General features: G+C 41.9%; 3 protein-coding genes across 4 annotated transcripts; 2 read left to right on the top strand and 1 right to left on the bottom strand.

The window, feature by feature from the left end:
* The first annotated feature begins 91,687 nt into the window (after nucleotides 1-91,687).
* Nucleotides 91,688-121,978, top strand: lama4 (laminin, alpha 4). The gene is made up of 40 exons (XM_061243709.1): nucleotides 91,688-92,024; nucleotides 96,764-96,865; nucleotides 97,378-97,505; nucleotides 97,611-97,691; nucleotides 98,647-98,861; nucleotides 99,941-100,041; nucleotides 100,352-100,532; nucleotides 101,201-101,293; nucleotides 101,522-101,673; nucleotides 101,888-101,998; nucleotides 102,419-102,530; nucleotides 103,218-103,382; nucleotides 104,007-104,200; nucleotides 106,589-106,705; nucleotides 107,046-107,194; nucleotides 107,926-108,067; nucleotides 108,667-108,760; nucleotides 108,904-109,020; nucleotides 109,515-109,700; nucleotides 110,362-110,501; nucleotides 110,989-111,153; nucleotides 111,966-112,111; nucleotides 112,623-112,785; nucleotides 112,944-113,077; nucleotides 114,110-114,281; nucleotides 114,610-114,741; nucleotides 114,842-114,984; nucleotides 115,165-115,294; nucleotides 115,574-115,711; nucleotides 115,863-115,996; nucleotides 116,108-116,266; nucleotides 116,879-117,032; nucleotides 117,696-117,889; nucleotides 118,474-118,663; nucleotides 118,773-118,928; nucleotides 119,288-119,447; nucleotides 120,132-120,262; nucleotides 120,454-120,547; nucleotides 120,841-120,960; nucleotides 121,146-121,978. The coding sequence occupies exons 1-40, from the start codon at nucleotides 91,917-91,919 to the stop codon at nucleotides 121,289-121,291; spliced, it is 5,649 nt and encodes a 1,882-aa protein (XP_061099693.1). The 5' UTR covers nucleotides 91,688-91,916; the 3' UTR covers nucleotides 121,292-121,978.
* A 527-nt stretch (nucleotides 121,979-122,505) lies between these two features.
* tube1 (tubulin, epsilon 1) lies at nucleotides 122,506-130,696 on the top strand. The gene is made up of 12 exons (XM_061243295.1): nucleotides 122,506-122,710; nucleotides 123,109-123,182; nucleotides 124,790-124,842; nucleotides 124,950-125,010; nucleotides 125,110-125,225; nucleotides 125,807-125,928; nucleotides 126,474-126,661; nucleotides 126,955-127,127; nucleotides 127,644-127,784; nucleotides 128,680-128,820; nucleotides 129,493-129,667; nucleotides 130,340-130,696. Exons 1-12 carry the CDS (start codon nucleotides 122,686-122,688, stop codon nucleotides 130,496-130,498), a joined length of 1,428 nt encoding a protein of 475 aa, XP_061099279.1. The 5' UTR covers nucleotides 122,506-122,685; the 3' UTR covers nucleotides 130,499-130,696.
* Nucleotides 130,697-132,904: 2,208 nt separating this feature from the next.
* Nucleotides 132,905-137,723, bottom strand: ccn6 (cellular communication network factor 6). 2 transcript variants are annotated; one of them, XM_061244029.1, is made up of 5 exons: nucleotides 137,670-137,723; nucleotides 135,433-135,646; nucleotides 134,589-134,822; nucleotides 133,792-133,985; nucleotides 132,905-133,186 (listed from the first exon to the last, which is right to left on the bottom strand). In XM_061244029.1, the coding sequence occupies exons 1-5, from the start codon at nucleotides 137,721-137,723 to the stop codon at nucleotides 132,905-132,907; spliced, it is 978 nt and encodes a 325-aa protein (XP_061100013.1). The 2 variants fall into 2 exon arrangements, with proteins under 2 accessions (XP_061100013.1, XP_061100012.1); XM_061244028.1 differs by having other exon boundaries at nucleotides 135,433-135,712; nucleotides 137,676-137,723.
* Nucleotides 137,724-144,179: the final 6,456 nt, after the last annotated feature.

Raw genomic sequence — 144,179 nt, 5'->3', positions numbered from 1 at the left:
TAAATAATCCTTTTGATCTTGAAAATTGCTTACTATGGATATGAAATGGATTACATGGTTACATTTTTATAATCCCCACACACATTATCACAGTCTAGGGGATCAATGTTCAACATAAATGAACTGCCTGATTGTTGACCCAGGTTACTACGTGGAAACAGATTGCAACTAATTACCAGTTTAAAGATTTTACCGTTTTTCACTCTCCCCTCTTCCAGTTCAGCAGCCACCACTGGTATATTGTACGTTTTTTAAGAATGTAAAAATGAGAACTCATCCCTTGGTGAAATAGGGAGGTATAGAGGCTCAGAGAAACTGAAAAAGTGAACCTTTTTGGAAAACAATGAGTCACAATTCATACATTTTTACTTCATGTATCTGTGCTATAGACCTGAACAATGGGTTCAGCAGTTCTGGTGCATGTTGTGTACGTTTAGTGTTAACATATCTGCATTTTATTGTAAAGGCCTTCTAGTCATTTTGATACCAGTTCAATTCCCAGTGACCTATTAATATTGTAATTATAGAATTAATAATAAAACAGCCCCTGCTGTCACCTGATAATTGACCTCTAAAAATAGTTTAAACAGGATAATACATTTTTGAAATCAGTCTCTTCCTTCTTTGATTGTAATGCTATCGAAGCAGAAACAATGCTATTGCTAACAGGAAAAGTCTGCTTCATTTCGAGCTTTGGCTCTGCTGGGCATGACACATCGCTGTAGATATTATGGATCTTCTGCTTTGAGCATAGAGAAAATAACAAGGGTAAAACAGTTAATAACACTGCGGAGGGGACTGTGGGTAATCGGTGTCCGGGCAGTCGAAAGCAGACACCTCCTCGGGAAGTGTAAGCCGCGGTTTTTCTCCACCGAGGAAACTCCGGCGTTGAGAGACGGCGCAGGAGTGATTATGTAAGCAGCGGGGCGACGGCCCATTTCTTCTTTTTGGATCGGAGAGGCCCGGCTGCCCACCTGCAACGAGGCACTTAGCAGATAATGACGCTGGCCTTGCCCATCTGTGACAGGGGTGAGGACAGCAAGCATGCTGGGTACCGATGCCCTCTCGGGGAACGGGGAGGCGCCGGCCCATCTGCTTGAGTTTGGCCTAATGTGCCAGGCCGGTCACAGCGAGAGGACCAGAAATCAAACAATAACAAGCCACATCACACCAGCAGGGCCACACTGATTCTGCCTCGAATTGCTGACTTTTACCCATAAACCATGTTTATGTGTCCCTGGTTTCATTCTGCTGCTAGCAGTAATAACTTCAGAGTTTCACAACAAACTAAATCGTAGCATTATACAGAAAAGAATAACCATTTCAACCTTGGGAAATCCTCTGCCGAGCTATTGGGTAGTATACAGGTCTGTCTCTCTAACTGAAACAACTGTCAGTTCTTTATCAAGACTGAACTTTAAACCTTGGGTGTGCTTCTCACTAACTTTGAATCTAATCTAGATATACTGTAAATGCAGACTTGCCCATTTTATGTACTGACATAATATCATACTATTTTCAGTATGCTGTGCACTAATGCTGTTGATATGCTAAATAGACATTACATGCCAGCATTAAAGCACTCATCTACTGATCTCCTGTGTATAGTACTGCAATACATATATATCCTGTATAGTTTAGCAATGGCCTACTATATACATTTTTAAAATTTATTTTGTTTTTTCTCTCTCTCTCTTTCTGTTTTCCTCTTGCCAGTTTTCCATGCTCAGATTTGCATGGGTTTTTTTTCCTTGCCCGAGGAGGGTGAGGGGGTTACTGGCTCTGCACCTGAGACCACGGCACCCCCTGGGGGAAGGGCCAATTACAGCACTCTCCCTCTCATGGAAACCCCTGCCAGGTGACAGAGGTGTTCTTCAGCTCACAATGGCACAAGATGCTTTTGTTTATATTTTGAATATATTTGGATAACCAGTAGAATTGCTGCATCATCTCCCTGATTTGCAGAAATGCAAATTCTGGGCTGATTCTCTGCGATGATCTCATGTTGGGATATTGCCGGCTGTCACCACAGACAGACACTCAGAGGCAAACCAGATGGGGTTTCTGTTCATTTGTAAATAAGCATCAGCTGGTTTTCTTGCAGGGGTCGAATCGGTTTCAGTGCCACTGGCTGCCAGAGTGTAATATGACAGGTAGAGTTTCCATTGTCATTCTCCCCCACAGATGTATGGCAAACACATCACATACCTCATCTCTGCTAGATACAATGAACAACGGCTTTCTGGAGTTGGCCAAAGAAGGACGATTTCAGTTGGCATGGCATGCCCACCTCATCCCAGATAATAGTGCTTCCTTTCAATTGGACATGGCCGCCAAAAGCGAACACAAAAAAAAATTGGCCGAGGACGTCACGGTGAGTTTCACTGGAACTGGACATTCAAAATGGGAGAATGAAAACAATGGAGGTCAAATGTTATTGTGAAAATCCAATTCAGATGTTAGTCCTGGCAAAACCTTCTCATTACTGATTGCAAACACACTACGGATCACAAAACTGTCTCCATGCCAACTTCGGGGTTATATCCAAGCAGAATGAGGAAGGCTAGTCACATATTATTGTGTTATGAAAAGAGGCTTACTCCTTTGCACCGTTGTGCTTCTGACAGTCCACTTAGTTTTTGACTTAAGATAATAAATGGGTATTATTTTTCAGCAGGACACTTTAGTAGTGTTTTGGTGTTGGGTGTGTCTGTTTCTCTATAGCTCAGAGGGGGAAAGAAGAACAAAGTACTGCAGAAAGCCAAAAGAAACACTTTATAAAAAATAAAGTGAAACTAAAGAACTCACCTCCCAGTTCAGCTTGTGCACAATATTTTTGTTTTGTCTGATAAAACACTGTACTGTAATGGCCATTGGCTTGTCCAAGCTTCGGCTGTGTGGAAGCAATGCATGCTTTTTCCCATTGAATGGTGTCCTTCCCGTTTTCCCATTCTCTGCAAGTAATTAAGCAATAGTAAAATGAAGTGTTCAGCTACCTGCTCTATCAAAATCTGTCGCATTGACCCCAGAAAGTATGTTGAGTTTTAGAAATTACTTGAAAGAGGATTTAAGCTTTCTAATGATACAAACTGTATATCTCAACTCCAGATATCAAGGGAGTTTGAGTACCACCATACCATGTTTTTGTGAAAAACATTCACTTTACTTTCACTTTGACACCTTTAAAAGCTTAAAAAAATATTTTTTTACTTTGAATTTGGCATTGAGGCCTGCAGATTATGAATGCCAAAAATGAATGAAAAGAAATTGATTTATGTGAAATTGGCCGCCACTACTCATAACTGATTATGATAGAATGGGTCACATATATGCAACATATCTGGGCCTTCAGCTACAGTGAAAAACATGTTCCACCAAATCGTTATTAATGAAAGGCAGGGGTCAACAAGTTTGAGTTAGGCCTCCCTCACAAAGAGTCACATCAGTCTGTGAATTATTATGCTGTCAGAGTCGAGAAAAACATGCAGGTCAAATGCAGTGACAGGTGCCGTACAGAAGCATGCTTTGTCCGGGAAGGCCAGATATATGCCGTACCAGGAAAATGGATGCCTTCATTACGGGATGAGGAGAAGCAGTGTGACGGCTGAATAATCCGTGTTTCCAGGGCCGTGCATACTGTATGGCTCCTCTTGTCCCTCCTGGAATGTGAACACAGAACATGCTATGTGTGTTTCCTTCCACTGAAGAACAATTGAACTATGGCACGATATATATTGAATGTAGTGAGCCTCATTTTGCACAGACCCTGTAAACTGTAAAGGATTTCGGTGTTTTATTAAGTGTTTAGGAAGCCGCGTATTTGCTTGGTCATTGGAAGGAACTTTTGATAAGTTGCCAAATTCAGTCTCAATTCAAAAGCACCAACTGTGGTGAAGCAACAAAAATGCAATTCAAATCGGGATGAGGTCCCTCACTGTGTTCCATGTAGAATGTGCATGCACACACACACCCACACAAATGACAAAACATTACTTCAAAGCCCTGAATACAAGCATAACATTCTGATCAGAATTAGGACTGAAATTAAGTCATGTTATCTTGCATTGTCATCAATTAAAGTAATAGATTTTATAACCCTCTGAAAAAAAGTATAGATCTCTATGCCAGGTGTCATTCACCTCTATAGCACAGATCTTTGACCTGGTTTGAAGAAATCACGTCACACGATGACATTTGCTCTGTGATGTCACAAGGACTCGGTCTGTATTTTAGTGGCATTCAATTTGCATCTTATTATTCTTGCTTGAAATTACTCTAGCATGATCTATAACGGCATACCAGTAAAACTGGACAGATATGTGTTTCAAAAATGGAATTGGCATTTTGTGATCTGATGTCTCGGTGGATAGAAATCAGTATTTTCAATTTCAAACATGAATTTTATGTGAAAACAAGGCACTTGTTTAGTTTTGTTTTTGAAATCTACAGCATGTGGAGTAAAGCGGCCCTTTACTGAACTGCTGGTTTTCAATCTCTTTTGTTTAATTTTCAATAACATTAAAGAAAGTGCCAGGAAAACAGAGATATAGATAACTACAGATAACTATTAATTTCACTTTCTTTCAAACAAAATGGGTTTTGTGATCTGATAGTTCGCCAAATTATCCCTTACAACAGAATACAGTCTGGGATTCTATGTGTGTGAGGTCACCAAAACATCTGTGTCTCCACACCCAGGCTCTCGGGCCAAACAGGGCTAATACATCATTGCTGGCTGCCCTTCCACGGAGCCAGGAAAACCGTCTCTGGGGGTGCGCTCTGTTAAACATGATTTCATTTTCAGCTTTCTGTCAGCCGTCCGCGGGTGTACTCCACAAGCCGTTGTGTTCAATCCTATCGCAGGAGGGACTTAACACGAGACCCTGCCTTGTTTTACACACATCCATAGCCCTACTGTCTCCCATCCTCATGAATGTTTCCTAAGCGTGACCCCCGGACCCGGCACCTGGTCGCCTTTTTCGCCGTGTTCCCTGCTTGTTTTATCGTTGACGAGCCACCTGGCTAAATAAAGGAAAAATAAATAAATATTGCGACAGTAACCGGCTCTAGCTACATCCTCTTTAATTAAGTCCAGGGCTTGGTGTGGTTTCAGTTGGAATGTGACCACCCTGCATTCCCAATGCGTGGTCTCAGGATTTCCATCTCAGATCCCTCGTGATTGCTGATTCACGCTTGCTTTCATTAATGCATTTATTGAGCTTGTTCACTGAAAATATAAATTGCATGCCAACTGTTTTTTTCACCCAAATGAAAATAAGCCTTTATTTTGGGCATGGTATAAAAGGCTTGAGCAGTTTCAAAATGTATTGCTCTCTGCTGTGGAATATGGTTGTTATCTCTTCTCTTCAAGAACGTAATTTAATAATTGTATTTAACTTACTTGTTTTTTCAGCTGGGCATTATATTGTCAGACCCTTTTAAATTGAATTGCAGTAACTTCCATCTAAGCCAAATTCTAGGAAGCTTTCTCACACATGTATTTCAGAAGACATGACTTTTAACCAATATCGATATTTGTTGGTGATTTTGGCAGTGATAATGTGATATGTAAATCCTGCATGGAATGAATGAACAAAGACATTTTCATTTTCAAGAAGCAGTTGAATTTTTCAAATGATTCAATTATAACAGCCAGCAATGGAATGTCCTATAAATTCCATGATGTGGTGTCTGAAGTTCCTTCCATTGTGCAGATGGTCCCACTGATGTTGACGTGTCATAACTGTATGATTTGCATCATAAATTACTGAGAGCAGATCTGAGAAATCCCGCTCATGTCAGTCCAGTTACCATACATCCGTACCAAGAGGACAATGTTACTTTTGTCTGCTTCGCTTTAAAAACAGACACAGACAGTGCTAGTGCTCTCTATAGGACGTTGGAGGTTTTTGGTGGGAGTGAATGTCCTTTTGTGACAGCGTTCCACAAAAGCACCACACATCTCGTCAGACAAGGGTCCGCAAAATAAAAGTGCATTATGCTCAGATGTATTGACTAGTACCATCTGGTGTTCTGGCAAGTGACAAAACGATCATTTGGGCTCAAAAAAAGAGGTCTCTGTTTAATTTCTGTCACTTTCATTGGGATGAGAACAGATTTATATTGTCCATGCCCACAAGGGAAGTCAGTTTGAAAACAATAGTGTAAACCAAGAAAACCAGTCGGCCTAGCTGAACTGTTTCAATGTGAATATGCAAACTAGGCCGGCCTCATCAAAATTGAGAGAGGTTGACTCAATCATGGCCAACAGTTTCATAAACAGTTAACAGTTTTACTGCATAGGGATAAATACAGAAGGACCTGCTGATGGCAAACACCTCTGACTGGCAATAGAATGCATAATGCTTTAGAAACTGCCCCCACCTCACTTTAGGCAGTCCATGACATAGCAGGATGAGCCTAGCCTCAGCTGAGGCCTTTACGGACTCGATCTACTGTGGATTTTCTCTTAATTATGCACCATTTGTCATTGTTGTTATTTGGCACCATACAGAACAAAAAGGCAGCAGGTACTGGCCCCTCTGCTGGAGCAGGCCCAAACAGGAAGTGGGACTATTAACAACCTGATCCTGTGTGCTCTGTCTCCCACCGTGGCCCTGATGATGAATATACAGCCATGTTGAAGAGTCAGCTCGCATGCATCACACAACACATACCTTCACATGGCTCAAGAATGTGAAAAGTTAAGTCTCATGTATCACATATTATAACTGGATGCGGTTGGATCAGAGCTTTATGTAGAATCCTCATCATTTATAGTAAAATTTATCTTTTTTTATAGATATATTCTCACTCTGAGTACAATCAGCCTTACCTCATTTTTTATATGTGTGATGAATAAATGTAATGAAAGTATACTGTATACTGTATCCAACTCTACCTCTACATTATGTTTTGCTTAAATATTCATTAAATATGAAGACCATCTGCAGTGGAGGAAGAATTGAGTGTTAGGGTGCTAGTTATGTGTAGCTCTTTTGGAAGCACTTCGCGAATCCCCTAGGAGGCAAGAACAAGGGTCTCGGGAAGGTCGAAGAAATCATGAAGATTTCCTGAGTTAGGCGATCACCATGACAACCTTGCAGAGTAATCATCTGAGATTTGAGACGGTCGTAGTGCTGAAGCGGCTGGAGTGAAAATGGCCCCTGACACACACGGTTCCATCGCCCTGCATCACTCAGTCACACTAGAAGAGCAGCAGTAACTGAAATCTCAATTCAACAGTCCACCCAAAACTTTTACTGTCATGGAGTGAATGGAAATAGCAGATTACACATTCTGTTATTTCTGCCTTTCCTATTTTCGTGTATGCGGTAGGATAAATACACCCAGTGCAGTAGATATGGGCAGCTATTTCTTTATTTCAGTCATTCAAGTCATGGGTGAAGAAAGCTGAATACTGTGCCTCACATCAGGACACAAGTAGGTGTAAATAATACAACACCTAATCCTGTAGCAGTGGGGAAGTGTTGCTGCTGTGGGGCTTTAAACAGATGGCTTCTTCCCAACAGCCCATTTCTCTGAGATGATTAAAAAGAAAAGGAATAGTGGGTTCAAGAGGCCATTTAATGAGTGATAGCAGTGCAAATCAACACCAGCATCATTGTTGCTCGCATTTATCATGGCCATTGATTATTTATGTCTGTGTGGGCTTTTACAGTGCAATGTTTATGGTGCAAAATCATTTAAATTATCCACAGTCACTTAGCTTTCCATTTCTTATCTTACCGTTTATCAAACTCCATTATGTACCTAATTTTAGATGGTCTTGTACATTAGCAATGGTAATGTCAATTACTCAGGTACCCATGCTGTTGGCAGAATGGAATTCGATTAGCATTTTATGTGTACTGGACAAGCAATGCAATTATGAAGATTTGACAAATCCATCTCAGATGCCTCAGGCTTTCATCGTTAGGGATTGTTGGCTCTGCAACTCCAAGTTTTTACTATGAGTGCATTACATCACGTTACAGTCATTTAGCAGATGCTCTTATCCAGAGCAATGTACAATAAAGTGCAAATCAGAACCAGGGACATTGAAGACCCTAGAGGAAAGTACAGTTCCAAGTCCTAGAGTGATCGCATAGATAAAAGTTGAACCCTTGAAGATTAAATCAACTTTCCAAGTAGCATACCAGGGTTGGCAGCTTGAATACCCTGAATACTAAACTAATTATACACAAGTGCAATTATAACCTATAGCATACACATGGTTATTATAGCAGTGAGGTAGGGAAGGAAAGGTGCAGCTTGAAGAGATGAGTTTTCAGTCTGCGCTTTAAAGTGGCCAAAGACTCTGCTGTTCTGACATCCACAGGAAGGTCATTCAACCACCGTGGGGCCAGAACAGACAGCAGTCGTGCAATCCATTAGTCCTATCATTAGCTTTATCTAGTTTAGTTTATCTAAACTTACATTCAATTCTGTCATGAAACCAAAAACGGCTTTGCATGTATGCAGTTAAATGGGTTAGAATTACATTCTATTTCAGTTGTATGTGTTTGCAAACCCAACAATAACACTGTCTATATCACAACAGCAATATCTACATCATTGATGGTGACACCACCACAAGCCACAGCTATTGTTTATAGAATAATCCATATCCTTCCGTTTAGGTTCTCATTTTAACCTATAAAGAACTTGACCTGCTACTTATTCCACCCTCTGTGCTAGTATTTCTGGAAACATTTCATAACTAAGTAATTGAATTACTGGGGCCAATTTCATTAGTACGGGTAATACTAACCTTCCTTTGCTTTGGCTATCTTTTACACCATTTCATTTCACAACTTGATAAGCAGTTTTTTGCATCAGAAAATTATATGGGTGTAATAAAAACTACTGCCATGAATAGGCATCTGTTACTGTGTAATAATTAATCTCTTGATGTAACACACGCACGCACAAACACGCGTACAGGCGAAGCCAATTGTCACACAGTGAAACAAGTGAGAAATCCACTTCTTCCTGTTCTCAGAAGTGACCCCTCAGCACAGGAAGCTCTTTGCAGCTGCGTTGTGTTGCCAACTGTGACACCAGAACTGAATGGCAGGATGTCCTGTTTGGAGTTCCTCTGTGTGTCTCTCTGAGACCTGACCGGGATGAGTCGGTTCAGTGACCACTGGAAGACTCCCTGCGGTCACGAACGGAGCTCTCCCATACCACACATCTCAAATGGGTCTCACTATCAGGTTATTGCGGAATTTGACTGCAGCAGCCCACTGATTTTGACCACCGGGCACTTAATTTGGCTTACTGCGGGCGTGGGCGCCGGTCATTGGTAAACTCGAGATGGATCGAGGAATGTCTGAGTTGCCATGGCATGACCTGCTGGGTTCTGAGGGGCGATGTTTCACTGAAAGCAGGGTGAAAGGTTCTTGTGAGAAATGGGGCTCTGGAAGCCGGGCCCCGGCAGGAAATGTGCGATACCCATCTGCAGGACATTCCTGTGTACGAAACCCCATAATCTCTGGGGATCTATTTTTACATGGCTGTCTGCCCTGGAGGAACCTCCCAGGCCACCACTAAAACATATTTCTTGAGACAGTGTAGGAATAGTGCGCTTACCGACTGGATTATTTTATGTTTTTACATCGTTTCTGCTTTTGCATGGTAGATTGATCCCTGGAACCATTGACCTTATTATCGTGCCTCTGTTGTTATTGAGAGGGTACCAGTAGTCCTGGTCACCCACGTTTATACACTTAGTGCTATCAGGCATTAGACAGAACCTGCTGTGCAGTTACATCTGGACTAAAAGCTGTCTGAAAGTGAATCGCTCTTTTCTCGCCCACAGCCTGAAGCAGCTGAGATTGTGCGCTCTATATTAGGGTCTTCACTCAGGCGGGGGTGAATGGGGGCGGTGTGAGAGGACTGAATCAGGTTCCTGTTTTCCTACTTCAGTCGAAAATCGACTGGGCTGCCAAGTTCCTGGCCTCTCTTGAATGTAGATCGAAAGGTTCATAGAATGTAGAACTGAAAATGATGACCATGAGCATCACTTCCTTCATGTATCCACAGTGGACTTTTTGATTTTTGTTCTACAATGCACAAACAATACTTTATTTGAGGCGTAATGCTTCTGCCTGTACAGGTTCATCTTGGTGTTTATTATACTCATCCAAGGACAACTTTACAATATACGCTTGTACCCCCTAAGCAGGTGTTGGCTCCACACTAGACAGTGAAGCACTCATGAGCTTTTCTGTACCCAGAACCACGTTTGATTTCACAAGACTTTCTCAGCATCTTTTCTGGTTCAGTGGTCTGGGGCTTAGAGTGTCTACCCCGACACCGGAAGGTTGTGGGTTTGTTCCCCAGCCAAAGTCTTTAAGAATGACACCCACTGTTTGTGTGTTTGGCACCCTGAACTAAAGAAGACAGACTGACATAATGGTCTTGTGATAAACTAGTCTCCTGGCCAGGGAGTGATGTTGTAAATCAGACTGATTTACACAGTATACCCATGAGCTAGGACTGGGTATGACTTACAATTACAAATATAACCACCACAGTGTCAGCAAACAATATATATATTTACTTTTTTACTATGAGGTAGACCAGCTATTTAATCAGCCAACGTGGACCTGCATGTGGTAGCAACTAAATGCATAAAAGCATGCAGACTGTTTTACAAATGTCAGAATGGGAAAGGTAGTGACTTTGACCGTGGAATGATTGTTGGTTTGAGTATCTCAAAAACTGCTGATCTACTGTGATTTTCAACCACAACAGTCTCTAGATTTTCCAGAGAATGGTGCAAAAAACAAAAAAACATCTAGTGGCATTGTTGTGGCATTGATGTAGGGTAGGTTATGACAGGATAAGGAAGGTGAGTTTAATCCCCCACCCCCCACATCCCCACCAAAACAAAAGAAAAAAGCTGAGCTGACCAATGGGACCATACCTGCAGTAATTGGCCAACGCTTCCCCTGAAGTGGTCTGAAGGATTGAGGTTGTTAAATTGTTGCTAAATTTGAGAAACAACCTCCCTGGTGCTAATGTTGATTTGTCTGTGACCTCTGTCACACTTGGCGGTCTAGTGGTCATCTACCCCCTGTAGGGTATAATTTTCCTCATACTTCAGTGTGTCATGCACATTTTCTGTACCTTGTCACTTCCATCAATAACTTTCTCCTCATGGCCAAGCTCGTTTTTCTTGTCTTTGTACATTGTTTTGCCTTTTGATAAAAGCTAAATTGACATAATCCCTGACTTGTTTCATGTCATGGTTTTTGCACTGATGATAAAACTTCAGCCTTTTAGCATATTGCACTCCAAACCAAGCAGCCCAGGTGACCGAGAATTGCCACATACTGTAATTTAATGTACTGTCTGTTAACTGCGTTTGAACTTGTGCAGGGCTGAAATACAACATCAACAGGGCTCTGTTGCTCCAAACCTCACAGGAATGTGTGGTAAGTTAAAAGGAAACCATTTCCAAAGTAGAAAGGAAAAACATGTATAATTAATCACAAGCTGCAAAGGTTCCAAATCATATTCCACCAACAGAACTTATTTTCCATAAAGCCTGGGAATATGTTGTTTCTTCATTTTTCATGTGGCTAAGTAGAGGCAGTTCTCAGATCACTTCAACTTGCTGTCAGTCATATCTTCTGGCCACCATGACAGCCAGAACTGTGGAAGGAAAAGCTGGCTCAGCATTGGCTCCAAACACTACTCGGCTTCCTCTGCAAAAATGGAATGTACTGTAGATTTTCACTTGTACAAAATGTCAGTGATGCAAAGAGAGCTAGTTGCTCTTAGAGATTGTTCAAAGATGCATTAAGCTAAACTGGGGCAAGTCTAATTGAGGGAATCAGCTCATTTTGCAGCATCTCACCTGGCCTCCATTGATCCTCAGCCTTTCATCACCCTATCAAATGAGCAGCCACAGTAACTGAAAATGTCCATTCCAGAGTTCACCATTGCCTCTGTAAATAATGTTCACATAAAGAATGGGTTAAGAATCAAGAATAAATGCAATACATGCAATGTATTCAGTGCCATAATAGAGAAGCTGTAGGTCTCATTATTAGTGTTTGTATCTGTAGTTCTGTTTGAATCTTGAAACAGCTTTTCAAGATGTCTTTTGTATCATAAGTAAGGATAGGGGTTTGCCAGAAAATATTGGATTGGCTAAAGTCACAAAGCAGTCATGGCAAAGTTGTTTAAAATCATGGAAAGCTGACAAAAAGCGGCAGAAATCACAGACTGTTTAAAAAAACATGAATTTGTGAAATGAATTAATAGATCTCATGTGCAGCAGTGGGAAATGATTGAAACAACATTACTACAGTGCTTGAAGTTTCAAAAAATCAGCAGCCAATGGGTCCATTTTTGTTTTGGTACAACATGTAGTACTGTGTGAGATCTGAGTGCTTGATGGAACCCCTATTGTCACTGACAACATTACTGTAACAGGATGAGCACTCAGCATCAACACTGTTGACAGGGGCCATCATACATTTTCTTATTTGCCACTTCTTATTCAAAATACACAATTAAACGAAAACAATCACCACCTAGCATCCAACCAGAATGGAGTATTCACCCAGACGGTGGTATAAAACTTCATAATGAACTTGTGAAGGAGAAAATTTAGGGAACGTCTGTGCTTTCAACTGCATCGGGCCTGCCTGCAATTGAACAGCAAAGAAAGGTCCGTTCTCAGACCTAGAGTATTACATTACATTACAGGCATTTGGCAGATGCTCTTATCCAGAGCGACGTACAGTTGATTAGACTAAGCAGGAGACAATCCTCTCCTGGAGCAATGCAGGGTTAAGGGCCTTGCTCAAGGACCCAACGGCTGTGCGGATCTTATTGTGGCTACACCAGGATTAGAACCACTGACCTTGCGTGTCCCAGTCATTTACCTTAACCACTACGCTACAGGCCGCCCTAGTATTGCTTTCAAAATAACATTTCTCACAGCGTTCACAACCAAACTTGAAGGGCTGCAGTCAATGATTGCTGAAGTACACGAGCGCATGAGTGTATATCCCTGGGTTGACAGCTGAGAGTATGAATGATGCCATTTTCATTACTGGCACACACTGTACATTAGAGTGTGCACTCTGGCAGTGGAGTGCTTTAACAAGTGTCCGGGAGTCACGCTGCGAGTCGAGGACGTTTGTGATTGCATCTAAAGATGCCCAAATCACAGATATCGTGCAAATAAGTGGTTGAATGGATTATAACCTTACTGAGAGGGACGGTCTGGAAGCCGGAGAGCCAGTCTCAGTGATTTCGGCTCTGTCATTACAGATGCTTCGAGGGGCCACAGATGAGATGGCGCTGACAGAGTAATGAAAGGTGCCAAAATGTGATTCATCCTCTGGCCGTGGCACTGCATCCTGGGAAGGGCTGGTGTCAAACACTGCCAGCACGCTTTACAGACACCCCGCAATCTAAGAGAGGGCACACTACTGCATATGCATGCTTTTGCATTACCGCTTTATTTATATGTATATACTATGCTGGTTTCTGTTTGTGTGATTGTGGGCATAACCTTTAGTGTATAAATTTGAAATACTACTCAAATACTACTTGAAATGATACTCTTTTTTTATTGCACAAATTGCCAATCTTAATTGTACATCATTAACAAAAAGAACCACAAACTACATTTTATTCCCTTGGCTAATTTCTACTTGAGTGTTTTGTAGTCCAGCCAAGTGCCATCTCTAGTGGTGTACATAATACTTAGATGCATTATGGGCTGTTATTGCAATGTATGATACTGTTGCCGGCAGCATGATGGTTCTGTTAAACAAATGAATCTAAGGGGAGCAATCTAATGTCAAGCTGATGTGACTGAGTCTGCTCTTTCCTCCGAATAATGCTGGCGTCACTCTCCAGCTCTCATGCTTTGAACAGAGCCACAGTTGATGGAGGGCAACGCCTCGTCTTTTAGGACTTTGGTCATAATCTTCTGCCTTCTAGGTCAGATCGTTTTGTATGATACAGTATGTGCAGTGAAAAAACAAATCTCTGCGGTACAACCAAAAGCAAACAACATAATTGTTGCATTGAATGAATTTGTGAATACATGGCTGTGTGCGTAAACAATCATTCATATAGCAATGTTCTTTTTATTTGAATTCAAAGGGAGTCTGGTTTCAAAAGCTAACAATGTTTCTAAAGACGTGAGCAGTATAGTCATGAATACAAGCAAGTAAACACCATTTACGGATGCTTTTTATTACTGGATTAGGTTTGTTTTCATCATTGTCCCTTTCGAATCTTTAGAACATTCTGGCAACAATTATGCGGCAATGGGACTGGGGGGGTGATTTTCTGATTGGAGCAAGCATTCATACAAGTGCAACTTGGTGAATGTGTGAGTTCACATGAGATCGAAAGAGCATGTAAATGGTCTGAAACTATAACGGAGCCTGGGAACATGCTCCAACGTGCTATTGATAACAAGGTTGGTTCTAATATCCAAAATGAATACAACAAATGCAGTAAAGTTGGCCATTCACATTAACCAGAAAAAGTACATGTCTGATCTCATCGTACTGTTCAATAAGATGGTGAATGAAAAACAGGTTGACAGGTGTATCTCAAAGACATACTATACCGTAGCAAAATTAACTGGTTTGCAAATCACAAACGTGCTTCATCTTCTGAGAGCAGTTCATGCAAGATGGTGGAACCAAATCCAAAAATGATCCAGACAAGAGGACCATCACCTCTGCAGACTGATACTTATTTTTTATTTTCCCACCTGATTTTTACATCTATACCACTGGGCATGGGCTACAATATTGTGCATGGAATGCATGGCTTTGTTCTAAATTATAAAATTATACGTGATTATACTGCCCAGCTATAAAAGCTTACGCAGCTCTAGCTTTTGATGCAGCTGGTAGCTCGTTGACCAGCTCAGACCAGCTCCCAGCTCAACATGGTTCAGCTGGTTGATCAGTTCAGACCAGCTCCGAGCTTGATATGGTTTGACCATCTGAAGCTATTTTAAACAGCTGGTTGACCAGCTATCACCTCAGACAAGCTACCAGAACTAGTTGGTTGACCAACTCATACCCACCTTTACCAGCTTTATGACCAGCTTGACAAGCTCAATTTTCATCGCTGAATTTTATTTTACAGCAGTGTGTACATAAACTTGTTAACTTTTTGGTTCCATTTGAATTAACAACATGCAGTTTTAGTTGCATTTATTTGCACTGCATGAGACGGGTGCATTTGGACCCAAAATGCACGACTCAGAAACAATGGTGTAGTAAAGTCCTGTCAGGGCTTTATTCAGGGAATATCCAGAGAGCGTAGTCCAAAACAAGCAACGTAAAATCCAGCCAAAAAACCAAAGCGCAGTACCGAGGGAGAAGGCAGTCTCGTAATCGGTACACCATGCAAGAAGTCCAGTAGCCAGGAAAGCTGTCAGCGGGGCAGAAGTACAGGCGGGCGGTAGGCAGGTTCAGGGTCGATGACGGCGCAAGAGTCAAGACCGACCAAGTCTGCTCCGCGGGGCAAAAGTACAAAAACATCAGGCAAAGTAGCAGTACAGGCAGGCAATGGTCAACAAAACAGAAGTCAATAATCTTTGGTCAATAAACAGGCTTGGATCGTAACGGGTAGACAATGGCTTGACAAAACCACTCAAACGGTGCACTGACGAACAGGGGGGCAACAATTTCACAAAGACATGACGTGAATCTGAGCTTTATATGCAGGTGTAGACAGGTGTAGACAATTAGCTTGAGAACAGCATGAGAATGGAAATCAGGTGTGGAGGATTGACAAGTTAACAAGGTAATTAGTAATCGTTAGTAATAAACCTATCCTGCCCTAGCGTTAGTAAATTAGTAAATGACATGCACAAGAAACGTAAGGTAACATGAACACATGGTTAGAATGTTAGTATTACCGAATCCTGATCTATCGTTAGTAGATTAGTAAGAAGACAAGGGAAATTGAAACAATTACGGTGTGAGTGACAGAAAGGGAGAGAGAGAAAGCAGGAATGCAAGATTTGCAGAAAGACACAAAAAAGTGTATGCTAATCAATGAACAGTACAACATAACATGAAACATAAATTGTGACATAACAAGTTTGCAAAACTATGACAATGAACTATATTACGTGACATGACAAAACTAACATAATACGTGACATGACAATAACATAACCAAGACAATAACTGAACATAAAACATGAAATGTGACACTGCAGTTATTTTCATAAACTGAAAAAATTATATTAGATATTTTTATACATACACATTGAACAAAAAATGGCTGCTATACATTCTTAGCTTTCAGGTTGAGATGCTGGTGCTGGTTTTGAGCTTTGGTGGAGTTTTCGGATCTTATTGTGGCTACACCAGGATTAGAACCACCGACCTTGTGTGTCCCAGTCATTTACCTTAATCACTACGCTACAGGCAGCCCAGTGCTGTCATCAGAATGTCCACAGGGAACATTTTAGGGCTGGTGTGTGTGTTAATGCTGACTTTGTGTGTGTGTTAATGCTGACTTTGGCCCATGTGTCTTTTTCTGCGTAACTTCCATTGGTGCCGATGTGAAAGTTTGCTGTGCCCCGTGCTATCTGGTGGACAGCCTCCACATACAATCATGGTAACGGAACAACAAAACATTTGAAAAGCCGTTTTATAAAAGCAATAGACAAATATTTTCTCTTTTTCCATGACCAATCTGAAACAAAGCTTTGGTCAACAAAGCAACTATTTCACTTCTTCTTCCTTGCCCAGAAAATCACGGCTTAATTAGGCGACAAATGAAATGGTTTCTATGGCAGTTCACACTGGGGATGGAGATTGCAGCCAACAGGCCTTATCTCTGTAGCCCAGATTTCACTGCCAGAAGGCCGGGGACATTAAATTTGCATCTCTCTTTCTCCGGGGCCATCGCAAAATGACCAGAGGAGCAGCTCATTGTGACAAGCGTCATATAGAAACCTCTTGTAGTGTCAACAGTTTTCAATTTCCTATGTAGATAGATGCTGAAAAATAAAATACATTGATACATTGAATGCAGAGAATGACACACCAACAGACCAAAGCATATGTTTTCCCATGTGACTGACTCCCTTCAGACTTCATCACAGACTGTAAAACCACAATACAGCTTGTGATCTCAACTCTCCTGGCTATCCAGGGGGAACGTTCAACATGAACATCAAAGTGTTGTGTTTAGGTTTTTAATCATTTGTGAGGGGCCTTTTGTGCATGTTTCCATAAAGACTCAGGCACCGTTCTATGCAGGGGATTGCAGTGATTCACCGACATGATGCAAAGCTCCATTTGCCTTCAAACTGCTGAGCTTGTGACTTCATAAAATGTGGGAAAGCGTTTTGTTACTTTTTTAGTGCCTCTGAATATGCATATTTGCCATAGAGCCCATTAATATTTCAGTGTGATTCTATATTTTATGTATAAGGAGCCCTGGCACATAGCAAACAATGGATGCCTTGCCATAATCTGGCTCATATTTCAAGGCTTTCTTTCCCTAAAGCTGCTTATCCCGATCCATATGCCCCAGTCTGCTGGGAGCGCAGTGTGTTGACATAACAACTATTCCAAATAAATTCCTGCGCTGTGAAAACAAACGCCAGGTATCGGAGCACCACGGATGCCACGGCAAGAGAATGCAGCCGATACTTGTTGATTCTGCCAGATTTCATCTGGGGGGAAGAAGAAGGGGAGTAATTAAAATGTTTTACATAAAACCCATCGCGCGCAGTCCGAGCTGTGTGGCTCATGTAGAGCAATTGGAGCATTGCTAGATTAGCATTGTAGCTGGAGCGGAAACCGCAGGGCTGTCGCACGCAGCCCCAAGCGGGCGTGAGGGGCCTACGTGCCGTGGGACAATGTGAGCGGCGCTATCCCGCCATTTGGACCCCGGTTCCAGCGCTCCGCTGGCCTCCTACGAGCTCCTTTCCTGACTTTGAGTAACGTAAGCGGGCGTCTCTTCTTTCACTGTTTGCATAACATTTTCATTCACTTCAACTGTAGCCAAGTTTGTAATGAAAAAAAGGACTTTGGATTCAGTTCACCGCTCCACGTCAACGGCAAAACAGTCGCCACACCCCATGGGAACAGAGGAAGCACCAAACTTTTCTTTGTCTCCAAATAATGATGAACGAATTAACTTCCCCTACAGATATGCGACAGGTTGGTGTAACTGACTCTGCGGCGGGGTAACGTGGGTGGGAGAAGGGGGCACCTGAACGTAGCTTAGCACGCAGGATTATGACAAGTCAGCGCAATGCAGTCAGAACGATTAAAGAGCTTTTCTCCTTCCTGGACTTTCTTTGTCTTTTTTGTTTTGCAAAACCGTTTTTACTTCTTTTGACCCACTCAATGAAATTTTTTGCGAAATTACCTTGGGGCATGCAGCACAGTATCATTAGGCATCTAGTTCAGCTTAAATAGGTGTGCAAGAGAAAAGTACTGAAAAAGCATAACTTACACAATACGTCGGTTCTTATGGGAATGCAGCAAAATGCTCAGGTTTGTAATTTAAAGGGGCAAACAAGCTTGCACCTGTTGGGGCTAAGCTCATTGATTTCCTAACACAAGTGATGTTTCTGCTGTTTAGAGAGAAGATGGAGCTGACTGTGTTTGGCCGAAAGAGTCAAAATGAAGTGCTACTGTCCTGCACTGAAAATAAGTCCAGTGAATACAGCAGATTGGTTGATTTCAGTTGTTAGCTTAACATTGTGAGTGTGTGTGTGTGTGTGTGTGCGTGTGGCAGAGAGAGGGAGAATGAGCATTTTTTTCTCCTGTTGCTTTGCTCTTCACGGTTTGCTTTGCCTTACTGATAGCGAGGGGCAGGAAAATGAGGTAGAAAGTTATGTGAAGCAACAGTAACCCTGAAGCCATGTTCAGTGTTTTGGAACAGCCACAAGCACGCAAAGTCCCCTCAGATTCTTACCAATGTGAATGTATAATTCAGGAAAGCAATATGAAGGAAAATGAGCAACAGACTTCTTAGCTTTAAACTTTATTACTTTCTATCCTTTACTATTTATAGAAGATGTCATCTTCAAAGAATGTTCTGTGGATGTCATTTCAGCAATATCCTCATTTAGATCTTATTACCTGCCACTCTGTTTGAGATTGGCGGATACTTAATACTTTTTTTCAAAATAAAGTCCACTTTGGAACAAAGCAGAATATTATTTGGATTTTTATGAAGCAAATAGGAAATAAAAAGAAAACTATGTCGCCAGGCAGTCAGTACAGTATATTGGTAGCACACTGTCATTCTAGTGCCCTCCAGTCTGTGGGCTGTAGTAGGCTAGAATCATGTGTATTGAAGCTCAACTTGCATAAATCTGTTAACATCCACATACAGTATAAAGGTTACCTTTACCTTTATCTGCTTTCATTTACACTTAATCATTTACAATAATTTTGCAGGTTTGAAATCTGAGCAGAGATTGCTGTACACGTATCCTGTAAGTGTTGGGGTCAAAGGTCATTTGCTCGATTGCAGTATGCTTGCTGAGAGAGCGTTTTGATTTCTAGTAGCTTGGCCATAAAGTGGTCACCTGTTGGCTTAGAGGAAAGCCATTTCCATAAAATGCTCAATAATACGCCCAACTTTGAATGTTTTACTAGGATTTTCTTTCACTTTGTTTCACTATGAAGTTCTTCCATTTACCACAAAGAGCTGTGCTGCTCAAGCCAAGCGCTAGCATGCTTCTCAGATGGTGCAATGGAATCTGGACGTCGTATGTCACGTTTTTTTTATGCACAAATGAAACGGGGGGAAGCAGGTTCAGTTGCATTTGCTTCAGTTTGTGCAGGCACTGACATCAAACAGCAAGCTAGGGAAAGTTTATTATCTCACACAGCATATTCCCCTCCTAACTTTTCCGTCCATCGTACAGTAACCGCCGCGCTCCGAAATACAAGCCAAGGGTAAAATGAAGTTCATGGGTTTTTATTACCGCTGCACACAAGTCGGAGTCTCCTGCCTGCTCGGAGCTTTACTTGGCAATGGCTGTCCCCTGTTTTTCCAATTTGGCAAATTCCATGTAGACGTGGCTCTTCAAACGCATGACATAGGCAGATTTGTAAACGCTTGACTCGCCTGTATCGGAGCCTGCTTCGCACTGCAGGCTGCTTTTAAGGAAAGTCAGCTTGCGGAAATGCTTAGCTGATTGAATTTAACTGCATAATGTCCTAATATCTTTCAGTGTCTTATAAAGCTGCAGTATTGGGTTGAGAAGTCACTTTGTTCATGGGGCAAAAGCGAAAAATAATCCACCAAAAAAAGCTTAGTTGGTTCCTGGTTTACATCATTGTATGCAAATGAATGGAAAACCCCCGTCAGACCAAAGGGCACCACTTCAGTATGATATGTTTGGCTTTGTGTTATATTACAAAGGCAGTCAGATTGGTTAGGCCACCATAAGTGACACGTGGAAAACAAAGCAAACCAAACGAGTTAGAGGTCTGGGTCTTGAAGACAATCAAATACATACAAAAAAAAAAGAGACTGGTAAACAAGTCTTGTGTCAGATTTAAACAAAATTAGAAATTAGTCTTGCCCGTTCATAAGCCATGCTGATTTTGTTTCCTTCCCCTTGGAGATTTTGTTGATTCACGTCAATGCGGTTACGCTCGGTTCCCCGTAACTGTGTGGGGGAGCCGTGTGCATGTCTGATTGTTTGGCACAGTGAATGCCTTTGTGCCAGAAACACAGCTGTGGCATTCAAAGTGGACGCCACGGCAGTCCTGTGATCTGCGAGGTAGGCACTCGCTGCCCCCCTCTCTGTCCACCCCCGCAACATAAATTCCTGAGCCCTGCGAGAGACAGGCAGGCGGGAGCTTTGACTGCACTCCCTGTGAAGAAAGAGAACGAGGTGAAACGGGGGCCGTATCTGTCTTGCACGGCCCATGTAGAGGACTCGCTCGACTGCCCTACCCTGGAAAGTAAAGTGTTCACCTGATCACCCACTGGGAGAAAGGGCAAGCCTAGCAGTGCTCAGGTATTCACGGTACTCCACAATCATGTGCACAACGTGCGCTTTCTAACAATGATTATGGCTTTTGAAACGCCCCAAAACAAACCTATATAAGTTGTTATTCATAAGAAACAATAGATAAAGCAGAAAAGCTGCAAAACAAGTATGAGGAAATATCATTTATGAGTCAGGTGAGGTCTTGTCTGGCTTTAGCACAGATCCTAGGACACTGGAAATGCAAGTCTTCTCACCACTACTTCCACAATAATAGCTTTGTCTCTGACAAGGGAGTCGGAACCAGGAGATCAAGAGGAGGCCATTTCTGTGGTCCATGTCTGGTTAGCCAAGCCATTAATCACATAGAGAGGACAATCAATTATTGCCTCTTTAAAGTGTCTCCTAAGGAAATGAACGATGACAAAGTTGTCTTCCAGAATGCAAAAGCATGAAAATATGGGATGGCATACTTTCCTAATTCTCAGTACTTTTGTCATTTCACACACAACCTTAGCCAGGAGCAAACTTTGTACTGGAATTTAATTTTAAAAAAATTCAGAGTGCTAAGGATTATTGTGCCGGCAGTTGATTTATCTTATGTCATTTTAAAGGTCGGATATTGTGGAAAATTACATTTCCCTTACAATGTGGATTCAAAAGGAGTTGAAGGTGCCATAAAAACACTAGTATCAAGGTATCAAAATGCATAGTCCCCTCATTTGCATATCTGTGTGTGCTCATTTGCATTTCTCCGCCTTCAGCATGGCCCACCTTGTAGCCACAAGAAATCCAAGCACTCGGCACAGACGGCGTTCAGATCAATGGAGCTAGAAAAGAGGTTAATTGATATTAATTAGCCTTAAAGAAACAGTCACTAAAACAGCCGTTTCTTGGCAAAGCTCATGAGAGGCACTGGAGAATGGACATGTAAAACTGCATAGAGACTGTTTTTGGTACTTAAACCCATACACACGTCTTCTTATGGATATGTATCGTGTCTCCCAAGTGGTTCAGTCTGCAAAGGAGTTTGCTCTGACCACAGACTGAGCCCTATAGCTTTGACAAGGCTAACTCAATCCTGGATTATATCATCAGATGCTTACAATCAGGTGTTGACAGCAGCACACAGCAGTTGAAAGCAGTTGACAGCAGAAGGAAGGTGGGTTAAAGGCAGTCTGTGTTCCTCAAGTCACATAGGTGCAAATATACCTTCATTCGGGTTTGCACTGATGACAATAGCTATAATGCCCTGTTCCTCAAATCACGGTTCTCAAGGACCAAGACATGTTGGTTTTTCACAATGCCATTACCGGTGAGCCAGGTAAGATGGCAGTCTGGCCGATCAGCAGCACTAAATGTTCTGTTAATTATGTGGGCGGAATGAAAAGCAGGGCCGGATTTGAGATGCCTACCAGATCTGGGTTCAAATAGTATTTGTTTTGTATTCAAATACTTTTCTGCATTTGACTAAGCTTGATTGGTGTATTGGAACAAATTAAATGATTTACAATGCACATTTGTCCAAAAATAATTCCCTATATTGGAAAACATAATGCATTCACAGTTCCTATAGAATTATGTAAACTTCATTGTTATCTTCAGCAGTACATTTTAGTTGACTCATATGTTGTCTACACTAAATCTGGATCCCAGTAACAGCAATGATACATACTCGCAGCTATGTGCAGACTTTAATACCCCACCACAAGAATGTGAATGCAGTACAACAATGTGGGTTGTGGAACTGACTCATTCAATTATTGTTAAAAGCCCTGCACAATATTGATTTTCAAAAGTTGTTCAACTCAATCATTTGTGCAAATCAAATAACTGCTATTTCCACGATAAGGGGGATTCTATCCTATGCTTTGAATGCCTGTTGCGATATAAAAGGATTTTTGCAGTCCAGCATAATGATTGGTTCAAACAAGTTCAAACATTAACTTCATGGCCTGGAAATGCACAAAAAATTGTCTCAATCTTTCACTGTGAATCAAGGTTGTAAATACTAATTTAATTTAAAAAGAGTCTAACAAGAAATAGGTCCATTAAGAATCCTTCCATTCCATTTCACATGAAGATAAAAATGGCCTCCCAGGCAGAAGGGGAAAGGCTGCTCTGCAGGATTGTGCAGATGATTCGTATGTAAATCTGATTTCATTGGAGCATGTTGGCCTGCTTCAGAGACAGGCGCAATCACCTTGATTATCTTTCCGACTGCACAGACTCCCATTGGCCAGGCTGCGAGACTCTCAGTGCCTCCAGTCTCCATTTCAGTGTGGTAAAGCTCAACGATAAGGCAGCCAATGAAAGCTACAGGTTTCCAAAGACATATTATAGGTATTAGAAGAATACTCAATATCACACCTTTCATCTCTGCTGGGTGGTCTACAGAGAAGGGATTCAAGAAGATGTTTAATGAATGGCAAAATGGGACTGCAGCGAGGCAGGGTTGTGGTTTTGTTGAAACACCATTGCAGGGCATGGGTGGACCCACAGTTTGGGTCTGAATCCGGAACTTTCCAGTGCTGAATGTGGTCAACAGGCCTGCAGGGAGGCATACAATTAGCACTAGAACTGTCCAGGGGGAAGTAGGTTGTCAGGCTGGGATTCACAGCATCTCTTTAGCTTTATTTTGAGACTTTTATTTTGACGGGAGTTATGTTATGAAGAGAGGTCAGGAGGAGTGGGGAAGGTGACCTGGCCCCAGGAGGGAGTGAAAAGAAGAATGAAATAAAGTTAAACAGCAGCCAAATTCATCTGAGCCTCACACTACTCTTATGCATGAACAGCCTATCTTTTGAGTGTCTTCCTCTGAGTCACATCTGTGTGACCCTGATTTGTAGACTTTGGTGCAATGAGAAGCAGCGACTGACATCATGTGCTTCTGAAGAGAGTATGTGCTTGTTTGTGCTCTCCTGAGGTAGTAGCGAGGGTCACAGCAATGAGCACTCACTGAAATTACACTTTTTTTAAAATATATATATATATATTTATTTTATCTGGTTGATAAGAGAGAAACACCTTGTGCATGAAGCTTTTCTTTACATAAGCTGCTGGTTGCAGCAGGAAATTGTTCAAAACACAAACTATATTACTGGCCTTTTGCAAATGGAACACTCAGACGTAATTGCACAGTATACAGTAATCACACAAAGGTTGCAAACAACATGTTTCAGTGTCAGTTCTTCAGGTTCCCACCTATATCATATCAGTATTGAACTGAACATCACGGCTACATTATAACAACATAATCCAGGTTTTATCACCGATACCATGGGTGCTTTACAACAGCACGGAAGTATAAAGAGCTTATGTTTACCAGCTCTGCGGCAGGCATTCAGAGAACAAGGTTTAGTTATAGTAGCTCACATGGAACTCGCGTTATAAATATTTATTACATTTTTGTGCGAATGTGAAACACAGTATTTGTCCTGAGAATAGGGAAAAGAACGTTCTGTGACAGATCATAATAAAAACATCATGATTCATTCTGCAGTTTCAAGGCTTTTCCGTGGCTCCCATTTCCTTTGCATGATGTACAACTTCTCAACAATAAGTGAGAAGTGGTGACTGGAGTAATATCATGAAGGAAATATCCACAATACGTGAGTCTATAATCAGTCATGTGGCATATCCTTAACTTTTCACCAGCATCGAAAGCTAATGTATACAATATAATGTCACAAGTTGAAACTGTTTCAATAGTTTCAAAACTGTTTTTTTTTTTAAATAATGCGCACCATTACAGAGGCCTTATTAAGAATGATAGATACAATGAAATTGCACATTAAATTTAATAGTATTAGCAGGCTTAGTTCTTTTATGCCTTCACTAAATCATCAGCTTTATAGTCTCCCCATAAAGAATAATGTAAAATCATACATCCTTAAAGTTTTGTTTGTTAATACACGTCCATGACCCCTGAAATGGTTACAGCATGGTTTATGAATGGATTAGGTCACAGGGGACGTGGATCCGGGTTACATTTCAGAATCAGAAGGCTAACCAGCATCACTAGTTTTTTCAGTTATGGATTAATACATGGGACATATTGGACTATTCAAGAGAGGTGAGAAATTATTGTCCTGATGGGCCAGGGTCAAGGTAGGGGGGGCAAATAGTATACCCAGAATGGCTGCAGGTGTTGCGGCCGCTCTGACTCTTAGCGAGTGTGGAGATTACACAGCTTGACAGCAATTTAAAGGTAATTACCTCCCCCTACTCGCCCAATGTTACAGCCTCTCAGTGTGGATTAGCCACTGGTGTCAGAGCTTACCGCGGACTTACACCACAGTGTTTAAAATGGTGGGCTGCTGCAACAGAAGCCAGACGAGATCTGCAACAATCTTCCTCGCATTCCTAAACTGCCTACCTGGAAGCTGTGACCCCCTGGTCAGCTGCTGTAGGCGCCTTGTTCTTGACCTCTGAAGCACCCTTTTGGAGTTGTGAAGACCAATGAACCAATGAACTAATGAACAATTATGCAAAAAAATATGAAGTCATATTTATGAATACATAGTTGTAATAAAATCACATTTGTAATAATAACCCTTATTAGTTTTTGTGTAACCTAGCCCCTCAAATTTGCATGTATTCCTTTGTGGTAGCAGGCATTATTGGGGGGTAATTCTATTCCCTAATGTATGAGTAAAGGTTCAAACATTCATTTTGTGCTCCAAGAGGAAGTATGATAGCGTGCCTAATATTTACTTACAGTAACAGAAGGCAAATGGAGGCTTGCTGTTTTATCCATGCCATTAAAAGCCTTGCAGAAAATAGCAGGTGAAAATGTATCCTCTTAGAGGCAGTCGGACTTCACCGAGCACAAAGAAGAAACACCTAGACTGTTAGGTTCACTTAAGATGCCATACCAAGGTACAAATAGGCACCTTCTTTTCAAAAAATACTTTTAAAAATCAAATTAATTTTGTTCTGATTGGTCAGAGTAAGGGTGCTTTTTTTGACAAGTTTGGGTGATTAATGGCCTCATTAAAAAACAATATTTAATTTGCTTTCTCGGGTTGTATAGAATGACACAATATCCTCTCAGGCAACAAGAAATGGGGTGTGTTGCTAGTTTGAAAAAGATTAAATAAAAGGGCATGCTTTTATTCTCTTATCTCTGTTATTCAGTCTTGTAAAAAGGAATTGTTTTCTGTTAATCCGTAACTGAAACCATGAAGGGAATAGTTGATAGAAGAAAGAGAACAACAGAGGTTTAATGACAAAATCTAAAAATCATCCATAATCTGGTAGAGAGGCACAAGACAAGATTTGATACGAGTGCTTTCTAATCTATGCCTTGAGTTATATCCAATATATACTCTATACTATAGTTACACTCTCATTTGAATGCAATTCCTTCAAAAGACATTTTGAATTCTTCAAGACCAATTCCTTCAAGAAACACAAATTCAAACAACCTTGGTGAGATTCCAGTTCAAGGCCAAAAATACCATGGGGGATATAGCTCTTGTGTCTGTTTGTGTGTGTGTATGTGTGTGTGTGTTTGCAAACCTGTAGGCCTGTAGGTGTGTGTCAACACAATGTCAGTCAAGTAGCAGAAATATTCAATTTTCCTCCCCCTGTACTGTATGGCCCAAATACCAATTACAATCACTTGAACTTATAATTTGTTTAAAATATTAGTAGTGATAGTTGCTCCTGGTTCAATCAATCGAGAAAAGACCTAAGACACCTAATTGGTAATATACCATTCTGCTGATATGGGTTACTGATAGTAATATTAATCCAGAGGATATCCTGTAAGGCTTGGACAGAAGCAGATTGATCTGTGGTTAGGCCCGCATGGCTTTGAGCTCCAACCAAACTAAAATCCTGTGAAAAAAAGAAACACTTCAAAAAAAGTTTAACTCTTGATTGCACAAGCCATAAAAAGATTCATAAAAAACCCTGTGCAAAAATGGTAGCCTTGAATTCCACTTTTAAAGAGTATGTTTAGGCATGAGCACATGAAGGAGGAACATGGAGCTGCAGTGTATGGCCCTGTGACGACATGTTGTTCCGCAGTTGTTTCAGATCTCAGCCCGTGTGTGGGTTCGGTGCAGGAGCATTGTAGTGCGCTCTGTGCAAACAGCACAGGATTTGGAATGGAGGCCACTTTCACCGGGCTGAAAAAATATCCAGTCTTTAGAAGGTTCTAATCCACCCGCACGCAAGTCGATACCAGAGTTAATGCGAAAAGGAAGCGTTTGTCCAGTGCAATTAATTACAGGATGAACTGACCGATTTAATCCATAAACACATTACAGTATGCTGGCAGCTAGCTCGTCCTGATACTTGTCGATACTGTTCGTATAGTAGCCAATGTGTAAATAATTGAATTACAAAGAGGAGCAGCTGCAAGAGCTGAGAAGAGCTGACCAGTAGTCAATTAAAACTGACATAGACCTAATGTAGTAACACCAATTTGAGGGGGAAACATACTTGCAAATGTTTATGCTATAATAATTATACTTCTGATATTTACCACTTAAATGTAATGCGTCACAAATGTGATCTTAACTGCTGTGCAATTACAAGTTTGACAAATGTGAATTTTGCAAATGTATGTATGTATGTATAAAACATCATGGCGTTTGGCTGACACGGGAATTGAGAAAATTCAACATGGAAGATTTGTAAATGTGTGACTCGGGTAAATAAGGACACGTGCGTGACGCACTGAAATTGAACAATGGTGGGAGTGAAGGAAAGAGAACAGACAATTCAAATGTGCTTTTATTACATCTCAATTCTGTGGTCTTGTGGAGAGTGCAGCAATTTTTTGCAACCAAGACATTTTTGGACTGTATCTTACATCTCTCTCTGTCTTTCTCTCCCTCTCTCTCTTTCTCCCTCTCTCTCTCCCTTTCACTCTCTCTTACTCTCTCAGGGGCACAGAAAGGTTTTGGGAGATGAGTGTGTGTAATGGTGGTCTGACGCATGCAGTTTCAGTCGAGTCCCCTGTGGGGGTTTTCCCCTGCTAATTCTGAAAGAGGCTGTGTTTTCACGTCTTGCTAGGAAATGCATAAAAGAATTTGGCAACCTCTAAACTTGTTTGAATGAAGTCCCCAGTGAGACATTTATGGCATTTCAATAGCAGTCCAAGCACATGCAAATTATAGAGTAGCAATGAATTCACATAATAAGGTGGCTGTGTCGGAATCTTAAGCATGCTGTCTTTCTAATGACTGTTGACCACACAAAGCTCCACTTTAGGAGTTCAGTGTCCTGAAGCTATGAGCAAGCATAATGGATAGAAACAACTGCAAACAAAGGAAAGAAACAAATGGTTAAATAGTAAATCTCAAATGAACTTTCCATAAACAGAATATGTTCATTTTCTTTGGCCCATCCATCACACACTCCTTTCACATATTTCTTCTATCATAAAAGATGGCGGTTGTAAATCCTCATATGGAAACTGTAAAAAGTGTAATAGTGCATGTTTGTGTGAAGTCTAATCATTAAACGCTATCAGACACTATTGCCTTTGCGGCTCCAAAATGTAAAAAATTATCAGATAAAACTATTTGATATTATTAGACAACAGCGCTCTATGCAGTAAAGGAAGGGGAAGCCTCAACAGACAACGCTTGGATTCAAGGCTAAGAAAGTTCTGTGATTGAAATAAATCGTGAATAGATGAGAGATGTGAGATGTGACATGCCTTAGAGACAAGTAAAAAGGGATGGCATCATATCCGGTCGTCTGTGGAGAGATCTGTAGTAAGTGGGCCAATGCTGCCTTGGTCTGGTCAGAAATGGGATAAATGAGATGCTCTGTATGCAGACAGTACCCCATATGTCAGTATGCCAGGAGTCTCATTTCCCACTGTGCATAAAAAATACCAGTCAATTTTGGCCTTGAAAGAACCGATTAAATAATCATTTACATTTTCCTCACAACCTACAGTAAACGAAGACTACTGTTTACGACACCAATATTCTATGTTCCATGTTTTCACAAAAGGATTCTTCACAGTTCTTCAAATTAAGAATTTCAAATAAAGCTATTTAAATGAAAAAAGCTCTTATTGTTTACAGTATACGATATACATGTTTGGCCAATGTTGTATTTTTGCTTTAAAAAATAGGTTTGGTTGAGAGTTGAGGTTGAATCCATTGGCTCATTGGCTCAGTTGAGTAAATTAATTGGAATTCAGTTAATGAATAAATATATATATTTTTAAATATGACAATTTTTCTGTTCATTCACTGAATTTGAATTATTTTCAGTTAAATGAATTAACTGAATCAAAATGGAATTGATCCCAACTCTGGTTTGAACATTACTCTCATTGTTCACAGTCTGGGCAAAATGAAGTTATCTTTTCTTTAGCAATTTATTCCTTGTTCTGCCAAATTCGGATTTGGCAGTTTTCAAATCCCTCTTGAGCACGCCCACTCTAGGCGTCTGGAGGTAAAGCTTCTGAACTCCTCCAGTGCTGTTTCCTGCGGGCCACTGATGACTCTGTGCCCCACCAGCTCCAGCAGAGAGGTAGAGCAGGTTGTAACTCTTACAATCCTCACTTGACAGCTTTTTCGACACCTGCCATGTAATTTGGAGGAGCCAAACCAGCAGAAAGCTATAAGGCCTGAGTGAAACCTGCAATACCCTCGATAGGATGACATATCCAATCCTCAAACCTGCAGCTACAGACTGCACTGACAGAGAACACTTTTACTGAGTGGAGTACCAGGGAGCTCGAAAATGCAACAGCACTCCACTAACTGAGCAAGCTGGATTGATTTTTGCAAGAGGCTGTAATTAAAAATCAAAGCTTATCGACTTTTCCCTGTTTGCATTTAGCTTTAACGTATAGGAAGTTCATGGGAACACATTGCCAAAACACTCAACGTATATTGTATCAATGTCAAACACACTCGTCGTCAGTGTCCTGGCATCAATCAATGAAGCTATTTGTGCTAACGTTATTGTAGCAGTGAGTTATTAAATACTGCCGACTCCACCTAGTTCTCCTGCTTTACCATTCTCCTTCAATATTTGACTTGCGTCCAAGAGTAAGCGACTCTAATACATCAAATTTCCCTAGAGTTTGAATTGATGTTTTTGCAGTGCACCCTTTCACACATGTAATAGCAAGGATAACAACTAGCCAATTATGTATGTACACATCTTTTGCTTGACAGGGGTGAAAAAACATGTGCAGACTGTGTAGGCATGTGTGTTATACAATATGTGTAAAAATGTGCTAAAGAATGCAGTACCTTCTTTCAATGTAATGTGCTATATGTTCAAGCTGCAGTTTCCTATGTGATTGAGCAGAATTTATGTGGGTGTCTACTCATCAAGATGTACCAATTCAATATTATCATTTGCCTTTAATTAACGTGTGATTGATTTTAATTGTTAAAGCAAGGAGTGCACCTGCTTTTAATCTTCTTTAACCACTGTATGTTGCTATACCCATTCTTATTATCTATTGATGTGACTTGTCATAATATCTGTGTGTACATGTCAGGATATTTTAATATTAATGGGACTTTCCTGGCAAAAGAAATAAAGTAAAACAATACATTTATTGGGAACATCTTGTCTTTTCAATAACAACCTGGCCAGGAGAATGTAACCTGAGATCTCTCCTTCAACGTGATCTGCTCCTACACTGGAGAACTCATGCAAGCCGTGTGGTGTCATTAATAGCTTGTAAACCAGCCTTAATTGAAATTGAATTGCGGAGCCATCCACTGAAATGCTTTCATTCCCGTCCCAGAGATGGAAATAATGCACCAAATCAGAATGTTCAAAAGATATTTTCTTTTTCAGTGGATTCGTAATTGTGTTGTGGTACATTCGGTGCAGTGGTTCAATATGGAATGTGTGGATGGCAGTCGTCATTGTAAAGAAGTATACCCGTTCTTAAATGTATGTGTTTTGGACTGTGATTTTTAATTGTAAAACCATTCACTAAGGCTTTCGAGCTTTATCAAAAACATTCAGACAGCTAGTAAAGAAACGGAGGGTGTAGCTCTTAACTGATGAGGATCTATTCTAATTGGATGATATGGATAGCGCGGCTGATCTCTCTCTGAAAAGAGACGGCCGGCGCTTTGCAGACAGTGCGGATCTGCTTTGACGGCGCTGCGGTGCCGGCTCTCGGCTTGTTTTCCGGGAGACCGGAGGATTAGCCGCGCCCGGGAGCTTGTGCAGCGTAAGCCCGGCGCTATCGAGGCCGCCATCTCCGCATGGCGTCTCTCAAAGGCTTCTCCTTAATCAGCACTATTCGTTTATTTCCCGCTCGCCCCTCCCCCGCTATCCCAGCGCCACCCTCTCTCTTCAGCTGGCGGCTGTCGCTAAAGCTCGAGCCGCGCCGGGCAGGTGCGCTTCCGCCATCCCGTGGTCCGGGAAACCGTCCGCGGTCACCGAGCCGTTTTTTTACCCAGTCGGCCGAAAACTGAAATCAGACTGCTCTCCTGCCTCCTGCTCCCCCCCCCCCCCCCCCCACCCCGACTCACGCACACCCCACCCACAGGAGGCTTGGCTAGACGTACCATGCATTAGCATGGGGGAAAACAAACCTCCCTCCCCAGGGGAGATAGGGAGGGGACGGATAATGAGCTCGCGCTGTCGAGCAGGGGCTCCCATTGTCCATATGGGCGCCCTCTTGAACCCCCTAAATGGCTGTTGTTATGAGAGGTGTTTACAGTCTCTTGGTTACTGTCTGTTTTTGTTGGATGTTGGAGCTGTGGTAATCCTCGGATGCTGCAGGCACCCTGACCTCCTTTCTGTCTCTCTCTCTCTCTCTCTCTCTCTCTCTCTCCAGGAAAAGGGGGTGGGAAGGTTAAGGACAACACACAGCGTGACTGGGCCGCAGTTGTCTTCCCTCGCCATCCTTTGTGTAGAAAATAATAAATAGAAGCTTTGGTTACCGGAGTGGTGACTGGCAGGTTGGAAAAGCTGTCTTTGTACTTACTTTGAAGCGGTCACCACCAGTCCAGTCTTTGATGGGGAATATCCTTACTGTGGGGTCTCCTCTTTGATCAATGCACTGTACAAACATGTAGTTACATGGACAAAAAGCACCGTCTGGATCTGGATTTAATCTCCTGGACATCTCATGGACCCCCTCAAGAGCTTGTCTCAACACCACAACTGCTTCTCTGTATAGTTCTCTGTATAGCATTTTCTTTTATTTATTTATTTCTTTTTTGCAGATTCCCTCAGCATGTTCCTGCGAATCAGTTGCATATGCTTCCATAGAAACAGAATATCCATTTGCAAACAGCATTATTATGGCATTTATTTCAGTTCTACTGAAGAATAGGGTAACAGCCGGATTGGACCTTGTTTTCATTCTGCCAGAGAATATATCAACACGTCCCTGGTCTGTGCTGTTTCTTGTTCCAGCTAATCACAAAAATTAATGGAAGCAATTGAGAATGCACACGTACTTCCATGATTATTCAACTCTTTGCGCAGAAAGCAGGCTTATCTCATTTCCAGTGTAATTTTCATAGCCTTAATTTCTCAGGGGGAGTTCAATTTCAGTAACCAGGTGTACACAATTGCGACATTGTGACTTTTCATGTAATTCAATCAATTAGCAGTCTGCCGTTCTATTAAGAGACTTTAATAAATCAGATGTAATCTTAGGCATACAGAGAGAAAGCATGCAGTTGAAGGTAGCACTCACAAAGCTTATTGCACCAGCTTTAAAATGGTCACTTACTTGTCAGGGACAGCTGTATTCTCTTTTAGGAATAGAGAGAGGAAGGAAAATGCATCTCACTCACCGCCAAGATATACCCCCATGTGTCACTACAAGAATGTTTATAATAAGGGTGTGCAGAGAAATCCCTACCTATATCCTTTCAACATGCTGAACTATATGTGTCTATATTAGAACTTCAGGGGTCAGTTCAGCATGAAACATGCATGAAAATGGGTTTTCCATTTACTACATGTGCAGCTTATACTAATCTCATTTTCCAAATATCTTTCAAATACCAGTGGTCAACTTCTGGGTGAAAGAAAATATTTGTGTGAAATCTCTGATCTTTGTGGATATAGGATACAGCATTTGTGCTTGCATACAGGCCTAGTTTAAAACTTGGGGATGAGTTTTATATAGAAATGCATGAAAATTGATGTTAATTTTCCATTTACTACTCATACTCATGCAAATAACTTTTTTTAAATATCTTTCACATACCAGTGGCCAACTTCTGGGAGTAAATACAAATTCTATGGAGTGTATTATCTGTGTATTTTGGGATACAGCCTTCATGTTTAAAATATAGGCCTCATTTAGGAGGAGACCATGCTTTAACGTCACATCATGAACTGACAACTAAATTCCAGTTTCTGAGAATAAATGAAAACCTGAAATTGACTCAAATTCCTGTTAAGAATCAGAATCGCTCTGGCCCTCCATGACAGTGGTGCACTATGCTAGAGTTAACGTGTTTGCCATGGGTGACAGAGGTCTGTTGACTGCACAGCTGTGGAGAGCATCGAGTCAAAACAAAACACAATGGCCGCCATTGATTTAGCGGGTCCTTTGAACCCCAGAGCCGTAAAATGGAAGATTCTGTTCTCCCATCCCCAGGAACTTCTTTTACTCCACAATATTGTGTGAGATGGCTTTCAATAAATATGTCAGGTGTCCTTTGTGATATAAAAATAACAAAAAATATGGCTGTCAGAATGTAATCATTGTAATGTATCTTCTCTCTGCATTGATGATACACTGTAATGGAATTTAGAATTGTTTTCTAAAATATGAACCAACCACTCATATTTGATATATATTTTAAAGTAGAGGGACACTGCAATATACTTTTTCTCGTTGTATACCAAATTGGAGGTCTAGATTGGGTTTTATAAAAAAAAAAAAAACATTTTGTAAAAAGAACATTAAGAAAGTTAATATAAGTTAAGAAATGCAAAAAAAGGAATCTGTATACAATTAAGTAACAGATCGCCATATTCAACTTAAAGAGCTTTCCTTCATTACTGTTCATTCCCACTGCTTCAGAAGAATGCAAACATGAAGAACAGTTGAAAGCTAAATATACTCTTACAGTACATCAGAGTACAGGGTGATTCTGCATTCCCCATGTAATGTAAGTATAGAAACTGTGATATTAAAAATAACAATCATTTACAAAGCACAATGTCTATATGTACTGTTTCATTTCAAGTACTTTATCAGTGCCTCTTTTTAGATATTTTTTAGAGAAATAAAAAAAGCTTTAAAGTGGTATATGTCAAAGTGATTTCTCTTTCTTTGACTTTGTGAACCTTACAAATTGATGCAATATTGTGGATTTATGATATCCTTTTCAGTTTTATGCTCACAATCATAAATAATATGAACAATCTGTTCTTAGAGTGTGCAGGCTATTTCATGTTTTGACCTTGCCTCCTCCGTACTTGATTTTGTATAATGATTCCAAGTGGAACACTCTTTGTTACAGGGAAGTCTTTGCATTCCTGGTGAAGTATATAAAGAAAATTCTAGATTTATAAAATTAAGTCGTGTCTGAGCCAGTCTGCTATCCATCACACATGCTATTATAAATACCTGTAACTAATCTAAGATGAGTCTGCGTGTTCTAATACTTTATGGTGCAAAATAATCAACCCATATGGTTCTGATTACAGCTATGATCTCACCCTTACTGGGAAAAGAGCATTTTAAAACCAAAGTGTTTGTTCACCTTTACCACAAAGTTAGTTAGTTTTAGTAACAAAGTTACTGTTTCTTTTTAATTAGCTCTGCTTTCCCTTTGATCCACATCACAGTGGCAGGAACAGACCATTCCTGCAAGCGGGGAGGTTACACTTTACAATAAGGTCATATGAATTGGTATTAACTAATGTAGTTGTTAACATGAATGAATGATTTACAAATGCATTAATTAAGCATAAAATTAAACTCTTCTTCAGTTAATGTATTTCTTCACAAACTAATATATTAGCTACATGAATATTTATACCTACAATTAGTTAAGCATTAGCAAATACATTAACTGGTTTTCTCAGTCCAATATGAATTGGCATGAACAAATGTAGTTGTTAGTATGTATTAATCAAGTACAAATACATAAGCAAAGCTGGACAGCTCAACTTTTCAGTAGTTAGATAGTTACCAACTACATTAGTTCATGCCAATGCATGTAACCTAAGTGTTTCCGCGAAGGAACTCGTACAGTACAAGGCGGGTCTTCTGGTGCTGGGTCTGGAGAGAATATCAAATGACTGTTTGGCCAAGGGATCCCTTCCCTCTTAGCCACGTGATTCGTGGGTTTGAAGTGAATGGAATTTAAGTTTTGTGGAGAGAAATCCTAAACATATGTTTGTCATTTTGGGTTCTGGGAGGAGAGCCAGGCGCCAGGCAGCTGAACTGGGGGTGAGCATCATAACTCCAGTCCACTCAGCTTTTTCACAGAAACTCGGCAGCCGTCCATCGGCCCAGAGGAAGAAATGACTTTGGAGGCTCAAGAGATGTACATCCCACAGATGGAGAATCCATTTTATGGGCTTGCTTTTTGCGGCCATAACAATGCACTCATACACCAAATTCACCTAAAATGAAGAGCACCCATGCACATTTAAATGTGACCATTTAACATTTTAATGTGACCATACCCCTCAAGAGTGCATTTTAATGTGACCATACTCCTCAATAGTGCATTTTAATGTGACTATGCTCCTCAGTATCTCCACAAGTTATTTTTGTTTGCTTTTAGGTTTGCTTTGTTGAAGACTAGGAAAATGAAAGTGAACTCGAAACTTTATTGGCAAACAAGTTTATCAGTTAGGAAGTGTGCAGGCAGTTTGGAAATACCTTGCCGTGCTTTTGAGTTTGCTGTCTGCTATTGGCACTATCGAGAATTAACTGTGGAACTGCTGCGTAATGACTGCTGGGTCTATCTGTGGAAGAAAGCCCTTCGGAAACAATTTACTGTGGAAATGCAATGCAATGAAATCCAGCGAGGCAGAGGATACTGAAGCAAAGAAAAAATCTCATGGTGTGGTTCCATTTTGGCCTCTTTTCCTCCATTGACTTCTGATGATTGCATTTGTTTCCATTACTGCAAACATGCTGACTTCTCTTCCCTCTCAACTTTATTAGTTTTATTAGTTATTGGTTTTATTTACGTGGCCAACCGGCCAAACAAACTAGCTTTGGAAACACCCTTATTTTTGGAGAATACAGTGATCTCTGTTGGACATATCACTCTTGTCTCATTGTGAATTTACAGTTTTTCACTCACAGAGATTATCACTGCTACGCCAAATAAATTGAGCAAGAAAATAACCTACTTTAAATATATTACTGTGGTTGTCGCTCTGTTGAAAGATTATTATTTTTTTGGTAGACATATGACTGCATGACTCATAGTGCAAAAATGTGTTTAAAAGACCAAATTATAACAACCACCATATGTTGCTGTTATAGCTATAATTTTGTAATGAATGCAAAAGGAAACAAGCCAGCCTTTCATGTGATGCATTTAGAAATGGCATCACCTCTCCTGCTCTCCGTGTTCCATGCTTGTTTTTATAATAACTTGTTTAATATAATAACTTTGGAACAGGAAAATCAGCAGTTCCATATCAGCCACTCTTTACATGTGGTCCCAGTCGAATGCCAGAAAACATTTTTTTGTTTATGTGTATGTGGTTGAACCCAATTTGACACTACAGGTGTTTTGGCATAACTTCAAGTGTGCTCAGTCCTTATATCACCCGCTGTTTCTGTTGAGCATACAGTAAACATCTTTCCTTTTCAAAACATTGCGAAGCACCACATACTCCTCCAGCAGTCCAAGATCATAAACAATTTCCTAATTTTTATGGGTGGATAGTTTTTGGATCTTGAGGTCCATCTGAGGTGAAACATCTGATATTTTACTTTTATTTCAAGCAAGATGAACATGCTCTTCATTCTGTGATTTGATTTGAAAGCATGCAGTAACGATGCAGAAATCTGTTGACAGAGACGGGAAATTGACAAGACTACAATGTCAGCTGTCAGGGAACTGTGCAGAATGCTGGCTGACAGAATCCCATGCATGCTCGCTGTCGAATGGAGGTGCTGGAATGTTTAGAGCTCATAGTACATGTGTATTCCTGAGAGGTGACAATTACTGACTGAAGCTCTTTCATTCTGGGGAAAAGGGGTAGTTGCGGACATGCTGTAATTATGCCAACTGTTAATTATTGGCACAAAATAGCAAAATAGTTTACTAAGTCTGAATAACAAATTATAAACAACTTAATCATACACATCTATGTATTAAATCTAAGCATCATCTGATGTGTGGTGCTTGGTGCAATCAGCCAACTGCAGTAGGCTAATATCCCTGGGTCACAATTTAAATGACTAATTTTCCAGAAAGCCAAAACTCATTTTCATTGTTGCCAGTGTGTTCCTGTTGTCTTGCAGCTGAACCGCAGAATCCTGAATTCCAATCGCAGCTATGCAGGAGGTAGCGACAAGACAGGACATGTTCAAGATAAGCACACTGAAATAATCTCTTGGATTCTCAGCTCATCAGCCTGTATCATTGCAGCCAGATGCAGGTCTCACTCGCTGAAAGCATTCACAGCACGTTACACTCCAGCCACGACCACGTGTGCTCAGCTCTCTCACTTCCTGCGAGATTATATACGGCTTGCATTGCAAATGCATCAGAAAACACATCTGAGCAATATTGAAATTTACAGATTTTAGATAATAAATTGATTGAAGTTTAATCCATTATGTAATTATATTGTTTCAGTGACAAATAACCCAAAAAGGAAAATCTAAGGCTGGCCATTTTTCTAATTTTGGCCATTATTCTATTAGTGAACTAGCTAATTGCTAAGTAGGTGAATAATTTTACATTTATGTACATTTAAAATTATATTTATGCAGTAATAATCATTGCCAATGTATAATTTAGTATGGACCTGACATTGACATGATTATCAGACAAAAAGTCTTGTAAAGGGAGGGAATAATGCGGAGGAGGGGGGGAGTAGTCAGGACGAGGAAGATCCCTCAAATTTGAACATTATGAAAACTTTCAGGCTTAAAATCCATTAAAACTACCGTTACATAATAGTTCTAGTGGATTTTAAACCAGGACATTTTCACAACGTGAAAGCTCAGCTTTATTTGTAGCTTAAATACAGACTTTTACATTATTATGAAATAATAATTCATTATTATGAAAAATACATGCTGTGTTCGAATAATAAGCCGCAATTTGAGTTCAATCAAGCTTGTCATTATGTGCTTTTTCAAAGCTATGCCAAAAAAAACCTGAATTCAAAATCTGGATTATTTTCAAAAATTGCATGAAAATGGTATCAAAATGGAAAAGTGATAATCATTGCCAGCGTTACTCTCGACCAAAGATTGATTTACCGCAGTGAATCAGCCCAGGACTGTTGTGCAGGCCTTCTATATGAGAAGTGTTCTGTGCCAACAACTCCCGCCTGGCTGACAGCAGTGCTGAGTGCCTGATCCCATGGAGAAAACCACGTCAAGCTAACATGTCATTACATCCTCACACGTGTGTCCCGTCATACAATACCCCACTGCTTGCGATGTGGCACTTGGAAACACGCCTGGTCTCTGGAAAGAGAGAGAGGGAAGCTTCCTAAGATCTGTTTCATCAAAGTGTTTGAGATTTGATCGAGAATTCTTTACTCCACGTGGTTTAGTTTCCAAGCTGAGTGTCTGGCATGCAACAATACAGCTGGGGTCATGTGTTCTTAACATCTCAGTAATCAATTTATTGTGGACCAGGGTGATCACCTGCATTGCACTTGGGAATATAATAAGTAATTATCAAGCAATCATTCTGTTCGGTGAGTCCAGCAGCAGAATTAGTCAACCAAGTAACTTCAAAGTGTGCGGTCAGCATAGCGTGCTGTTCCGTTGATAGCTATCTACATTTATTTCAGATGTACTTCCTTGTGGATGGATTACTGCCAGATGGGTTCTGTTTGTTTTCAAAACACCATGTTCCAGAGAGTGTTCTGTGATTCAAGTTGTTGTTGTTTGTTGTTGAATATATTTGCGATTAAAAATGTATCTTGGTACAGTACTATTTCATGACTATTACTCAATCACAGGAAATTAAGAGATGCAAAAGATTCCATTGATAAACACAAAAAAGGTTATCAATACTGAGCTCAACAGTAAATGGGGCTTTACCAATATTGTGGTTATTGTGGCTTTGAAAGGTATTAATAGTCATTAATGCCACTCAGGCTATCATACGAATACAGGTTTCTTCTTACTGTGTTAACTGTTACCGTGCACTGTTGCTATGCTGTGCAATTGCTATGTGTGGCGAAGGTGAAATTATGATACCCTGCTGCCTACATTTGTATTATCACAGCATGGTGATGTTTGTATTTCAGTTTATGTTATGTTAATGTTTTCTAATATTGCTAAATGTGTTCTGATTACAGGATGAGAGAAATGAGAAAAACAGTCTATCATTGGGCTGGTAACCTGTATGGTATATAGTGCCTATTATAAAGAATAATATAAACATAGTGTTAATATTTTGAATATTGGTAGTGGTGATTCAGTTACTATTTCAAGTTTGTTGTACTCGAAATATGAATTCCACTTATGTTTTAAGAAAATAAACGCGTTGCCCCCATTGTTGTTACTGAAAATACTGGTCTTCATAAGTGTTGAAAAAGTGTTGAAAAATTTGTAGGCAATATTTTGAATATGTTCCTTCCTTGAGAGGAAAGAGCGCAGACCAGTGTCCCTATTTGTATTCCCCTGAGGAAATATCTCACAAGTTTTGTTTTGGGTCACTAACTCGTCCCCAGATTGAACCACTTTGTAGGCGAATTTGCCCCAGAGTTTAGTGAAATTTAGGGCGCCGTGTCCCCCGCAGCACTGTGGCTGCGGGACTGGAAGAAATGGGAGTCAGCATTGCGTAAGACTGTCGCTCTGCATCACCACTAACCCAGTGAAACCCCTGCGACCTGCCCGTCAGGCCCCGGGAACGACGGCGCTCGCGGTCGCGTCTGAAAGCTGAGTCACCCGACGAGGGAGGCCGCAGCTAGCCGACCGTGACACGAACGCTCGCGGTTCGCCGGGTCGTCGGTCGCGACGATTGTTGCGGATTCCGAGCTCCGTTCGTATTTCCTCTTGTGAATTTTCTCCTTCTGAATTCGCTGCGATGCGAAATCGTCATCTGGGAAATGGGAGGCTGGCACGGTTGTCTGATTTATGCCGGTTCTTTTCCTCGGTCCATAAACTTCAGCGCTACGCTTGTCGGCGTTGAAACATCGCAACCTTTAACTTTGTGTTTCATTTAAAGCATGCCAATGCATCGCTCTGCTTGGTTTCCGGTCCGTTTCCTTGTGCAAATGTGCAGCAATGGCTACACAAGTGTGCTTACATTTCCAATAATTTACAAAATCATTTAACTAAAAGATGAGTCTGGGTACACCAAAATGAGTAGAAATCCTACGTGACAGTAGATGTGAACATTCGTCGTGCCTGAAAAAAATTCCTTTTCAATCCTGACCAGACAGGATTGCATTAGCATCTCAAGGCATTAATGGGTACACATTATCTACATAAACCCCTGCAATGAAAATAAATAGAATCAAATTGGTAATGAAATTTCTGTTAGTGGTAATTGAATAATATGTGACATTGTTGACATTTTGGACAATTGAATCATGCTGCACAGTGCAATGTTTCACAGGAATGTACTGATTTTGTCCCTGATTTCCATTTTAGTCTTATTACGCAACACAATGATGACCGTCAAGTAAAATAATGTGGGCTGGGCAGTATCACACAGGAAATGTACAAAAAGAATGTCATTTATTATTAGTTCGCTGCCATTGTGCTGAATACCAGGAAGTTACTTTTCCACCTGGAAATAAGTTTAAACAAGTTTGTGAAGTGTAACCGATTCTCCTTTTTCTCAAGGGGGATGTAGGCGGAGCCGTCACACAAGTGCTCCTCTGGACGCCGTGTAGCGAACAGTGTTTACGTCATTTTTAAACAGTTCTCAAAAGGGTGCCATTGTCACTTTAAGAGCTGTGTATACACAAGGGAAACAAGACAAGGGACACCCAAACTGGGTGGGTCAGTCTCACATCAAAACTGTGTCCAAAAATGTTACGGTCAGTGTAAATCAAAAATGATTGCTGTACCACAAAGCCATTGAGTGGGAATAATCACCAAAGGAATTCACATAAACACCTCATCCTTCTAGATCATTCTTTTGTAAACCTGGCACACACAGAGATGGCTCTGAAATGTGCATTTCTCACAAACTGGAATCCATGTGAATCACATTACACAACTCTGTGGTCTATTGCAGCTATGTGTAACTCAGCTGTTATGGTATATTTGAAGTGAACTGGTATGTATTTATGGATGCCAAAGTAATGGCCATGCTATGAACATTGAACATTTTTTTCAACCCTCTTATGTAAGACCAGCCTGGTCTCACACTAATTTGACGGAATGTTCTGATCACTGAAATCGGCCTCTGTGTTCCAAAATCTGAACATCCGTAATATCCTATAGTTAAGAATATGTTCTAATTCCACAACCAAAACCAAATTGCTGGAATGCATGTTTAAAAAAAACATTTTTGTCTCTGTGCTCAATTAATATTGTTAATGTTACATCTTAACCCTAACCATAACCTGTTTTGCTAAAAGAAATTCAGTTTGCCCACGGGTTATGTGTAAATATTTTATACGCATTCGATTTCTCCTTGCAATTGCAGATTGTCATCGTGGGGTGATGCTTATCCAGGATTCGGTATATGTGAACCGATTTCCAGGGCATGAAAAATCAGTGCAAGATCATGTCACTAAGACAGCAGTGAGTCTATGTTGATATGAAGTAAATGAGAGATGAACACTTCCTTCATAACTGCTATCCAGTACATTTTCCATTTCAGCAGCCGTTTGCAATGATTGAACAAGCCATGACTATAGTTCCCTCAGTTCAAATGAAATATCAATATTATCAATATTATCAATATTGTCTAACAGCAGTTTCTCTGTGTCATGAACCAGGTCTCTGAACAAGTATTCCTATCTTTGGACCCACTCACCTGTCAAGCTCCCTGAAATCTATGCATTTACCTCTGATTTCCCCTCTGCTTCTGTACATTCTGCAGAAACACTTACAGCGAATTAGTAAAGAGAAACCATATGTGCCGTTGACCCAAAGTCTAACATTTGCAGGGGCAGGGAATGTACAAAATACTGTGAAACTGTCGATGGGCACCAAGCCATTTTATTGCCGGAATGTTGGTAAACTGTAAACCAGTGACTCACCAGTTGAGTCATTCGTTCACAAGTCTTAAATTACTCTAGAGTGCAGCAATGTTGTCTGCACACGGCACACTGTCATACCCTAAAGCCTCATGATGTTTTTTTCTACCAGTTCTTAACACTCACCAACTGCCTACAGCCTCTCTTCAATTGCCTCTGGGAGCTATGTGGATTTCTTTTTTCTTTGGTGTGTTTTTGCTGTGTTGTGTGCGAACATGTCTCATGTCGTCTTAGATAAAGGTACTGACCAAGGAAACAAACGGATTTACAAAAGAAAGTTTTGGAAATGCTTTTGGTCAATTACTCATTCAGCCCGACACAAAATGTCTTAGCTCTTTTCTCAATCACCATAAAAATCCACCAAATGTTCCTGTGCTTGCTGTTTTCCAAATGAATCCCAATTCCCCAGTATCAATAAAAAAGTACCACAGATGTTCAAAACACAGAAAAATAAAACCCACACATTACACTTGCACAGCTGTTAATTTGTTTGGTAGTGCTTTACTTCAACTACTGTGTATTCCATGAAGTGTAACATAACATCTGTCATAACAGCTATGACAGCATATTTACATCTTATGACACATTTGTAAAGGTATGTTTATTGGTTATTAGAACCATAACTGACTCAAGATTGGCACTGCATACATTATGAAAGTGTTAGAAGTAATACACCAAATATGAGGTAAAACTGTATTTCAAACTCATACTGTAGACCGCTTGCTTGTCCCACTGACTGGAATATATCTGCTGTGCTTCTATTGCTGAGTGTATCATATTTTAACGTATAGGCAAGCCTTTGTGCAGAGGCATATGGACATTCCGTACTTACAGTATGCATTGTTCATGTGTTTCACCATTATATATGTGCATATATTACATATAAGCTGTAAAAAATGTCTGAAAATGCAGAAAATGCAAACAATAAACAGCATTGTATTTGCTGATTTTATTTATATCACAGACATTGTCAATTTCAAAGGTAATTTTCCATTCAATTTTGTTTTTTGAGTTTTAAGGGTCAACATTATCTTATTCTACTAATGTTTACTTGGATGTGAGATACATGTTCTTTGCCTGTGTGACTTACTGTAATGTATTGCAGTAAGCATGCACATCTATATTTAAAGTAAAGCAATCTAGCAATTAAGCCCAGTATGAGGTGTGGTTAGACGGATGTAACAACTGAAGTGTAAAATTCAAACAAATATGATGATATAAGCTGTTTACGAGATTCTTATGAGAGAAACAGCAAGGTAGTATCCTAAAGTGATCATATAAAGTGGTCGACGGTCTGTCCCAACGTGTTTATATTTTGTGGAAAAAGGGCAGAAATGGCTGGAGCAAAACCACACTCGAGGAATGTGTGTGTTGATTGCTATCTCACATGTCATATATACATTCGAGGGAGGAATGTCGCTGGTTTCTCCAACTAAACGGTAACAGCTGTTTCTGAGCGATGTGTTTGATGAAGGTTGAGAGTGGCCGGCCTTTATTTGCTTTGGCTGCAGGCTTGGAAGGGAGGGCTTCAAAAGGACACGGTCTGCCATCAGACGCCAGGCCGGCAGAGACATTCCTGGGTTTCCTGCAGCAAAACATGCCATGTGCTCCTACTGCCATTATTTTCTATGGGAAAACCCCTGTTTGCATTGGGGGGGGAGCTTGGCTGCCAAGCCTGTAATTTTACTATTCAGCACTTTTTTACGTAGAGGATACATAAGATTAAACAGGTCTGGTTTCCACTGGTCTCGGAGCATATGGTGCCTTGGCTAATTTTACAAGAAGCCTATATATTGCAGAACTCCACAGATAGATTCAGGAGGCCATCAATTTTTGCCACTTTCTATTCTGAGGACATTTTGTCATGAGTATAATCTGGCTGTTTTGACTTCCCAGAGGTTGCAGCTGAAATTGTACTTCCCTCTAGGGTCTTTCAGCGCACTTATCCCTGGTTATGGGTATGCACTTTGCACTTTGTTGTACGTCGCTCTGGATAAGCCATTAATGTAATGTAATGTAATGTCCTGGGTCAGAGGAGAAGAGCCAGACTGGTCAAAGCTGACAGGAAGGTGACAGTAACACAAATAATCACACATTACAACAGTGGTATGCAGAAGAGCAACACATCAAACCTATAAGTGGACAGGTTGCAACAGCAGAAGACTTAATAAGTCTAAAAAACAAGTCTAATAAATACCTAATTAAGTGTTCACTGAGTGTACATCAGTGAATATACAAAGGAGCTTCCTTTGGGAAAATACAGTGTTGCCTCATAGATGCTGTTGGAATTTGTTGGAACACTGTCACTATATTGAGAGAAACCAATGCAAATCATTTTCTGAGGGAGGAGTCAGGAGAATTGTTAATATAATATTAACTATAATGCTGATTATTATTTTTATTGTTGTCGTTTGTTTCTACTAGAAGTAGCTTGTGATTTGTGTCGAGCCTGTCATACCATGTAGGCGTACTACACTCTCATTACACACGGTAATGATCAGCCGCTTTGCATTGTTCCTGTGTTAGTGGAGCTGATGGCGGTGCAGTATGCATGGTATGTGATCTTTATCATGCTCTGGAAGAGTGGTTTCTTGTCAGGATTTTAGCGCCGTTAGTATTTCACAACCGTACACAAGCCTCTCACGTGCATTGCATTGTTCTGTTGTGAAAAGGCGTGCCTTTTGAAACCAAACCCTGGACAACCGGGAGGAATGCAATGAGAGGTCCAGGTCTTGTTTAAACCAGATGAAATATAAACACGGATGCCTGTTTCTCTGATAAAATAACTAATGTGAATGAGACATGCACGCACAAAATACAAACAGGGCTAGAATTAATGGCCTTCAATATTTGCATGAATCTAAATGCATTTAATTCAGCCATTTGGAATGTTGAACTTCACCGCATACGGTGAATTAAGCAGCAGTGAGAACGGAGGAAAATTATTAACCAAAAATAATTTTAGCTGGTATTCTAGTGTTAATTCCAATGTGGAAAACATACCTTTAGTCATATACAGTATATTGTGCAGATGTTTCTGTTCAGTGTGAATGTAGAACTCACAACATGGGTATGCTTTGAAAAAAGTCATATATATGAACCGTTTGCAGATGAATGAGATGAATGAATGAATGAATGAATTCATATGCATTTTCTATTCCTTCATGAATCAGTATCCTGTTAATCTGAAGATGGTCCAAAGCATTTGACAAAACAAGTGGGATTACTGAAAGCACTTCAGTCTGCCACGATAGCCTTCTTATTATGCAGTTTAATTGAAATAATATTAGTCAGCAATAATGGTTGGCGCCTGGAATGTTTTGTAGAATCACAGACTGATTTAACTTCTTGCTTGCATAAATTTAGTGTTGTATAGTATACAATAGTATAGTGATGGATTTTGGAATAATGATGAATCTTGCTTGCTATGGCGGCTATGCCTGGTCCAAAGTTTGTCCTCAACATGAGTCTTTATTCACTATTCATACTAAATAAAACAAGTAGCCTGATTGGTGGCTTTCAGATAAAGCTAATAGAAGCTTCTAATTTAAATTTGAACCATGAGATCAGATGTGTTTTAAAGTTTCTGACCCAGTTTATAACCCTGAGCGCTTTTTCTTTTCGCTTCTAATTAGGAATATCTAATTGTATTTCTAGGCCAATCATGTTCTGTCAGACACTGCTTCTTTTAACTCTGCAGTAACGCACAGTCAGTGCACCTGATGCAGACAATTGCCACGCTGCAAAGTTACTTCTCATACAGGGATCATCGATCACGGTCCCCAAGGGCCGGGAACGGCTGGTTTTCAGGTGTGAAGACCGGTCTGATCAGTGTATCAGTATCAGCTCTCACTGGTGTGTCAGTAACAGTTAAGTTAATTACCCAGGAGAAAGGAAAACCTGGGCTGGAGTTGGATTTGACGGTCGGAATTGATGATTTCATACAGTGTCATTTGAAGAGGATCTTGATGGTCAGTGGGGCGCTGAAACCTGAAGACTGAAACCCCCCAACATGACACTACAGGCAATTCTGTGTCACCCACTGTATGCAGGGTTTGAGTGACATTAAGCCAAAACTGGTAATTACTCATCATTAATATGTATGTATATTGTTTTTGCATACTGTATGTGTACTTTCTATTGTATGTGAATTAACTGCGCATTTCTACCCGCAGAACTGCTGCTCACTGGTTGTTTTATGTTTTTCGCACCATTCTCTGAAACTCTAGACTGTTGTGCATGAAAAGCAGTTGCTGACATTCTCAAACCACCCTGTCTGGCACCAACAATCATGCCATGGTCATAATCACTGACCATGATTTTTCCCCATTACTATGGTTGATGTGAACATTAACTGAAACTCCTGACCTGTATCTGCGTGATTGTATACATTGTACTGTTGCCACATAACTGGTTGATTAGATAATCACATGAATAAGTAGGTGTACAGGTGTTCCTAATAAAGTGCTCTGTGAGTGTATAAGGTGCATTGTATGGTGCCAGTAAAAACAACAGTAATTAGCTGAGTCCTTTCTACAAGAAGGTTATCAGATTCACACAGAGGACACATTTTAGAAGGGTAATATATTCCATTAGAATTTTTGATTTATGTGAGGTGATGATGGGTGTGTACTGTAAAAATATTGAAATTAACTGCCACTGATATCCCCAATTAGGAAGCTGGGGGAGGTTTATTTCAGCTACCAAAATTGACCTGTGACCTTAGTGCTTTTATGTCCCAGGCTTTTTTCAGTGAAAGCACAGAAAACAACTATGGCACACTGAAAGCAGTTGTCATCCGGTATGTACCGCACCCCTTACTGTGTCATTGCTAAAAGGAGGCTTAACACCAGCCTCTTTCTAAAGGGAAAATAAGCTTCACTAAAAGGGTTAAGGTACCTAATCTTTCTTACGGTTGGCTTTGTACGTGTGGCATTTGAGTTGGGTTTGATCATTATTCACGCAGGGGAATATACAGTACGCTACCACCGCAATACATCAGCGGTAGCCCCGGCGCAATAAACATGCCACACCGCAATGCGTAACAAACCGAGGAGAATTGCAGGAATTGTTTGGATAACCCAGTGAGAAAGATAACCCAACAAAAGACTGGTGTTGGTCTCACAAAGCACCAGTTTCCTGTCCTGGCCCCGCCCGCTTTGATTGAGTGGATCGGGTTCAAAGGTTCAGCCCATAAATCAGTCCTCATACCTAATGCTTTATTCATGTCCTGGCGTCTATTAATATCTGTTTGTGTTCATGTATGTATCTGTACGTATACTCCTGTGGATGTATTGCATGTATTGTAACTGGCATAATGATAAATTAATAAATGACAATCTGTATTCAACCCACTTCTCTTGTTAACAATCCCCCATAACGTCTTATTTAGCTGTAATATCTTTTCTAATGTTTCCTGCAGATATATGTGCTCAGAACATTATTCCAGGTTGAACCCGCTTAGTAGCTCATAGATCCATATGGTAGATCTCATAAAATGCTTCTGTTATTACACAGTACAAAGAGACTTTAAAGAGGTAATAGAGAAAACAAGACTGTTCTGAATGTGCCTATTTCCCCCCCATGCTCCATTCACAGTAAATCCCACTATGTAAATGAGCTAAATTGTTTTGGGTCACCCAAGGAAACCACGATAACCCATATGCAACCAGTACTGAGTTTGATTTTATATTTAGTTGTCTTTTATGTTTGTTTTAAATACTTAAAGCTTACAGGGTTGTCATGTATCCCATGATGTTGAGAAGTTTAAAAGAAAGGGCGTATTTAATCTTCCCTCCGAGGAGTCGCATGTGATATAATGAATAAATTAGCATGTAATAATTCTAAGACGGTGTTAGGCTCTGGAATAACAACATATTGACCGATGAATCAAACCTCGAAGTGTGAGATGTCCCTGCATCAATTAATCTGAGAATGTGAAACCGGTTTCAGGAAAGCAGATGCTACTTCACAGATTCATTGGTGACCATGAATGCAGGCTGGCATAATAACAACCCTACGAGAGACACCGCGGTGAAATACTGTCATTTTAGTCCAAACGCTTGATGCTTTTTAGAAGCAGGCACCGGAAATTTCCGGAGGTGGGTCGCTGTTGATGAAGACCTGAACTGGCAGTTCAGACTCCCAGAGCTCGGTCCGACACTGAGGGGAGGACAGGTCGAAGTCTAGACAGCATTGCAGGAACAGAACAGGCCCAGGGGCCTCAACTCAACAATGCAGACGAATGATGGTGCTGTTTTAAGTGACATCTATATGGGCCTTCACAGCTAAATATGTAACACAGTGCTTAGTTGTGTGGGGCTTTCAAATGTCTCCCTGCAAGTCTCTGGAAGAAATATGGAGAGATTATGGAGACTCGTCCTTTGAAGACACAGACATTTCTATGGAGGAACGGCAGGGAGTGCCAGAACATTTATCATGCCTACACCATCACTCTGCTCATGACTGACCACTGGAAAACATATCCTCCTCACACCCACCAAATATTTTTACACAGTAGTCTAAGTGTCTTGATTGCCATGTTGTGGCAAAAATATTTTCAAAACTATTATTTATTTTATTTTTATTTTTATTGCTGGCTCTTAGGAGGATATAGATATTTCAGAGTGTCCAATAATCTTGTCATAGTTATAAGAAATCAAAAGGAATCATCTTTAATAACCTTCATTATTAAATTGTTCTGACATGACTGGACAATGGAATTGATTTGCTTGATTTGCAATGGAAAATGAACAATGGAATACTGCTCAATCCTACATTCTTAAAATATTAAAAGTCTCATTGCCTATGTGGTTTTTAATGCATTCCCAATGTTGCACAGTTTTATGAGGGTCGGATTTGATGATTCGGGTTATACAGTGCCATTTGAAGAGGATCCTGATGGTCAGTGGGGCGCTGAAACCTGAAGACAACACCAAACCCTGAGTGGCCCCACAATTATGTATGTTAGAATTATTAAAAGTATTTGGTGCACAATGACACATCCGGCTTCTGAGGTGAATACTGATGCCCTTGGTTTTGTTTTAAAGCAGACAAACCCTGTATTATTCCATTTTGTTTCCTCTGTACTGGTTTAGCTACAGTCAGTGATTATTGGTACATCCTGAAGCCTAAAGCAACAGAGTTAACCTCATTGACTTTATTTTACAGTCTGAATGGAAGTGATTGGGGATATTTGGGTCATGGAACCAGAAGGAAATAAACATTGGCAACCTTCATTCATAACTTTCATAACACGGGAATAAACAGTGAGCTTTTCTTTCAGGCTCACATTCCACCTCTACACGGTATTATCATTTATCAAATGATGTGCTTGATTGTGCAATTCCAGCCTGGAAGACCAAATCCAAACAATCAGAAAAAATGATATATGTAGATATGCTGCAGATGAAAAAATATATACATATTTTTGCATTAACTATCTCTTTAATACTAGTACTTGCAATAATCTCCATGAACCAATTTCTCCAAATATTTTTTTTCAGGATAGATTTATTCAGACGAACAGGCTTAAAGGTCATTGTAATATTTAAAACTTTCTGCAATGTGTCCATTACTGCTACCTTTGTGGAGATTACATTTCATTAGCCCAAAAGGAGAAGAGTTCATTTTCCTGTGAAAGAAGCATACAAATTTTTAAATAATGCCATGCACTGGCCTTCATCTCAGTCTCCTCAGAAACAGTTTCTAAATGGGGCCCACTGAAAGAGAATCATTCTGCAAACAGCTACGCTGTCATTTTGAGAAAGGAAACCACAATGGAATGCACATTTGAATGAATGTGAATATGGTTTCATTTTGCAAGGAAAATGTTTTGTTAGAGGGTGGGTGGATAGACACACCAGTTAGCACTTACCTCAGATTTTACCAGTAAACACAATTGTCTGTTAGTATGTGGGAACACGGTCGAAATGGATCCTCTCGTTGTGCAGACAGGGTGCGTCCACCAGAGTTTGTGCCCTGTCCATGGAAGTGTCCGGAATGTCTTCCACAGTGCTTTTCTATGGCCTATTCCTACACCCTCCAAAAAAAGGCCACACCAGCCAGGACCTGGAGCCCACTCCAGAAAAATGGGGCAGTCAATACCACAAATTCTCCCAGAGTCATTGTTTGGACATGAGTTGTAATTTCTCAGCATATTGCAATGTAAACAATTTTTGCGGAGTGTCATAAAAATGAGAAGTAGTTTGACATTTTGATCAAAGAGGCCATGTAGTTTGGCTAAATATTATGTTCTCAATAGGCAGCTGTCAACTATGCTGAGCATAGATTTAAAGAACATGTTTAACGCATTGAATAGAAAAGCATCTGTTTAAAACGTTCTATCCAATATCCTTTAATTACTGACTGCTTTACTTGACTGATGTAGTCTGAATTTGTGGGGTCTTAGGTCATCAGTGTGTCATCCCAAACTATTACCTACCACAGAATAATTGAATAAGCTGAAATACTTAGAGTCCATAATGAGCTGTAAGTGCTTGCGTCAAATGAATACCATCTGCCAAACTGCACCACTCATGTACACTTTCAGGATCTTTTCTCACGGAAAACGCTTTGCCGGTGCGTAATCTGGGGTAATGCACAGATAATGGATTGTGCCTTTGAATGACCCATGCATTCATGGTTGTGCTGACAGAAGTCAGGGACTCTGGTCGATAACCTTAACCGATACACTTGTTTGAAGTGGGATGTGAGGTTATATTGCCCTGTTTTCTATGGAGATGTTCCATCCACCATTATCTGAGGAGGAGGGGGGTTAGAGATAACACTGACATTTGACATAGGGCACCTCATGCCAATTTTCCTAATGAGGCCCTGCTCTCTCACCAGTGTCAAGGAGCAAGCCAGTAATGTATAATTAATCCCACATCACCGACATGCCCCACAACGTGCCACCTACAGTCTGCTCATAGGCCACAAATCTGACAGCAGAACAAAAGCAAGTTTTAAACCCAAAGAAGTGAGTTCCTAATTCATTTAATACCCTTGAGCAGACTGTATTTTGCAGGCATATCAAGGACAGTGAACCTCGCAGACTGTTGATTAGGTTGGTTAGATGGTGCAGTTTCCACAGTGCTATTCTGTTGCCTATTCTCTTAAAAAGGAGCACTTTGTCATATCAAGAAAGCTTACTCAGATATATATGCCAAAAGTATGACTATTGCAACGCTTGTGCCATATTATGTGCAATATCTTGTAAAATACTCTGGCTTATTTGGGTGTGCACTGAGACTGTAAATTAAATGTTTTATTTTCACATATTCTACACATGATGGTGCACACATGCATTAAACATAAATATACTGCCCTTTAAGGTGTGCACCTTTCAAACTGCACCTGTGAATTATTAATACCAGCACCTGTTTCTTTATGAAACCATCCTTGGGGTATATAAAACAAGTTAGTCCACTAATTCAAACTAACTACCATTGACAGCTGCAGATGCAGTCAGGACTGCATATTTCAACTAGTTATTATTACACCCAGGATCTTTCCCCTGGCTGAAAACGTGTTAACACTTGTATACTTCCACAGTGAGATTTTGCACTGATGTTGACATTACAGCACGTAGGTCACAATCTCCTGAAGATTGACAGTTGCTAATTAAGCTGCAGCCACCTTCAACTCCAATTCCCATTCCACACACCTCATCTCTCGAGTTCTCACTCATGATTGGCTGTTCGTCCAATGGGAGAAATCCAATGGGAGCAATATAATCTTCACCACTACCCCCAATCAGGTCAGGGCCACTGGTGTGGCAGATGAAAGCCCCGGCAGGGAGCCAGCAACCAGGTACAGTTATGTGGGCCACATGGACCCAAGTGACATGGATGGCAGTTCACAAGGTCCTTGAGAACCACTCTCCCTCCTTACATAACTGAAGAGAAGAGCTTCAAAAGCCTGTAACTCCCTACTGGCCAGTATGCATAATAACTCAAGAGTCACAGTTGTCATTATACCTGTAAATCATCAACTGGCTCCTGATTGTAATAGACATGACATGGCTGCCTTTCTTCAACTTTCTGTCACCCTGGAAAGTGGTTCCATAACAGATTCCATCACCCTTAAACGGCATGGTGCCTGAGGATCGGCAAAATAAGTTATTTTCAGGATGACAGGTTATGTCAAGTTTTTGAAAGATTTATGTTTACTTTCGACTTCTGAGGACTCAATAGCTATCATCAGGTTTTGAAGATGAGGCTGCCCACAGTGCCAACGGGGAAGCGCTCCGTCATAGGGACTGGTTTGCCTCAGCACATCTGAAGGATGTTTATTAACAGATATCCATCTTGGAAAAGTACTGACGTTTCCTCCACTTTCTCCAAGAGGATACGGCTTTTGTTTGTTTACCATGCTACCTTTTGGACTACCACTCATTCCTCAAACCCTCGCCAAACGCAGGGAAGCAACGCTCGGCCCACTGTTCCCATGAGGACTGAACATCCGGTTGCCTGAGAAATGAACTTAAAAGAGCATCCATCTGAGCACAAATAACAAACTGGGGTGAGCACGGGGAGGTGCCCCTGGGACCTCACCCCACCAGGCTGTTGCTATGAGCTGAAAGAAGCCGTATACTTTCAAAGCCTACTTTGCCCACTTCTTCCAACACACACAAACGTTTGTTTGCGGCTATGTCTCAATACTCTTGGTTTGACATCCATTGGTACTGCCAGTGTTACTTCTGGGGGTTCCATTCATTTATCCAGTCCAGTATAGCTGCCTAGCTCTAGGTCCCCTTAGAGACTGTAGGCTCTGGGTGTGGTCGCTTGGAGGTAATGGACTCCTCAGCACTGGAAGAATAGCTTAACGGTGGGCAGCTACACCCAGTGCTATGACAGCAACCTCTAACAGCCAATGTGCTTCTCAAAGATTGGTATAGCATGTGCAGGTAGCAGGTTTATATATTGTTGGGTTAAAGCCTCTGCACATATGGAAGCAAAGCTTAGTGTGACTTATACAGTGTCCATGTTACATTCCACCAGTGCTGCCATAATCCTGTGCATGTGATATATGTTTCTCTCTGGAGACTCTTAATCAGAATATTGAGATTACATTTACAACTTAAAATTCACGAATCTAGCTGAAGTTGATGGAGGCCTTTCATTAGACTACATGTATAGTGTAAACGCTATTGTTGTAAAATGTATGTAGCTCTGTCATTTTTCAAGGACAACCATGATTAAGATGCATTATTTAGAGTAATAAAAATGGAAAGGTACATTTGTTGAGCCTGATTAAAGCAGGTAGTTTTAAATTCATGCTGTGGTGTGCCACCATTTTTGTGAGGTCAAGATATTCCCCATAAACAGAATCACTGGAAACATGTATGTATAAATTACGTGTATGGTGTAAATTATCCTAGTTAAAGGTGTCTGCGGAGCAAATGAAACAGAATACTTGAAATAAAATGAAATAAAAGCCTATTCAGGTAAGATAACGGCATTGTCTCAATCTGACAAAGCGTGACGTTTGCTGGCTTCGCGCACAAGCCCATCAAAAACACATAAGGCCTCGGAAACACAGCGGTGGAGGCCCAGGCAGATGGACAGCCTGATGGGACAATAACTCACAAGAGCAAAGGCTTCCCAGGAATAGCTCTGTTCCCTGATGAGGAGAACCTGTCAAGTGCACCACTAAGCCAGCTGCAATGACCAATAAAACCCCCCAACAAGATGCTTGAACATCTATATCCGTAAGAAAAAAGATGCTCGGAGCGAGAATAAATGAGGTGTGCAGGGATTAGGATTTTTTTATGTGCTCGATGTGATTTTATTAGCTGAAAGGTTAAATTAAAACTGGTTTTAAAAGCATCTTGTAACCATTTGTTAGCACAGCACTGAGCCAGTGAACTATCTTCACTAAATATGTCAATCTCATGACTACATCTGGTTTTGTTTATTGTACATGTCACGTTAAAGCTTACTGCGGTCAATTTGAGGTAAAAGTAATTAAAAGTAAGTAATTAGAAATAAGTAGAAGACACAACAGGCCACATTCATATACAACAGACATTATTCCAACTCAGTGATCAATATAATTTTACTGAAACATATTTTATTAGGTCAGTTAATTGTTTTAGACAGCGCACGCTAGGGCTTTATATAATGTGTATGTGATCACTTCCCATGCAATGCGATGAAACTAAAAATGTGTACAATTTAAATTCCACACTAATTATAAACAGCCTGTAACAGATCTTTTAATGAAATTGCCTTGTTTTCTTTAATTTGTCCATAATTTAACCGGCCTGTTGGACACTCAGTTCACCCAGTACACTTGGGGGAAAGGTATAGTTCAATTTTAAAGGTCAAAATCCCCTTGGGGACCAATTAAATATTGTTGTCTGCTGCTGGTCTTGTAATTTCACTCTTTATCACCTATTAAACACTCACTTGAGTATTAGCACTGTTACATAAAACCACAATAATCAATTGCCCATTCATTTGGATGCTGCACATAACTATTGGGTTATATGTGAAACCTGGGTAAATTGAATGCTTCAGCTGCTAGTCCACTCCTGAAAAGGAAGAAAACCCTAAACGTAAACCGTGGCCCTTTCACAACAAATTTTGGAGTTGACATGGGATATTAAACCCGGGTTAAACCCATGTTTGTCCCGTTCACAACACATGGGCCATGGGCCTCATGGTGCATAAGCAGAAAAAAATGTGTCCCCAAAGATTTTTGGATTTACAAACGATGCACAAAATATAACTTTGGAGTCTGTGAGAAGTGGTGACTCCAATGTATAGTATAGTATAGTGAATGGACTGCATTTAGGTAGCACTTTTATCCAAAGGGCTTTACAATTGTTGCCTCTCATTCAACCATTCACACATACACTCATGCAAAAATGGTGATAGGCCACCATGCAAGGTACCAACCGGCTCGTCTGGAGCAATTGGGTGTTAGGTGTCAGGGACACAACACAACCAGGGTGGGGGATCTAACCGGCAACCTTCCAACTGCCAGACGACCACTCTTACCTCCTGACCTTATGTTGCCCCACATAAGTATGACATACAGATGTTATATTGGGGACTATATTCATAATTTGCTTGAATATGGTTTCCATCATTTATGTAGAAGTTTTGGAACATAATTTCTGCTTGAAGGCAGCTGGAGCATCAAACTTGGGCCAGGTAAACACATGACAACATCAATAGTCAGTCGGCTAACCAAGTGTATCTCCTTTCATTCTGAAGCTGAGCCCTGTCAAACCCATGTACAACCAAGGTTGTGACTAGGGTTGTGGACCCGGGTCAGATAAAACAGGTTGACCCGTTCATACCTGGGTCATTACTTTGGTGTAAAAAACGGTATAAGTGTAACAGCTTTGACAGTATGTTTTTCACTCTCCTTATACTCGGCGGCCATCTTGTATAAACCCATCACAAAATCAGCTGAATGACTTCACTTCCTTAGCACCTTCTTGACGACCACTTTTGAACTATTCTAGGTTTCACTATTCTGATTGACAAAAAAATAATGCTGAAATATACAGCATTATTGCTAATATAAATGTCATAGTATTTAAATATTCACGAAAAATATGTATAAAAATGCTTGTCAATTTCTCACTGTTAAATTACATGACCTTTGGCATTAACTGCATCATAGTGTGGCATGACTGTAGCCTTATCATGTTTGCCCAGACACAAACTGTTGAGCTGAGTGAAAACAAAGCCTGACCTTTCATGCAAATGAGTCATTCAGAATAGCAAACATAATGAGCAGTTTTACCCAGGGTGAAAGCAAACCAATTTCCTACACTTTGTTGCACACCACAGTGACACATCAGATGGCCAAAGGGTAAAATTTATACTATATATAGTGGCCGATAGAACTTCCTGCGCTCTTTCAGTATTTCACAGAAAACAATAATTTACGCCCTTTGCCTCAAAGAGGGTTAAACAGATTCCAATAGTGTTCGTTCTACCCCTAAGTGTTGCAAATCAATGTTCCTATTTCGCATAATGGAGTCTCAGGGGTAGCGAAGGTCGTACATTAGCCTGACATCATGGCCACCGGCTCCCATGTAGGGACACAGAACCGCTTTCATTATAGACGCTGTCACTGGGCCCTGTGTTAGCGTCAGTTAATCAGGTTAAATCCCTTTCTCCTATCCAGACCGTGATGTAATACTCAGAGAGAGCAGGCAACAAGAAAAAAAAAAAGAAAGAAAGCTCTATCTTCATGTCATTGTAATCCGGTTTGTCATGTGAGTGCCTGTGTAAACAGAACAGTGCAACTGGGCTTCTGAGTGTCCATTTAATCACAGGCGAGATTACTATCTGCACATCAGACATTGTGATTGCAAGAAATAAAAAAAAAATTTATCCATTCATGTATGTAAATCGAAAATACATACATGAAACTTCATATCTTCATATCAAACTTAATATCAAAATGTCTGAATGCTTTCATTGTTGATTGGCGTTGAACGAAACATACACTTGAACTGTCACTGACTGTGGAAAAACAGAACTGAGGGATGGCCAGATACACTGAGACCAGAGTGCTGTTAATTTATAAAGAGGAGATGGTACCTGTTTACTGAGGGAAAAAATGAAGCAAGAAATTGAGTGTATTCTAAAAATAAACCTTAATCCCTGCAGGTCTTTAAAATTACATTTCTGTGTCTTGTATATTACATTATGAATATTTCATCAACCATCTCGCGCTCTCCCTCTCTCTCCCTCTCTCTCTCTCCCCTTCTCTCTCTCAACTCTCTCTCCTTCTCTTCTCAGCCTGATGTCTTCAAGTGGAAGGATTAATTAGACAGCTTTACTGACTTTGATGTGTGGCTGTTTAGTTGGGTTTCTCATTTTAACCTCTGGTCAATGTCAGATCCACATTTGGCTGACCTGCAACAGTGGGCAGTCATAAAATAGCTGGAAATAGTCTCCCAAACCGGGCTTAATGTGCACCAAGACTCCGGCCGGCAGTTAGGAGCATTTCCCGATATTCCAGGTCAAGTTTACTACAGCAGAAAACACTTAGCGAGCTGCCTGTTTTTCCTGAATTATTGATAGGAAAAAAAAAACATATGAAAAATTCATTTTATGCGCGACGCCACACTCTGGGTCCCTGCAGTCAGCTGGGGCACGCACATTGACGCCCTCACAGTAAGCTCAGTCTGCAAGCCATCTGCAGCGGGGAACATCAGGCCTATTCATGTGGAGGCCCCGTACCACGCAAGTCAAGGCGGTCATCAATAACTGTCACTAATTGGTTTGATTAAGTGTTGCGATGATGTGTTGTTTAATTCAAGCTACCATCCTCCGCCATATGGATGCCTTGTTAGTTTAAAATTTGATTGATATCCTGAAACTATGAGAAAATACTTTCCCCTGAACTAAAAAAAAAAGGTACATTTCCACTTTACGTTCTGTGGTTATTTGACTTTGGTTGACTTTTGCTGAGGCAGTCTTTGAGTTCGTGAAATGTTGTTCGAAGGGACATTTACAGTTCACGAGAAAGCTGCTGTTTGGCACTTGCTTATCAGAAGTTAAATACCTGGAACCATATTTGACAGATGCCCCTGATATCCTGGGGGGATTGCATTATCAGCATGGGGTTTTGGTCATATGTGATTAGCAGGTGGGTTAGCTTTGATTTTCCTTCAGAGTACTCATTTTGGTAAACAAGCCTTCTTTCGCCACGAGTAATCAGTGTATCCACAGACAATCATTTGCCCTTGACTCCTGAACAACTCAATGGTGACAGAGTAAAATACTACATTCCTGCATGCCTGCTCCAGCTGTTGTTGATTGTCTCTGTGCCTTTCAGTAATGCTGACGCATGATGTGTAACAAAGGAACTACTTAATTATTAATGTATATAAAATGTCAGCTGAAAGATGTGACAATAAGTGTCATAAAGTGAGTATCTATACTCAGTAGGACATTATATCTGGCAGTTGCTGGTTTGTTACCAGTTCATGGCTTTTGTTGGGATGGGTTAGGAACTGATGTCTACTGATATTTCATGCTGTGCCTTTGTGGGGCTCTTCTACAACCATAATATTATTTTCTGAACTTGTGGTCAATGTTCATTGGGAAAATCAATGGCAAGAACATGGAGTTTAACAAGAATGGTAACTGACAGTCTGCAAATTTAAACCTGAGAATACCCCGTCTGTTCACCCCAAATGGCACCCAGGACATATGTAGACATTTTCCAGATTACGTTAACTTCTGTGTTGCCACTCTTGTTCCCGCAGTAGCTAATTAAGACATATCCCCATAACAAGTCCTGGATAACAAAAGACTTGAAGTCTGTGTGCAGCGAGAAGGAAAGCCTGTAATGAGGGTAATTGGGGAGGACTGGACAGTTCAGCTTGGCATTGTTCGCGTATGTATGAGAAGAAACAGCACAGTTTATTTGTTTTATTTGTAGTGCCCAATTTAACCCTCTAAGTGTCATTCTCAGTGTAATTCCAGGTCACGGGGAAAGAACACGCCTGAATTGCCAGGGATTGCTGTTTTATTTGAGCGCTCATGATGCGTCTTGCTAGCACGCAGTTTTCAATGTGGAACCTCAGCCTCTCCAAAGATTCAAACCAACACATGAAGGAGTTCCCGGATACGGTAATAACTTTTGTTCAAATTATTTTCATTATTGTTTACGTTCATCCCAGATGAAATTGATCTTTTTGACTTTGTCCTGGTTTTTCAAAGAATTTTCAGGCCAAGGTTACAGAATCTAGATTTGCTGTTGTTGGATATCCATCTTCCTGTTGGTCAAAATAATGCAACATACCATTAAGACAAACAGACATGTTTGTTTTTATTCAGTTGGTGGGAGGAGCTTGTCTGAATTCCAATGGACAGCACTATATGTGTACCAAACAGTGAATGAATTTTTCAAACAGTTCTTCATAGTTTTGGTGCATTTTGTGCCAGACTGCATGTTGGTGCAGAGAGCTGTATGAAGAGTTTTGCAAAAGTGAACTCTGCTTTTACAATGTTACAATGCTACTGTACAATTTTAGCGATAGTAAACCAAACTGTAGAACAATGTGGCATAACACATTTAGGATACTAGTTTTTTATCTTCCTGGTTAGGCCTTTTGTTCTGTATGTTAGGCCTTGTGGCAAGCTGCTCCTGTTCAACAGAATCCTTTCCATCCTCAGGGTTCTGTCTCCGAATGCTGCCTTTCATTGGTAGCCACGGTCACATGACTCCTGGAGCTCCACGTTCTGAGTTGAGTAATAAATCACTATCCCCAGCTGCACCCACAGATCAAACAGAAGACAAATGGGCTTTTGTAATGCCTAACTGATTTTCCAGGGTGGGAGTGCCCACCTCCAGCTCGGGGGGCAGGGTCCCCCTAATGCATGGCACAGCCTGTACTAGATATATCTCATGGTTCCCCTGGGCAGTACTTAACCTCAAGGCTCAATTCAGTGCCTATCCCACACCCTTACAGTACAGCGGTCAAGAGTGAGAGAGCGTGAGTAAGGAGAGACAGAGAGAGAAAGAGAATGAAAGGGGTATAGAGAGGGAGTTGGCATGGGAGTTGTTAAATAAAACATACACTAGAGTGGCCGATGATTCCGATAACCGAAGAGTCCATTCTCCTCTTTAGTTTCCCATCACTCTTTCTCTCTCTCTCTGCCTCTATCTCTCCCATCCTTTTTTGTTAGCCTAATGGACGTTATGTATACCTCTTTGTAAAGCAAAGCAGTGTCTGTGTAGTATTAAGTCTACCATGGGCAATAAAACGAAGCACGTTTTGGCAAAATAACAAACTAATGAATTCATTAAAACAAAATTACAGTTTTTTAGAGTACCCACTTGTGACGAACTCATAAATAATGCATACATTCTGCTGATTACCAGGCCTGTGAAGCCTCCCTATTGATCACAGAGGTGGGAGAATACAAATGGGGTAAGATGTGCTGCAGACTCTCCTAAATTACTTTATGAAACACCTACCCCACAAGAGCATGAGCCCTGGATAAATGAATCAATCTCTCATTGAAGATTCCGTTCAATGTTCCTAATTGCATCACTTACACATTTAAGCCGGAAAATTGAATGGCACCTTGAAGTCCTGTCTTTGCAACTACAAAACTCAACAAGGTTCATCAGCAAAAATGTTTTTATAAGTGATACAATATATAGGCATCTCAACTGAACCACCTTGGAAATTGTGTGTGGGTGTTCTACAAGGATTAGCTTACATCAATTAAAATGGTCAATCAGAAATGCATGGTATAGTGGCTGTTCTTTTCTCCTGTCTATAAATGGCAACAGCGTTAATTCAACTGAAAGCGGCATATTGATTATCTGAAATTGGGATGCTTATTACCTCGGGTGGACAAGAGCGAACGTGTCAATAAACATTTCAAAACGCTCTGCATTAGCAGGGGTCTAAAATCTCATTTGAATCTTATATCTGTAATTATGGTTAAAATGAAAAGATGTTTGCAGATGCTGCACGTGCTTTACATAGATTCCAACTTTTAAAAGACATTTATGTTCATTGTTTCTTGTATCTCTGTTGTAATTCTGTTAGCGTTGTTATTTCCTTTGCGCGAGTAACAGACATTGAAAAAAGTAAAGTTTTTCAACAGGAAAGGGAAGGATTTTGAATTAACTAGCCCAATGCACTGATTACAAATGGCCGGATGAAATGCTTTTATCTGTCCCTGATTAAAACAGTAAATAAACTTTGATTAAATGTCTTGCTTTCCCTTAAATTGATACAGATATTTAGAGATAAAGGACTCAAAGGCTGTGTTCAGTACAGAATGTAATAGGACTCTTTTAAAGAAAACAAAGTTGTGTTTTCACACACTTTTGCAACAGCCTTTTCTGTTTGGAACCATGGGACACAGCCAGCATTGCAATCTGCCAGTCAAATATTTATGTTTACTGGAAAAATCGGTAAAAGTGCTGTGAAGAGAGCTTACTCTGTAAATGTCTGTACTAAGCATTTTAGAGATGTTTTGTGCGCTTGGTTAAATCCATACTTCATTGATAGAATTAGGCAAAACAGTTGAAAGCATGTATCATCACTGAAATGGGACTAAAAACATGCTTTATTGCTAATTAGCAATACCATTAATTTAGCACTGACATTCAACATGACAGAGGGAAAAAAAAAATCCTGTACAGTATCTTAATGTACAGCACTACTGAAAGCTCCAGATGTGTAACAGACCCCTCTGGTATGACAAGATCAGTCATCAACATCCTGAATGTTATACAAAAGGTGGAATTACCCCTTTTCAAAACTCACCACAGAGGCATGTTAGCACAGGCCTCTGCACTCATCTTCCTCCCCAAATACAGTAGAAAAATATTGTGTTTATCTTCAAGTATGTGCTAGCATTTGTTTTTGTTTTTTTTACGTCCAGCTACATAGGCTACTAGACTTGTTTTGCAGGGCTACCCACCGTCGACCGCACCTACCCTATGATTATGCTAGTTCTTGCACATACAAAGTTCTTTATGTGTGGAATGTGATTCTTCTCACATTTCTCACTCGACAACATAATAATTACCTGCAAAAAGCGTTACGCAAATAGACAGAATGATACATTGACAGACAACTGCCCCTACTACTGACTTTTGGTGGAATTTAAACCACCCTGTCACACTTACAAGAGAATGCAAGTATTAAGCTTTTCTCAAAGGCTCCTTTAGGTCATTTGCTGATAGCTGTACTCGCCAAACAGTGTTTTTTAAGAAGAAAATAATCATTGTTGTTAATCAAAGTTAAGGACAAACAAATGATGACCCGACCACTGTTCATACTGTTCTCATGGGCAATACATATCTTTGAGGCCTCCGAAATCTACCCTAGTCCTGTTACCATACATCTATATCTTCCTGCTTCCTGAAGCCTGTATCCCGAAGCAGGATTACTGAGTAAGGTGGGTAATCTTACTGCGTGATACAGCCCCCAGGACTAAGGATTGCAAGCTCAGAGTACTGTATCTAAGGCTTAAAAGTCTCAAATAAGATTTAACCAGTCAGAACTGGTTATATTGCTTGCAAATTTCGGAAATCACAGTTTAGGCTTGTACTTCTGAAATGGGGGGACAAAGACTTGACAACGATGATTTTTATATTCATAAATGATAGCAGTATTCCTTTGTTTTCTGAATGGAATGTCAGCAGGGTGGGTTTTATTTCCATTTCTGGTACCCTACAATCATAATTTGTGCACGAAAACAGCGTAGTCCAGACGTTGATGTGACACTTTTCTCATCCCCGGAGAGTTGAGCAAGCGTACGGCAGATGACACGGCTTGTGTTCGTTTGACTGTGTGCACATGAACATGGATTACATCGGCCTTGTTGTTATTTTAAGCTTTAATAAAAGCTCCTTTAATATCCGCAGTAATGAAGATCGCATACCACTGAAGGGGTAACTGCTGAGAGACCGGGTTACCACGGCAACCGGTTACTCAGCTACAAGCTGTGCATAGAAATCCACTTAAATTACAACAATCTCATTACTCTATCTCTACCCCCCCCCCCCAACCCACCACCTCCCAATTATCCTCCTCCTTCTCCCCCTCCATTTAAAAATGTAAGTTTGTTAGGAGCCTAACAAATTCAAAGTTATTTGTTACGATTGAACACAAATGTATTCGTGCCTATGATTAAAGGACCGCAAATGAATTTGGATTTTTCCATCAATCACAATACGACGGATGTTAATGGATCATAATTCCAATGCAGGAATCCCTAATGAGCCATCCGTTGGATATACCATTTTCTGTATGAAGAAATTTGATTGATCAAATCAATATGTGCGTGGTACACAATTTCATTGCGAGGCTTTTCTCTGAAACCATAAACACAGTGCTGTAAAAATAAATGGAGTTGGAACTGTTATTTCTTCAAACAGTCCAACGTGCCTTTTCTATATAAGGCGGAAAAACAACTGATGCAGTACATGCACATTCATTTTTACCCCAGGTATTGGGAGAAAACCGCACAAATGAAGTCATACTCCTGTTCCCAGCTCCAAACAATAAATGAGAAGCATTTATTTACAAGTTGTGCAACTGGAATGGCATTTGAGACATTCTCTCCACGGTACCAAAGCCACCTGCAAAATCTGCCTCTTGAAAAAAAAAAAAAAGGCTGAATACTATCCAGGTTTCCATGGCAACATGAGGAGCAGAGCTGAAATGGAGGGCCTTGCTGTAGCAGCGCTTTTTTTCTGGATAACGGAGAGTGGTACTCTTTGTGGCGGGGAGGAATGTGAAAGGCAGCCTCATTTGCATTCTAGTGCGTGTACCAACTCAGAGATATTTTATGCATAATTGCTGGCTCCCAAGGCTACTTTGCAGGAGGATTTCTCCCTTTTTCCCCCTCCCTTCCATTTAAACATCGGCACTCATTCCAGCGCCGACGGTTTTTTCAAAGGAACACTTCCTTAGACAATTAGGAGGTATAGCAAAAGTACCCGATCACCGTAGGTCTGAAATCTCACTTTTAAAAAGAAAGCTTAGATGAAAGCGATTGAAGGTAATGAGATGTCGCCCTTTTCTTAGCGGGGTTCGCTTTATTTTGGAAGCGCAATTATTTTTCCGCATTTGACGGTGGTGGTGATTATGTAGACAATTGCTGCATCATTGTATACGTTTGTTTGCGGTACGGAGGTTGGCTGTTTCTTTTGTTTGGGGTTTTAAAACATCATCGAAAATGTGCTCGGAGGAGCACATCTAAATGGAAGTCCCCACGTAATATCAGTGAGCGGATCTGATTGGATAAGGGGTTGCATAGTTTGGATGCTTCTGTTGGTGCAGAGACCAACCCATTTGGGTAGGGGTAACAAACAACGTTGGTAGACACCAAACTCAAACTGGAAATTGCAGTTAGCATGATTAAAATACATGCGTTGCACGTCAGACCTGAATATAATTGCTCCATGAAAGAAAGTAAATAAAATTGAAACTTAAGAGCCAGAATGATTACAGAGTTAAAATTGGAGACAAAATTATGTTTAAATTGATGTTAACATTTGAGATGCATACAATAATTCCCTATAGAGGACATAAAAAGAAATTCCAAAAAGATCTGTGACTGAAGCTATGAGGTGCACAGTTGATCATTAAAAAAATAAATCATTTTTTACATTTTCATTTGAAAAAATGCAAATAAAGTGCATGCCTATTTTATTTATCTTTACTCAATTTTAATTCATCCTTTGTGTATAATTTTTTCAATTGTTCACAGCACAACATGACAATCATCAGAAAGTTTTATTATAGTTAACCAATTTGTTTCCTATAAAAAGCCTATAACCTCAAACCCCTGTATCAAAGAATACCCAATAACTGTCAATTAACTTTAAATATCTTCCAAATGCATTTGTTTCTAGCAGGCTTAAATATGACTCAAGATGCATTGCCTGCAATGTTTTCTCACCTTTAATGCATTCAGTGAAATAAACAAAAGACTGAATTAAATTCTCAGCTCTGACCCAGTGTTCTGTTTCAATGCTGAATAGATCCGATTGTTTCCTGGATTTACCAGATTGTTTGCAAACATGTCTATTCTTGATCTGCCGGTAGACTGCCGGTTGGGCAGTGGGGGTGCCAGTGTCTTAGCCACAAGCCAATGGGAGGCCCAGGTGGTGCCCCGGGTTCAAGTAAGATTATGAGATCAGCAGGTTCACCGCAAACACAGATGGCTCTGACAGGTATACAGTATGCAAAGGGCTCTTCCATTAATCATGTCATTTTATTGATTGCAAAAAGAGAACAAATGAAACTCACGGGACGAAGTGTAAACTGAAGTCACAAGTGCTGGCTCTAAGGCAGCCTGCTTTCCTTTTTTTTTGGGGGGGGGGGGGTTGTTCATTTGCCGAGCCAACGCAGCAAGAGCCAGCAAATACCACTTGAGTTGCGAGGAGGGGCACTTGCAGAAAAAAGAGTTAAATATGTCCAGACACATACCCGCAATTTTCACAGAAGCCAAACTTCACTGAATGACTGCAGTTCCGAACACTGAGGTCTTGAAGTAGCCGGTGGCCCCTGCTAACATCAGGGCAGTGGGCAGTACATCCACGCATTTTGAAGATTGGAGTGTGGGGGAAGGGGGCTGCATTCTGTGGCACAGATGACTCCCGAAAACTTTGAGATTTAGAGCAGAAAGAGGCTCTCTTCTGTGCCTCTGCCCAGTGTTGACCTGCGGGGCGAGCGGTTGACCTCTCCACTTTCTGGGGACACAATGGCTTTTGATATGAGATGGTGGGAAAGCAAGCCAGAGGCTCATTGCACATTCAGCCGGGCTGCAGCGGCCTGGCCAGACTGCTCGCAGCCTTAAATAGACGCTGCCATTGATGGTTAAATCAATTTGGGATGGTGACAGCGTGGCTGGGCCACAGACTGTAACAATGGTGGCCTACAACAGGGGTACTCCCCTCCCCCACTCGCAACCCCAATGCGCGCACACACACACACACACACACACACACGGCACACACGCGCACACACATGAGCATACACACGAGTACCCACATGAGCGCACACACACATGCACACACACACATGGCGCACACACACGGCACACACGCGCACACACATGAGCATACACATGAGTACCCACATGAGCGCACACACATGCACACATGGCGCACACACATACACACACAAGCACACACCCACACGGCACACACACGGCGCAAAAACACATGCACACACACACAGCACATACACACACGAGCGCACACACAGACAGCACACACACGCGTGCACGCACACACTCCATTTTTTGAACTGTAAATGGACAGAGACACAGCAGAGGTTGGGGAGGGTGAGGATGTGGGGGAGGTATGAGTGGCAACAATAGGAAGAAATCCTTCATGAAGAGGCGAGGGGTTAGAGAGTGGGCACATTCTGTGCAGCTGGCTACACTGCGTCCTTCCTCCTGTTTGGGAAATTCTGAAATAGAAGTCTTCTAAGTGTGGAGAGGGAAAGACACGTATGTCTCTTTCCCCTTTCTCTCTCTCTCTTGCTCTGTCTTGCTTTCTCTCTGTCACACTGTACAATGTCTTGCTGCTTGCTGAGAGATTTTTGATAATGTTTTGTTAGGACTGGAGGGAATGGAGGGCGGTCAGCAGGGTTTAAATCATGGCAAGGGATTTTTGGAAGTGGGTGGGTGGTCTTGGATGGCATGTTGTGACACAGCAGGTTTGCGGGGAGGTGGGGTGGAGGGGTTCGCGAGGAAGTGTCAAGGCGGCCGTATGACAGAAGTCCAAGTCTGCCCTCTTCAGGTTGTGCCTGCAATACCTGAAAACCCAGCAGAGAAAAACACAAGAACTGGCAAATGCAATAAAATCCAGGACCGCGCAGGGTAAAAAATGGAGGTTCGGAACCAAGGGTGAGACGACAGCTTTCAGCAATTAACACCGATTTTGTTGACCCAAAAACAGCAAAGTACAGCAGACCAGCATTAGATACAATGAATAAATTGTTCTAAATACTAAAATGAATATGAGCTGACTGAAGCTTTGAACAGCTTCAAACACAAGAAAATTGTATCATGCAGTCAGTGTGCCAGTGGTGTTTGCTACCGGTGGGAGTGGAGAGAGAGTGGTTGGCGTGTGGGGGAGGGTTGGGAGGTGGGGGGGCAGGGGGGGGGGGGGGGCAACAGATGCACAAGGAGCCAGAGGTGGTCCACAGTTGCCATGGAAACCATGTGGGCTGAAGGAGCTGTGAGCATATTGAGTATGCAGAAAAGCGGTCCCATGGGATCTCTGAATGGATTTAAGATGGCTGTCAGAGGGAGAGAGAGGAGCCAAGAGAGAGAGAGAGAGAGAGACAAAGAGAGAGACAGAGAGAGAGAGAGTGGGAGAGAGAGAGGAACACTGACTGAGCTTCATTTGCCATGACTGTTCAAAAAGAGGAGCAGGAGGAGAAACACATATGGAACCGTGCAGTGAAGACGCTTTTTTCCCCCTTTCGTCACATTTTAAACGGACAAATTAAAGCTATTTAGTCATTACTGGTTAATTTGTTATATATTTTATGCTGAATGTGATCGTGGTATCGTATGTTTTTTTTATTGTCAGCTAGAAGATATTTTCGGCAGAGCATCTTGCCAGCTCAGTCTGCTATGAAAAGCTTCCAGTTTCCATGGTCACTGTAACCAAGTGACAAAGCAAAGGAGCGGGTGATATCTTTTCCAGATGTAATCGTTTTTTCTTACAGACAGGAAATGAAAAGCAAACGGTTCCAACATGTGGAAGTAAAACAAAACAGTAGAAATACCATTTTTTATTCACAATTAAAAATATTCCAAAAATTATACCAATAATTATAAATGATTTATTGTTTATGTCATTACTGAACACATACAATATCCATGTATGTACACTAATGTATGTTATACAGTCAGCCCCAGAATTATTGGCACCCTTGATAAATTTGCACAAAAAGTGCTGTAAACTAGAAAGATAATTACTGACATAAACTTTATTTGCCAACATGTTCCCAACAAGTAGTGTTGTCAACAAGTAGTGTGTTTTATTAATGATTCAATGGAATCACCCATTTAAATTTATACATATATTTCCCCCAAAAAAAGGTTCTACAATTATTGGCACCCCTGGTTTAATACTTTGTGCAAACACCCCTCCTATTTGTGATGCGAAGTTAGAGAACACATTTGGAGGGATTTTTGAGAATTCCTCCATGCAGAACATTTCGGAATCATTGATATCCTCTTCAGACCACATGTTTTCATGGGATTTAAGTCTGGAGACTGAGATGGTCATTGCAGAACATGGTTGTTGTTTTCACTGAACTATTTCTTTGTGGATTTTGATATATGCTTGGGGTCTTCTCCTGCTGGACTAGGAGACTAGGAGATCCCACCAAGACACAACTAATCTTTGCAATTCTTATACTGCGATCTTTGGGTTACTTGTTGCCTCCCTCACCATCTTGCTTGCACCTGCGTCCTCTTCCTGGCAACCATTCCATAAGTTTTACACCTTTTCATTATTGCCCTTACAGCAATAAGTGGTATGTTTAACCGGTTATGTTTTTTTTGTACCAATTACCATTCTTGTGATGGTCAACCATTATGTCAGTGTAGTGCAAAATATTTAGTAATTAGTACTACTCATTTTGTAATCCTGTTTCCAAATGCACTTACAATATATCCAATTAGATAATATTAAATGGTTGGCATTTATATAGCGCCTTTATCCAAAGCGCTGTACAATTGATGCTTCTCATTCACCCATTCATACACACACTCACACGCCAACGGCGATTGGCTGCCATGCAAGGCGCCGACCAGCTCGTCAGGAACATTTGGGGGTTAGGTGTCTTGCTCAGAGACTCTTCGACACAGTCCGGGCGGGGGATCGAACCGGCAACCCTCCGACTGTCAGACAACTGCTCTTACTGCCTGAGCCATGTCACCCCCAAGGATTCAACAATAGAAATCAGCATTCTATGGTATGCCCGCATCAGCCAAGTAAATAAGCAGACACTTAACTTCTCAATCTCATTACTCGAGTTTATATACTGTAATTGCCAGAGGCGACTTTAAGAGACTTAAAAAGAAAAGAACGTGGTGCCAGTGTTAATTTGACTGCTTTAGCAGCCAGTGAGAGGGCTCCTCTTGTCATGGAAATGCAGAGGATGATAATAACCTCTGTGTCAGCAGAGTCTTGGTCTGAAGGAACTTCTGCGTCAGTCGCCTTGGATAGAAACCAGCTTATCAACCCAATGGACCTGCTGAACTCCAACACAGCTCAGTGCATATTTATAGAGCTCTCAAGCGCAACATTACCGATGCCAGTATGTAGCCGGCTCTCTGGCTCTCCAACATTAATTATAGATGTACTTTTTTTGTGTTTCATTCTCTTTTTCTTGTTCTTAGTATTATATTTTTGATATTATAACATTTGGCACATTTGAAGCATATTGATACTTTGAGAATACAAACAGACAGACAAAATCCCTTAATTTGTGAAGGATTACTTTACCCTAAATGTGTGTTATGCAAGTACAACCAGATATCATAACTTTAAGTTTGAGTCATTATCAGTAAAAAGTTTAATTTTTCTGCAATGTCTGAGTGAACTCAAATAGCACTATGACATTATTTGTTCTCGTTATAAAATTTAGGGAAAATTGCAGTACCATATGTTTATGCCTTATTTTTCAAGGCACCTGTTTGCAGTTAAGAGTCTGAAAAATAAACGGGACAAACATTAAACAAAAATACATTCAAGTACGAAAAACATCCATTTTGTTTCCCCTCTATTGTGTACAAGCTGGGCCTTACAGGGACCAGTTCCCCTTAATTCCACTTCACCACAAGTGTCCATTTTTACAGTGCATAATGCCATTAAAGAGTGCTTTCAACTGTAGGGGTTAGCCCGTAAAAAAGAAATCACTCGCGTTCTCACTTCTGTCCATTGTTAAAACAGCTGCTAGGCGGTTGTTCGTGGGCTACCTTTCATCGTCCTTGGAGGCTGAGACTGTACATGCGCGTTGTTTAACGTGCTCGAGATTCTCCGGCTCTGGAGTGGGCTGTTAAGGTGGATGCTCCCCCCCCCCCTCCCCCCCGCTTTGATTTTGCTCTTTCTTTCAGAGCAGAACTCTGGTAAATAGAGGTCGACCGTACGATTTATTTAACAGACGGCATGGAGAGGAATGCAGCGCAGCTGGCCAAATGGAGAGGGAATGTAACACAATCGCTAATATAGAAAGGAAACCGTCAGAACGAGTACGACGCGGAGGAGTGTAATTTAGCAATTAGCCTGCTGGGGAAAGGAATTTAATGCTGTACTTAGCATGGAGAGAAAAAGGAATGCATAAATAGAGAGGCACGGAAGGCAGGCATGGAGGGCCTTCGGCCACGCAAGTGCAGTAATTCTCCTGGATTAGCTCTTTAGTGGAAAACCGTTGAAACAGAGTCATGAATTGTTCACAGCCCATGTCTGGCTGCTTGTCAGTCAAACATCTGTTTGAAGGAAGCACAGATTTTCCTTCCAGTGTCATGTTCTTTCCACTCAAATAAGGAGTGCCCCTCCCCCCCAACCTTGTTTTTCCATTGGAATATATTGTACTGGAATTGGTATTGCCTCAGGGGCATTTTTCATATCACCTGATCTCTTTCAGGTGTATATATTACCATGGCATTGTTTGAGGATCGTGTATCGGGTTATACGCTAGGGGCTGATCTGTATTTGCTTTTCGTGGGCAGAATTGCATTATATTTCATGCCAAAGAGTCAATACTGTTTGTTAAGAAGAAGATAAGCATCCTAAGGGGGAGTGAGAATTGAGTTCGGAGTTCGGCAAAGAGCTCCACAGGAATTGCAAGGATGGTTTCCAAACATTTTAAGAGCTCTTATAGCTGTGTGTGCCCATGGGCAACTTTGCAAATTCACAAAGGTTTTAATAATATGTCTGTTGTCCAGTGCTTATCCTGGGTAAGCTAAGTTTAAGTTAAGTAAAAATGTACAATGGAAAGGTGCGCATTGCTATAATACTGTGTTGATTCATGTTAATCTGCAGGATTATTATTTGTTCTAGCATTTGCTGTTCTATGGAATGCTTCAGTGGTTAAAAGTCTCAACTTCAGTGTGTGTAGTATGTGCTCTCTCTCACTCTTACGCACACACGTACACATACACCGAATACTGTAACATGAGTGCACATGTGCACACTGACACGCAAGTGCATCCAACACACAAGTGCTTAAACAGTCTTCAATGCTCTCTCTCTCACTGACACGCAAGTGCATACAACAGACACCCCTCATACACACTGTGCTCCCACAGTTACGGTATCTATTATCTCCACATAACTGAGACTAATGAAAACAAATGTGAACGGAAAGTGTATTTCCCACAGTCCAGCTGGAATTCAATTCACAAAGTGAACGATTCTTCTGGCTATCTGACATCACTTGATGGCTCTTGCTTCAAGTGAGCGGAAAGAAAATTCACCGTGACATTTAGAGACAATGTCCTTTCACTTCCACCGGGGTGATGCTCTCGCTCTCTCTCTTCTCTCTCTCTCTTGCTCTCTGCTACACTGAGCCATCACATACAAGGTCAAAGATGCTGTTCACCATACAGTCAGACGGAGAGACACTGAGATTAGACACCCTGAGGCAACGCTGAATGCTCCTATTAATGTTTCTTATTAATGGAGAAGGAAGTGAGTGTGTGTCTGTTTATGGTTTATAGCTGTCCGTCATCAATACATTTTAATTATCATTGACAGTATTGTAATTGCTGGAGATGATAGTATCTACATTTTTGGGCCTGGCTAATACTATATTTTATTTGAGAATGACAGTAAACCATCTTTCAATTTTAATTTGAGGACATACAAGAGAGAGAAGAAACAGAGAGATGGAGAGACAGAAATAGAGCCGCACAGACAAACGAAGAGATGGACAGAGGGAGAGAGAGAGAGACAGAAGAAGCAGAGATGGGGAGACAGAGAGAGAGGGAGAGAGATAGAGCCACAGAGAGAAATGGAGAAACAGAGAGATAGAGAGACAGGACAAGCAGAGAAGGGGAGACAGAGAGAGGGAGAGAAAGATAGAGCCACACAGAGAAACAGAGAGATGGAGAGACAGAGAGAGGGAGAGAGAGCGAACCCCTCTGCCCCAGGTCAGTGTGAGCAATGTTGCCCCATGAGCCCCGGGGCCTCCCTGCTTCCTGCCCCTGGGAGCCAGAGAACACCAGGCAGCCGAGGCGGAAAGAAAGCATTCACCCACTGTGAAATATCTGCAAGGTATTAGTATGAGTGGGCACAATGGCAGAGGCCCGCACACAATGCTGGGAAGTTCTGCACAGCAGTGCGAGATGACACATCCGGACCAGCAAGAAAAGAACACATCATCCCATTGTCCGACGCCATTGTGTGGCCAGGGGGCTGGGGGGGGAGAAGAGAGGCAAAGTGTCCCTTTTGTCTTTGGGCCTCACTGTCTTAATCCCTGCTCTTTTCACCGGGGGGCTACCCCAGGCCGGCAGTCCGCCGGCTCCTGAAAAGGGGGCCTGACAATGGGGGAGCAAGACGCTAGCCCCCAGCTCCCATTCCTTCCCCCAGTTCTGGAATCTTCTTTTTTCCCAGCTGCCCCCGTTTGAAAGGAAATCAAACCTGGCGTAGCTTCAACAGCAGTTACCGAGATCCGACTGTCAGTGAACTTGGTCCACTTCTTTTTATTTATTTATTTCTCGCTTCTTTTCGTGACCTTTTCTTTCCCTGAGAAAGTTTTTGCGGCGTGGAGCGAGCATTCGTTCCGTTCTCACGGTAGCAGCGCGGCATCGTGATGTTAGCTGCTGTTTTACTTACTGATGCTGAATGTGGCTGTTTGGCCCTTGGGCTAAAGCGAGGTCCTGTTAGAACACAGTGTGACGGCGAAATAGAAGTAACTTGGAATCAGTTCCACTGTCAAGAGTACAGCAATGACAACAGCGCCCATTGAAGGGTAATTACAAAACTATCCCATTCACATGGGGCTATTGATCAGTGAATGGAACCCAGTCAAGCAGTTGAAAATCACTCACGCATCACCATTATGCTTCATGTTATATCATTGTTTATTGCCCTCATTGTGCGGAATGTACAAGAGCCCCAGGGCTTGTGAAATCACTCTCATTGTGCTCCTGAGGACCGGCTGCTTTGCACTGACACTGGTGCCCTGTCACTAGCTCTGTGGGAGTTCATGGGAACCCGTCTCACCAAGTTCAAAATCACATTCAGCTGGTAATAGCAATGAGAACACAAAACTCAGGTGTCAAAGAGGGGTGAGGCTATCCGCCAACCTGGGGGCTTATAAGGTAAATTAAAACCGGGCTGCATAGCAGTTGGTTCACACCTTTTGGCTGATAGCTCGACATAGGAACATTACTTCTTTGCGTTCCTAAAAAGCAGGTGTGCACCTTCTCTTCCTGTTCCCACAGCTTGTCTCCACGCAGATGAAAAGAAGGCAGTTTTTTTTTTTGCGGGTTCCCTCTCGAATTGCAAAAGCACTTGCCAGCGTGTGAGGTCGTGCACAGGAAGCGTGTTATAAACTTATCTTCGCACCGACAGACAAAAAAAACAAAAAAAATGTTGTTCTCATAATAAACATCTCAAATATTTAACAATATACTCCGGGTTCAGAGTGCACTGGGTTATGGGGGAGGGGGCTTCCAGTTCATACCCATTAACTTCCTGGACATATGGAAAAACACAAGGTAAACATACAAGATAACGTGGTTAGCACATCCATGCTAACAGCATGAGAAACCTGTGTCCCCAGGCTATGCCATTAACCCAATGCCCCTGTGAGCACGGATAAGGTACGTCTCTGTGTGCCTTAATGTCCGCTGGGAAGCAGGTCACGGAGGGCGTAAGAGCTGCCACTGACGTGTAACGTGATCTGCAATTAGAGGAGAGAGCGCTTACCTCACCAGGTTTTACCTGTACCTCTTTAAATAAGGATTACACGTAAGCAGAGGATTAGTTTTTACATTCGCCGATTCTGTCCGCGATAGTGCTACCTTCCAGCGCTTGGAGTCATTTTTGCTATAATGAACAGTTCCTATTATCAGGACACTATTATTAATACAATTGTACTTTAAGGTAATTTGATCCCATTGTGATATGTGAAAAGAATTCAATAGAAAAGGCACCAAGGCACATAATGCAATAACATTAGAAGACGCAATTAAGTAAAAAGGGTCTCTGCTGCTGAGGGGGGCTGAAATGGGGGGGCTTTTGTGGCTTAAATGAAGAAGCTCTTTAAGAATGAAAAGTTAATCGGGGAACCAGAGAAGAACAATAATCGGTGGATTGCTGAGCGTGACCAGTCTGAGCACTTGGTGAAAATGATTACACTCTGTCTGAACCCACCGTCCCCTGCCCTCTCAACCCCGTAACTGACACACACACACACAGTCAAAGACACATGTGCGCACACACACACAGTTAGACACAAATGCGCGCGCACACACATGGTCAGACACACACATGCACACACACACACGCAGTCAGACACACACATGGTCAGACAAACATGTGCGTACACACACACACACAGTTAGACACACACATGTGCACGCACACACAGACTAGTGTGCTCCTCCTACACAAAGCTAGGCCCCATCAGGTGCTCGAGCCCATCCATGCCTAATCAGGAGGTCAGACTAAGGGGCATCACTGGCAGTGCAGTCTGATAAGCCTCAAGCAGAAGAGAAAGAGTAGAGTAATACTCTTTGATTCATGAGTCAGCACAAAACACCTCATACCTGTATGAACAATGCACAGGAATTCCCCTCACAGTTTCACACAAGCACTACGTACTGTTTTCAGTGAAGACTGCTGTACGGTAGAATTAACAACTTTCTTGCAGATTAGGAAGTATCTTACAAGCGCCAGTAATTAATGATTGATTAACAGTTAAAAGAAGAATCGTTAATTCTGTCGAAGGCAATTACCTCTTCTAATACAGTACGGGTGACTGTAACGATAATGATGTTAATCATCACCTTCATGGTGGTAATTAAAATGGCCGCTGTGAGCCGTAATGGGAACACAGGCAGACCGGGCCTGCTTAGTCAGCCCACAGCTGTCAGCAGAGTCAGGCTCCTTAAGAGCGAGAGGCCAATCAATGGCTCTGTCTTTGGACCGGTTCCAGCACCGGCCGGGGCCACACCAGTAATAATAACGGGAGGGGTATTGATTTCTCTGACTCTGTGTTTTCTCTTCTCTGCGAGTATCTTCAAACTCGCAGGCACAGCTGTGATAACAGGGAGAATTCAGAAGGGTTCGGTGTGGGAGAGTTGTACAAATCAAAGTTTGAAATGGTCCTGTGTCAGCTGCGATTATCCAACCAACTGCACAATACTGTACAGACAGCTGGAAGACATTTTTGCATCAGTTGCATGTCACTGGAAATAAAATATTAATATTTTTGAACAATACTGTAAAGGTTTGTGACTGTTTGGGAGACTGTTGGAGAAAGCTCAGAATGTTGTATGTTGTATGTATGATGCATTTTAAATGAAAACATCAGTAGGGATGTCAGACATTACATTTAAGTATATTAACTTGACGAGAGGTTGCACACCTGCTTTTTAGGAACATAAAGAAGTAATGTTTCTGTGTTGAGCTATCAGCCAAAAGGTGTGCTGCTCGGTTATGATTTACATTATGGACACATTGGTGGATAGCCTCGGCCCTCTTTCACATTTGCGTTTTGTGTTCTCGTTGATATTACCAGCTAAATGTGAGTTTTCAAAAACATCATTAAAAAAAAAAAATCTTATTGGCATTATTGATGCCCCCAAAACAGCACAAGGCAAGGCCATTTCCCAAAATTATTGCACTTAAAATCAAGTGGTACTGTGGGGAAGGGGGGTAGGTACTCCAAAATGGTGTTCTATAATATTAATGTATGGAACAGGAGTGGGAGTGTATTATCTTGCCTTTTTTGTGCCTTTCTTTGTTCTCAGTTTTCATGTCCTTTACCTTAAGGTATATGTTTCCCTCCCTTCCCTGGCAGATGTGAAAATATGTTCTCTGTTAAACATCTGTTGGAGGAATGTGGGGACAAAGAGACCAGACGTCCAGAGAGCGGGGGTAACGGCGTGGGGCACGTGGGGCACAGCTGGCAGCCCCAAAACCGCACCTCCCAGGAGCAGGGATGCAGGAGGTGCGGGAGGAGCGTAAAAGGAAGCCCACCAGAGCATTACACAACGACGCCTCCTTTTAATCAGGCCGCCGCTGACATGTTTATGTTTTCACGTCCCGCCCACGCCACGGCCCTCTCTGATTTATCCGCGCGTTTAGCCAGCGGCTCGTTTCCGCCAGGCCCGTCCCTCCGCGTCACTTTGTCGCTTTAGCGCGGTTTTTATTTGAGTTATTTGTCGAAGGCCTGGTCGATTTGCACGCCGTGTTCTGCTGCGTTCGGCGGGTGAAGTGAAGTGAGAACGATCTTTCTCAATCACCGCCACTCAGGTACCGGCTGAGGGGAACGGGGCTCCTGATCTTGTCTTTATAGCATTAGGGCAGGTCCCGCCATTCTGATGACACTATACTTGATTCATTTGATGAGACAAGATTTGCATCTGTTGCCCTTGCCAAGCCGTTTTATGAAGCCGGGATACGTGTCCCCGCAAGGTGTGTTATAAAAGAAACGGAGTGTGTTTTTTGTTTGCTTGCTTGCTTACTTGTTTCAGTAAATTTCCATCCCTGAATTGCAAGTCATTTGTGCAAATGGACACCAATGTGTAAAATTGTGCCAGTGTCGTTCCCATCAGAACTCATTACACTGAGAAAACGATCCAGTCAGTCAGCTTGGGAAGGAATCTGCGAGCAGGTGTGAGCTAGTGTGTCCAGCTCAACCTGGCTGAGCTTCCTTCTTCTCTCTACAGGACGTGGAAACCAAATTGGCCCCTCCTAGATCGGGCCCTCATCCTGAGGCAGACGGACAGAGGGTCTGGGAGTCACAGCTCACCATCGTCAGCCATGATTGGTCCCGTTTCTATATGGATGGCCAGTGAGGAGAGAGCGTAGCTGTGCAGACACCGAGGCCCTGCTGTTTGCATTCACCACACACACAGTCCAAACACGTCCAGCTGGGCCCTGCGGCCTGGGCTTCATCACTCATGCGGAGGCCCTGTCATCGGCTTTCCCAGTCCGCCGCACAGCGGGTCATCACCCGCCGCCACCTCTGCACCCGAGGACCCGGAGGAAAGGCGTAAACAGTGCCTGCTCAGAATGTAAATAAGACCGCGGAACGGAACGTAGCAGCGCCGTACAAACCTAATAAATCTGGGGCCTGACAGCTGGGTTGTGTAGTGAGCACATACTGTACAGTGCTGGAGCGAAGGCAAAGATTACAGTCAAGTTTTATTTATTTATTTTCGTACTTTCTGTATTTGGTTTTTATCTGAAATGCTCTTGTGCTTGCTTTTCTAAAACTTGACTCTCACTAGTTTTTGCCAATGAGGCACTCCCAGCCGGGGCCCGCCCGCAGATAGATCCGTGGATTTAGCGTATTTATGGGCGATTTCGGTTTTTGGGCCTGATGATGAATGACCCACGGGCAGGATGGGCCAGAGGAATGTGCCTGGGCCTGGTCCAGAGGATCTGGCTAGCGGATCGGATCGAGCCGGGGATGGGCCTCAGGCCAGACCCAAGCTGTGAATGTGGAGGGGGAAGAGGCCCAGGAGACTCCGAGTGGAGGAAACCGCGAATGAGCTGCAGGCCTCCACCGCGAAGGAAGGGCCGCTGCCCCTGGGGAGCAGGGAGGGCTGGGATTCACTGAACGAAGTGTGGATGAAGCTCAGCTGCTTCAGAATGGGAGAAGGCCCAGAAATCTGCAGTTCGGTGGAGGGTCACAGGCGTTGAGAGAAGCGGGAAACACATACAGAGCAGGTTTACACATCCATGAATTCTTTTTGTTTCAGAATTGGGGGTTTTCATACCTATTTTATATTTTCATTCATGGAGACTTAAACCACACAAACAGCTCTCAGTCCACCTGCTTATAGTATCCACGTGTCAGGTTGGTCAGAGACAAGTTGCTTACCTATTTTGTCTCCAAGCCAAAAAAGCTCCTCAACTGGACAGCAATCACCTTTATACCAAGCACTTCAAGAAGCTCCACCAGCACAGGGGAGTGAACCTAAAGCAATGTGAAAATCAATGTATGATCTTTTTTTTCTTACGATATGCCAAGTTTCATTGATTGACCACTGTTTCTAAATGTAATGCTAAAGCCTGCTACTTTAACATAGATAACCAGTAATCATCATGCCATGAGCAGTATACATATACTTAGCTAAGGTTTAAATAAAACATGGAGAGGTTGACACATGACACATGTACAGTAATGCTCTCTATATTAATATTTACCTGCTGAAAAGGCACAGGGAATGGTGGTGCCACTCTGGTGTTACTCACTGTGAAGTACAGTTACACTCCAACCCAGATTTTAGTACTTCTTTCATCTGACCTTTTATTCACTTTGGTTTGGGGAAAATAACTACTAAGTTTCCAAAGGCACGCCTTTGCATTTACTTCTCCTTGGGTGATTTGGCTGTGTGCATTTCAAATATGGACACCACAGGACAGCTAATCTGAGTTGATCGAGGGCCATCTTCTTTCCAAGCAGGAACATTAAGTGATTTTCCAGCTTGTATATATTTTGTGCCTCAGCCAGACTGCGATCATGACTTCTGGCCTTCTGCTGTAGGTGATACCGGAATCTACTTTACCGGGCTCTGGCTAAGGAGTAATCCCATTAAAGGGTCAACATAGCAGGGACTTAGTGCAGTAGGAGTCCTTCACAGAGATGAGTCAGAAGTATAACTTGGCCATGAATCTAGTGGCTGTAAAGCGATATTGCTGAGAACTCGCTGAGAACTCACACAGCTTGTATCATTGACATGACACAGCCACTGTGTCACTAGTTTCCAGCAACTGAAACAGGACTGCCAATAATAATAATCCATCCATCCATCTATTTATCAATCCATTATCTAACCTGCTTATTCCTGGTCAGGTTTGGGGGGGGGGGGGGGTGCTGGAGCCTATCCCAGCATGCATTGGGTGAGAGGCAGGAAAACACTCTGGACAGGCCACCAATCCATCAAATAACAATAATGGTATTTAAAACATATATCATATACTGTATCATTTTAAAAAGATTTTTAAACCAAGACTGTTTTCCTTATGTTTTCCTCTTGTACCTTTGAAATCATGAGTCTTCCCACAAAACAAAAAACATTTTAACGATAATGTTTGTCCAGAGACTGAGGTGTTATAATTACTAGCAGCTGTGGATGTGCTAATTGAGCTCTTGCACATTATACCTCAAACGTGGCTCAAGTCTCAGCCCTGCCGTTCAAACCATGAAGTCTGCCGCCAACGGTTCCCTCATTGAAGACCATACACAATGAGGCTTGATGCAATTTCACCTGTACTGTACCAAGCAGAGCAGAGATGTTTTGATAATTCAATACCTGGCTTGGCATAGTGCTAGGATGCACTCTATGCCATTGTCTAGCCCAGTAGTTCTCAACCTTTTTACCCACAAAATCACCCCCCACCCCTCCAACGTCCATAGAAATATTCCAGCCCCTCCCCCCAATAAAAAGAAAAGTTAGAAGTTCCCAAAAAAAATGTCATACAGCAAACATATGAGAGTGTGACATCTACAAAAAGTAATAAGGTCATTTTACTGTCTATACTATTAATTGCTTGCTTTGTGCTATTTACAAGAACGATCATCTCAAGGCCCCCCAGGCCGTGTCCTGGGGCCCCTTTTGGGCCCTGGCCTCCCTGTTGAGACCACTGGTCTCGCCTGGAGGCAAAATCACGAGTGGCCTGTACACATAATTAAGCTTTGTGTTCTCGTGTTGTAATATGTCAATACACATTTTACAGCACGTGAAATGTGTATGACCACAATATGGAAATATTTTTCCTCAGACAACTAAGAGTAGAAAAATGTGATAGAATATCACATTCATTTTCATGTCAATGTTAGGTTTGATATTAAGCTTATGAAAGCTATTGAAACAGTCAAAATGCAATTTTCTAAATCAATGAAGGGTATCGTTTGACAACGAGATGGAGTGTCACACCTTTCCTGAAGTCATATGATAAATATATGTGCAAGAAAGCTATTTAATTTCCATTTTGTTCAAAATTGATATTATTCCCCTCTCTGGGTATCACAAAACTGAACAGTATGAGATACAACAATTTTCATTTTTGTACCTTTTGAAAAAAGATTTTCTCATAAATAATTCAGCTGCTGTCGATAATTTTAACCACCCCTTAAAGTCAGCTTTATATTAATATACTGTGGGAAAGTGTTTGAGCAAGCTGCTTCTTCTAGAGCTAGGACTCAAAATGGAGGGTCTTAAAAGAAACAGTAAAATGAGAGCGGAGAGATTAATCAATCACTGAGGTCTAACATGGCCGCCAACCCTGACCTCAAAGAGCTGTTCCCCATTTTTGAGACATTCCTCTCCCAGAAGTGGCAGACAAAATCTATACATCTGTTTCTAAGCTATGGCAGTTGATTCCTCCTGCAGCTGCCGCTCTCTCTCGTGACTTGGCTATGTGCACATAAAGGAAAGTATGTGTGCGTTCACACAGTAAATACAGCCTGTACAGTTGTCTCTCTGCGATAGCCCCTGTTAGCAGCCATTTCGGGCCTTGCAGGCCTGTGTCGCCGGTCCCACTGGTGTGTTTTATTTCCAGGAAGGCCCACAGCGCATCGGCCGCTGTCGTTCCTGTCCTGTTGCGTCCATGTCCACAAGTGACTTTTTCCCTCCGGCAGCTCTCCGCGACAAACTCAAACTCGCTCTCCTTGTGAGAAAGGAATGCTTCCTTCTCACTTCAAAAACAAGCACTGGAGATTAAGTATCCCAAAATGTTAAGGCTTATTTGAAGTAAAAACATTCTCCATCGCAGAGAATTATAGACCTGTGCGTCAGATACGTATGCGAGGAACTTTGATTGACTGTTATTAAATTAGGTTCTAAGGATAACACACCACCTCCCTTGCAATACTTTGAGTAAATATTGACAATAATAGGAGTGGACATCTCTTTATCCTCTCTCATATATCCTTTGTAAACCATAGTCCACAATGTGCAAAACCTCAACAACCAGTCAACACTGACCAACAGAAAAGCAAAGCATTCCACTGCTCATGTCATACTTTTCTTGAGCATTCCCACATTGTCTTTTTCCTTCTCATGTTCGCTCATAGAAAGATCAAAGCAATTGGCGATATCAAACATTAAGACTTCTCTTGAGTCCTGTGAGCACTTTATTAGGTATTTATTACACAATTAATAAGTCTTCTGCTGCTGTAGCCTATCCACTTAGAGGTTTGACGCGTTGTGCATTCAGAGACAGTGCATACCACTGTTGTAATGTGCAGTTTTTATTTGCGTTACTGTCACCTTCCTGTCAGCTTTGACCAGCCTGGCCCTTCTCCTCTGACCTCTCTCCTTAACAAAACGTTTTTGCACAGGAATCCAATACTTCACTCAGAGATATTAACTCTTCAAAATAATCCTGATTATATTCTCTCTGATAAATATTTTTCTGCCAAACAGGTGTGATAGGTGGGGATACGTCTTTGTATTCTTTGCAGCTGGTCATACTGTATATTCTATGACAGCATACAGTAAATCGCAAACACATAAAGTTCCCAGAGCAGCAGAGATCTGTGATTTCATTGTGCTGTTTCTGTGGTATCTTTCATACAGGAAATGAAAGGATGCAAACAACAGTTTTTTTTCTCGTATTATCCTCTCCATAACCTTTCTGCTGTAACCGAAGAAAGCATCCATAGAAACGGTCTTATTGTGTGACTCATTCTGGCACTCGCTCTAATACTCCCTCCCTCACTCACTCACCCACTCACTAAGTCAGAGCGTTGGTGTGTGTCTTGCCCCCAGATCATTGATGTTAAACCGACCAGTCACAGAACACAGCCTTTTCAGTTCTTCTTTTATCGATATGAAGCCAAATGCGACTCGACTGATGTAATGTGCATGGCAAAACAGAATAATTATTTTAAAAGCTTCCCCGCTTCTTCCCTCTTGACCCAACTGTGACCTGCCCATGTCGGCATGCGATATTGCAGTAAAGGCCTAAACTGACTATCAGTGAAATATGTAGCTACGTGTGATTATGTGTCAAATATGATAAGTCAAAGCAAATCCCAGTCTGTTCGTCTCTGAGCTGGAGTAGGTGCCTGATTTGCAGTGAAGGGCAAATGGAGCCTGACGGATTTGATCCTCTGCTGGTGCGACAGCTGAATAAGTGTAAATCTTACTCCGATCGCAGGGGGATAGGACGCAGTTTGACAAGAGCGTCCGCCGTTTGATGTGTCAACACTACCGCAGAGCTTAGGACCCTCGTGAGACATACTTACAGTCGTGTCTTAACTCTACATTTTTTAAATCAACACTGGGCATGTCAACATTGACTTAACATTTTCCCCAGGAAAGCAGAATAAAACTTGGAAGGGATTATTGCATGATGATGTTTTAAAAAATATATATATATGTTTCATTCCTTTCAAAGAATCTCACGATTTAAAAGGTCACATTTAAAATGTCTTCTCAGCCTCCTAGTGAACCTGGGTTTGTGTGTGACACTAGCAGTACCTTCTAGAAAAGGAACCTTTAATTTCTGTTTAAATTGCTTGTTGTTCAAAAAATACTCTTTGCTTGCCTCATTCCCTCACCGTAAACAAGAACAAAACAACAAAGACAGCATCAAGCATGCCTAATTCTGCTATTTTTTACATCATGTTATTTCACATAGTGAAATTCCGAAAAACATCTTACAGTATCGCACAATTTAAAAAACATATTTTGCATAAACTGGAGGTTCTATGATTTTTTACTCATTCTCATCCTGGCGTGTGCTGTTTGTGAGGAGGCTGGCATGGTTCCCACCCTGCAGTCAGTGACTGAAAAACAACAGGGGGTAGAGTGCCACCCTTTTTTACTATCACGAAAAAAGGCCAGTGAAACTTACTGCCGTGGATCTGGTCAAACAGTGTGCAACACTGCCACCTAGAGTGTCTGGCGTGCACTGCACCTGCAGTGGGACACGGGCCAGACAGACATGGCTGTAGGCTGGATGCTGTGAACGTAGTACAGTCGAATGCGATGCTGGCTGTTAACGGCTCGGACCTTCTCAAGGTCAAACAAAGGTGTTTGCTTCAAACGCGGGGCTTTACGATGACATTCTCAGCGAGCTGTTTACTGGTGTGAAGGGAAGTATGACTTCCCATATGGAATAATAACATTTTATTAGTGTCGGAATAAAACGCTGGCGAATAAACACTGTGGGTGGAGTAAAATAATTGAGATTACAGCTTGGAAATGATGCGCAATTGCTATCGTCATGAGCCTGGTGTGACACGGTGTTATTATGTTTTCACTGTGGAAGGATAAGTGACAGAAAATTAAATATGATGAGGCCGTTCGGTGACCACGAGTCACCGTGAGTGTTTGTCCTCTCCGGAGACCGTCAGCACTGAGCTGCATAAAAACCCATAAACTCATTAGGCACTACTGGCCGTCTCTTCACCTGGGACCCCGATATTACAAAGGCATTACCGTTTTCCAGTTTGCAGGTTCGGCGGATTAGTCCGCTTTGAAAGTCACATTCATTATTTGCATATGAATGTCTGAAATTAAAGAGAGCTCGTGTCGGGGAAGTTAATCATCCGAATCAACGAGCTAACAAAGTCGTAATCAGGTTGAGTCGTAATGAGCAGCTTTAGCTGGGATGGGAGCTCTGCGCTAAATGTTAGCGCTGCTTCACCTCTTTAAACACAGGGAACACAGCTGTTCATAAATATTCCATTTTCATCATTTGAGACCTGGGGACTGGCATCGCTTAAATTATGTTCTACGTCAGTAATCCCCTTAATGGGGATATTTTTTTTAATATGACACATGGTATGAAATAATTGAGTACCCGTAATAGCTCTTATTGCAAGGTACAGCATAGCAAACTAGAATCTGCTGCGAACAGGACTGCATTAGGCACAGTGGACTGTCCATGACAAAGAGGATGACATAACACCTTTAATAGAATAGGACCTCTTCTATTTGCTTGACAGCGGGAATGAAAACATACTTATCACCTGGGTGCCTTACACAAAGTGTGTCATTTATCCCCAGAAAGCTCCATGCTTGCAGAATGCAGGGCACTCCTGAGACAGGATCTCAATCAGACTCTAGATTAGATGGAGTGCACTTGTCAGCCTCGCTCCATTGGTTAGAGAGATAAACAATGGTCTTAAAAACCACTGTATGTTCTAAAACTGAGCATGTAACATTTGTCATTTTCTATAGTACTATAGGCAATAGTGCAGTTTGATGGGTCCCGTGTATTGTGTGTATAGAAAGATTTCCGAGATTGGTTTGTTTTGGTCCATTGTGTTTGATTTGGACTGGCTGGGAGGATAAATTGATTCACTTTGGAGGACTGACCATCTCCCTGAAAAATAGCTACCTTTGCCCTTTTTCAGGCTCTTCTTTTTAAACTGATAGGATTGTTTTAATTGACCACACTCTAGTGCTGCGGTGGCCAAGAATTACAGCTCTCTTGAACAGTGGTTCAAAGCAATGGCCAATACTTTTCAGGGTTTTGTGCGAACTTACATAATTATTTTATTTGCTTAATCATATCTTGATCTGACATTTGTACAAGCACCAGCTACAGCCCCAGACGGCAAGTATATCCTAATGGTTTTACTGTGCTCAAATACAGGAGTGAACAGTTCATAGAGCTGTTAGAAAACTACAAAAAGGTAACGGAACAAAAGGAACAAAAACCAGTATGGAGACCAGCCTTCCAGAGCGGGAGTTGTGTCCACTTGCTCTAGAACCATAGACACATTTAGAACCAAGAAAGTAGGTGAGGTTAACTCTTAATTGATCTATTACGATGAATCGCAGTAAAGCCTGTGGCTCTGGTAATTTTGTTAGATTTGTCTTGTGACACAAATTAACATTTTTCAAATTACATTCTGTTCAAAATATATATACTATTTTTTAAAATAAACCTTTATATGGTAGGTTACATAATGTTATGAAATTCTGTTGAAAGTGTGAATTCATGTGCAGTGCATCCATGCAACTTGTACCAAATACATCTGTGGTGAAACCGAATCATTGCACATGACAAAGTATGTCGCAACCCAAAAAAGCCTGCATGTAAGCTCAATAGGGGATTTCTTAATAATACTGCTTTGGAATTATTCATACACGTTTTAATTTCAGATTAATTTCATGATTATGTTTGAGACGGGACTGTAGATTGAATGTTACATTTCACATGTTTTAAATGTTAAATTAAATGGTTCATTATTTATTGCTGTGGTACTATTATGCCAGATGTCAAAATGCAGCACAGGGCGCTGTTCAGTTATTCAACGCTAGAGGGCCCCGTTGTAGCTGAAATACTCTATTTTTACTTGATGGAAAACCGGTTTTATCTTGTACTAGGTCCCGTCGGGTACATAAATTAGCTTAGTTTGATCAATAAATATGTGCTGACTTTTTCTGTTAATGCAAGATATTGCATTAAAGGACACATTAAAACTTCACCCTGTGTTATTCACAGCTGCGGAATAAAAAAAGCAATTCAGATAGAGGTAATAGACTGTACCAAGTCACTACTTAAATTCTCCTCGTGATTTATTTACAAATGAACAACATTTCGACCTATACGGTGTTCATCAGATTGAAAAGATTGGATTATTCATTCGGAAACTGTGGCGGATCAACAAGGGTGTCCCACGGGGGGGGTTGGAATGGGTATTTTATTCAAGGCCCATTCCGGTCTAGCGTTCCAGTGTTGTCGGGCGCATGGTGGTAAATCTGTCCCTGTCACTGACAGCTCCTGCAGGCGTCCCGAGATAACAGGGCCCCATTATCTCAGCCGCTGCGCGGAGGCAATCAGCACCCTCGGTGCGACTGCCTGTTTCGAGAGGAGCTGCTATCTCGTATGTACCACTCGAGTTGAGATTGTGCAGGAACGCGCTTTTCAAACAAGACGCTTCCTATCTTCCCTCTTTAGGATTTCAACCGTTCACGTTCAAAGCCTGGTGTGTCTGCAAGTCTGTAGGCTACTCGATTCATGTATAAGCCCTTTGTAGTGAAGAGAGGGATTTAACAAGCTAATTCAAGTTCCATTGCTTTAATGTGTACAATATATTAAGCACTTAACAGACATTTTGTTTTGTTTTATGTGGTGGCTATATACCAGACTGAGGCATAATTGTGAGTGCACATCACTATGGTTACAGAAAATATGCTTACTTAGTGTACTTTTACATGTCTGCCATGTTCCATTTCATTGTTGTCTCAACTTCTTTCACCTCAGTCTTCATTATATTATTTTTGTTATTGCTTTTTCATGTCTTGTTTGTTGCTGTGATTATCGTAAGACATAGTAGTTTGACCAGTACTTTACCCTCTCGCTGCCATATACTTTAAGTCTTTTAATATTCCTCCACGCATTCAAGTGGCGAAGACAGCCCCTCTATTCCAGCTCTTGTCCTCTTGTCCCGCTGAGGTCATGTGACCCCAGGTCACCTGGATGGAGTAGAAAGAACAGCTGAATACTCGTTATCCTGTAAGACATCATTTCACCGCACTGTACAGATACAGCTGTTCGCTGCCGTGGTAACACAGCTGGTGAATCTGGCCTGTGGAAGCATGATTTACCGGTCAGGAGGAGATGAATGGACGCATTCATAAATAATTTCCCATTATACGCATTTCTGTACACTTTCATTACCGTTAGTCTTAAAAACCTGTGTCCAGTGAAAATGGAGGCTTAGGAATGTGGTTCAATTAAATGCGGTACAAGGTTGTGATTTAATTAGAGACTCACAACGATGCTAATATAGGACATCTGTATTTCCGTAATTCAAAGCGGACACAACAAACCTAAATCATATCGTAGCCACTGAGCAAAGTTTTTAGCTTTTCCGCTTTTTCAGGGGGCAAAGGAAATGGCACTAACCAATGGGGATTCTACTGCATGTCAAGACGTCTCAGTCCATCCAGGCCTTGTGATAACATAGACGGCATACTGTCTGGACGTATTGGTTTTCAACATGGGCCGATTCCCTGAGACAAGGGTCGGAATGACTCATTCTCCCATGGAGCCAGGCTTCTTCTCAGGGCCTGTGTAAAAGTCCATTCCCACACACACACACATCCCCCCCCCCTCGCCCCTGCCCAACGGCGTCCCCCGCCTTTCACATCTGTTTTTAATCACCAGCGCAAACCGATCCCGTTCTCTCCTGTTTCCCCAAGCAGAGGGAAGCAGCTTCACAACATATAAAACTAACAATAAATAGCATTCCTTTCCCTTTATTAATAACAGCTCCTTCAAAGTAATACTGTGACACTTTATGAAGCATGTGTAGATGCTCGTGTAAAGGACTGTATGGTTATGGTGTTCATACCTGTATGCATTTATAACTGTTTGGCCCATGTGCAAACAGTTATCCAGTTTCCTTCCCCAGATATTAAATCAATGTGATACAACATTACATTTATACAATCAGTCCCTTCAGGGTAACAAATCATATTCCAAGGCCTCAATTTCAACACATGATGTATACGCAGCAGAATACAGGACGCAGGTTTTCTTTTGAGAAATCATGCAGGCATTGTACTGTCCCCTATGTTTAAATTTCAAGCATCCACCAGGCTGTTATCGTTACTGTAACAATCTAGTAATGGAGGGTTCAGAAGGAGCTCACCGATTGGATATGTACTGTACTCGAAGATATAAGTATTATTATAGGATGATGGCTAATAGACAACAGCCAACCCAGGGTTCTGAAAAACTCCAAGAGAAAAAATAAAGAGATTAGGGAATTTCATGCTCTAGAAATCCTGCTAGATATATTCAGGCTTTGGAGGAAAAATAAGCGATATGTGATGTTTATTCTCTCAGTAATCACTGTGCCTGTAGTTCACACGAAGGGGAGTTCATAAGTTTGTAATGTTTGATTTATCGTAAATATGTGGAGGGGGTAGAACACCCTGGCTCTAGAATGCTGTACATTTCTCTTCTGCCTGAGCTCTTAATTATGCCATCCAGTGAATTATTACCTTACATTAATAACAGCAACCATGTGGCTATGTGTACGAAGTAAAGCCAAAAACTACTGCTGTCAAAAAAATGAAATATGCACAAAAATAAGTACGCCTGAGTGAGTGTTGGACAGGCATTTGTTCGGTGAAATTAATACCCACTCCTAAAGAGCTAATGGGGGCCACGGAAACAGAAGGTGACCATATTGTGAGTAAGGTCTCCTGAGAATCTATGGAGATCAGAGAGTCTGAGGGGAGCCTTTAGACGTCTACACTTACCACACACAGCTGTGCTTCTGAGCGGGGGGGGAGATCGTCTTTCCCCTCCCCTGAGCCCCTCCGAAAAACTCCACTGGTAACAAACTGATATTAATTTTAATTACGATGGGTCACAAATGCTCTTGCCGAGAAGAATAACGATTGCGGGGCCTTCCGGGGGCCGAGTAGATGAGGAAGTGTCCCCCCTCAGTGCGCTGGAACATCTGCTCTTTTTGGAACACAAAGGTGAAATCCAGATGGGGAGAAAAGGACACAAACTTCACCAGGGTTCAGTTTTATGTATCCATTGTTTTTAGTGTTTGATGGACCTTTTTATGGCCTTTCGTGTTATTAAACATTCATATTGTAACAGTGTCTTTCAGAAGCGTATATATTGTGCACATGTGTATATGTGTATATGTTTAGTGAGCAGTTTATTACACTTATTTTTTTATTTACTTTTTATTATTCTTATTAACTAATTTCTTCTTATTGCTTCTTTTTTATACGTATTGGTCTTCTGCTGTAGCCTATCCACTTAGAGGTTTGACACAGTGGGTGTTCTCTTCTGCATACCACTGTTGTAATGTGTGGTTATTTGCGTTACTGTCACCTTCCTGTCAGCTTTGACCAGTCTATCCCTTCCCCACTGACCACTCTCATTAACAAGGTGTTTTTGCCCACAGAACTGCTGCTCACTGGATATTTTTTGTTTTTCACACCATTCTCTGCAAACTCTAGAGACTGTTCTGTGTGAAAATCACAGGAGATCAGCAGTTTCTAAGATACTCAAACTACCCTGTCTGGCACCAACAATCAATCCACGGTCAAAGTCACTTATATCACATTTCTTCCCCATTCTGACATTTGGTCTGAAAAACAGCTGAACCTCTTGACCATGTCTGAATGCTTTTATGCACATAGTTGCTGCCACATGACATATATGCATTAACAAGCTTATGGACAGGTCTACCTAAAAAACTTGTCACTGAATGTATATAGCATGCACATATACATAAGTGTGTGCATGAGAGAGTGAGTGAAAGAAAGAGAGAGATGGAGAGAGAGAGAGAGAGAGCCCAAATGTTTATATTTATTTTTCTGTGCAAAATTGTTCCACTCTGTGAAGTACAGTACTTTGCCTTATTTGCTTAGTGGGCAGCCTTGTTCACAGCAGCTTATATAACGTGCACCCCTTTTCTTCCATGTTAGCCATTTATACAGCTGGATATGCACCAATGCTCTCAGGTTAAGTACCTTACTCAAGGGCATAGCAACAGTGTCCCCCCAGGGGTCTGAACCTGCAGCCCTGTAAGCATGTAAACCTAACTCCGAACCCACAGTACTGCACTGTCATAATATATCAGGACTTTGAATGTAATGTATTAACCCTCCAGAAAAAGAACATCTTGTAATATGTATATGGCTGGATGTATACCCAATATAGTGCAGTGCGTGTTTATGTCCTCTTCCTTCAAAACCACAGGAATTCTTCAGAAGATTTTTGTGGAATGATGTTATTCTGCACTTCTTCCAGGACCATCCCACAATTATGTAAGTTGGGACTATGTGCATCTTTTCCTCTGTTCAAAAAGTTGCAGTTTAAAGGACACAGAATATTCACTTATATTCAGTTTCCTTTTGCCGTAAATCTCAATTTCTCTATATGTTTCTATATATAATATAATAATTTACTACATGAGGGTTTACAGTATGTGTAAAGTGTAAAGTGGTGGAAAGAAAGCGGACCGCACGTTAGTCCTTGTAAAGACTGATATGACTACTCTGTCAGAACTGTATACAAGAAAATTAAACAGAAAACAAGAAAATGTTCAAAGATGAATGGAATAGAAGGTTCATTTGTGCTTGTCTCCTGCACTTCCTCTTTGTGTTGTTTCAGGTGGTCAAGATCATGATGGCCAATAACCCTGAACTAGAAAGGAAGCCAGCACTAAGATCAGTCAGAAAAGCATTAGAATCACCCCCAAATATGTATTATGGACGAGCACACATAACCAAGTACACATTTTAGAAAAGATCCATTGACCAAAATGAGTGAACTTGCTGAAACTGTGAAAATGCTTACTGCTTAATGCTCACACTGTCTTTGTAGGGCTAAAGAGGGCCTTGCAGATTGCTTGTGATTGATACTCATTGGTTTTGTAATGATTTAATTTCCAGTGTGGCAAACGTCTTATTATTAACTATAAATCTGCAAGACAGCAAGCCATATTTGTATGCTATGGATACCAATGTTAAATTGTACAAGCATGTTTTCCACAAATACAGTATCATTTGGTTCCGGTGAATTATGCTTTGTTATGCTTGTTTTAATCATTTTCACAGAGGGATAGGACTTTGAGTGTATGCAGCCATGAAAATAGCTGAGATTTGTTTTTGAGTGTTTGCTGTATGTTTACTTAACAGAGTTTTCTTCAATGCTATTTTAAGCAGAAGGTAAAGGTAACTGTCAGGCTTTTATTTATAGGTTTAAAGTATTTTTTCTTTCTTTCCTTCAGCATTATTTCAGTGTTTTTGTTATGACTGCGGGTGTGTGATTCTAACACACTTCTATCAGTGCATTCCTCTTGTTTACTCTACTGTGGGAGACCAAGGCAATTTCTCCGACACGCATGAAAGGAATCCGATGACCTGTTTATTGGTCATCTGAGACAGCCGCGCCGTATCCATGGCAAAGGCCATATAACCGCTCTGCATTTGGAACCGCTAACAACACGTCCTTTGTGCGAAGGGGAGAAAACCCCTCATTACAATCTAATGGCAGACCAAATGAACTGCATCTGTTTAGTCATGGGTTTGTGTTGTAAACACACGGGTGCACGCACGAGCACACACGCTCGCGCACACACACATACACACGCACACATGCACCCACACACGCATAGATACTGGTACTGTATTTGTTGAATGCTCTTCGTCTTGTCGCCTTGCTGAATGGATGGTACGGCCTCTGACACGGTTTTAATGAATTTTACACCTTCTTTGAGACTTTTAGGGGTATGACCTCGGAAAACAAACAGAGGCAGTGTGTGTGTGCGGGGAGAGGGGGGGAGGGGTGCATGGTGCCCGTTCTGGGTGAGCGGACCAGGGGGAGGAGCCTGCAGGGCACAAGGTGAAGAGTGATGGTCACGGGCAGAATGAGTCTGCAGCCGAACATGGCCTCGGAGAAATCTGCATAACTTAGCCTGGGGGTGTGAGGTGGCATGGAGGACAACACAGGCTGTCTGTCAGACCATCCCTGCCTGACAAACTCTCTCTCTCTCTCCCTCCCTCTCTGTGTTTCTCTCTCTCTCTCTCCCTCTCTGTGTCTCTCTCTCTCTCCCACACTGTCTATGGTCTTTCCTTCCTCTCCCTCTTTCCCTCCCTCCCTCCCTCTAGCACTCCTCTTGACTTCCCATCTGAATGCGATTTAAGATCAGGCACTGGGGAGGCAAAGTTTTTTTCGGGGGGGTTGGAGTGGTGTGGGGAGGACAGAGGAAGTGCATACACTACAGACTGCTCTACAGGACAGGGCTGGGCTGGGCTGGGCTGGAGAGAGCGAGAGTGTAGCACCGCATCTGGAGGTCGGGCCAGTGGAAAAGCTAAACCGACCGGAGAGAGAGTGAGAGAGAGCGAGGGAGCAGCGCTCGCCCCTGAGAGACTCCACCACAGCCAGCGGACTGAGCGGACCGACGCTTTTCTGGACGAGCAGCGAGCAAATGGCTCTCATTCCCCCGCCCTCGCTGCGCTTCTTCTGCGTCCTCGCCAGCCTGGTCTGCCAGGCGGGGGCCGCCCGGTCCTGGGAACAGCAGACCACGGTGCTGAAAGTAAGAGCGCTTTCTCTAACCATTACATGCCCGGGTGCAGTCGCTTGTCTAAGAGGGGGTGGTGGCCAGTGTTATATCAACTCTAACAGAGTGCATATGATCCCTATTGTGCTCAGTACAATATGGGCTCATAGAGTATGTGCTGTGCTGTTAGAGCTGAATTAATACTGGACATTTTAACTGTGAAGTGTGCATGGGGGATAACTGGTTACTTCTCTTCACCACAGAAACTGTGTTTGAAAAAGTTGGGAGCAGGCACAGGCAGCCTTAGTGGAGAAGTTAAGTTAGGACTGTAGTGTTTTCATTGTGGCTGTAGTGCAGGTGTGGAACATATGAGCTCCATCAGTGTTGTTTTTGACATCAGGTTAAACGTAGGAGGACCTGGGGCTGTAAGTTGCAGACAGAATGAGTGAGTTTCCTCAGTGGGGGGTAGCGTAGGGCGGTGGTCGGGGGGGGGCAGGGTGTGGGTGCCCTAATGGGAATCAGGAGGGCTCTGTGGACCCGGGGCTTGATCTCACGGCCCTGTGGCCACAGCTGCTTTGACTCAGCGATGGATTCCGATTGGACGGGCTCTGAGCTGTACACAGTGGCCTGTCTCAGCTCCGCTCGGCTCCTGGCAGAGCCGTAATGGAAGCCAGCTGCTGGGTGTTGAGCAGAGTCGGAGTGAGAGAGAAGGAAAGAGCAACGGCGAGCAGGGCAGGGGAAACATGGAAAAACGTGGTGATGCATTTATAGTGCAGAGAGTGAGGGGGTTGATGTTCCCCATTAACATTGCCAAGAATAGATCCAGGACTGAGGCCCCCTTGGTGTACCAAAATGCTACAGCAGGACAGAGTCAGTGTGCATTTTGCCTAGCTCTTCATTCTGCAGTGCCTGATAACAGCCTCTGAAGAGGACAGCCAGAAATAATAATCTGCTTTACGTATTCCCACAAGTACAAGGGGCAACAAAAGACAGCACTTGTTCAATGTTTTGATTCTGAAAGAGTTTGGTTTGCAATTATGAACTGTACTCGACCGGGAGAGGATCGTTGTAGCCTGTTCGTAATTCGACTAGCTGTGAAGGCCTGTCGTATTTGGCGAAACAGTCCGTGGTAGAGAGAAGCAAACACGCCCTGTGTTTAGCCAGAATTCGGCTCCGTGGGGAGGGCCTGCCAATAAACCCAACGGCTCTCCAGCTCGGTGGAGCCAATGTAAACAAAGCAGCCGCGGCGCATTGTGAGGGATGGGGTACAAGCAGGGCTGCAGCGGACTCTCCCTCACCGTGAGAGGAGATGATAGCTCTACAGTCCCATGACCTCTGACCCAAGGGATGTGTTTACTTTGGACAGGCCCTCCGGCGTACAAAAACCCTCCGCTTGCTAAAGCCAAGATCCCTCTGCATTTTTACAGATCCACTCTGGTTGCACAGGCTCAGTACGAGACCTAAATCAATGTACCTCGTATGAAGGCTCAAAGCCTGTCTGCCCTGCAGTGTTGAGGAGGAGTTCGGACCAATGGAAGCACGATGCCGTGACAACTTAGGGAAAGAACCACGCATAAGACAGAGGGCAGCTATAGAGCAGGATGAATGTCATCTTTGTTCTTTGTACTCGTGGGCACACGCTGAATTGGAATTGCTCACATAACAGTACGCGTTCACAGATGGACGATACAGATATTATAATTTGTGTGGAATTCTAATGTAATTAGGAATGGCTTAGAATCGCTTCTTTCTTCTGAAGGTTAACAAATGGCAAACTGGCCTTGTTTAGAGCTATATTGAAAGAACTACAGTAAGCTCTCAAAGGGCATGAATTGGTGGCTAATTCAAATACTTACACATATTTTTCTAAGCAAGACAGATTTGGGAGGTTCATAGTTTCATAGCCAATGACAGCTGAGTAGCAATTTGAGGCCAGATCTGAGATGATAGGTTGATGATAGCATGAAGTGTTTCGCACAGTTTGGAACTTTCTGGATCCCGCTGCTCAAACATCTGCCCCAGTTTCCCACGATCCTGCATTCGGCGAGTTGCAGATGTGTTACATGGCCCAGCTGTTGAGTCGTTCCAAAAACTCCCTACAGCTGGAGATCATATCAGACTTCATTACTGCTTGGCAGATGCCTGAAGGCGCCCAGAGGTCACCGGAACACTGCTTTTAGCTGACCTGTGTCTTCAGTGACTAAATGGCACCGTCAAACAAACAGTCCACCCAATACACACACACTCTCACACACACACATGCAGTATACACACAACCACACACACATGCACAATACTCACACACAGCATACACACACAAACAATACACCCACACATACACACACATACACATGCACACATGCAGTATACACACAACCACACACACATGCACAATATACACGCAGCATACACACACAAACAATACACACACACATGCACAATATACACATATGCAGCATACACACAAACACAGAATACACCCACATACACTCACAAACACACACACAGAATACACAATACACCACACCCACACATACACATACACATACACATACACGCACGCAAATTCCATAAGGCCTTCCCTAGCCTGGCTGCAGTTTCACCATTGGCTTTTTTACATACGTGTAAAAAGATTGATTGTCCCCCATTCATAATTCACATGCGGCTAACGTGAACTTGCGTTTCACGTTGCGGCAGGACGTCAGTGAACCCTCGCATTCCACCATCAACCCTTCAGATATATGGGCCGGGGCTGCTGTTTTACTGCGGGTGAGTCCGGAAAACTGCAGGAAGGGGTTACAGGAAAAATCTGCACCGCCACAAAGAACATGAGAGCAAGGCTGTTCACAGGATGTTTCGCATTAGTTCAGACAAGAGCCCTTTCTTTGTCTGAACAGACCCAAAAGCAAATAAATCAGGGGGGGAAATGCATCGCAAAAAATGCAACTGGGCGCATATTCCAGAAATGCCTGTGCTATGGCGAATGCCGAACGGGACATAAAACTCCGATTCACTGCCTGAGACGACGGGACTGGACCCCGCATTCCGGCTCGCCAAAAACAAAGTGGCATTGTGGGGAAGGGGCGATCTGTAAATAGGGCCACAGATTTCCCTCGGACGGAGGTTAGGGGTTGCAGACCTTTGACATCACGCTACAGTAGCAAAACCTCGCCTTGGGCTTCGCTAACGAGAGCCGCGGAGGACTAGCTCAGGATTACACTGAGACATGTCTTCTCCAGTATTTTGAGACCAGCGCCGTGCCCTTACTCATACCGGAAAGAGTGGGAGAAAAGAGTGTCTTTATGCGGACACCTGCAAGCCCAATATGGCCAGTTACGGGATTAGGAAGCGGATATCCAGGCACGCAGGGGACAGCCTGTTTGTGGCAGCTGTAGGCATGCAGGTGGGCACGGTGGCACTGGGGCAGTGAGGCGATGAGAGGATTTGTTTGATGAGGTTTTGGAGTGAGTCTGGATGAGCTCCCAGCTGGCACCGGATTATGAGGCTAACAAAAACATGCAGACTTATGCATCTTGGAGTGTTAAGTACACAAAGACTACAGATAATTGTTTGGCATTGCTAAATTTGCATTGTCAGTTCAGGTGCACTAAAAAGATGTGGACAAAACCTAGACCTCAGATTCATTTTTTTCAGACATTCAGCAACCGAGTAGACTACCTCCTAGGCATGTTGCACAGTAAATGTCTGTCTGTAAAGATAACACAGATCCCTATCACCGTAAACTCAAGCACATAAACACGTCATTCTTTAAACACATATAACCCACGCCCCCCACATAACCCCAGTTGTTCTTCACTGCTAATGTACACATAACCATGAATCAGTGGAGTATCTCTTTCTGAACTGGAAATACCGTGAACTGTCTGATCTGCCATAGCTGTCAGCAGTCACTTAGGGAAATTAAGATGTTCTGATGATAACAAGGTCCTCCAGACCTCTTTCCTGAATACAATATGTCACAGTTCACAGGCAGTCCTGTCTCCAGAAGGGTAGGTAGGTCAACCATACACCCTCCTCTCTTATGTTAGGATAAACACAATGTTAGTGTTTAATGCTTACAGAGTCACTATCACTGGACATCCATGTAGCCACAATTCCAAAGAAAGACTCAAGTGTGACTGATAACATGCACATAGCACGAGCAGTATAGCTGGGTCAACCATCCTAGAACACAAAGACGAGCTTATCTCATACTGTGTATTTTTGCAGAAGTACAAACCTCACTCACTCTCCTCCCTTATGTTAGGATAAACACAATTTAGTGTTTTATGCATATAGACGTTTACAGGCTAACTATCACTGGACACTTAGCCATAGCTCCAAAGGAAGAGTTAGAGTGTAACAGATCACATGCACATAGCGAGAGCAGTGATGTTTTATAGTTCTGGATGCAGCCTGTCTGTGTGCGGAAGTATCAGTCACACTGCTGCTTTTGGTTACAGGAGGCTTTGAATCTAGACCAGAGCAATATTTCATAAGCTGATATGATGAAGTGTTTGATGCCAGTGCAGAGGATTCTGCCCCTGTGAGCGCAGAAGCTAAAACCAGCTTAAACTTTGAAGGCGTATTTCCAGGTGCACTTTGGCCTACTTAACTTAAAATTGCCTGCGCGTGGTTGTATGGTTCGCTAGACACCGGCAAATTTAAAGGAAAAAAAATCTTGCCATCTTAACCTGTGAGTCAAGTCATGGAGAAGTTGAGGGCCGTACATAGTTTGTCTGTTTTAATAATCTAAAGTTTCTTTTCCTTCTTAGGTGTGCGGAAAAGGATATTTCCTCAGCGAATTAAACAACTGCCTGCCATGCAACTGCAAAGGTCATTCCGACAGCTGTGAAGACATCACTGGGATTTGTATAGTAAGTCTGCTTGATGGTGTCATTTTGCTAACGATGGTAAAATTAAATCGGATATCGTGTTGTAAAATTGAAATATGTTTGTTTGCAGTTACTTCCACATATATTTTAGTACATCATTTTAAAGTAACACAGTATTGCAAAATTGAACAAAAAAAAAAAATGATTGTGTGAAAGGTTTGATTTAGTTAGGTTTATTATGATTGTGGGTTTTGTGCAATTGTAAGACTGACCAGAGTGTGTAGTTACACAGTTCTTAGACACACTATGTTTAAAAATGTATTACACTTATAATGAGACTTTTCCTAAAACTTTTGTTTGAGTTAGGTGCTCGCATATCACGAGGGATGTGCAGCATGTGATCACTGTGCCAATGGGGGTTCTCTAATTTGGGAGAGAAGAATTTCCCTGAATCTGTCATGCTGGGATGGGCTGTCTTTGGGCATTAATACCGAGTGTAAAAACCCCCTCGTGGAATGTGTGGATTCCTGACTGTTTTTGGGCTTGTTGTAAAGAACTGCAGGGACCACACCACAGGAGATTTCTGCGAGAGATGCCAGGATAGTTTCCTCCCAGATACCTCCCCAGAGGGGCATCACATCTGCCGACCCTGCGCCTGCCCTATTTCACACCCCTCAAACAAGTAAGTGGGGGTATCGATGAGGGGGCTGCATTTTACCCGGGTGGTAGGGGAGGGTGTGTGTTAAGGACTGTTTTATTCATGTTGCTTTTCTCTGTGTGTCCGTAGCTTTGCGGTGCACTGTGATAAGAGGGGCAGATCCCTGCGCTGCATGTGCCAGGAAGGCTACGCAGGACACTACTGTGAAAGGTCAGTGCCATCAGGGACCAAGCCCAACTACTGTAGCAATGGGGCCCAACTACTGTAGCAATGAGACCCAAATACTGTTCCAATGGGGACCAACTACTGTAGCAATGGGGACCAACTACTGTAGCAGTGAGGCCCAACTACTGTAGCAATGGGGCCCAACTACTGTAGCAATGAGGCCCAACTACTGTACTAATGGGGCCCAACTACCGTAGCAATGGGGACCAACTATTGTAGCAATGAGGTTCAACTACTGTTCCAATGAGGCCCAAATACTGTTCCAATGGGGACCAACTACTGCAGCAATGAGGCCCAACTACTGCAGCAATGAGGCCCAACTACTGTACCAATGGGGCCCAACTACTGTAGCAATGGGGACCAACTATTGTAGCAATGAGGCCCAACTACTGTTCCAATGAGGCCCAAATACTGTTCCAATGGGGACCAACTACTGCAGTAATGAGACCCAACTACTGTTCCAATGAGGCCCAAATACTGTTCCAATGGGGACCAACTACTGCAGCAATGGGGCCCAACTACTCTAGCAATGAGACCCAAATACTGTTCCAATGGGGACCAACTACTGTAGCAATGGGGCCCAACTACTGTAGCAATGAGGCCCAACTACTGTAGAAATGGGGCCCAACTACTGTTCCAATGAGGCCCAACTACTGTACCAATGGGGACAACTACTGCAGCAATGGCAACCAAATACTGTACCAATTTGTTCCAAATACTATCCTAATGCGGCCCAAATACTCTGCTAGTTGGTAAATCAGCACCCCAGTATTCACGATACAAGTGCGCTAGTTAACAAATCCCAGAAACTCCACTTGAATTGATCTGAAAATCATTACAATCATGATAATGACGACCATAGTCAAACTGAAAAATATGTGCCAGATGAATCCTCCCAGATTGGGCGGTTACTTACTACACCTCCACTCCGTCCTGCTAGATGTGCTCCTGGTTATTACGGGAACCCCATGATAGTTGGCGACTCCTGCAAGAAGTGCGACTGCAATGGCAACTCCGACCCCAACCTCATCATCAACGAGTGCCACAACAAGACGGGCCACTGCCTGAAGTGCTGGGACAACACTGCTGGAGCCAACTGCGAGAAGTGCGCCCCGGGTTTTTATGGAGACGCCATCAGTGCCAAGAACTGCAGAGGTGCGTGGGCTGGGCGTGGGATCTCACTGTAAATGACCAGTATCAGCAAAGAAGTTAAAGGTTCAATATATAAGATTTTTGTGTTAAAACTTTGTTACAAGACCATTGTAAATCCCTTCCTATCATTGAAAAAGGCTCACTGACATGTTGACTCACCCTCTGCCTGTGCTTATAGTCCTTAAATTTGGGTTTCAAAATATACAGTTGACACACCAACATTCTGTACCAAGTCATTGTACAGCTGCACAATAATTCAAGCTCATTGGTTTAACATTGGTTCTCATTGCCACAACCAATGGTGTTTCAACATCAGTGCAGTCACAGAGAAGGGGGAGGGATAAACAGTTTTGGTTTGAGGGTCCTCTCTTGACCGAAATGACCTATTGCACCTTTAAACAGTAAATAAGAGGCACGCTCCTAGCTCACCATGGTGTGATAGAGCAGAGGTTGAGCAGCTGGTGATTCCATCAGGTGAACTCCAGATTGTATCCTGCCTTTGTTCTCCAAAGCTCTTTGAGACCTTTTCCTGGTGTGTCTTATTAAGCGGTGCTGTGAGTGTAATCTGTGAAATGAAACACAGGAAAATTCATTAGATGTGTTTATACAGTTGTCCCGGCCGCATTGTCCAAATGTCAGTCCTATTCTAGTGCCACGAGCTCTGGATTCCTCTGCTGCACCTCCTTCGACCAGCAATGTATCTCCTTTTGTGATCTCTGGTGTGAGAGTAGTATTGTTAAATGACATTGGTATAAAAATCTTTCTTGATATTTTTAAATGGATAATGTAATCTGTACCATATTAGTACTGTACTGTAAAAGGATATTTAAACGCAAATGAATAAAAATCCCAAAAGGGTAATAGGAGAAGTTTAACCTCCTGAATAAAGTTAAAGATTAAGGTTAAATTTTGTGGCTAAATTCCGCAGCAGACCAGAACTTTGACGCCAAGGGTAAAGTATTTGTTAAATGTATAGTGTTTCCTTAGCACCATTATCTACTCAACCGATGAATGAACAATTTTATTCTACTTCTGAAAGATTGTATCACTATTTCTGAAAGAGTTTACTTCTATTTCTGTAGAGTGCCGATGCAATAAGTGTGGCACGATGTCATGTGACGACCGGACAGGAGTGTGTCACTGCAAGCCTGGGGTGACTGGCCCACTGTGTGACCAGTGTGAGGTGAGAAGCTCAACCATCTTCCCAGAGACCCTACCCAACCTTTCCCACCATTTCTGCAGAACTTTCATTGGCTCATTGTATTTGGAAATTGGATTTAAGGTTTGAAAATGCAAAATTGCCTCCATACACCCCATCATTATTTATTTCTTTTTTTGTATTATCAAAACTTATAAATATCAAAATGCCAGTGTCTATACAGCAGATATGTCTGGAACAACACACACACACATCACATACATACACACACACACATCACATGCACAAACAAACACACCGCAGATGTAATCCAAATATTTTCCGTGCGTTGCAGGAAGGCTACTCTGGTTTCAGCAGCTGCCGGGGTTGCCGGAGGTGTGAGTGCAGCATGGCCTCTCTGCAACCGATCTGCCACTACCTCACTCAGAGCTGCCTCTGCCGCCCGGGGGCCGGAGGCCGGTACTGCGAGCGATGCCAGCCCAGCCACTGGAACTACGGGCCCTCGGGCTGCCAGAGTGAGTAGAGCGCGTTCTCCAACCCGCTGAAGACAGCGAATGGTAAATGGGCTACATTTATGTAGCGCTTTACAATTAATGCCTCTCATTCACACACACTCACACCATGCAAGGCACCAAGCAGCTCGTCGGGAGTAATTAGGGATTAGGTTTCTTGCTCAGGGACACTTCGACAAACCCACAACCGCTCTTACCTCCTGAGCTAATGTTGCCCCATCTTTGTAAATCTGAAAGATGGTGCGGTCTCAGGAGCTGAGCTGATGTGAGAGAGTTGTTGGAACTGTGCCCAGTTTTCCCCAACCCGCTCCTTGTAGTAGCATCTTATTCCCACTCCCAGTCCTCTGGGATGTCAGGAATGCATATCCGCAGCTCCGTGGCCCTCAAGACATCTGCACATGACTGCAGGGATTAACGCAGATGAGTGTCCCGTGACATCACCGACCCGTTCAGCTCCATCTTACTTGCGCAGCTGCCAAACCACTAAACCCACACTACAGGCCAGACAGTGGAGCAGATGTATAAGGTTCTCAGCCAAGAGACCCTCTTTGGGTTTCATATGTTAGACATTTGTACTCTACTGTACATCCCCTACGTCCATTTCAAACTGCGTGTGGAATGAAAGCTTGTCATGCACCCAAAAATATTTTTATTTTATTTGTGAAATGCAGGCTGTGATTGTGATGGCGGGCCCTGTGACATGCTCACTGGGGAGTGTTTGCCGGAACCTTCCATCATCCCACAGGACAACGTCTGCAACATCAGTGAGTCTGCACTTAGCTGAGCTAGTTATTTCATCTTTGTCTATGAAAAAACTGCTTTCAGTGTTTTGCCATCAAAACAGTGGCAGTTATTCAGAATGAATCATTTTACATATGACCAGGGAGAAAAATTATTGAAGTTGAAATACATTTGTAATCCAAGACCTCTGCCTGCTGTTTGACCCTCAAAAGATAAGATTGCCCAAACTATCTCAAAATATCTAATTTCAGGTTGTAATGAGTGCATATGGTACCTCATTGGTGACATAAGGCAGTCCAACAAGACACTGGATGAGCTCAAACTCAGTGTAATTAACATCTCCACTGGAGCTGCTGCCAATGACCGCCTGAAGTACTACAACTACACTGCCCAGCGACTGCAGGTAAACAATTGCTGCTTTGTTACCTTCATTAGATCGAGCTCTGGCAAAGAAAACTATTGAGAGAAACATGCAATTCATCCCAAGGGGCAAGGTTTTTTTTCTTTTGTGATGATACATGTTAGGAAATTGGGTAGAATTGTATATTAGAGTCAGAATGCATTGCTGGATTAGATTACTGGAGACGTGATACACGTTTGTCTTGTTTGGTTGACAGACTCAGTTTGTGGGGTGGAGAAATAAATCGCAGAAGATGAGAGCCCAGACAGGTGAACTGGAGGCAGCCACAGCTGCTCTAGTGTTTGACATGAATCGACTCGGAAAGAAGGTACATCTGCGCCTGAGCCCACGCTGAATAAGCGTCTCCTGTCCCGAGTTACTGCATGAATACAGGACCAGAGTTTGAGGAGAGGGAAAATAGTGGCTTTTCCACTTCAATTCCATGACATAACAACATTTTTCTATGCTGTTTATCCATTTGAAAGGTAAAAGCTTCACTGTACAACCTCATTATGTGGGGCCTGTTTATAGAATGTTCCTGAAGAAATACAGGCAAAGTACATTTGTCTCACATTCCTTCGGACTCAATTACTCGAGGCTATTTTACATATTTTAAGCAGTTTAAGTTTTACATCAGATTCTACATGGCAGTGCACAAAACAAAGGGTTTGTCTCAAAGAAAAAAGTATTTTTAGCCTGTCTCCTGGTGTGACTGTGATGTTTATTTCTGCATTGGTGGCTATGACAGGAGACCAAATTGAAGACTCTGAGAGATTCGGTGGATGCAGGCTCCCTGCAGAGCTACAATCTGGCCGATGAGCTGGCCACAAATCTGACCACACTCAACATTGTGATAGAGGGTAAAGTACCAGCGATACACTACTTTCAGACTGAAAGCATGCCTTGCCATTAATAGAATTGTCATACATTTTCATCATACATAAAAATAAAGTATACGTTTAATTTAAACTAGTTATGTTTTTGTGATCCAATGAAAATAACCCTTATTTCATTACTTGAATGTCATTAAATGTTCATTAAAAGACCAGGCCCTGAAGCAGGCTTGATTGTAAGGTTAAAGACAAGCTGAAACAGAAGTTACTGGAGAGCAACATTAGCTTCGGTGATACGATGTATACACAAGGGAAACAGATATTTTGGGGAAGGTCGGGGAGTCGATTTGACGTCAAATGAGGATCGGATGGAAACAGGAAATTTGACATTTGACACGTCTCCTGGTACACAATGACGCCATATCTCATAAAATCATGTAGCCCAGGAAGCGGATGGAAAAAAACGTTGGTGTGAAAATACCAGAAGTATTGCAATTTTAAATATGTTTTGGAATATATACTTTAAGTATGGCTATGAAGAATTTATTGTTCAACTGTTCTATTTATTGAGGAAAAAGTTCATCTTGATTTCAGCTTGTCTTTAAGGTAATGTCAAGACCTGTGTCTCTCTACATCACTTGTTATCTGGTGCCTGCTGTCTTCCAAAGGTATCTGTTGCTGTGTTACTGAGGCTTTGCTCTCTCCCTGAACCAGAGATGATCAGTGATTGGGAGCGTTACAGTGTGCACCAGGACGTGGACCCTGACGTGGTCAGCCAGAAGACGGCTCAGGCGGAGAACATGGTGAGGAGGATGAGGAAACTGGACCTGTCCCAGAAAGAGCCCATCACAACTGACGAGTCGGCTGAAGCTCATGAGGGTGAGTGTTGAGGGCAGGCTCAGAACAAGAGATACAGGGTAATTGTATGTGTGTGGACAGTGTGTGTGTCTGTGTGTGTGTGTGTGTGTGTGTATGTGTATGTGTGTGTGTGTGTGCGTGTGTGTGTGTGTGAATGTGTGCGAACAGTGTGTGTATGTGTGTTTTGGTGTGTGTGTGTGTGTGTATGTCCGTATGTGTGTGTGTGTGTGTGTGCATGTGTCCGTGTTTGAGCACGTGTCTGTGTTTGCACCTTGCCTCCAATTCTGTCACTGGCAACTGTCCATCAGTGGGAGATAGGAGACCTGCTGTAGCATCAGGTGTCAGAATGTAGATCAAGTGGGGCGGGGGGTTCACCTTCAGGTTTACAGTATACTGTATTCTTCCTATATTTGCCTATATCCTTCTTCGTAACTGTTTATGTACTGTATGAGCATGGGTGTTCACGACTGTGTCTGTGTGCATGCATACTTGTGAGTATACACGAGTGTGCAATTGTGTGCATTTATGTGTGTGTGCAAATGTTTGTGTATGTGTGCCTATGTGCTGGTGCAAATGACACCAGTGTGCACACTTGTATGCACAGGTGTGTGTATTTGTACATGTGTTTAAAAACGTGTTTCCCAGTCTACAGACGTGTCCGTCAGATGGAGAAGAAGCTGGTCAGCACCAAGGGACGTCTCGCCCCTGTGCGAGAACGCTTCTCTGAGTACAGCAGCAAGCTGTCCGACGCCAAAGACCTCCTCCAGAAGGCCACGAGCACCGTCCGTCAGACTGTGGGCAAGAACAGAGCCAACTTTGTCAAATTCCTCAACAGTGAGGTAACCGTCCCAATGTCCCGAAATGCCTCCTCCCTGATTCTAACTCCCCTTTAACTCCCATCTTTTAGCTGTCGGTGTAAGTCAACATGTTAAATTAATGTGATGGACCCTGGCAGTGAGCCTCTGCTTCAGATCAGAGGTTGTGTTCCCTGCTGAAAAAAACAGCTCAAGCTAGGTTTTGAAACAGCTGGTAGCCGGTTGATCAGTTCAGACCAGCTCCCACCTCAACATGGTTTGGCCAGCTCGAGCTATGTTTTGAAACTGCTGGTAGCTGGTTGACCAGCTACTATTTCAGACAAGCAACTAGCACTAGCTGGTTAACTAGCTTATACCCAGACCGGCTTTTTTACCAGCTTGGCCATGCTGGTTGACCAGCTCATACCCAGCTTGACCAACTCAATTTTCAAGCTAGCCAAGCTGGCATAGCTGGATTTTACAGCAGGGTTTATACACAGGGATCTGATACTGTTTAGGCACTGAGGAGCAGTCCGGCTTTTTAGCTTTATCGCTTCTTTTATATGTGGGGACTGTGGGGATTGTTTTTGTTCACTCGGTTTGCAGGAAAGCAGTTACCTACGGTGATTAGGAGAAAGTGAGCTCACAGGAACAAACTGCCGCAGACTGTTAAGATTTAGTGGGTGGGTGGAGTGTTTTGCTGGGCAGACAGGCCTCTTTCCATTCCTTTAAAACCTGTATTTACAGTCTGTGTTCCACGAGTAGCAGTGTGCTCTTGGTGAATCAGTAGAAAACTAAACAAACCCAAGGAGGTGAGTCATATGCAGTCTGTCCTTAACTAAGACCAGGTTTCAATCAACTTTTCTCCGTAATTAAATTATATTCAGTGAACTCCATAATGTTTGGGACAAAAACATATTTTTTCTTGGTTTAGCTATCTATGTACTCCACAATTTTACATTTGGAATTGAAATTGTGCCAGGAAATGGGGGAACTATGTATAAAAAGTGCTGTAATTTACACATGATGAAACCAAAAATTTGAAAAAATAAATTTAGAAAAATACAAAATACAAAAAAGCAGGGAATCCGCCCGTTCACAGCCAAATAAAGAAAATTATGTCTTTGCCCAAACATTATGGAGCTTACTGTATACAAAAATGCGTGTGTTTTTTCATTCACAATTAGTTTTACAGGTTAAAAAACCATTTAATTTGAACTGGCTTCACGCACGTGCAGATTGTGAATGAAATTTCTGGACAAGCCACTGTGTTTGCATTCGCTGATCACTGAACCGCAGTCTTGGCTATCTGTGGTCAGATCTCCACTATCAGGGCCTTTGCTACCACATCCATCAAAATCCCGAATGGGGCGTTGTCCAAACAAAAGGCCTCCACCTAATCTGGGGCTCTCCTGCCCCCAGCCAGAGATTGGTCTGCATTGAATTCAGCGCATAGTCAGACATAAAGAGGGGGCGACGTCACCTGACCCTGAGTTCAGTTACAGTTCTGTTGCTGCTTTCAGTGAGAAAAAATGCATTTCAGTGTAAGACAGGACCCAATGCAAAGTCAAGGAAGTCAAATAAGGTTAGCGAAGTATCTCCACTGCACACTTATTTGCTAACAGCAGATTGGAAATACATTTAAAATGTGACGTGAGAAGTGGCTTTCCACAAAATGTACACAAATGAATATGCTATGAATACATGTATTATACATGTATTGTATAATGTATTATACATTTTGTGGTTATTGGACAAGTACAAAATAATTTTTTTTAAATGTGTGCAGGTGTCTCTTTTTCCACATGGTTCGGCCAAGCCTGTTGCATTGAATGTGTCATGAATTATAGTCAGTTTTTATTTGATGAAATATCCTTTTTTTGTGTTTCATAATCTAATGTTGGAGTAAATTTCAGCCAAATGTGCTTCACATAGTGCTGTGGAATGCTTTTTTTAAAGTATCATGTATATGTATGCATTTTTCAAATTCTACATCACATATTAATATTTTACCATTGCATAAGGACAAATAGCTACGGAAGTTATAGTTGGGTCCATAAATGAAACTGGAAGAACTCTGCCGTCAGGCCCCTGGGCAAGGCCCTTAACCCCAACCCTGCTCCAGGGCCCTTACAGCTGTTCTCCCTCTCGCTCTCCCTGCTTGCAGCTGTTCTCTCTGGCATTTATCCCAGGGTGTCCTTGGAAAAGGACCTCCCCTGGCTAAATAAATGATAAAAAACTAATTTATGTGTTTTTCAGGGGAATTTTTAGGAGATATTTCTCTTCACTCATAGTGTGAGTGAAAAATAGTTGGGGGCCTTTTTGATAAATGAGATGTAATCAAAGAACACAGAGTACCATAAAGTGGCGGTGGATTCATCCAGTTTTGTGAATTCACCTGCCCCCTTCCCACCCTCCCCATCCCCATCCCAGACCCAGAGAGAGGCACAGATAAACAAATTTGGGGACGTGAATGACATCTTGCAGACAGCCAGAGACTTCATCAACGAAACCGAGGGCATATCTGCTGATATGGATGACCTGGTCAAGGTGAATAATCCTCATTAACAGATACATACTGCAGCTGTGTACCTGGGATTCTACTGCTTGTATACAGTACCTGAGTACAGCAAAGTTATAGTTGAATTAACATGGAATATTCTGCTGTATACAGTTTACAGTAAATTAAGTGATGTTTAATTCATTGTCGGCATTTGTGTGATATACTGTATTATGCCAGCATTTTGAACATTTATTATTTGCATCTTGGCAACAGTTCAATTTTATGTCTGGATTTGAACTTTGTGTCATAGGAATTCTCGATATCTCGATTGCTTTAATGAGTAATGGGGTTAAATAAGGTGTTGTTCTGAATTATTGCTTTCTTTAGAATGTGTCAAAATACCACGCCGCGATTGATGGAGCTGGCAGGCTACTGACAGAGAAAACACAGAACCTGTCCCTCGCCGACAGGGAGCTCGTCCAGAGAGCCACTGGCCACGCCCAGCAACTGAAGAGACTGGCAGACAAACTGGAGCTGTGAGCACAATACTGAAAGTGTAACGGGTTACAGATTTGCCTGTGCCCGAGGTGGGATTTGAACCCCTGCCTCTCACTCGTCCAAAGATTTCTTAGACAAACCCGTTACCAGTCAGCTAAAGGCAAAATCGTCTCCTAGCCAAGGGCAACAACGTTATTTTTAATTTGAGCTATGACATCAGGGAGCTGCTACAAGCCTGTGCTCCACCTTACTCTGCCTTTACTTAAGAAATAGCCAACTAACACTGCTACAAAAGCACTACACCACACTGGACCTACACTGATTCACTACACACTGCATCACTCTGTCAGCACCCTGCAAACACCCCCCCACCCCCACCCTACACACACACACGCACCCACCACACTGCAGCTGCTACATCAGACAACAGAAATACACACACTGCACCATGACTGACATTGAATCAGACAACATCACATTGCAAGCACACATGATCAGAATAACACACTGCCTAATATAATATACTGCATACCATAACCCAAATGAACTGAGATGGTGTCTCAGGCCAAATACCCAAGACAGAATGTCTTGTATTTTTCAGTGCATTTGATTAATAGCTTTTAATCTTGAAAAACACATTTGCTCTTTTCTTTTAACTCTCAGAAGTGTTTAATTCACTCAGTGGAAAATATGAGTAGAGATACAAAATGAGGCGTGAGTTGTGTTTGAGCCAAGTTCCTATTTCCGGTTAATATTTTTCTTTGTTCAGGAATCTGAAACACAATGATGCCAATGGATATGTGCAGAAGGCCATTGACGCATCCAATGTGTATGACAACATTATCAAGTACATCGATGAAGCCAACATCACTTCACTGACAACCATTGAGTTATCCACTAGAGCTGATGATGTAAGTGTGCTCCATCCATGCATTCCTGCATGTGTACAGTAATGGCATTAGTGTAAAAGTATTTTAAACTACAATAAAAAACTACATTTAATGTTGAATATCCACTTGTATATTGAAGACCATGAAGGATTCATTCATTAAGATTCAATAGTGTCGGCGGTGTCTTGGTGGCGCAGCCTGTAGGGCCCTGACCGCATGCTCTTTGGAAGCCGCGACGTCGGCGGTTCGAATCCAAACATCCGATTTTTGTCGCATGTCTTCCCCTCTCTCTCGCTCCCGTTCTTCCTGTCTCTCTATACTATATACTGTCCAATAAAGCTGAAAAAGGTCAAAAAAAAAAAAAAAAAAGATTCAATAGTGTCTTATAATTTTGATTTTCTTTTTTTTACTGCATCTTGTTATTTGCCCTGCCTGTTTGGCATACCATTCTCTATGGGACTTTTTAACTTTTTAACTTACTCTTTATATTTCGGTATTCAGGGATGTTTTCTGTTTACACAAATGTGTCTATAATGTGCATTTTAACTGCATCCCTCTATATTACATTGTCACATGACTTTAATAACTTTTTATTAACAATGCTCTTTTTTCCTTTGAAGGCCATCTCTGGAATCAACACACAGCGTGGCTTCTTGAAAGCACAGAGTGACAAATTCTTCAAGGAGTCTGTCAGCCTGCACTCAGACCAAATTGGTAATTCATTGTTTTTAATGAATTAATTACTCAATCAATATGAACCATGTTCTGCATGGGTAAAGAGGACCTCGAAGTGTTTGTTATTTAGAAGAGATCTAAAAGGTTTTTTGGAATTAAATAAACCTGTTTATCTTTTCCAGGGGTGGACTCTACTGTCCTTGACACCACTAAATATTTGGAGGAGACACAAGAGACAATGGCTGATGCTAAGAAAAAACTGACGAATATTGTGAATGATTTAAGCGCACTTGAAAAAGGTGAGTAAAACACTGTTAAGTAAATGAAAAAGCTTTGTTAGCAGAAAGGCTGTTAAAAGTTGCTTTTTTCTCCGACCAATGACTAATAACACTGCAAAGGTTAGGTCCGCGGATATGGACTACAGTATGTAGGTTGAGGTTAATGTCTTTTGAAGCATTACACAGATAATTCATCTTCTTGTATTTTGTATATCTTAAAAGACACATCTCCTTACAGTTAAAAAAATGAAACCCAGATGAGTTTGGTTTTATGCACAAATATTTAGAAGTCAGCCTTGTAGAGAGTGAGTACAGTAAACACCAAATGTTAAGAGTTTCTTCTTGATATATTTCTCAAACTGGCTCTCCACAATTGGCCAACTAATCATGCCCCCACTCTCAGACCAAGATCCATTCTTGGAATTGGTTGGAGTGGTACTCGTTTTTACAGGAAGATGACAGTTTAAGAGTTTTAATTTGTGGTCTAAATCTTGCATTTTGCCTGCTATCCATAGGTAGGACAACGCAGCGTCTGCAGTTCACCAAAGAGGTGGCGGAGAGCACCCTGAACCACTCCATCGAGGTCCTGCAGGAAGTCAACCCCATGAAGGAGCGGGTGGAGCTGTGGTCCAGCAACATGAACAACAACGAGTACTCCGCCGCTGCCTACGACCAAGCCGTCATGTCCGCCGGAGAAGCAGGTACCGCACCCACGCGCACTCACTCGACAGCTCTATCTCCAAATGCCTCAAGGCCCAGGCCCAAAGCGATAAGACCCCGGATTGTTTTTGGATCTGTTTAACTGAGTGCGCGATTGCTCATACTCGAGATTTTTCAAGTATCATCGCTTTAAACTGCTGGCCGGCCATCACATTCCAATCCCATGATTCCCTCACAATAACAGGCAGAGCTCGTAAATGTACCGTAATTCAGAAGAGCAGAGACAGCTGTAAGCCACCTTTCCTGGGTGTAACATCTGTCTGTTATTTTTTCATTTAATTTTTTTCCACAACACTCACCTTGCTCTGTTCTCCAGAGTGTTCATGCTGCTTTTGACTACAGGCTTATTTTGCTGGAAAAAAGCACATTCTCTGAAACATCATTTTTGTCAGCATGTGCAAAGAGCCTGACACTAGCCCACTGCTAATATTGTTATTAGTGATCTGCATACTAGACACAGAAAATACAAAAAAGGTGGAATACATACAGTGTATAATGCATAAAACAAGTCCCAGTATGTTATACGGGCGATGTATTTTCATATTCCAGCATTGTAATTTTAAGATTGTAATTTATTGAATTGATAAAAAAAGAAAACTTTTTACCGCCATAACAACTACATGAATGATGTTTTGTTTATAGTGAGCAACTTGTCAGAGCTGGTCCCAGAACTGTTGGACAAGCTTCGGGTGGTGGAGGAGAAGACGCCTGTTAATAACGTGTCCACCAACATCATGCGCATTCGAGAACTCATCGCCCAGGCCCGGAGTGTGGCCAAGAAGGTACTGCATGAGGGAGCCAAACAGGCTGTCTGGCCAACAGAGAAAATAGAGCTGTCTCGCTATACCCAGCAAGAGCACAAAATGGCTTCCCGGCCAAAGATAACACATACAGTACTGCCATTATGACCAGAAAGTACAAATAGATTGTTTGGCCAGTGAGAACACAAGTGAACTGAGCAATTAAAATGCATGTTCACATTCTGAGCAATGAAACCTAAAATAAAATGGATTATTTAACCAATGAGTGCACAACTGAACTATTTGAACAATGAGAAGTATGACTCTTGACACTGCTGTGTTTTATTCGGAATAAGTTATTGGGGGTGCAAAAATAGAATAGTAACTCCAAAGGCACTCAGTCATTTTTAAATCATGAATTCACAAAAGCATTTATTTACAGAATAGAAACATACACTGATAAATATATCCCTTGGAAATCATGGGTTAAAAAAAAGAATAAAAAATTGCCTCTGTTTTATCCCTCAAGGTCCAAGTGTCGATGAAGTTCAATGGTCAGTCTGCGGTGGAGCTGCAGCCACACAGCAATCTCGAGGAGCTGAAGACGGTCACCTCCCTCAGCCTGTTCATGAAGGTGGACACTGACAACCAGCCCACGCCGGACCGCTTCGTCTTCTACCTGGGGGACAGAAATGTGAGGAGGCCCTCCATTCCGGCTCTGACACAGAGCCACAGGCAGCACAATAGTGTGCCAGCTGCATTGATGTGGGGCCTTCGCTCTGACTGTGTGAAAGGGAGGATACGGAGCGCTGCGGAGCCCCAGATCAGCTATTCACACTTCAGAAGCTCGGGCCTCAAGGACAGCCAAGATAAAACAGGAAGGAGATGAATAGCTTGTTGTGATCTTGAGAACAGGAAAAGTCTTTGAGAGCTGACAGTTTCCTTTTCAAGGGTTTCCAAGAGACAGCTACAACGATTGTGTGTGCGCCTTCAAAGAGGCCTCATTTGCATAACTATCATTAACTCGTATACACACAAACGCATGCACACACACGCACACACACAAATGCGCACACACACACACGTTACAGAAGCAGGAATTCCACCATTATAGTCAATAGTGCCAGCTCTCGGCAGCTTTCTATATGAACATTTACACATACTGCATTATTTTGAATGCACATATCATTCCATTGTAGGCTAAATTAACCATTTTCAGGGTTAAGATTATTTATGTTCACAATATTTTTTTTTACTTTTCAATGTAAAAATGCATATGTAACTATATTTAATTCCCATATTTACTTGATTAACACAGTGATAAAGCCTAGGTCCCATTTCACCCGAGAAAAATGCAATATTAAAGGTTTAATAAATGTTATTATTTTTAGGTTATTATAACTCAGAATAAGTACGGATATTCTCCCTTACTTATCTGTGAACACAGCTGCCTTATATACGTGCATGTATATAACATTCAAATGTTGCTCTTGTCCACTGTAAAAGGGAGCTAAAGACTACATGGGCCTTGCCATAAAGAATGACCACCTGGTGTACGTCTACAATCTGGGGGGCGAGGATGTGGAAATCTCCCTGAGCTCCAAGCCTGTCAGCACGTGGCCCCCCTTCTTCAATCTGGTCAAAGTGGAGAGGTGATGCGTCCCCACTTTTATCGCCACACACAAGGCAGTTTATCTCTCAAGCCGGTCGGGGACATTTTTTTTCAATACACACTTGCAGCTGTGCTTGCAGGAATCTGATCTTCTGCCCCCTTTATTTTTCCATACATAGAAATCCAGTATATTGCCACTCTTGTTTTTTTAATGTCAGTGACAATATTTCCTGATATTTTCCTTGGGAGTTTGTACATTTGCACAACAGTCACTTTACATAGGAATCTCTTCATACTGTACATGCAGAAGACTGAGTTATTTGGTGTGACAAGGGTGCTACTGTTACTGCTACAAGATAGAAGAACAAAGGGTCGCTACCTTGGCTTACTTGAAATGAATGGGAGAGCAACATTGGGAGCTAGTCCATACAAAAAAAAACATTAAATACACGACATTCAAGTCTCAAAAGTAAAAACTTAAAAGACCTTTACTTCATGGCTGTAGAAGCATGCTAACTGCTAACCGCTAACTTGTCTGCCTCTTCAAACAGGCTCGGGAAACATGGCAAACTGTTTCTGACCGTGCCCAGCCTCAGTAGCACAGCCGAGCAGAAGTTCATCCAAAAGGGGGCGGCCCACGGCACCGACTCCCTGTTCGACCTGGACCCCAAGAACTCGGTGTTCTACATGGGCGGCGTCCCTCCGGATATCAGGGTACGGTGTTTCTTTCATCTTTCCTCCTTCAAGGCTGCTGATCCCAGTGTGGGTTTTCAGAGGCCTGCAGTGAGCCCCAGCTCGGCAGGCCCTGCCGGCCGCAGCTTGTCGTGCGGCGATGGACACAGTGTTTATTGTGTCTCTCTTTCTGTGTCTAGCTGCCCGCCACACTGAACCTGCCCGCTTTCAAGGGCTGCATCGAGATGGCCTCCATGAACAACGACGTCATCAGCCTGTATAACTTCAAGCAGACCCACAAAATGAACGTCATTACCGATTCGCCTTGTCCCAGGTGATGTGCTTCCCTTTTATTTTGCTCCATCATAATAATGATCTGTTATTTAGCTGACACTTTTATCCAACGTGACTTACAATTGATTAGACTAAGCGGGGGGAAATTCCCCCTGGAGCAAGGCAGGGTTAAGGGCCTTGCTGAAGGGCCCAACAGCTGTGCGGATCTTATATAAACAGTTTACAGGGAACCACCAACTTTCTGGGTCCCAGTGATGAACATTATCCACTAGGCTAGTACACCCCATGACTATATTTATGTGGTATCCGCTTAAATGGGATAGAATAAGAGATGTATACTGTACTTTTCTACCAACAACCCATAATGGAAAGACTTCTTCAAGCATGCAGTTGCAGTACTATGTATGTCTGTTTATTTTTGCCCTGGTGGAGGTCAGAATAGCAGACTGTGAATCACACAGAGCTTTGCAAACAGCTATTTGTACATCTTATTTACTCTTCTTCCTGACTTGTCATTGCTGGAATTGTGTATCCACCACGGATCATTTGTGTTTATTTTAAATTAATTGATTCATTTAACAGATGTGGGTGGTGCCTTTCTAGGTGGGCGGTGGGTGGTTGCATTCCTAGGGACAATTAGATACGGTGTTACGTTAACCTCCTCTTAACCCCAAATGCTTCAAACCGACTTCAGATGGTGCCCTAAGAGTTGCCCTTTGATCTCTGCTTTAACCCTTTAACAGATGGATGCGACCTGCGTGTTACATCTCCCTTAACAGACCGATGCGATGGCAGCGTCATATTTTATCATATGACCATTTTTCAAGACACATGACCATTGAAATACATTGTGAATCCTAGGTCTTTCTATGGGTATTCTTTAGGGCGCCTTTGTCCATAATGGGTTAAAATAAGTTAGAGACTATATCCTGATACAGGCAACTTTTTGGGTCAGACGGACGAGAAACAAAGAACAAATAAACTAATAAGAACAAAGTATAAATGTACTGTTATTCGGCATCAAATTCATTCCCTCCTGTCTTCTTGCCTCCCTGACTTCCTGGCACTACAGGTACAAACTGGCTTTCTCACAGAGCCGCGTGGCCAGCTACATGTTCGATGGCAAAGGCTACGCGCTTGTCAACAACATTGAGCGCAGAGGGAAGTTTGGCATCGTCACCAGGTTTGACATTGAAGTGCGAACGGTGGCAAACAATGGTATCCTCTTCCTGATGGTCAAAGGGGTAAGCTTTGTGAATGTGAACAGCACATTTATGTTATCCTTTTACAGTAGATTACACCTAAAGTGAATTTTACCTTAATGTTCGACCTGTAAAAAGCCAAAATTGTCGTGGAGCCCTGATCAAAGTGTGCAAATGGGAACCAGGCTAAGTAATGACTATGCCTCCAACGACATAGTAACAGAAAGCATTTGGACCCTTCTTTCTTTTTTGAAACCATTCTAGCACAAACTTATTATCTATTCGACATATTATATCGCATTATATTGCTCATTGTGTGCACTGAGTGAGGGCAGTAAATGGAGGCAACTCCTTTTTCTCTTATTTTCAGGACAATCACTTCATACTGGAGCTACATAATGGATTCCTGCGTCTCATGTATGACTTTGGGTTCAGCAGCGGTCCAGTTGTAATGGACAGCAAATTACCAAAATTGCAGATCAATGATGCCAGATACCATGAGGTAAAGCACCACACTGCATGGCCCATGCACCATGTAAGATGTAAGATGGTGGTTAGACTGCTTTAAGAGAGAAAGTAACCTGAACTTGCCCCTTTTTCAGGTGTCCATAATTTATCACCATTCAAAGAAGGTCATCTTATTGGTGGACAGAAGTCATGTCAAATCAATGGAAAATGAGAAGAAAACGTTGCCCTTCTCAGATATTTACATTGGAGGGGCACCCTCAAGCATTTTACTCTCCAGGTAATTCTATAATCATGCAATAGTCTAAACACAGCTAATGCTGACCTTGGATTTAGAGGCTTTGGACAGTCATTAATTAAGGCTGTCTGCTATCTTGCCCATTGCACTGCAATTCCTCCTAAAACGGGAGTCATGCTTATACTGTATGTCCAATGTTACTGCATTCCCAACCTCCCCCAGGCCAGACCTCTCCTCCCTGGTGGGGCTGAAGGGCTGTGTGAAGGGCTTCCAGTTCCAGAAGAATGACTTCAACCTGCTGGAGGAGCCAGGGACTATTGGAATCAGCAGTGGCTGCCCAGAGGAGTCCTTTGTATGTAGAATTCAGTCACAAATATGACCCTAAAGACCTCATCATTCATGAGTGCAATCCAGCCTACATATATAAACTTACAAGGCTGCCCATATGGGTATTTTACATGTACAACTCAGCCTACAATTATAACACTTTAGTATTACATTGACTGTGTTGTATGTGATCTTCCGACACTCAAAAACAGGCTGTTCTTCGAAGAGTTTTCATATTTCCCTAACCTAATGAACAAAAGGCCTACTGAATATCCTGGTTTTGTGTTTCTTCCACATCTGCCAGATGTCCCGCAAAGCTTACTTCATTGGAGACGGTTTTCTGGGATCCTCAGCGAAGATATCTCCCTTTGATACATTCGAGGGAGGCCTCAACTTCCGAACACTGGAGCCTAATGGTCTACTCTTCTACCACAATGAAGGGGTACAATGATGTTTGTGTACTGCTTCACACTGGCTTTACTATTATTATTAGTTCAGTTAGTTTTTTGCAGTATTTAGTAGGATTCATTCATGATCTTCTTGCTTCTTTTGGTGAAATGCAATAGTGGTGAGCTCTGCATTGTGTGTTTTAGTCTGATGAGTTCTCCATCTCACTGGAGAATGGAGCAGTCGTGCTGAACTCCAGGAGTACCAAGGTGAAGACCCACAAGAAGCACTACAACGACGGACGTACCCATTTCCTGGTGGCCTCAGTGACTAAGCAAAAGTAAGTCTGATCACCCTTGAGTAATTTCTTTGATGTTTACACAAGAAATGAATGTATGCTTATATAAGTACTGCCTGAGATAATTGATGCAGTATGAATGAATTCTTCCAGATATCAACTGGTAATCGATGACAAGGACAAACAAGAGAAGAATCACGCGGCCTCGTCTCAATCCTCCATCACTTCACCCAAGACCTTCTATTTCGGAGGCTCCCCCAGTAGCACCATCAGGAACTTCACGGGCTGCATCAGCTACGCCTACATCAGCAGGTGAGCACTCACACAGTTGAGGATGACCATGAGATCATTGCACAACATAGGGAATACTAGTGCACACTCATTTTTTGATTAATTCACATTCATGTAGAGGAGATGATATGTCTTCTTTCTTGTACCAGCTTTACCAATGAATATAAAATACAGTCTATTTTATACCATACTGAATTTTATCTAGTCCCATCATTGGGTGCAAGCCAAAATGGACTAAACCCCCATTAAAAAAAGACTTAGAGATTAGATTTTGAGTATGTTGCTCAAAATAAACGGAACCCAATAGAGCGAAAGATTTCCCACTCAGTAGTCCTGGAAATATAAATACAGTTAATCTGCATTTGCAGTCGCAGGAAATTGTTTTTTTCGGCTTTGCCATTTACTTGTCTCTGGATCTGACTAGAGAGCAGCCAGCAGTATCTCTGAGTGGACTGAAGCCAAGTGCACAAACAGAACTGCATGTACTCTATGAAGATGTGGGCTCTGTTACCAGGGAGACGGTGTTGCTCTGCTGTGTAAGCGCATATCCCAAGCTCAGCTCGGCGCGGAGTAAAAGGACTTGGAGGCAGAGAGAGTTTCCAAAAGTCAGCGGCCTTGTTTTTCCCTCTGCAGGCAGGACAGGGACATCGAGCCAGAGGACTTCCAGAGGTACTCACAGAACGTGCAGGCCTCCCTTCAGGACTGTCCTGTGGAGGGGCGTCTGGCAGCACTGCACGCGAAACAGGGCAGGAACTCCTCCAAATCCAAGCAGGGACATTCCAGGAAGGTAAGAAGACACCGAGCAGGACAAAATGTCCAACAATGTTTTCCAAGGGTATATGAACTGGGCAGAGCTTTGTACTGTATATTGCAGTACATATCATATACCAATAGCATATACCAATCGATCATGTTATATTCAACCAAAGTCATAGGTTTCAGTGTCATTTTTGATTGGATTTGAGGGACCTGAAAATGTCAACTAAATCTTACAAGTACTTGCAATTATTATAATTTTTTTGTTTATATACTTATACTAATTGGTAACAGTTTATTTTTAAAGTCCATCACTGGATTCTCTACAGCATGTCAAATAAGTATCAGTGACATGTTAACAACATGATAATCATAGTTTATTAGTTGATACTGTGGTCTGATGACACTACTTTGTTGACAATCAGCTCACACTTTGTTGATCAAGTCTACACTTGAGCTGCAACTTATTGTCTACAGATATTTGCTTGAATGTCAGTTGAAAGGTAGTTGAAACAATCATATTGAGAGTCAATAGAGAAACTGTTGACATGTTACTAATGTAACTGATGTTGACATGCCGTAGAGAATGTACAGATGGACTATTGAAAACTTTTAGTGTTAGCTAGCCTACCTAATATTTATTTACCATTCTAAAATAATCCTGCTCTGAGTGACATACATCTTTCTTCACCAGGTGAGCAGAGATAAGTCTAGTGTCCCAGAAGCCCCAGTAGGTCTGAAGATTGACCCACTGGAGCAACCCGAGATCGAGGCCACGCCTTGTTACCTTTCCCAGAAGCCTCAGGCTGCCCGCAATGCCTACCACTATGGAGGCACCAGCAACAGTCGACAGGAGTACGTGGACATCCCAGAATCCTTCAGTGAAAGGTCAGTCTAGTGTGAAGTCACAGATATTCTGGATAAGACAAGCAGTCCCAGATACATCCTTTCTGCAAGTCTCTGAGCTCCTTCTTAATAACTTAATTGAGAATTTGGTTTTGTGTGACAATTTGTGTGTTTCCACCACTATAAAGCATGGGTAGATTTTACCAACATTCCCAAGAGTAAAGTATTAACGGTATAATAGGTAAGATTTGATTGTTACAAGACTTCCTATTGTTGGAAAAGGCTCACTGACATGTTGACTCACCCTCTATCTGTGTTTATAGTCTTTAAATTTGTTTTTCAAAATATTGACGGCACTGTACCAAAACATTGTATAGCTGTACAATAATTCAAGCTCATTGGTTGAAAATTGGTTTTAATTTCCACAGCCAATGGCGTTTCAACATCAATGCGTTTACAGAGAAGGGGTGGGATGAACAGTGTTGTGGTTTGGGCGTGTTTGTTGCAGCAATTCCTCTCTTGACCGTTAGAAGTCCGAAATGACCTATTGTGCCTTTAATACATAAAGGTTACATGCCAGTGCCATCCTGCAGTAAACATTGGTCTTGTTGTGTTGTTTCCACTAGGTCCCACTTCTCCCTCTCTCTGAAGACAAACTCCTCCTTTGGCCTCATCTTCTATGTGTCGGACGAGGCCGAGGACAACTACATGGCTCTCTTCCTGGCCCATGGGAAACTGGTGTACACTTTCAATGTCGGAAGCCACAAAATCAAGATGAAAAGCCAGGAGAAATATAACGATGGAATGTGGCACAATGTAAGCGCAGGGTTTCTTTGTGATGGCACACTCAGATAGAGCTGGCGCAAGCATACCTCAGCCTGTCAGGGTGGACTTTCAATGATCTGTATCCGCTCTCTTCCTGCAGGTTATTTTTACCCGCGACGGGAACGTGGGGCGATTAATTATTGACGGTCTGAAAGTGCTGGAGGACCGGGTGCACGGTGCCAATGCCTCGTGGCATGTGAGCAGCCCCCTCTATTTGGGCGGAGTCCCCCCCGGAAAGGCCCAGAAAAACATCCAGGTACATCCAGAGACTGTGGTACAGATGTTCTGCAGATCAATTTTTAAATAAACATATTCTCGCCAAAGGTATTATAGTATTTATCCCTTTTAGGTGTAAGATCACAAATATGTGAACAGAATGTTCTTAACTGAATGTTGATATCGCAATCACAACCTAGGGTTAAAATATGTACTTGACTCAGGCCTGTTATGAAATGTTGCGTTGCGTTTAGAGAGGGGAAAATGGACCATCTGCCAATGGTTTGCCTTTGTCCTGTTTATCTTTTGCACAGAGATTTATATACAGCCATTTATCTCTCTTCCCTGCTGGAAATACTCATAATCTCTCCTTCACTCTTTCCCTCTCTATCTCCCCAGAGAAGCTCTGTGTACAGCTTCATCGGCTGTGTGGGGAACGGGCAGCTCGACGGCCAGTGGCTGTCCTCCGTGTCACAGACCTTTGGGGTTACCCCCTGCTTTGAGGGGCCCTCGGAGCCCGGGTCCTACTTCTCAGAGGAGGGCGGATATGTCGTATTGGGTAATTCACGGCTTTCTCTCTGCCTAATTCAAATGAATCCCATATCCTCAGGCAGAGGTTAGAGTACTCCTTGACGTGCGTAAGCCAAAAGATTTTGGTATGATATGACTCTCCCCGAAGCCCTGAGCATTGTGTGCTTTGAACTAAGCTGCTTCGGTTAAAATGGAAAAAACAGCAGCGTTGGCAAATACCACGCAGAAGGGCTACAGTCCTTCTCACCGCAACGAAAGTATCGTTCGCATTGTGCTCATTGTTTTTCATGGCACTGATTTAGCGGGGCCCGACTTGGAAACAATTTGTCTGATGTATGTCACCTGACATTTCAGATTTCCTGTGTAAAAATATACAAAAGCACACAGGCCCACAGCTGAGAGGGGGAAACGCAGGCTCTCATTAGGAAACTGCAACATGATATCCCCCCATCGCTGGGACAGAAATCTGGATTGGTGGGAAGTGAAGGGCGAGGATGATAGCTTTGGACCCGCAGGCCTTGAGAGGAGAGCCGCAGCTGTCGAATAAGCGCAGAAAAATTTCACACCCTACTGTGGTCATCTAAGTTTCACACATGCGCATAGTTCTGAGCCCATAACGCTGTGAAACATTCCAGGTCAGAGGCGTGAGAGGTGAGGTTCAGCATAGGGACATGCCGCCTATGACCTGTTTCCACCCCCCTGTCTTCTTCAGACGACTCTTTCAACCTGGGGCTGAAGTTTGAGCTAGTGCTGGAGGTGCGCCCTCGTGTGGTGTCTGGGGTGCTACTGCATGTCTACACTGCTGAGCGAGAGTACGTCAGCATGTACATTCACCAAGGAGAGGTGAGAGGAAAATATAAAATACTCCAAGCCCCTTAAATCTCCAAACCTATACGCACAAACACACATGTTCAGACACGCACTCACACAAACATGTGCACACGCATATACACACACTTGCAGATGGCAAGCTTTTCTAGTTAATCCATAATTTCAGCCTTACAAATGAAACTGTTGATTAATTGCTGTTGCAGGTTGTGGTTCTGGTCAACAATGGAGTCCGTGAGTTTTCCACACGCGTGTCTCCAAGACAGGGTATCTGTGACGGTAGCTGGCACAGAATCACAGGTGAGGATATATAATGCCGCCTCACAGATGTTCTCTCTCTCTCTCTCTCTCTCTCTCTCTTTCAAACATACATTTGTTTTTTCAGCTTGCCAGAAAGATAAATGGAAACATGATAAAAATCCTCAAGGAAATTTTATTTTTAATTAAGTATATTTAAACATGTGTATAAATGCTTCATCTGTCAACAATGAGTTCTGTGCTCCCATCTCCCTGTGCATTTAACTAATGTGAAATATGGAGGGGCTGTTCTGATTAGCATGCAGGATTAGCATCTCTCTGTTTTCTACTTTTAGTGATCCGAGATTCCAACGTTGTGCAACTTGATGTGGACTCGGAGGTGAACCATGTCGTGGGTCCCCTCAATCCCCAGGCAGTGGACACGAGGACCCCTGTGTTTATCGGTGGAGCCCCAGGTCAGTGGCACCAACTGTATGAATGTCCAGTCTCTGTTGCTTCCCAGTCAGTGATAAAATGTAGCTTATGTGGAGTTACTGGGGAACATTTACTGTCATGTAACACGTACTTACAACAACATAACAATAAAAGAGTAGGATATGGCACTGCTTAATGTGATGTCTTTTTGTTCCTCTGTCTCCAGCATCCCTGATTCCACAAAGTCTACCCACCAGCAGGCCCTACACGGGCTGCATGAGGAACCTGGCTGTCAACAATACCCCAGTTAGCTTCAGCAAAGCTGCCCTAGTCAGTGGGGCAGTCAGTGTGGGCTCCTGTCCAGCAGCCTAACACTGGGCTTAGGGCAACACTCACACCACAGCTCCAGAGCCAGCCCAGAGTCAGAATCACCATGCCATGTCACTTCTGTACCAATAAAAAAAAGCATGAAATCAAATTGTCACTCTTTCTTGGCTGTACCAATGTATTTACTAATATCTATTATCCCTGTCACTGTTTTGATTAAGAATGAAATGGGGAATTTATTCCAGGTCGGTAAACAATCATGTATCTTTTTTTAACCTTGGGAGTTCTGTTATATGTCATTTGATTTGGATAAAGGAATAAATGCAATATATGTTTTATTGCTCTGAACATTAGTGTTATGCTGAGGTTTCACCAATAAAATACATTTGCATATGTGTCATGCTTGTAAAAAAAAACTTAATTACCCACAGTAGTAGCTGAATTATGCACTACTTAATCCCCACACAAACGTTTTTGTTTTTTTTTACATATTTTCATTTAACATTTATGAAGAAATTGGTCTTTCCTTTTGATTAAAACAACAAAGAAATACTCCAACATTCCCTTAAATCATAGCCTCAGGAAAAGACTTCCTACTACGAGACTATGCATTCAAGTTTCATGATTATTGCTGCTTTATAGTCTCAAAAATATGCGTTCTATGCAAATAAGTAATGATGTGTTTGCTTTTTTTAAAACCTTTTTTTCTGCAGATTAAATTGAATACTGTAAGCTTGATTTGTGCTGGTGGTTTTTAAGTAATAATGCACCACATAAGAAAAGCATTTTCCACTTCAAATGAATTTCTGTGAAACAACTTTCAAATGCATTTGAACTGATCAACACTCATATTTAGTGTTGTAGAGGATCCGATATAGCCTAGTTTGTTGAAACCTGTAATGTAAAATAGTGTTAAGTGTTTTTATTATCTAAACTTAAAGAGAACAATTGATCCGTCCCCATTCAAAATGGTGCTGTTACTACATTGACCTATAATCGCATTTGGTACTTACACACTAGTGATATCAAAGCTCCAAGGCTCATGTGAAGTACATTCTCTGTAAATGCGCGCCATCTAGTGTGCGTCCCGCGAATGCAAACAATACATGGAAAAGTTGTTTTTCTCTACGGATACTCTACGCTGTCTTTTTTGATTGGTCTTTAGGCGCCATTTTTAACATTTTTGACCAATAATAGGATTTGTAGCAGGTCTAACGTCATCACCATAGGACGAGTAAAGTTTTGTTGTTTGACTTGTGGGCGCGGAAAGTAGAAAATTAGCGCGATAGGTAGGTTAACTGTATATGGATTTAGGTTACCCTGGCAAGGAATTTTACCAAACATTAGTATGTTGATAATGGCAACATAAATTGGTGTGATATAAATGAAAATACAAATACGCGTATAGATGTTCTCGTGTTGCTGAATTGTGTTGTGAGATGACACAGTCTATAGTTGTTCAAGGTAAGTCGGCACAATATGATATAGGTTCGCTAGCTAGAATTCCAAATGAACAGTGACAGTCATACATTGTAGCCAGGTAACCGGCTATTTAAAGATTTTACTAATTTACTGTGATTTATTGTGTAATATAGGATCACAGCTTACTAGCATTGAAGCTAATGTAGTTGCCGATTAGTCAGTCGCGTAGTAGCTTGTTAATGTATATCTTTACCCACCATGATCGCTAATGTAGTCAAGTGTTCTGCAGGTATTGCTGAAAACAATGCATGAATAACATTTATTCGGAAAACAAATCCAGAGAGAAATTAGTTTTGTTCGCTGCTGTTAACTAGCTCAACAGCTATGTTGTTCCTGCCTTTATAATGCAACTTTATTCATTAACTTCACTTTTTTGTCAGTTGGCCAGTGTGGCAATCAGGTGGGCTGCAGATTTTGGGACCTGGCTCTCAGGGAACACGCTCATGTGAACAAAGTAAGAACCTATTTGGTGTTGTAGATTTAATTTAAAATGGATAAAATTGCCATTTTGCCCTCAATTTAGAATGTTTTGCAAATTCATGAGGAATCAAAAACCGAAATCTCTTATTTACATAAGTATTCAAACCCTTTGCTGTGGCACTCCAAATTGTGGTCAGGTGCACCCTGTTCGCTTTAACATCCTTGCAATGTGTCTAGAACTTGATTAAAGTCCAGCAGTGGCAAATTCAATTGATTGGACATAGTTTAGAAAGGCACTCACCTGCGTATTTAAGGTCCCACAATTCACACTGTATGTCGGCAGAAAAACCAAGCCTTGAACTCACTGTAGACCACGATAAAATTGTACTGAGGCATAGATCAGGGCAAGGGTTTAAAACCATTTCTAAAGCTTTGAGTGTTCCCAGGAGCACTGTGGCCTCAATAAGTGTAAAATGAAATCACCAGCACTCTTCTTAGAGTTGGCCGTCCAGTCAAACTGAATAAGTGGACAAGAAGGGCCTTGGTCTGGAAGGTGACCAAGAACCCAACGGTCACTCTAACAGAGCTTCGGGAATCCTTTGCAGAGATGGGCGAACCCACTGGCAGCGCTCCATCAATCAGGCCTTTATGGTAGAGTGGCTAGACCAAAGTCACTCTTGAGTGGCATGTGACAGCCCGCTTGGAGTTTGCCAACCAGCATGAAAAGGACATCAAGGAAAAAGATTTTCTGGTGTGATGAGGCAAAAATGTAACTCTTAGTGCAGAATTCCAAGCACTATGTCTGACGAATAACAGGCACTGCTCATCACCTGGCTAATACCATCCCTACGGTGAAGCATGGTGGTGGCAGCATCATGCTATGGGGGTGCTTCTCAGCAGCAGGGACAGGGAGACTGGTCAGAATTGAGGGAAGGATGAATGCCGCCAAATAGAGAGAGGTCCTTGAAGAAAGCCTGCTCCAGAGTGCACGCGACCTCAGACTGGGGCGATGGTTCACCTTTCAGCATGACCATTACATTACATTAATGGCACTTGGCAGATGCTCTTATCCAGAGCGCCATTCAACAAAGTGCAAGATGCCCTTGAGGGAAGTACTATTTCAACTGCTAACAGTGCAACAAAGATAAGGCCGATTTTTTATTTCTTTTTTTAATACCGCACCACGCAAATATGAATGAACAGCTTACCTAGCCAAATAAAACTAGCAAAGGTATCATCCTAGCGTAATCACACAAGTACAGACAACGACAACAGTTAAGGTTTACAGGGAGGTAGGGAGGGGTGGGGAGAGATGCAGCTGGAAGATGACCTGAAGCATACATACCTCAATCTACAACACAATAAAGTGTGCAACAACTGAATACTTTCTGAAACCACTGTATATACACATCTGTGACAAAGAGATGAACAGTTTTGTTTATCTGGTGCAGGAAGTCCACTATTAAATTAAGCTGAGAACATGATTTTATTATTATTATTCATTAATTATTGTTCTTTGTCATCTTGTTAACCATTCTTGTATCCAACCATTGGGTGCCATATCAGTAAATAGCATTTCAATTTTATACCACATGATGTGGCTTTGAGGCACATTTTTACATTGTGACCACTTTTTTGTAGAAAGGAATCTACGATGAAGCATTAAGCAGTTTCTTCAGGAATGTCGACACCAGGTACCATTTCCAAGCAACAGTTGTTTTCTTTAATTAAATCCACACCAGTCTGAAAAAATGAGTTATTTGTCAGATACTGATATACCGTTGTCTATTTTTTCTCCCAGGAGAAATGATGGCGAGGGCAGCGATATCGCTGGCGGAAAGATCCGGTGTCTCAAGGCCAGGGCAAGCGGCTTCTGTTGTGATTTACTGTTGACAGACTATTAATCCTCTGACTCCGTCAGCACATGTCAGCTCCATCTCACCAACATGCCTCCTCACCAGGCTGTTCTCATCGACATGGAGGAAGGAGTGGTGAATGAGATTCTGCAGGGGCCACTCAGAGATGTGTTTGACAGTACACAGCTCATCACCGACGTGTCAGGGTCCGGCAACAACTGGTGAGGGGAAGGCACTAGCAGAGTCTCACAGCCCAAGCCTGCCTGTTTCTATGTGAAACAACCTCTCCCCCTTTTTAAACTGCATGTGTTTTTATTTCAGTTGAAGTTTCCAAGATTATTGGTCAACTTGAATTTTTTTTAACTCAGAGTACATGTTTTTTGGGGGGGGGGGGGGGGTTTCACTGAGCTATAAATGTCACTTGAGTGAAGCAAACACATTAACTGGAACAGATTAAATGAAAGTGTCTGTAATTTTAACCTTTTAGTCACTGCCGTTATTGGAACTTTCTTTTAAAGGAGAGTGGACAATTTGACCGCCTTGTCAGTTTGTATTTGTATTCTTTCACTTTATCCAGACAGGGAAAGCAGAGAGTCAAACCCACAGTCACATTGGGTTGGGAGTTGGCTGACTTGTGTTCTGAGCCTATCACATTCAGTCAGTCACAGAATGGGCTATTCTGTCAGAGGTTTTTTTTTTTTTTTCATCGGTTGCCAGAGCTGCCAGCTCTCTTCATGCATAGCTTCATGAAGTGAGTGGTCCTCTTGGCATTCAGCATGTAACCTCTGCCCTGTCTCCCCAGGGCTGTGGGGCACAAGATGTATGGGTCGGCGTACAGGGAGCAGATTGTGGAGAGGCTGAGGAAGGCAGCGGAGCACTGCGACTGCCTCCAGTGTTTCTTCCTCATTCACTCCATGGGTGGAGGTGAGGCTCCTCGTCACACTGCCAGGAGGCGTTGGGCTCATTCCAATCGCCTATTTTTCTCCTCTTTATTTATTTTCCTTACTCCTTTCACCCATATCGCCCAGAGGTTAGAAAAAGAAGTGAAGATGGGAAAATCGAGAAAAGGTGAATTAGAAGAAGAAAAAAAGATAATAGACCTCGATAATAGCTCCTTGAAATGTCAGTTTGAATCCCCGTCAGTTACAGACGTGGCAGATGGGGAAAGGTGGATCTAAAGGTTGATCATTTACATGTTACGCTTTCCAACAATAATGCTTCAACAAAGGATGTGCTCATGTTTGCTCCAAGACAAGATTGGGAGTTCCTCATTTCTAATCCTAGCTCCTAGAAGGAAGGAACTTTTAACGCGTTGGAATGTCCTTAAAGATCGCTTTCCGGGTCAGGAGCAAAGAAAAACACGAGGAGAAACCTAAGTAATTGGAATGAGCCCATAGTGTGTGTCCTTCCTCCTTGTGTCGAGGTTTTCAATTTGTTGTTCCCCCCCCCTCCAATGATGTGTTCACAAGGGACCGGTTCTGGACTGGGTAGCTGTGTGCTCAACCTCCTGGAGGAGGAGTTTCCCGATGTCTGCAGGTTTGTCACCGCAGTGTACCCTTCAGTGGAGGATGATGTCATCACCTCCCCCTACAACAGTGTCCTCGCCATGCAGGAGCTGACGGAGCATGCAGACTGTGTTCTACCTGTGGAAAACCAGGTCAGTGGGACGTTGCCTTAGGCCATCTTTTTTAGTCCGCATATACAACATGTCAAGATAAACTTGTCTTGACTTTAAGTTATGTTGTTGCTGTGATTTCCTGTTGCAACAATAAAGTAAAAATGAACACTCAATCTTTAAGCTCTATAGTTTTTAAAGTTTAGTGTTCTGCATCCAGCTTTAGTTGCTTCCCATTGTTTTTCTGTGTGAAAAAAACTTCTTTAAAGTATTTTCTAAATGAATTTTCAAAGTCAGCAGTTGCCTGACTTTGCATTTTTATGTCTCTTATCCAGTCATTGGTTGACATAGTGAATAAGATAAAACACATGGCCCACACTGGAAAGCCTGGTTCTGTCATCAAGAAGGACAGCACTGTCATATCTGGGCAAGGTGGGGTCAGCAAGTCTGAGAAGCCCTTTGATGCCATGAACAACATCGTGGCAAACCTGCTGTTGAATTTAACCAGGTACAGAAAAAGTTACTGCTTACAGTCCATGTAAATCTGAGAGTGCTTAAGCCTTTGAAGAGTTTTTAAATGTTTTTTCAAAATTATTAGTCAGTGTCCTTGAACTCCATTACTTTCCTTTAACAATACTGTTTGTTTAATTGGCACTAAAATGTTCAGTTAAAAACATTCTAATCACATATTTGTGCTCTTGCACTTTAAAAAGTTAAATTCCCCTGTCAGAACTATCATTTAAGTTCTATTTTCTACAGTGTAAAAACTCCACTGTGAAACCAAACCTCCTTTTGCCTCAGAGACCTCGGTAGGCTGCTGAAAGGAAGTGATTGAGCGTTTGAATGATGTGGCTTTAATCTCATAAAATGCCTACCGCAGTCTAGGGAAGGTCATTTCAGGACAAGCTATGAAGAACATCTGTCAGCATCATTGAAGTGTTTTTAAGTTTTCAGTGCATGCTGGCTGTATACCCAGGCTTGAAGGGGCTCCTATGTGTTTCCTTGTGTTTCCTTGTGTTCCCAGCTCTGCCCGGTTTGAGGGCTCACTCAACATGGACCTGAACGAGATCACCATGAATCTGGTGCCCTTCCCCCGGCTGCACTACCTGGTGTCCAGCCTCACCCCGCTGTACACGCTGGCGGACGTCAGCATCCCCACACGCAGGTCCTCCGCCCTTCTCAGCCGTGTTTTTACCACTTCCTGTTTGGACTGTGTAGGAAGTCAGGATATTGACTTTATTGAGGTCCCCTCCCAAGCCCAGCGAAAGGCCCCTTTATTTACTGTACAGCTATGAATAAGAGTACTCTCAAAGTGTTTTATGAGGGCTGTTCTTTCTTGTTATTTGTCTAAGCTTGAACTTTTGTGATTCTATACCAGAACATGAGAACTCTGTAGTCATTGTTTTTAGCACAGTCTCTATGTGTAAGCCTTAATTGGCAATGAAATAAATAAAAAAGGTTTTCTAACTGGTGAATTGAGAGTAATGTCAGAGTAATTCAATAGAATATTAATCACAAATGCAATTAAGCGTTATTAAATGGCATGTCATGGCATAATCTTTTGTTTGGTAGATGCCCACGTTCACAGAGAGAATTAAAGGTACAATAGGTAATTTCGGACATCTAACGGTCAAGAGAGGAATAGCAGTAACAAACACCTTCAAACCACAACACTGACAATCCCTCCCCCTTCTCTGTAAACATGCTGACGTTGAAACGCCATTGGCTGTGGCAATTAGAATTAGAGTGTCAGCCCGTCAACTGCATATTTTGAAACCCGAATTTGAGGACTATAAACATAGGCAGAGGGTGAGTCAACATGTCAGCGAGCCTTTTTCAATGATAAGAAGGGATTTACAATGGTCTTGTAAGAATGTTTTAACACAAAAATCTTATCTATTGTACCTTTAAGTATGTTTTAATGTGCTGGCTATTTGTCAAATTTGAAACTGCAGCTTTTCTGTTACGAGATTCTAAGTGGTTATACGTCAGTTGGACAGTCAGTTGGGCGACCGATATCGTTTGCTTAAAATCCGCTTTGGGCGTGTGTTATTATGCAGGCTAGATCAGATGTTCACGGATGCCTTCAGCAAGGACCACCAGCTAATCCGGGCTGACCCCAAAAACAGCTTGTACCTGGCCTGTGCCCTCATGGTCCGGGGCAACGTGCAGGTGTCGGACCTCCGCAGGAACATTGAGAGGTAATGGGAAGGCTCCAAACTGTTCCCCTTCCAAGTCCCCTCTCTCCTTCAGCTAATGTAAAGCCATAAAGATTACCTTTCCTGACCACTCAAAAATAGAGTTTCCATTCACCGTGTGGTGCTTGTGCAAAAGAGGAAACTTTTGCTTCATGACTGAGCCATTCAGCCAACTGCAGGCTCCAGGTTTGGAAGTTTGTCAAGAGAGGCAGGAGTGTGAAAGGGTATACCTGTGTGTGATGGAGGTCAAAGCCAGGATAGCACATTTTTGTCCGTTTCCTTATCAAGCAACTTGATATTTGACATTAAAACCTTTTCTTTAATGACCAAGTGTGTATTTGTATCATCACAATCAAAACCAGGCCTGGGTCAAATACTTAATTGTTTTGGATACAAATACTTCTCTGTGCTTGATTGATCTTGCCTGGTGCAATGAGCCAACCAAGAGGACCAGAAGATACGGTTTGCACGTTTTGAGAGTATTTAATCGGTAAATCGGTGTAATACACCAGGCAGCCTCAGCAAAGCAAAGAAAAGTATTTAAATCCTGAAAAGACCTATGGTGTTCAACAAGAGATTTTGTTTTGTCTGTTCCGGGAAGTTCCCTTGGGGGTCTCAGAGTTCTGTTTTTAGGGACTCTCCTGTTAGCTCACCTCTGCCTCCTTCACCCTACAGGCTGAAGCCCTCTCTGCCCTTCATCTCCTGGAACCAGGAGGGCTGGAAGACGGGGCTGTGCTCTGTACCTCCCGTGGGCCACTCTCACTCTCTGCTGGCCCTGGCTAACAACACGTGCGTGAAGCCCACCTTCATCGACCTCAAAGACCGCTTCATGAGGCTGTACAAGAAAAAGGTTAAAGCAGCAGGACGCTCTGCTTATAATGATCATTTTTTACATTTCTATAGTGATTTCTACACACTTTACAGTAGTCAGAGGGGAAACTCGCCTCAACCACCACCAATGTGTAGCACCTACCTGGGTGATGCACGGCAGCCATTTTGTGCCAGAACGCTCACCACACATTTGCTTGCATCAGCGTCTTACACACCACTCTTCTCACTTTTTTAAAGAAAGGCAAGAAATGTGGAGGAGCAGAGTTTGTTGACAGGACCATGTTGACACTCAGAGAGAGAAGAGGGCAGCCTTCTTATTTGCTATGGGGGCACATTCTACATTCTGTGTGGACTCTAGTTTCCTTTCACTTCAATTGTGGTGTTAAAATCGGTGACCAGACAGAGCAGCTGGCTGCCTGACAAAGGGGAAATGCATTTTTGCCAGACTGCAGATAAAGCTTTTTTCTTCCATCATTGATCTTGAAACCATTAAATTGCGTTGAATTGTTTTAATGAAAAGTATTCATTCAGAGAACTGCTTCGAGTGTATTTGTGCTGCTGCTAGTAAATGATTTCTCTCTTTCCAAATATGAACAAGACCATCATGTCCTCACAACTGCAGCAAACAGCCAGGCAGGAAGACAGAGTGTTGGCCCCTGTGAACTAACCCATTATATTTAAATTCTTTCAGGCCCACCTCCACCACTACCTGCATGTGGAGGGCATGGAGCAGGGCTGCTTCACGGAGGCCTTGTCTTCCCTGTCCTCTCTCATAGAGGAGTACAGCCAATTAGACGCCACCAAGAATCTGCTGGTGCCTGATGCCCCCAGAATGAACATAGCCACATGAAGGCCCTTTGCTCTCAATCAAGCACACTACATTCACTGTCAGTCTGTTATCTAGTTAGTGTGTGTTAGTGTGTGTCTGTTTGTGTGTTCATTTTTTACATGATTCAGTCTGAAGACCAGTTTTTACACTGTACTGTAGTTCATGTTTATTTACAAGTTATAGAGCACTTTGTACACTTTAACAATGAGATGTGTTTTCCAATGCAATAAATGTGTCTTGTTTAAAACATTCGAAAGCACTGTGATCTTGGCTTCGCAATACAAAATGTTATACTGTTCATGGTCCTTCAAAATAAATTAGCTGAAATAACACCTAATTTACAAAAATTTACCAAGAGGAAATATAAAAAGGTAGTTGACATACATTAAAATAGTACTACTAGATAACTTCAGTTCCAAAGGAAAAACTAATCCTTTTGCATTTGGCAGCATGAATAGCTAGCAGGTGTTTGAATTCTCATCAATGTCTTCTGGAACTAGAAAAACAAATTGTGTTATTTCATGGTATTTTACTTTGTTCTGATGATGTGCTATTAGCTCTAAGGAGAAGACCGATATTTTATTTTAAAAATAAAAACCAATAAGAGTAGACATGAAGATGGAACTACTGTTTCAAATGTAGCTCAGCTTCAGAAAGAGACCAATTGCTGCCTCTAAAAAGTTCACTACAGTAATGCATTGAAATCATAGTTTATGTAAAGTACCAAAATATATTCATGAGGAAAAATAGTTGACATGATTTGTAGGAAAGGTATGTAGGAGGCATGTATCCACTACACATCCACCAAATATACAGTATATTCAAAGTAATGTAAATAACAACAAATTTCAAGTCAGACAAAATGTCAGGATTGTATGGGCATAGTCCCTACTGCCTCACCACCTCACCTCCCTCTTCAACTCTCAAATTGTACCAGCAACAAGTAAATTGTATTGGAGAAGGAGGGAGACTGGTAGGGGGATAAGGTTGGCAGACCTGAAATATAGCTAAATGCAAACTCCACACACAAAGGCCCCAGTCGGGATTTGCGCCAACATGTTTGTTGTGGGCCGATGGTGTTATCCACTGCACCACCGTGCTGCTATATATATCTCACACTACAGATCTCTATAAAAAAATCTTACACATGATACACATGACATAACAGCTCCCAAAGATGTAACTTTGACTGATGTCAATATTGGAATGCATTTGATTTCTAAAATTCTGCTGATGGTTAATACATCCCATAATAATCCCATACCATGTAGTGAACTGTCTAATCTAAGTCTCTCAAATTCTGACCATTTTGACATTCCTTGAATTATTTCTTAGTGTATGAGTACGCAGGCTTGGTTTACCCCATTTCAGAAACAAACTGCATCATTATCATGGTCAGTTCAGCACCAAGTCCATCACATCTTTTTATTGTGTTTTATTTTTATTGAACGCCTCAAACCTATTCCTGGAGAACCACCGTATCATTATGTTTTCTTTGTTACCCAGCCCTTGACTGATCAGTTAAAGCAGTTGATGCCATGGTTAACATACCTCAGAAAACAAAAAATTAGCAGTCTATGGTTCTTCAGGACCAGGGCTAAAGGAGAATTGCTCTATGCCCAGCTCTCATCCTGTAGTTTTAGAGCACACTTCATTCAACAGTTGTGGTTCTTTCTAATCATTTATTTTTCACCTCCTATCTCCTTGTTCTTTTCCTGACCTAGAAATTCCAACCAGTTAAATATTCTTTCTAAGAGCGAGAAGCTATCAGTTAGGAGGCTCATGAACTTTACTTGAGCAAGGAAATGTCATCCTTTTGCGGAACTATTTTTCCGGAATGCGTGACGTATATACGATCGACCTGTGGATCCACCTCTCCCAATCTGCCATGTGTATGCCACATCTGTAACTGACATGGCTTCGAACTGATCTTGATTGATGGAGCAAGAAGATTCCATTTGCCTCATTCATGTTTTCCCGATTTCCCCTGTCTTCACTCCCAATTCTTCCTCTTCTTCTCATCTCTCCAGATGGCTGGAGCGAGGAGCACACAGAGGAATAAGGAGCTGAAAATTAAGCGATTGAAATGAACCCCTAGAGATCTCATTGACCTGCTAATTATAGTTGAAATGAAAACTTACAGGATGGTAGATCTCCAGAAACAGGGTTGGTCGGCCCTGGTCTATTGCCTTCAGAAACCCTGCAGATTTGCCTAGCCCTGATATGTTTATTTTGGGGGTGCTGAGGTGCCTAGAGAGCCGCAGGGTGTGCTGGTTTTTCTTTTCACCTTAGAACAAGCAACAAAGATACAAGGTGATGCGAGTTAACTGTGTAATCAGCGGCTTTCATTAATCAATTAAGTGCTGAGTAACAATGAAACCCAACACACCCTGCGGCTCTCCAGGACCAGGGTTGCCGACCCGTGGCCTAGAGGAACCGAAGCTCTGAGAACATATCACCGGGGTCGTTGCATTTCTTCTGACACACACAGGAAGTGATCCACTGCATCTTCCACCGGATGCTACTCCCCTTCCCGCAGCTGAAGTCCACGGACACCATGCGCGACTTGTTGGGCACGCAGCAGCGCTTGTCGCTGCAGACGCCGCAGTACGTGGGCCGGTAGCTCCGCTTGCTGGTGCAGCCGGACAGGATCAGCTTCTCAGGCTTCTTGGCCTGGAACTTAGACCTGCAGGTCTTGCCTTTGGGTATCTGACAATATAGAGGTTGATGTGGAAGGAGGGAGGTTTGCTTTGTTATGGGAAATATGGGGAAAAGCAATCAAGTGTTTCACTTTATTAAATAAGTCCTTTTTAAAGTAAGTACCGTAATGTCATTCATTATTGAAAATAACGTGATAAAAAATTATGGTTCTGGTATGAAACACGTTTAGAAATGTGATACCAAGTACAATGTGATACCAAGTACACTTTGGTCTACTTGATACATTACATTCACTGGAGTATGAAAAGCTAACCTTTTCCGGAAATATTCATTAAACATGTCATGGTCCAGGACTACCTATTAAATAACAATTTTACAGTTTTACAGTTCATGCAAACAGATCTACATGCTCCATAGAACAGCTGACATTAAACTGACAGCACAATAGTGCATAGAGTCGTGTTTTTACGGCCTGTTGTATTAGAGCATTAAAGGGTTGTGTGTTTGTGGTCTGTTGTATTAGATTGTCTACAGACAGCATTAAAAAGGCATGTGTTTGTGGTCTGTTGCTGGAGATCTACCGTCCTAAAGGTTTAGATGGTCTGTAGACAGCACTAGAGGGGCGCGTGTTTGTGGTCTGTCATTTTGGTCACCTTCACGCTCTTGAGGACGCTCTTCTCACACGGCCTGAGGAGGCAGAGCCTCCGGTCCTTCCTCATCTCACACTTGCCGTTGTCATTGTTGACACGGACGGAGATGCCCAGGCCACAGGTCCGAGAGCACGGGCTCCAAGGCGTGGTCTGGACCAGGCAGTTCTTCTTCCAGGCTAAAGGACGATCCCTGTAAGCTTTCATTATTACAGTTAAAGGGCACCATGTATTTATTAATTTGTTCATTTTGCTTGCTGGTTAGTTCAGTCTATTATAATGTGCAAAATGTGTGACCAAAAAGTGTATATTCTTTAAAGGGTGTTGATTTTCAAGAAAGGGGGGGAGGTGTTGATTTTCAAGCTCCAGTGTTACTGCTGTTCTACTGTACCTTACATAGCTTCTAATTGCCACAGTTTATGTGCTTTGAAATGGTAAATAAGAAGCACACCACCCTCAAATACCTCACAGTCGCACTTTGTAACTGTACCGATACTGTACGTACATAAAAATCTAAAAACGGGTAAAAACATTCAAAAGTATTGGAGCTAATGTAATGGACCACCCATCACATTGGGCCAATTGAAAACCCTCAACCCCACCCCCTCCCTGAAACCTCACATGCCCTTTCCACTGCAGTGCACATTGGTGGCATTGCACATTGTAAGCAGTTAGCATTGGTGGTCGTTAGCCTTGTAGGCAGTTAGCATTGTAGGCAGTTAGCATTGGTGGCAGTTAGCATCATAGGCAGCACATGCAGTCGACACTGGCCTCTTTTCTCAGTTCTCTTTACAGACACACACCTGGAACGGCCCTGTAGGTGGTATCCTGCTGGTGTTTCTTGGCGCTTTGGAGAGAGCCCGGCGGCCCAGCGCGAAGAGGGGCGGGCCCCAGCAGGCCGGCGGGCTTCTGGACGAACGCCGGAGTGCAGCCGATAGCGCCGGCGATGCACGTGCACTTGTACATCGGGCTGGGCTGGAAGGCCTGGCCATTATCGTAGTAGGCCCCGTTCAGCTCGCACCCTACGCCCATCATATCTGAGAGACACAGAGAGGGAAGGAGCACCATTGTTAGTGCTAAGCACACAGTACCTTCACGTCTCATGATGTGTCACAAGATGGAAGACCGCTGATATAAATACCTTCACATACAATACCAATACATGACCTATTGCAGTACAGTGCAACAACGCAGGCACGAATTGAGAGAATGTTGCCATTTTCTTTGAATATTTTGGTCTGTATGGATCCGAAAGAAAATCTTTGGCTGATAATGGCATGAGTCAATCACAGGAGCATGCGGTGGTGTAGTACCTGCATTTTTCTTTTCTTTTTTATACAATACAAATACAAATCTAATCAAGTATTTTTTTTATGTTTAGACTTAAAATCTTATTTCTATTAATTTTTTGCTAAATAAGCTCACCAATGAAGTGAGACAGTTACACTCATTTCAAAACAAGCTAACATTGTCTGCTTGAGTCATTTCAAGACTAAAACACTTTCAAGACAGACTTTTTTTGCAGTGCAGTAACAGTGACTGACAGTTAACCACATGCCTGCACGCAGACGATGAAATATGACCGCTCGCGCATACAGGATTCACACAACAGCGGCGCAAAACCTAGCGGTGGTTTGGACCACTCACAGGCACAGACGCCGACCTCAAAGCGCGGCCGGTCGGCAGAGTAGTCGCAGTACATGCCCTTGTGGGGGTCGCAGACGTCCTTCTCGTTGCAGGCCTTGCCAATCTGCCGGGCACAGGTCTTGCAGCAGCCGCAGCCGTCCAGCACCGTGCTGACCCCGGGAGCACAGAGCGGTTTGGACCGGCACCGGCAGGGCCAGTGGCAGAACTGTTTGCGCTCGGCTCCGGGCATCCCGGCCCTCAGGGCCGACATTTGCCCCTGGTTCTGTGCCCTGCAGAGCAGCTTGTTCACGACACAGCAGTGAGGTCAGAGACATTCCCAGATACAGCTTCAGCAGTGTTTACTTAGCATTATATCTTAGCATTAGTCCAGAGAACACTTGAAATATTCACTCTGTTTATGGGTATGTGTCTGCGTAAATTCAAACTTTTAATTTTTTTTCCAGAACTACTGATCGCATTTGTTTTTCAAACAAAAATATTGTCATTAAAAACATTTATTTGCAGTAAATGCCTGGTCAAAATGCAAAGAAATATGGTGTTTTATACATTGATTAATGTAACCTAAACAAGTTTATGCCCATGAATATATAACACAAATAACTGTCTCCCCTTAGGAAGGGTTCATCTTATCCATGAAGTCTACAGTGTCAAATGTGGAATATAACATAGTGAGCTATTAAAATGTTCACAAAGATGCACACATATGTATTATAGCATACCCATGAATCTGAACATAAAGTCACCCATAAGTCATTTCTCGAAAGAATTCTTTAAACAACTTATACATCAATACAACATGGTTCCATTCATGGTAGCATAAATCTTCAGGTTGCAGGAAATGGAAATGGTTTGTTTCCAAGCTTTTTAAAATATGTAAAAACATAAATCTTATTTTTGTAAACCCTTGAAGGTGAATGAAAGTCCTTTAAAGACAAAAGCAAGTATAGAGTGATATATTTTGAAAAAACCTGCAATCAATAAATGTAAATGTATGTCAGTTAATTCTGGTAATATTATCACCATTGGTACTGTTTTATTTATTAATCATAACAAATCACTGGCCTTTTACTCACTCACTTGAAAAAGAAACTCTGCTTCAATGCAGTTATCTTTACTCATGTACGCTTGGGAACCCATTCAAAATGGCAGTACAACAAATCCCTATCACTGTCATTAGAAAGACTGACACTGATTTCAATACAAATTTCCTCTTGATTCTGAAGGAGTCAATTATGTTATTTTGCCTATGTTTGACGATATGAATGTAGTTAGTCATTGATACTGAGCCATTATTTATTTAGAGTAAATAAAGTTAGCATTACCACGAACCGACAGAAAGTCCACCGAAATCCCCCTGGTATACACAAGTAGCCCCTTTGTACATGGATAGTGAGCACTCTGTGCTGAAACCCACCTTCCAATAATAACATGCATTGGCCTTTTAAAAATAATGTCATACAGAGCCTAGTCTGTTTTACCATCAGAAAATCTAAGCGTATGAAAGTGAAACGGTGCCCTGGCGGAGGCTTTTCTGAAGCAGATAGTTAAAGAGAGGGCTTGTTTACTCCTGCGTTGACATTAGTGCACCATCGTGAGGGAGACCGCTCCTGAGGCACGAGGGCTTCCCAGGGTCAGGGGAGGTTGTGCCAAAAATGTCAAGCCTCTCTGTCAAGTTTACAGAATGGGCTCAGATTTATGATGTGAGAACTGATCAATTGAAATGCACAGTCGCCTTTCTCAAAACATCCTTCTGATGGGACCTCCATTCTTAACATTTCTCCACAATAATAAAAACAATCTTTTTGGTGATTTATATTATTACTATTTATTTATTTATTTATTTATTTAACCCAAAAGCACAACACTCATTCCGTTCTGAAACTTCTGATCCCAATGCTAATACACTGTACTACTATGTTGAACTACAACTGTTAAGTGTTGTAATCAACTTGACGTTAATGAGCCACTACTTCTGTATCACATCATTCCTTACATAGACACTGACAACTTATCCCAGGTACTCAGCGAAGTAACCTCCATTAATGTCAGTAGATTACAGTATGCTCATAACATCATTACTTTTTACAACACATGACCCAGAGCTAGCAGAGAAATGGAATAAATCCATGTGATCTCCTCATCAAAAGGCAGGTGTCATCAAAGAGTACCCCATTAGGAAGTGCCCGGGGTGGCACATTTATTACGGCAGTTTAGGAAGGCCAAAATGAATGTGTCACTCTTACCTGCTCAGCGAGTATGATGAGAAGGGTGTTGTAGAGAAGCAGCAGCATCTTATTAGCACCCAGGTTTGAGAGAGTTGTGCAAGCTGAGAGAGAGAGAGTGTGTGCAAGCGAGAGAAAGAGAGAGAGAAGGAGGGAAGGAAGCAAGGCAAAAGGGAGGGGGTAATGTAAAAGGGAGAAAGCTAGCCTTCTTGAGAAGAAGAGGGACACAAAGCTCTCCTCTGTCTCCTTTCCAAACACACCTTGTCTCGGTTGGCACACAAATTCAAACGTGAAATATTTTCCTTCATAACTGGCCTCCAGCCTCTGCTCTGGCCTATATATATATTTCAACACTATAGCTTTAACAGAACAGCAGTTGCATTAGCAAAAATAAAATGTCTTAAAATGTTTGATCTCTCAAGCCTGTCGAAGCTTTTCAGTTATTGTAACTAAAATACGTGCAGAAAATGTTTTATTCAAATCAAATAGGCCTAGTTGCCATGTGCCTGTGAAAGCATGGGGTTTGTCCTGTTGAGTGTAATGTTCAGTCTCCTGTTTTCATGGTCTTAAAGCCATACTATGATGGATTTCTTTCCTCGCTTCCCTCCTGTGTTTACACACAAAAAAACATCTATGCCCCCATTCTCAACCCTGCCTATACCCCCAAGATGATTCTGGCTAGCTGTTGGTAGGTTTGTTGGGCCGTTGCAGACTTCCGTGTGATAACCAAGATAGCAATGAGCAAAGAAAACCGCAGTTTAATTAATTAATAAATGATTTGTACATCTGCTTTAGTTGTCCTTTTCCACACAAGCCAGCTAGCTACTTATGAAAAATATATTGAATTTGTCCTTGATGGCTGTTGTGCAGTTGGAAAGCTTTAACTTGTCAATCATTCAAGTGCCAGGTTATGTGATTATGATAGAGTTGAGGACTATACTCCTAGCCTTTTTTCTGGATTGCCAGGTTATTTGATGTCAGTTAAGTAAATGATTGGGAGGAAGTGTTTGGGTTCATATACCATGCAGCTTTAAATCAGTGATTTTGTATGTACAACCAACTCAATCTATTTAAAACACACTACAAAGAATGAGCTTCCCCAAAGCGTGTCTGTTAGATAATAATTGGTTCATTAAGTGAGCCTGCACACAGGAGGAATTTGTTTGGAATGTACTGTCAGACCCCCAGAATTTGTGTGTTCTAGTGTGGGTCAAAGGTTACTTGAAATCCGGACTGCACCCAGTGAGGTATTCTCTCTCCAACTGTTTGGCTTTCCTGTGGCTCAGCACAGATGGTCAAATTGGTCTGGAACTGGGAGCCCACCATTTGCAAAACCACCCTGTGAACACAATGTCTTTCTGTTTACTGTATTAGTAACTTTGGTTGTACCCTTTTTCCATTATGGCAGATAATATAATGATGTTATGGAGTGATTAATTAAAGGGCGCTACAGGTCCCATAACCCATTTCAACCTGGATCTTTGAAAAGCTGAGTTTTCAGAAGTTGTTTGGAGATCTTAGCCGCAGTCCATGTAATGTAAAGTAATGTAAGTAAACCAACTTTTTCAATAACATAGCCAACACAGCAACTATTTTCATTCACCTAAGTGTAAATCATCACGTTTATGGAGTGCAATAGCCTTAGAAGGTCAAATAAACTTTGTTTTATTTGGAGTGCTTTGGGAAATTATTTAATGTGCATTACAGTAAATGAACCATTCAGTCGAATAGATAAATAATAAATTAAACTCAAGCAAAGCTTTTTTTGAAGAATAAGTTTCACCACATGCAGTACCATGTAATTCCAATGGAGGGAAGAAGGGTGAAACTGATGTAGGATTAGATGCCATGCATTTTTAAATATGATGGGTGGTCTTCATTTTTTTTATATATGAAAAATTCTGCAGGTCCTGGAGCATGTGTTAAGATGGCATTATCATGAACACTCGTACGTACCATTTTCTTTAAAAACTTTTGAATGCAATTCAATTATCTGCTTATATGAGTACATATATCATATAATGAAATAGTAAGTGTTTATAGTCAAGTTTATACAGTTTAAATAATTTTTAATCATGAAATTTTAATGTTGTGGCTGATCGGTGTATAACAGCGCATTCAGACAACTGGAAGAAAAGGGGGAAAAAGGATAGACTTGTTAAACAAAAGGGATATTTGCAATCATATGCAATAACAGTAATGATTCAGGCCAATCTTATATGTACAGTGGGCTCCATAATCTTCGGCACCCCTCACATTATTGGCATCCCTTTCATTATTAAGTATTTTCTGTGCATTGTCAGTTAACGGTGCCAATAATTCTGGAGCTTACTGTACATCTTTATTGTCTTGAAAGATCATCATATGCAATGATGAACCGTGTTCTTCAAGTATCAAGTATCAATTATCACCAGCTAAATTTAATACCATTACCATGGTTGAGATGCATTGCTTTTTTGCAGGCTGTGTGTGGTCTCCATGGAAACTGCACAACACAAGCTCTCTTTGACAGTGAGGAAGCTGGGAAGATACAGAAGGTCTTGTCTGCAAGGAGTGCCCAAAGAGTTCTTATATCATCAGCTGAAGGCTTACAGCTCTCGTCCTAAAACCCAAGGCATTGTTATTTGGACTGTTTCAAATGGAAATGCCTATTGTGTTCAGACGTTATCTTGCATTGGCTTTGAGAAATGAATTTCTAGCCACCTGGATGTTATTAACCAATACAAAAGCTTGCATTCCTTTTGAAAGTAGAGCATTTTGTATGCTGATCTTTTGAATGAATTCTGATATTATGACATTTATGTCGTTGTTATTTTTCTACTGTAAACCAATTTGCTGATAAGGTATTACATTTAAATTACACTATGGCATATTGAGACCATATAATTATTAGGTTCGAACTGAGATTAATTTGTGTCATAAATATGTTGTACGGATTTTGATATTGTACATTCAGAGTACTTTCAAGGTGTCTGTTATTTCGATCTATGAAGAACTGCCTTGTATTTCAGTTTTGTTGTGTAGGATGTGAACGTTTTGAAGCTCAATGTCTCAAGATTACTTTGAACACCTCTTCAAGCAGCACCTCTCCCCATCCCTCCCTACCTCCCTGTGAACCTTAATTGTTGTCTTTGTGATTTACTTTGTGTTTCGGTATTTTTAGTTGGCTAGGTAAGCAGTCTTTGGATAGTTAAGTTTGGTCACTTTTGCTTTGTTGTTTGTTTGTTTATTTGTTTGTAAAAAAAATTAATTTGGCCCTGGTCCTTATCTTTGTTGTACGGGTAGCAATTGAAATTGTACTTCCCTCTAGGGTCTTTCAGCGCACTTATCCCTGGTTATGGGTATGCACTTTGTACTTTGTACGTCGCTCTGGATAAGAGTGTCTGCCAAATGCCAATAATGTAATGTAATGTAACACAGATAGAACCTTACAGTTCCATGGTCATGACTTCCTCAACTTCTTGTAAAGAAGTAAAGAGTTGGGTATTTTAGCATATCAATAATATACAATACGTATGTATGGTACAGTAGGTTGACAGATTTTACATTATATCCATGCGATAATGTTGCTAGAAAGTCTCAGTGTGACCTTCGGGGGACAACGGTTGAAAAGTGAAAACAATCCCAGCTATTTGATAAGGTGCAGATGCAGTTACGTGGTCTACTTCCAAAATTCCACAGGAGCAGCACTTTGACTTGGAACAAAGAACAGAAAAAAAAGATAGACAAAATTTCTGAATTCTGTAGAATGAGTGAAAACTGGTCATTCATCATGCCATTGTATTGGTGACACACTGCTATTATATATGAGCACTCTTCTGCAGTTGTAAAATTATATTGTCTCTCCAGGGACAGAGCGGACAGTTTATGAGTTATGAAGAACAGTAGCACAATGCGGATAGATTGCAGCTCTCACAAATGGTAAGACAGGCCTCTTCACTGAGACCTATAAATTGTATTCATGCGACAATGCAAAGGTAATTTTGTGATCCAAGAATTGTGAAGGGGGTTCCATCATCTGTAATGCCAATCATTTCATATAGACATTATCATGTTAATGTGGTATACAGGGTGAGGGGAAAACAGGGTTGATTTCAAGGTCCTCCTTTCCAACCTACAAAGACCCTGTCACAATCTTACCCTCTAGTGCATCTGTAGGCTACTCCTGTTTTTTTTCCCCAGCATGCATCTATGGTCACCAGACTCTGACAAACTCAACTACTGATGTTCACTCAGTGAAAGTCCAGGCTTTCAAATCTCTGCATTCCTGTAGAAATTAGGCCTCCGGACTAAAATAAATCTCGTAAGTCTTCCAATTAAAACTAGAGCCTCACCTATGTTTAAACAGGCCTACAATCTAGACTAAACTCGTGCTGTACTTACAAACTTTGTATCCATCACCAACATATACCATACCAACATTACCAACTGGTGATGAAGCACTTTGCACATTTTTGCTTTTATTCATTGTATTACAGCTAGTTATATATGTTCTGCCTATGTACGTGGATAAATAAGGAAGTCATTTACGTCAATTCAACTTTTTTTTTGAGAGTTGCAAGTCTCTCCTCCCATAATCCTACATTCAGAAATAAGAGAGTTATTTGACCGCGATTAAAGGGTATGCTTTTTGATGCAAATTGCGTCATTAGGCTTCAAAGGATTATAATACAAATATTCCAATGAGCACATCAGGTAATAGTTTTGATTATACATTATCCAAAAATACATTTGTTGTAATATGAATACAATACAAATATTTTGTTATATACACTTAATTTTATGTTATTATAAATTTCATTTAAGATATGCAACAACAAAGACACCTTGGTAAAATTGTTGTTTTTCAAGGTTAAAATGTATATTCTGTATTGATACATTTATTAATCATTAAATATTGCTATACAAGATACTGTAATGTATGATTTGAATTTAAGGAATTGATTGTTACTGTTATTTTATTCTGTCAATAAACAGACAGATTCATCTTAATTGTGACTGGCCACTGCCACCCATTGGAGAAACAAGGTATTTCATGTGACTGACGCATGTCAACCAAAAGCACGGTACTGTATGCATTCACACCAGATTCTGAGTGTCAATATGCTGCAGTTTCTTTGCATCACAATCACAATTAAAGTACAGTATTTTGATAATATTGAAACAAAATAATGAAATGATAGCATATTGAATGTTATTGTTTTTTATTCCTGTTTAAACAGTTTATGAAATTATGACATAATATCCTTCAAAGATATAGATCTAAATTATTATGATTATGTGTGCGCTGTTGTTTTTTCATCACCAAGTGCCAATTTTCCAGCTATGCGTCTATGCCTCAGTAGCAAGTCGTTTTAAAAGTGCAGTTGACCGCAAATTGCTTGTCATGAAAATAACCAATAAGAAACTATTAATATGCATTAGATATAGTGTCACAGTTCAAAAATGTGACTGGAATAATGAGACCATAATGCGATAGAAAAATATTGAAGAATATCTCTCGGCTATAAATAGCTGGTGTCGGTTGTTTTAAATGTAGCCAGTTTCATGAAGGGTAGAGGATGTGGCTGTGTGCCAATATTCTGGGAAAGTACCACCTGGTCTGGAACAACTGATAGATCTGTCATATGCATACCAGGCACTTGCATGCATGGCTGTCAGAAATCTGTTGCTCCTAAAACATTAGGCAACAACTGCCATTTTAATTATACTGATACAGTGTCCCCAAAGCCTGGAGCAGCTGTGCTCTGCCCCTAGACCAGTCTTCTGTTAGTGAATATTATAGGAATTATAGGGCTGGATTCTATATTTAATATATAAATATCTGTATTCATATAATAATGGATCAGCTCAATACACAGTGCTTTCATACAGATTATTCTTATCTGGGACTGAAAAAAAAAATCGATTAGATCAAAACAATACGTCTTTGCGGCATTTTGGCGGCATCCAGCTATAATTGACTTATGTCACCTGTGTTGAAGACTGAATTTTCAATTCAGTGAGATAGACAATAAGGTCCATAGCCTGCTAATAAGCTTGTGAGGCTTCAATGTCTCTGCAGTTTTCTTCTGCAGTACAATGGCTTTCAGTGTTTTAAGGATTATCGCGGTTTGAGCATTTTATGTGAACTACATAGGTGAGTTCACAGAATTAAAAATAGTTTAAGATCCATAACAGAAGAGGGCGCCCAAACTCAACGTTTCATGATTGCAATTAAGACAATGATTCAGTACATTTTAGTAGGCTCCTCTTCTGCTCTTCCCCCCATAGACTACTGGATACAAATGTAATCATACAAAGTTGATTATGTTTTTACCCAGACGATGTCTCCTTAAGATATATTTGTCAATATGCTCAATGTAATCATCTAATGACACAAAGCTGAATGTTTTATTTAGGCTGCTCTAAATTTATTCATTTAATTAGCTTATTTACTCTATTGGTCTATTTGGTGGTTTGTGGACCTGTTCTCCTTAAACACAATCTAATGGACAACCTTGGGAAATAAGACGGGGAAATGCG

Source organism: Conger conger, chromosome 5, assembly GCF_963514075.1.
Source record: "Conger conger chromosome 5, fConCon1.1, whole genome shotgun sequence".
Taxonomy (NCBI): domain Eukaryota; kingdom Metazoa; phylum Chordata; class Actinopteri; order Anguilliformes; family Congridae; genus Conger; species Conger conger.
The sequence above is the reverse complement of the archived record's forward strand: the minus strand, read 5'-3'. Positions and strand labels throughout refer to the sequence as shown.

What these genes read in the sequence shown, in the direction of transcription:
- tube1 (XM_061243295.1), top strand. Translation starts at nt 122,686, where the DNA reads ATGACACAGTCTATAGTTGTTCAAG. An exon ending in TTCAGGAATGTCGACACCAG is followed by an intron (nt 124,843 to 124,949) that starts GTACCATTTCCA and finishes TTTTTCTCCCAG; the next exon opens with GAGAAATGATGGCGAGGGCA. An exon ending in TCAGGGTCCGGCAACAACTG is followed by an intron (nt 125,226 to 125,806) that starts GTGAGGGGAAGG and finishes CTGTCTCCCCAG; the next exon opens with GGCTGTGGGGCACAAGATGT.
- lama4 (XM_061243709.1), top strand. Translation starts at nt 91,917, where the DNA reads ATGGCTCTCATTCCCCCGCCCTCGCTGCGCTTCTTCTGCGTCCTCGCC. An exon ending in TGAATCGACTCGGAAAGAAG is followed by an intron (nt 101,999 to 102,418) that starts GTACATCTGCGC and finishes TGGCTATGACAG; the next exon opens with GAGACCAAATTGAAGACTCT. An exon ending in TCAAGCATTTTACTCTCCAG is followed by an intron (nt 114,985 to 115,164) that starts GTAATTCTATAA and finishes AACCTCCCCCAG; the next exon opens with GCCAGACCTCTCCTCCCTGG.
- ccn6 (XM_061244028.1), bottom strand. Translation starts at nt 137,723, where the DNA reads ATGCTGCTGCTTCTCTACAACACCCTTCTCATCATACTCGCTGAGCAG. An exon ending in TCATCATACTCGCTGAGCAG is followed by an intron (nt 135,713 to 137,675) that starts GTAAGAGTGACA and finishes GTCGTGAACAAG; the next exon opens with CTGCTCTGCAGGGCACAGAA. An exon ending in TGAGGTCGGCGTCTGTGCCT is followed by an intron (nt 134,823 to 135,432) that starts GTGAGTGGTCCA and finishes TGTGTCTCTCAG; the next exon opens with ATATGATGGGCGTAGGGTGC.